This window comes from Puntigrus tetrazona, chromosome 7 (assembly GCF_018831695.1).
Source record: "Puntigrus tetrazona isolate hp1 chromosome 7, ASM1883169v1, whole genome shotgun sequence".
Lineage (NCBI taxonomy): Eukaryota > Metazoa > Chordata > Actinopteri > Cypriniformes > Cyprinidae > Puntigrus > Puntigrus tetrazona.
The window spans coordinates 9,456,493-9,600,671 of NC_056705.1; the positions used below are offsets into that span (position 1 = coordinate 9,456,493).

A 144,179-nucleotide genomic window follows, 5' to 3' on the forward strand; every position below is an offset into this window, starting at 1 on the left:
CACTACCGTTTGAGGTGAACACAGGAGGATACGGTTCCTACGTGAGCTAGAATCATGTCGTGTTCGGGTGGCGTAGCCGCGGCTCTACAAATCTGTCAGCGGTGCCACGAATATGCCGCCCAGGGCGATGCAACACTTGCTGGTGTGCCCGCAATCTTAGGGAGGCGGGGGCATACCTGTGCTTAGTGAGCTGGGGTAATGGCGTCCACTATTGATGAGCCATCTCTGCTTGATGGCCTCCCCTTCTGCCGACCTCTGTGAGTCGCGAGCTGGACGGTCCTGAAGCTTTGTGTCGGTCGTGGCATCTTGGTATCGGGCCGGAACCAACAGCGTCAGGGCTGGGTCTACCTCCTCAGAGCAGCGGCAGAAGGTTCACCACCTGGTCTCACGAAGGTGGTGGTGCTTGGGCGCGTGGCGGACGTGGCCTCGGTCGTACCTGGGAATCGAACCCAAACTGGCAGACCCCGCAGTCGATGCGACCGAAAAGCCTGCAGGTCCCTACCCTCTTGATGGAGGCCAATGCGGCAGACAGCGTCTTCATAGATAAAGAACTTTAGCACAACTGCTGGCAAGGGTCCAACGGAGCTTCTGCAGTGCTGTCAGCACTACAGACAGGTCCCAGAGGGTACTGTTGGGGCGTGGAGGATAACCTCACAGCTTCCCTCAGGAACCATTAATCGGCCATGCTTACCCACAGACCTCCCCATCTATGGGGTCATGATTTGCAGTATTGCAGCCACTAGACTTTAAGGTGGAGAGGGGCAGCCGCTCAACCTTGCTGCAAGAGAAGATAAGCACGACTGATAGGGCAATTCCGGGGTCACCTGAAGAACACCACTCGACGAACAGGCTCTACTTCCAAGGCATAGGCCTGTCTCGTGGACGGCACTCTTGAAGAATGGGTGTCTTCCCTTGGGGTAGGTCACCCTGGGAGCCTCCCGCATCCATCCAGGACCAGACATGGGTTTCAGAGGTCTGGACGCGGGTGCCAAGGGTGCCCGTCTCTAGTCAGAGGTCCTTCCTCCCAGAGGTCGGCCAAGGAGGGGCTGTCGCGAGGAGCACAAGTTCTGGGAACCAAGTCTTCTGGCGGGTGCTACTAGCAAGACCTGCTCCTTGTCCTCCCTGACCTTACACAGTGTCTGTGCAAGAAGGCTCCACTGAAATACATGCTGCAGGCCCAGCCAGCTGTGTGCCAGTGGGCAATGGGAATTCTCTGGAGGCAAACAGGTCCTGGGTGGCTGGAAATGTCCCAATCAAACTGATCTGCAGGGTTGGGTCTCCATTCGAATTAGTGCAGCTACTGACAACTGTCGGCTGCCTGGTTGCACACTCCTGGAATGTGAATGGCGAGAAAGGCCTCAGAACTTCGACTCCATAGGAGGAGGAGGTGGTGAGCTAGTTGCGACATACGGCGAATGCGACCATGGTTGGTTGATGCGCGGTCGGTATGTTGTCTGTGGACTGGCTACATGCTGGCCTCAAAGGCAGTTCTTGAACTGCAAGGCCGGATGTACTGCCAGCAACTAGGCAGTTGATGTGCCATTGGTTGAGGAGCCCGTCAAACCCTGACACTGCATGCCGTTGTGCGTGGCCCCTCAGCGGTGGTGGAGAGCATCCGTGAAACCACAACCTGGGAGCCTGCTCCAGGGGGCACTCGGCTTGAAGGAGCGAGAGGTCTGACGGGGTGAAGGTTTGGCGTGAGCCGGTGTTATTGGGCAGTGAGTGCCACTTTGCCGCCCACCTCGGGACACCGATCGTGTAGCCGACGGTCTCATATGGGTAGTCCCAGCGGCATCTGTGGCGGCTGCCATATCCGAGAGCCTCTGAAAATATTTCAGTGGGACGCTTCGTCCTGCTCATATTCAAGCAGTTCAACACCGAATTGTACGCTCACTCTGTGGGGTGTTGTCCTGATCGATCGAATCCAGCTCCATCGAAAAAGATCCTCTGCGTTGGACGAGTTTGCTCTTCTCTGGTTGATACAAACCAACTGGCACGAGGTGCTGTAGCACCAGATCCCGTGTTACGCTGAGCGGAGACTGAGCTAGAATGAGCCAATCATCAGTTGGTTGAGAATGCGACGCCTTATCTCAGTAGACAGGGGCTGCCTCCGCGACTTGCACAAAGAGCTGGCGTGGCGACGGGAGAGCCGAAGGTAGGACTTGCTGATATGCCGACCTTGAATGCGAACCTCAGGAATGGCCTGGCGCGGAAGGTCGACACGTAAGTCGTATCTTCAGGTCGTCGCTACCAGCAATCCTGAGGGCGGACGCACTGAATAAGCGTTTCTGTCAACATCCTGACGGAGTGCTACGATTCGGTTCGCAGATCAAGATTAGTGCGTAACCGCCTTTCACCGGGCACTATAGTATGGGCTGTAGCCCCAACCTCTGCCTCGGCTGGAGGAACATTTTATCGTGCCTTCACTGAAGGACAGCAATCTCCGCCCACGAGCAGGGGCAGCCATTGTTCTGGCGTATAGCAGATCCCACTGAACGGGGTGCGGGCCGAACTGAATCATATAGCGAGTCGAGGATTAGCAGAACCACGGAATGGCACTGGGAAGATTCAGGCATCCAGAGAGACGAACAAGCGGCTCGAGCGGAACCACCGATGTGCAGAAAGCGGTGGGGCAGCGAGGGAGTGCGAGGACCCGGCCGTCGTGGCAGTCCGAGGGGTCTGAGTGTGCTCCTGCATCCCCACAGAAGTGAGGCGGGTAGGCGTTAGTTCGTCCTCCCAGTCCTTCCACTGCTGCATATTAGCTGAGGAACCCGCCCTTGGCCGAGGTTTAGGTAGTGACAACATTCTCTGCCCGGCAGGCGGCTTCCTCAATCCCGGATCACAGGGGCCTCTTGCACCTGCGCTTTCCTCGGGTTTGGCAGGAGCCTGGACGAACTTCGGGTGGCTGCCCTCTTGCCAGCTCCATGGTGCTGCCTGGGTGAGGGCTGCTCGTTGGCTCACGGGAGCGAGAGGAAGCAGAGGAGCACCCTCGGCGACAAATGGCTGGTAGGGCGTCGGCTGGGTGGTAACGGCGCTGCATGCCGAGGCAGGATGTTTCTTACCTCAGTCTGCTTCTGGGCAGCGGGGCTGCTGGGCAAAGTTCTCCACTGTTCGCCCGAGAAAGCGGTCACGGGACATGGGGCATTCCAGGAACGTGTGTCCTGTCTACCTCGCGTATGCGACCAGACACAGCCACAGATGCGTTCTGGACCACACGTAGTGACCGCCGGCACAACCAGAGACCGTTTGGCCGTGCGCTGCGTGAGCGCCGGGTCCCATCACGATACAGAGTTCTTTCAGAACTTCGGGTCATGACCACCTGTGCAGATCCTTCAGTGCCTTGGCCTGATGAACCTACTAGCCAAAGCGTGTACTGCAGGCAGCAGCTTGTCCACAGGCAGCACAAGGCACTGCGTTCAGAGCCGGCGGTACCTGCCCAGGCCTGGGAGAGATACAGGATCACCGCACTAGCGGAAGCGACATTGGTTACGGCTGCATCCCAACTGACCGCTCCACTGGGGAGGTGATCACCGTGGCTCCTGGCTGTGCCACTGTCAAAGGTGGTGAAGGAATACGGTTTCTGGCGGTGAAAGGTACTTTCCCATCCCAGTAGCTCTACATGCCACTTCGGGAAAGACTGGGGGTGGGGCCCTGAGAACCAGCGCCAAGCCACCCTTAAATACCAATGGTCAGCCTGAGGCCAGGAAGCAGTGGAGGTTTCCACTTGATCCCACGATCACCTGCGGCGGCCTGGGCAAGCACAGCCACCATTTCTAGATCTGTATCAGTACATTCAACGCTGGTAGGCATAGAGCAACCGGATCTTCACTTCCAGAAATGTCTGACTCCTTCGATGCAGCGTTGACTTTACAGTTAATGTAGGGGCAAGAGGGTACAGCTGATACTACGTGGTCCAGACTGCCCCTTTTTGCAGCTCCACGGTTGCAAGTTTAAACTTTGTGTCTGAAATGGAACCCACCTGTCTGCAGCCAGAATGAGAACCAAGTCGAGCAAACACAAGCTCCGCCTCCTTTTTCTTGTATCCACTCCGAGACTGACCATCTCCCAGCGGGGAAATGATTCATCACAACCGCCACCTCAGCATGTGGCACCGCGGCGGTTGGCGTTATCACCTAACACCAGGTAACAACCATCAGAAACCTGCAGTTATGCGTGGTCTGAAGCAAGACCCACGCTGTCTTCCAAGGCGGCGTCGAGTTTGCCAGGCGTGCGTCGATCTTTAAAAAGGCGCACCGAATGCTCTTTTAGTGCTGCGACAACAGGGATGGCGTTTTGCAAACAGGGGGTAGTGCAGCCTGATTTTGTGCATCATGACATAGAAGCGACCTCCGCTGAAGCGCGTGCTCCAACACTTTCGTAGATGCGTCTTTGGGCAGAACAGTCCGCCTTCGGCTCGGCAGCTGAATCTTTGCACCGCTGTATTTATACCTGGCGCAGCTGTGATCCCAGCGACAGCTGGATGCGTTAAGCATGCAATCTTCCAATTGGCTTGTTTTAGATACACTTCAGTAGATTGGTCTCTCGGGCGAATCCCCAATTGGTCGGTCATCCGGCGTGACTGGGTGACGAAGAGTTTATATAATGTTGAGATATAATTACATGCAAATTGTGTTTTAAATGATTTCTAAAATATGATTTATTAATATAATAAAACATTTGTTAAATCACGATTACATTTCTGTTATATAGTATACATTTACAAATTACAAGACACTATAGAAAATGTGAAATATATATATATATATATATATATAGAATTAATATTCTTAATATTATATATATATATATATATATAACTATATATATATATATACCTATATAAGAATATTAATTACTATTATATGTATACTTTATAAATACGTGGTATAGACATTTAAAAAGTTCCTCCTCCCACAAAGTCAAAATCCAGCAACAATCCTGTTAAACAAATGCTAACGCTGCGTGAGAAGCCAAACACCTGCGAGACTAACAAAAGCACGGCAGTTCTGTTTCCTCACACATCCCGTTCAGAGCATCCCGACTAGCACCAGATGCTTTGTAAAGTCAAAAGCGTCTCCTCACCAGCTTGGAGCGGGGCAGTTTTGAGCATAGGCACATCTACGACGGGCATCCTCGAGGTATCTGGGAGCAAACTTCAGCCACGCAGTCTGGGAGCATGCCGCGGGGAATCACGACTTTGATCTTCACTCGTTCACAACCTTTCTGAACAGACGCCAGATCTTCCTTCTCATTGTGCGCTTTGATTTTGAGGAAGAGCAGCCTGCGAGAAGACGGCAGACATCAAGGGAGAGGGCCCAGCGAGGGGATCGGCGGGACGGCGGCCTCGAGGCTGCGACTCTTACAACCATATCAGAACTTATAATTAACAAAACCGCGGCGTTTAGCATCCGGTCTCGGAAATTTCGCGGCAGTTCCAATTGGCGATGGTCTCGTTTTTACAATTTGATACGTTTTCGTACAAGAGGAAGATGATGAGCTAAATTAAGCACAGCTAGTTTTTTCATCTCTGTCAAAACACGATGTCTTATAATAACTATTTCTCATTAGGTCAGGCGGGAAAAAAACGTTTAATTGAATGTGCCATGTCCATTTCCTTTAGAGCTCGAGCGTATTTATCTATCAGCATCAAAGCGGGTTTTTATTTTTAGCAGCATGCACCAGTTTATCGGTGGGACGGAGAAAAACTTTTATGGGGTTCGGTTAAGCGACGCCAGATGGGACATTTGGCAACGGTAAAATCATTCACATCATCTTTATGGTCAAATAAAATGATCACCGAGTTCAACAAGCAAAATATCACCCACATGAACAAACATTCAAACAGATAAAACAATTAGATAAAAACACATAAATGTAATATTGTGTCCGGTAAAAAGCGAGTAAAGTTGTCTTTATTCTGTGCAATCAGTAATATATAATCAATTAATATATAGTAGTGTATATAATCAATTAATATATAATCAATTATATATATATATATATATATATATATATATATATATATATATATATACACACACACACACACATATATATATATATATATATATATATATATATATATATATATATAATATATAGAGTAAAAAAAAGTTTAAGTGTTCAAAATCTATACTTTTGTTATTGCTATTGTGTTTTTATTTGTGTTATTAGCTAGTATATTTTATACCTAATCAAAATAACCCAACTGCAGTTATTATTGTATTGGCCACCATTAGTATATTAATTGTAATTAAGTGCTCAATTTATTTGTGATTACAAAATATTTTAATGAAACATTGGAAGAGAATTGTCTTCTATTCACAAGACTCGTTTATTATTATAATTCTTAACATATGCTATATTGCTTCTGCTTTCAGCTTTGACTTTTTGCAATTTTTATTATATATGTATGTAAGAGTTAATAACCGATTTGATGATATAAAGAGAGTTAAAACAATTGAACAATTTCACATCTTTCAAGAATCATGTTTTTATTACATGCCAATAATTTTCAGTGAAACTGCAGCTGGTGTGATACAGATGCAATAAACGCAATAAAACTAAATAAAACATCATAACAATAATAATAAAAAATATAAAAAATTTATACACACATATATATATATATATATATATATATATATATATATATATATATATATATATATATATATATACATACACATATACATATACATATACATATATACATATACATATACACATATACATATATACATATATATATATATATATATATATATATATATATATATATATATACACATACATGTAATAATAGACATCTATATTGTCAGCTAAGGTCTGATTACTGTTTTTACTTTTTTATGTGATGGAAGCGACTTGCATAACGGCAGGCCATGAATGTTGTAATTTTTGATGACTGGCATCAGATGCCGTCACATCCACTGGAAAGCAATTTCAATCAAAGCTTGAAATGAATTTTCTCTCAGACGACCCAGTTTTTCTATTAGTACATCCTACAAAGCTAGCGACTTCGTTCAGTTTTAGACACTAATCTGCATTCAACACACTAAAACGGTTTTCAATGGGAAGTAAACTGAAGGCTAAATGTTTGAAGCTAAAAAAGACGTTTTTATACGCCTGTTGTATGCAATAAAACGAGAAACATGACAAGCAATCACGTTTTTTTGTAAAGCCATCGACCAGTTCGAAGTCGTCCTGTGTAATACTCGACCGTTTGTTTTATTTCGACGGAAAGCTAAACGCCGTTTTAGGCGGCGACTAAATTCGAACGGGTTTGCGGCGTTTTGGCGGCGTTCAGAAATAGACCGTTTGTATGCATTTAACAAAATGTAGCTTTGGCCAGAAAGTGTACTGTTGGTGCTTTAGTACTAAAACAACAGTAGGTATTAAAAATTGATACTCGCGTGCTAGTAAAATCTGTTTTGTATCCTGATTTAAATATTGGTGCACTGCTGTAGTGTTGAAATTTTTGCATCGTGTTCCTGTCTCCTCGACTATCTGTATCCATAAAACGGGCCGTTTCTATTCGGCCCGTTAAGCCAGGCTGGCGTCGCGCGGGGACTATATGAAGCCAGCTGATCATCACGCAGGAACCCATCTGCTCTCTGCACGGTGTCTCCTCCGTAGTAATATCCTCTCTCATCTGTGGTGTGGCCCATCTTTCCCTCTGAGCGGTCCTCCACCGAGCACGGTCTTCCTCGTTCTCTTTGGTGGGCGGTCGTGAACGTGGAGATGATGGTGAACTCCATTAACGCCACCGTAGCAGATACCCACGTTCATCGGTCGTGTGCGGAAAAGGAGAGCACGGGTATCGGCATCGATCGCTGAGGGCGCAACAGTCCTGACACTGAGGCAAGATGCTGTGCACTCTATCACATACAGCGTCGCTTTGTTTTTTTAAACGACGGATGTTAGAAGCAAACTGTTCCTTGATTGTAAAAATACGCTCGTTCGAGACAAACAAGCCAGGCAATCGGCGATTTAACAGCGCGGCGGAAACAGTCGAGAAATAGTGGTGAATACGACGTGAGCGTTCAGAAACTAAACTATTCATTTAAATTATACACGATAGTACTGCCGTGATGTGATACATTAATAGTGATTATGTTGGGTTTACCGATAAACATTTTAATTAACCGGCTGTACAGATTTTTTATTTTATTTTTACTAGTCGTGTTACATTTGATCCTTGTGAGCTCGTGCGGCTAACAGGTTATCCAGCCGAAGGCGTTGAGTATTTCCATGATTTGCTGTTAATATTGTGGTTTGATTATAATTAATGGCATAGCGACAGGTCTATTAGGCTGCATTTACGCACGGCCTCGTATACATATTCAGACATTAAAAATATTGTGGCTGTGTTTCTAGCGCTCATCTAATCCGCCATTGGTTGGATTGAGCAGAATGCCCATAAATTCATATAGCTGTCTATTCATCCAGGAGCTTTTATATAAGAACTGGACGTGAGATAAACTAAGGACGAAAAAGAGGACAAATTTTACGTGTGGTATGACTGTACAATACTCTGCTACTACTGATAAATATTATGAAAAATAATATTTTTATTTTATTATTTCGTTATACAGTTTGAAAACAAAACAATAAATATATTACTAAATAGAACACTATAAAAATAGTATTATGAAAATAAATAATAATAATAATAATAATAATAATTACTATCACTCCAAATAATTTGTTTTATTTTATTTTTAATTTATTTTATTTTATTTTATTTATTTTATTTTATTATCAAGAAATACAAACTAGCAACAGTACTAAAAAATAAAAGCAAATTACTTAATAATTGGTATTATTAATAAGTAGCAATCGTATTGATAATAGCTCTAATGGAAAAACTATTGACTACTATAAAAGTATATATATATATATATATATATATATATATATATATATATATATATATATTTTTTTTTATATATATATACCTATATATACATACATACATATATATTTTTTATTATTATTTATTATATATTATATATTATTATATATTATTATAATATTATAATAAATTAATACACACACACATATATATATATATATGTGTGTATATTGAAATATTATAATATTATAATATATTAATTAAAATTGAATGATTGTCAAGAAACTTAGTACTGGAGCTAGTGAAGTTACTTCTGATAATTGTATTTACGCTTCAGTGGCATTGAAGACTATCAAGCAAGCTTGAACCTGTAAAAAGCCAAACTTTTGTCGGTTATGAGCATATTTTTAGAAGTAATCAAAAAGCCAATGACAAAATTCCTGTTGGGTTTGGGTGAGGGCGTGAACTCTGGACAGCCTAAAAACCAGTTCTCAGAACGCTCTTCTGCTGACCTGTTGAAGTTGATGAGCCAGATGAGTGACCTCGGCGGGAGCCTGCGGGTCCAGTCATGGTCATCTTTACCCAGCATGACCACAGGCTGGAACTGCCAGTAGTGGTTCCTCTTTCCCCAGGCGCCGACCATCTCCAGAGGCTTTGTCTGGATACTCGTCTTTTCGTATTTCAGGTTAGCTGGGTTTCGGTCTGGATATAAATCTGGAAAAAAAAAAAAACCCTTGTTTGACTGATTGATTGCTTTTTCTCTCCAGCTAATTTCAAAAAGATTAAAAAGGCCCGTTAAGCAACCGGGCGATAACTGTAAAAGATAACGTAAAGACACGCTCCCAAGCTGTTCCAATATTAAAGTGCCTCATTTATGGATTTTTAAAGCGACTTCCGTACGGTCGTGACATCTCCGAGCGAAGAAAACATCCTGCAAGTTTTTAATCTAAAAAAGTGCGTGCACAAAGTTATTGTCTCTCGAAAGAAAGAGTTGAATACTGAAAAGAGTCGTTTTTAAAGCGAATCCCGAAGCACAAATCGTCAGCATGTTCCGCCCTCTTGTTGGTCTTTGAACAGAACAACTATGAAAGTAGTGGTTGCCCTGGTAAAGGAGCGTTAGCAAGCGACTTTTCTTTCATGCCCGGCAGTGGCGTTACAGGCAAAAGCGAGATGTGACAAATCACAAAAAATGAATCGCTAGTGGATGCTTTGGGGCGCGTAAAATAAGTAATGCATATAACAAGACAATGGTGAGCTTGTGCATGCCAACTTGTTGCTGGGATACGAAACGAAATATGAATAACTTTCATTACCCATAAAGGGTACAGCTATAACGACCAAAGGCGGCGTGGAAACATTGGATTTTCTGGCTGATGAATACAAAAACGGCCGACCACATAATCAGAATCCGTCTTGCTAAGAATTTAAAGTGACAGACCAGCATGCGCTGAGAATAAACATGCCATACCGTATCTTTATAGGTATTGTTCTTGTTGTGGACGGGGCTGACTTTCGCGTAACGACCGTGAGCGGAGGCCGGTGACACGAGCCTCGGTTGGACTCACCTGAGCGTGGCATGCACAGATGGCGCTCCAGTCAGGGATGTCAATGCGATTTGGTCTCAGAAACCAGTTGTCCTCTTTGACTAGGAAAGCATACGGGTATTAGCTCACAGAGCCGTGCGATGTCGTGGAAATGGTGCGATCTTTGTATGCCGTCCATCTCCATCCTGCTGAACCAGGGGCCGGTTCCCCGAAAGAACAGTGATGAAAGGATTACAGGCGGGGACGGCAAACATGGAAATAATGTTTTAAAACCAATGGCGGTAACAGTTTTATTCTGATTTGGACCAACAAAACTGCTTCTACATCATCTTAACCGGGAATATTTTACGCGAATCTATAAATGTATTTGCTGTCTGCCGTACCACTTAAATTTGAGTTTTATAATATTTATTTTCATATAAATGGCATTTTATGCTCACCAGACTTCTAAATACAGTAAAAAACATCCAAGATGTAAAAAGTCTAAGCTTAGTGTAATGCAATTGAAAACGTTAATTTCGCGATTACGCGATCAAAGAAACATTTTTGAATAGCGAGGGTTTTTCAATCAATAAATAAATAAAAATAAAATAAAGCATTTTGTCAGAATTATTCGATGAACCAAAACATTTTCACTATGTATTGCGTAATCTTTTTAAAACATAAGCGCCAGTTTGAAAGATTCATTTCTATAAAATACAACTTGACAGCAATTTTTAACAGGAGGCGTATATTAAATTTGCCTTTTGGAAATTCTGTTTATGAACACACACACACACACACACAATTATTAGAATAATATTAACTGTTAATATTTATTAAGTCCTGATAAGCCAGTGTTTAAAACTCTCACACTATATTATATACACCCTATATTCCGTGGCAAGATGCAGTGTTGCTCAACCATAAACCAAAAAATTTCTTTTATAAACGACTTGTTTGGGATGCATGTATTCACGGCTCCTTGTTTCTACGCACACCTTATCAAAAAGCAATGCGTCTACTTTACTTGTGCGGTTATACTTCATAAAGCGATGCTCCGATATCTCTACTGTCGCGCGTATACTGCCATACAATCTAATCAGATTCCTGCTCTGAACTTTGCAGCCAATGAAGCCTCGTACCACGACTATTGGAAGTGACAGGAGGTGGAGAGAGATGATTATAACCAGAGGAAGAACAACCTCTGTCAGCGAGAAGAGCGGCTCTAAAATGTTATAATCCTCTTTGACATCGCGCCAAAAAATCAATCAGAAGTTCCCGAATAGCTCGGAGACAGTGACCACGTCCACCGTGTCGTTATGGCGGCGCGAAGAAGCGCCGACACGCATTTTGTCCGCGAGTGCGAGAAACGCTGCAGCGGGGCGGACGTGCGAGGCGCCCGCTTCGCTTACCGACACGTCGTCGAGGTGATGTCGGTGGCGTTGTTGAGCAGCTCTGCCACAGTTGTTCAGGCGGGCTTAGCGCTGGTGTGCGGCCGTCCAGGCGATGAATTTCACGAGAAAGTGCAGTTCTGGGCGTTGATGGGTCCGTGTGATTTGCATTCACGAATGGGGGAAGTCCCTGCAGGGCAAGCGGCGAGGACATCTGTGAGCTGCTTTTATGTATAATGATAACGCCAATGAGCAGCGGGGAGTTTAAATATGAACAAAAAATGACAAAAATCTACAGAAAACTAGATGCACTACATTAAAAGGTCATTTTATTAATATTCATATGCTAGAGTTTATTAATGCAAATGTTTTGAATTAGCCTGTAATGAATTTTTCTTATAATTTTAGAAGTTATTTATTTTTAACAAAATTATTTTATTTTATTCCAGTTTTGTATTAGTTAAATTAGTAGTCTGTTTTTATTACTAGACATTGATCAATCTAAATATATAATATTTGCATTTTGATTTGATTTTCAGCATTAATAAAAACATAATAACAGTGAATTGAATAACAAAAATATTGATAATTTATAAAATATTATTTTTGCATTTATAATTTTTAACTTTAACTTTTATTTTTAATTTTTACCGTGACTTTTAGGTTCAGATTATTTGCATTTTAGTTATTTGTCGCATTAGTACACTTACTTCCAGTTAATAATTTTAGTGATTCCGCTTTATTAATTTTTATGAAATATTTTCCTGTAATATTTATAGATTTATTACAATTAACAAAACATTTAATAAAATAATGACATTTCTACATTATTAATTAATTTGCCTTGACATAATTAAGATAACTTTTATTATTATTATTATTATTATTATTATGTGTTATTATTATTATTATTATTATTTTAAAAATACTGCGACCTCGTGGAGAACAGTCCTAAGGAATGAAGTGTAATGCTCTTCTTACTATTTTCCTCCTCATTTTGAACAGCTATAACTTTCCGTCCAGTAGAAACTATAAACTTAGCCTGCATGAAGGTCTGGGGTTAGTACATTTTCTTTCATTTGGGATAGATGGGATGTATGGTTGCTAACGCTAGCAGTTACATTTCACTATTTCAACATCGCTGCCCAACTGAGCTTAAAATTTCTGGTTCTTCTCGATACGTGCATTTCCCAGACCCATACGGTTCGTCTGGGTTGATGTGATCCCTGTTTCTATTCATCAACTGCTTGTTTACAAATTGCAATAACCACAAAATTGCAACTTTGTTTGAAATCAATTGTTTTCGCAGGCTCTTTAAAATGTGTCTAACTCTTTTAACAAACAACGGTTCTTTTAACAGAACAATTCTAATGACAACTGATGGCTGAATTGTCAAATTAAAACTACTTTCATAATCTAAAAAGTAATGCTTGAAGCTAAAGAGGCACCTGACACTTTTAAGAGAGAGAAAGAAGAGCTTTTCCAGTTTGACTCTCATGGGTGCTGCAATAAAGATGGCGATAAAGGTGTTTTATCGTTCAATTTTGTTTACATCCATGCAAAATCAGCATTTTCTATAGGGCTGAACAGAGAATATATAAAGTGACAGGTGCTGAGCTGCAATGTACAGATGAAAGTCAAGCACATGAAATCCTCAAGCCCCTGTCAGGTATAAGGAGTCTAGAGATAAATTGCTCTGGGACGTCAGAAACTTTGGATTGATTTCTTCCCAATTGTAAACACAAAACTTTCGCTAAAGTATTTCGTCTTTACAGCAGTTTCCTCCACGCTGGCTGGATTCCACTAATTGTGGCTTGCATGTTTATTTTAGCTATTTAGTTTACTGCAGGTGTAACTGAAAGCGCACTCCACCTTCAATTGGCGTGAAGCCGATGCTGACTTTCTCAACAAGACAGTTCTCACGAAAAAGAACATTTAGTCACCCTCAGGCCATCCGCAGAATGTAGATGGGGTTATTGTTTTTCCATCGGATCTGGAGAAATTTTTGCATTACTGCAATGGATAAACTGCAGCGGATGATTATATCGGAAGAATCTACGGTCCTTCAGTTAACATTGTACTTGTGTATTGTGTGATGTTTTCATCAGCTATTTCAAAGCGACACCCATTCACTGCTGATAGCGACATAATACTAAATTTCGCAAATCTGTTCAGATGAAGAACAAACTACACCTTGAATGGACCGACAGTGAAAATCATCAGACATTTTGGTTGAACTATTCTTAAATACAAATTCATGGTCTCATTTACGAAGAAAAAACAGCACTTTATTCCTTTTTGACTGGCGTTCACGATGTCTGAGCAATCAATTCCTCATGGATAAAATCTAGAGGTGGATAAAAATGGCAAAGCACCGTTAAGACCCGTTTCTGGGAAAAAGCGGCATTAATGGGTCAAAGTCAAAATCCAAGGTCGATTGTGATTTTCTCTTTGCAAGGCCATTGAATCGAACAAACGTCTCCCCTGGAAACCTTGGCGCTTTTCGCGTATTCTCAAGCGCTTTCAATAGTGTTTTCAAGTGCAAAACAAGATAAGCGGCAAACCGGCGTTCATGACTCACACTCCTCGAGGCAGAGACCTGCCGAGATGATCGGGGGTACCGGGCCCCAGGATTGATCGTTCGAGTCGGGCATCCTCTGTTCCGCTCTCCCACAAACAGAGAGTTCTTCACCTCCTGGCCCGGGCGATGCGATCGGGAAAGGTTCTCCTTTCTTGCCGAACACAAGCACAAAGTGAGAAGAAAAAAAAAAGCGGCGCGAATCCACCTTTAGAATATACACCACGTCTCTACTGCGTTCTCACCAATAAATTACTTTCATTCCAAAAGCTGAAACTCCTTCACTGCGTGTAAAGCCTCCATATAAGGCATTTTCCAATTACGGGCACTCGCCCTGCGCGTAATAATTCAGCAAATATGAACACAATTCATTTTAGACTGCTGAAATGTGTACGAAAATAATAGAATAAAAGGAAAATGGTGATTAGCGGGGTTTACTAGCGAGAAGTCAGGCCGATTCCATTATCAGCGGCCTGCGTAATTAAGATGAAGAAACACGTCAATGCTGACCCGGCGTGCCCATCTTTAGCACCGGACTCAAACGCATGACTGAAGTCAAAAATAGGTGACAGAGACGCACCAGCCCGGAATGAAGTTTATTTAACAACTGCAACTATTTCGCGGCTCTGCTGCAACCCACATGAGCATATCATTTTTATTTTAAGCATGTAGTGCGGTAAATCATACGTTTTTAACCAGCCCTTCGGTGCACATTGAATTTAGTAAGTGCTATTTCAGACATACTGAGCTCATATAAGCATGAAATGCACATGTTTAAGAATGTAGCATGAAAAATCACATGTGAAATATCACAGAAAAAATTGGAGATAAGTCTGTCTAGGATTTAAATGAACAAAACAAAAACAAAGCATGCTTAAAGATGTGAGCATTTACATAATTATATATATATATATATATATACACACACACACACATATATATATATATATATATATATATATATATATATACTATATTATGTATATACGCACACACTACACACACATACATATATATATATATATATATATATATATATATATATATATATATGCTTAAAGATGTCGACATTTACACCAGTGGGAATCATTAAAAGAATTAAAATTAAAATAAGGTATATACATATATATATATATATATATATATATATATATATATATATCGTACATCAATCGACAAAGCAAACCAAATAAAAAACAGGCCTTAAAAATTGTCCAGAATCTCATAATTATCGTAGAAATTTCATATTGAATAAGTAAATTGAACTCAAATACAGTCAAATAAATAAAACACTGGCAATCGTCCAGCCAGCGTCTCCTCCCTCTCAGCCATGCACCATGATCATAGTTCTTGTAGGCCACAAAATGGTGAACTAGAGCAGGAACTTCGTGGTTTGAAGGGGTCTGGAGTCCTGGTGCGAACTGTACCTGCACAGGAAAGCTCAGGATGAACTCAAATTACAGCGATGCTATTATTTAAACTGGCCTACTGATCTTTATGTTTGTAATTTTGCCAGTGTATGTCTTCAGAAGACTTGAAATACAGCAATAACATTTGAAGTGGATCAAGCGTCCTAAGACAAAGACAGGTATTGTTTTGGCATTTTTAATGAAAAAGTTGAAGTCAATATGCACTACTTCTGCAAAATTTTGCAAGTTTTTGTCTTTCGTTTGGAGCAGGACAGGAAGTACAAATGTAACCTCGCTCCTGAGGGAGGTAGGTCTCTTGTCCTTAGCATTAGCCTCGGTGGAGTCTTTACTCGTGATCGAGGATCATCCGCCTACCAAAATACATAAACATCAAAATATGAAAAAACTAGACCTCATTATCAGTGCTTTATTTTAACATAACAGCGAATTATCATGCAACATCTTACTAAAATACTTGACATACAGCGTTCTACTTCGCTCTTCTATTATAAGCGTTACATGATTTCATAAGCTCATATTAATTAAGAGAATATATTAAGATAATAAGTGTAATACTCAAAATTAACTAGAAAGCAAATTCTTAAAAAAATTGATTTGTTTTTTCCATTTATTCACAAAGAAACCTTAAATTGATCAAGTGAGGTTTAAAATAAATTGTATGCTATTATTTAAAATATTTAGCTGCATTTACCAAAAGTTACGAGTATTTATAACGCTGCAAAATATTAGCATACTAAAAATTAATTCTACTCTTTTGAATATCTAGATTTCATCAGAAAATCTGAAAAAAAATCACGTTTTCCACAAAAAAATTAAAACACAATTTAGCTGTTAACATTGAGAATGAATATTTCTTGAGCAGCAATCAGCATATTAAAATGATTTCTTCTTAGATAATTCAAGCGTTTCATCTAGGAAATATACATTTTAGCATTCAAATAGAAAGAGTTTTTACTGCTAGCTCTGAGCACACTGTGTTTTGATCAGCCTCGGAGGAGGAGAACTTTTAGCCGTTACAAAAATTACCAATCTTTATTTTCCCCTGAAAACAAAACTTTAAAAAAATATTCAAAAAGCCTAGTGTCTGTTTGTAAAGCTTGGTGTCGTAAGATAGGATTGCACTGTGCGAATGATTGCTGTATTTCAGCGCAAAGACACCAACCCTAATCCCCCCAGCCTTAAATCACGTTTTATTAAAGGGCTAAGTAGCTCCAAATGAGTTATATTTCAATTCGGTGTACTGAGAATGGCCTTCATAGATTGCAGCCCGGGAGAGGCGAGGAAAGCAGTTCGCCAGCACCCTCTTTTGAACAACAAGCTCATCAATCTCCAAGCATCATTAATGCTGTACAAAGAGCGGCGCTAGCGGCCTGTGTCTTTGATTGCCATGGCCCACTTTCATTCACGACACACACACACACACACACTCACACTCACCCTGGTGGGAATGAGCTCTGTTATTAATGAACAGCCCCATGGTGTATGTTGGTTTAGAAAATTTGCCCTCTAGTGGACCAGTGGACGATGGTGGAAAATGAACCAGAATCCTGTTTCCTGCAGACCGCACACACACACACACAGATATTACATGTGCCGCGGAGGCGATTGCTAATGGGGCGTCCCTAATGACACAAAATGCATTTGAGAATGAGCTCACAGCGGTATATCGAGGGCTAAGCAACCGCGCGGCTGTTATGATCCATCGCAAATAAGCATGGTAGGTGGAAAGGAGCCACCGAATGCGTGGCACCATTGAGGGCATCGCTGTGGTAGCAGACTAACCTCCGGATCGGCGGCGGCACAGTTGATGAATTTATTGGGGTTAGCCATCCAGAAGGTGGAGGTGGCGCTGAAAGAGAAGGACTGATTGAACTCCTCTGGCGTAAACACAAACAAACACATTGACATTTAGCACATGTCCATTCTTAACCTCATCACGAGCAGATTATTACTGGCTTTGCTCTGCTTTACGTGTGGAGAAAACACATGAGAGATGAGTCCTTTTCAGCTTGAGCCATTTTATTATTGACAGGAAAACAAAATTGGTCGTGAAGCATGACAGCTGGTCTAAAGTGGTCCTTACTTAGTAATGAGCTGGTTTGAGGTCATGACCAATAAACATCAGCTTAAACCTATCTATCTATCCTCTGCCTATCTATCTATCTATCTATCATCTATCTATCTATCTATCTATCTATCTATCTATCTATCTATCTATCTATCTATCCCTCTGCCTATCTATCTATCTATCTATCTATCTATCTATCTATCTATCTATCCTATCTATCCCTCTGCCTATCTATCTATCTTATCTATCTATCTATCATCTATCTATCTATCTATCTATCTATCTATCAGCATATCTACCTACCTATCTATCTATCTATCTATCTATCTAACCTCTATCTCTATGATGTGATATGAAATGGTATGCAAAATCTCACTGCAGTATTTTAACTGGAAGACTTAATCACAAAAGGACCAAAGTGGTGATATTCCAGTATCTCTGGCAGCGTCTTCGTCTACCATTTCAAAAAGCTGTGAAAGCGGTCCTCACTATCGTCTCATTTCAATCTGAAAGGTCGCCGTTCATTTAATATATATGAGCAATTAGTAATTTAATACCCAATTGCGCCCTAACGATTTGGAAGCCGGTTCATTCCACATGCTACAGGCGGTCCTTGCTGCAAGGGTGTTTGTGTGAAAGATAAACATCAGCGTGGGGAAAAAAGGCATCTCTGTTGCCGTTTACCTGTTTGCGTCGCTCGGTCCCATTCTTAAGGCGTAACTAAACTGTAGTCAAAAATGAAGGATTCGTTTTCATAAGCATTCCACCTCATCTAACAGCGCACGTGCAATCCTAGGTACAAATTAAACTTATATTTACTGTCAACACCATTGTTTAGCATGAGCGGTTTCACTGCCAGAGTTTAGCAGACCTTCTTAATGGTGATGTTGACAATTATAAAGATATCCGAGTTCTGAGAATCACGGGTGCATCACCAGGATAAAAATAGTTACACAATAATGAGCTCGAGAGAGCTTGATCATCAGTCGCGACCGCTGCGTGTTGTTGTAAGGAAGCCTTGATTAAAGAATACCAGCGAGTGAAAACAACTAAAAAGGGTTTGTCAGGGCGCGAGTCAGCAGAGCGCCTTCAGATGTAATGAAGATGGCGTGGTCTCTTAATGATACAAATTAGAGCATGACAGCCATATTGCAGTGGTTTACGACAAATACTGGAAAATGTTTTAGAGACAGCAATGTGACAATTGAACATTTCTGACATAAAAAGCAGGAATTTTTAGCTACAGAGAATAAAATAAACCAAACTAGGGTTATGATTTACGTCGGTTTTCTGAATTGGTACAGTCGTTTAGTTCTATGAGGTCAACCGTGGTTCATTTATATATTAGTATATATTTATGTATATGTAGCATATGCAAACATATACATAAATTAATCAATAAAGGGTTCTGTCATTAGCGTAAAAATTATCAAACATTTGTTAACTGAAATGACTGAAATAAACTAAAATATAAATATTGAATAAAAATATGTATTTAAAAATGTAGTTTCAAGCACAAGAATCACGAAAATCATACTAAATAATAAACTACATAAATAAATAATACAATTATTATTATCATTAAAATACAAATTATGATACATATATACGTAAACATAAAATTGAAACCATTTAAAAAATACAAAATAATTTTTAAAATGACAATTCTATAGAAATACATATTATATATATATATATATATATATATAAGTAGATCAAATTTCATTAAATTTGTCTTAAACCCAAAAACAATATGTTGCTTGTCTTGTGTTTTGATCTTAAAACTGGCAAAAAAAAGCCAAAATAAACTAAATAAATAAATAATACAATTATTATTATCATTAAAATACAAATTATGATACATATATCGTAAACATAAAATTCTGAAACTATTTAAAAAATACAAAATAATTTTAAGTGACAATTCTATAAAATACATATTATATATATATATATATATATATATATATATATATATATATATAAAAAAGTAGATCAAATTTCATTAAATTTGTCTTAAACCCAAAACAATATCTGTTCTTGTCTTGTGTGTTTGATCTTAAAACTGGCAAAAAAAGGCAAAGTAGACTTTCTTACTTCTTTCTTTTAATTTTGGGCGACATATTCTACGGTAAAATCATCCACACCACTGAGTGAGCGTTGCCTGCAGTCTGGCGTGGTTGTACGTATCCAGGATAAGCTCCGTTAGTTATCACGGCACATCTTGCCTGTCTCTGTCGGATGGCAGAGTGTGCTACTTCACAGCAGACCCAGACAATGGTCGGGCCTGTTTCTCTCCTCGTCCTCAGTGAAGAAGCAGTGTCCTAAAGCATCATAGCCCACAACATCCTTCACCTAGCGAGAAAATAGAAAACAGAAGATGAGTTTTTGTAACTGTCCTCATCATTTACTGTCGTCGATCAGAATCAAAAATGTAAGACAATGTTCGTCTGTTAAAATGGTTAAAAATACATAGACAAGTCCTATTGATAATTTTACGCTGCTTTTGATGTGATAGTTTAAGTCCACAAGACTTTGATATCCATCAGCTTCTTTTGCATGTCACAGAAGAAATGAATCAGGATCAAAAATGGAAGCAGAGGGTTTAGCCTGTGAATATTTCTCATGAAAAATGGCATAGAACAAATGGAGCATTATTGACTAGTTTTGGACTGTATTTTCCAAGCTCAATGGTTTAAATCCCCATCATAAGTTTGGACATCGTGAGAAAGGACATGGAGGTGAGGAACAAAGCGACAGAATTCTTATATTTTATATTCGGTCATATAATGCTTATATTAAATGTGACTGCTATTCTGAAGTACAAATTAAAACAACTGCATGAATAGTGAAATCTAACGAAAGAATGCCAAATTACTCAAAAATTAATCAGAATCAAAAAAGTAAGCAAAGGTGAATATTCTCAGTGAAAACAGCTTCATAAGTGCTGCGTCTGGTGCTTTTGTGATTTGGCACAATTGTTTGTGATTTTTTTATTTCTGAGCCAAAAATAAATATCAAATAATATCCCTGGTTTACTAAATGTTTTGACTAAATTATTATTCACTGAAACAATCTTGTCAGGATATTTACAACAAAAATCAATTTCTGACATATTGAAGATTAGTACTTTCACCTGAAATACTGCTTACATTTTAAAATTATCAGGTTTTGCCCATCTGTCAGTAAGATTTTTCACTATTTAAACACAATAACTTTTAATATCTTCTTCTTCTTTTATATGTTTTAATAGGTACAAGTGAGAATAATACGTTGTTTGAAGTTTTACATAAATGAAACGACAATGTTATTTCAGCCAAATTTACTCTACGGACAAAAATTTATTTGATTAAATTTGGAACACAGCTTCTTTATATTTACGGGTTAGATTTTCACACCGTTTTAAACTAAAACTAAATAAATAATAATAAAAAACATTTTTAATGCTTTTACATTTTACATTCCTAAATTTCTATATCTTTTGTTTTAAATATATTCCTTGATAATAAAATGAGCTTCTATGACTTAAAAACGCATTCAAGATTCACAACAGTTTAGGCGAAATTTTTGTTTCAGGTTATCCTTAAAAGTAATTAACAGTCAATAAATGGGATCAATAATATAATTGAATATAAAAAAATTCCGACATATTACCCACACCTTCCATCAGCCAACTGTGGCATGTTGTATAAGGTTTGTTTAGGCATGAAGGTGAGTAAACCATGCAAAAATTTTCATTAATAACGCAGATAGCAACCAACATAAACCGGCATAAAAGCCAGTACAAAGTGTTTCCATAAAAAGAACACCTGCTGTCACATACAGATTTCTAAAAGCCTCAGCCTCAGCTGAAACGCTGTACCTTTTGCCATCAGACACGTGGCCTTCAGTGAAACATCACTCTGTCCGTGAGTGCTAGCACAAACAACACGTTTTTGGGAATGAAAGCAATTCCATTAATCCCTTCAAAAAAATAGGTGAATTGTAAACTACCCCAGTATGTGATACAACTACTGCTGGGCAGAAGAACATTTAGCCTTGTTAAACGCATTACAGAGCCAACCCTCGTCCAAAGAGTCATGGTCAGCGTCAGAGCTCTGAGGTCGGTGCATCCCTCTCCGCTGGCTCGAAATAAAGCAAGTAACGCCCGTCACGCAGAAGCGAACAGCGGCCGGCGTACCGTAACCTTTCACCTGCGTCTCTGTTCAGAAGAAAATAAAGCGGCTTACGGCGGCGCTCAGCGTCTTTGAGAGAAGGTTTGAGCGGCAGCTCCGCTTTACAAAAACCAGGGACGGATGCGGCGCGGTAAACTGCAGATTCACATTCCTGTTCCGTCGAGCTCTGACAATCCATATTTCATTTAACTAGATCGAGTCAAAAGAAGCCAAGTGCTCTTTTCAGCTCCGCTATGATGCAAACAATACTAGATGTTATCAGTGTCTGCAAAACAGCTGGATATCGTGCAAGTGTGAAAAAGCCCTAGTCTGTCAATTGCAAAGGTTTTGGACTAGATGATTTAGTTTCCTTACTTGCAGTTTTCAATCCCTAAAGCTTCAATTGAAGTCTGTGAAGAGAGGAAGGGGTGTGGTCTGTCAATCAAAATCAGACAGATGATTGACAGCTAGAGATCACCAAAGAACGGAGGAGAAGCCTCTCCAGGAAGGCATTCAGCCATATTGATTTTTGACACACTTCACCCTTTCCAGGCTTTGCGCTTTAAACCTGTCTTAAACTATACGTCTTGGTTACATCAAAATGGTTACAACAAAGCCTAATTCGAACTATTTAAAGTCGTGTTTGGACGTATTTTACGTTTGTGTACAGATGCCGAATGCTTGCCGGAGCAAAAGGGCGTTTAGACACTGATCCAAATATTTTTTTAGATACAATTTAGATAATTAAATAAAACAATTTTCAAGTATACTTGTTTTAAGGATTTCCGTTTTACTTTTTTAATGTAAATTTGTCTCGTTTAAGTAGGTTTAGATATGTATACGAATCCATACACCCATATTGTTAAAGTGCCCTATTATGGATTTTGTTTTTAATAAATGAGCTTTAATGCAGTGTGTAACACAGCTCTAAGTAAATGAAGACATCTTGCGAAGTTTTAAATCTCAAAGTGCACGTGTAGTATAAAATGATTGTCTCTCCAAAAAAAAAAAAAAAGAGTTGACTGAATCTGAAATCATTGAAATTAGTCCCAATCGTTCATATTTGAAATATGCTGCCAGCGTTATTGCCCACCTAACTTTTTGGTCTTAATGAAAATGTAAATTCATTCTTTACCACTAGGTGGCACTTTTGGAGCAGTCAAAGCTCACAAACACCGCTTTAAATTAAATTTGATTTCAATTAGATTGTTATACTCCATTTGCAAACTGTTACTAGATTAGAAAAACTATGTGTTACTGAGTTACGAAAAACCTCATTCAGGATTCATTGTCTGAAAAGTCTTATTATCTTATGTTATGCTTCTCAATAACTGCATGTTGTTTTATGGATATTTTTATTGTTTCAGTGAATTTTGAGTAAATATTGTGCCCAAGTACGTCTATGGCAGCACTGGGTGAAAACTGAGGTAATAATAAATAAAGATTCCATTCTACTAAAATGAAGATCAATGCTGCAGCAGAGACTAGTTATGGATGTCCTCTGTGTCTGAAACTCACCAGCAGGCCGTTGGTGCCATGGACAGTGACGATCGGAGAAAGGTTTGATGAATGGACAGGTCCTTCACATAAGTTGGCGGGTCATAGCCTCCCCTTCTCATCCACGTCCCGTTCATATGGAAGTGGACCGGGTAGTGACCCATAGACTGCTGGCCCATGTGTTTAAACTCCACCCCTTCCACATGCACGGCGGAAACCTCGTTCTGCCTGAAAAAATAAAACATAAGAGAAATATACCTCTTTTGTGCTATTTTTGACTCTAATGGTGATATTTTGGCATTTAATGCTATACATATCTGTCTTGGGTGCTTATGAATATGTACTTGTTTAACCGCATGTAATAATAACCACTTTTCTCACACAATTTGGACGACTTTATTGCAATTCTGAGTTCTTCTGAGTCAGAATTGCAAAAATTGCACACATTTAGAACTGTCAGAATCGTGGGATAAAATGTTGCAATAACCTTTTTTATTCAGTTGCAGAAAATAAGAAAAAGCAGGGTGAACCGAGAAACAAACTCAGGATTTTGAGGAAAAAAGTCACCTCGGAATAAAAATAGTAGGATTGCAAAATGTAAAATCAGAATTTGCGAGAAGCAAAGCAGAATTGCAGAAAAAAAATCAGAATTTTGATTTTAAAAAGTGCAGTTACCTTTTTTTATTCTGTGGCAAAAACATTCATATATATATATGACTATTATCTGACCTCAGAAAAAACTTTGCAGTATTAAAACATTCATTAAAAATCATAAAAAGTATTTATTAATTAATTAAATAAAATCACTGGAGTAAGTTTTACAAAGAAAACTATTTCTATTTCTGGTTCTACATCAACTTTTTCAAAAAAAAAAATGTGTTTTGGAATAAATAAATTAATAAATAATTATTTTTTTCAAATAACTTTTTTTCCATTTTTTTCAAATTTTTTTTTTTTTCCAAATAAATAAAAATAAAATGTTTTGGAATCCTGAAGCAAAGGAACAAATGGTTCCATTCTATTAATTTTGTACTAATAGCTGACTGATTCGATCACAAGGGGTCACAGGGTCTCACGCAAGTAGTATTATGGAAATCAGAAATCTGAACCTGGCGAATCTAGATGAAAGAACATCAAAAGTGAGGAAAGTAAATATCATCGCCCTTTCTGAATGAGATTTGAAACACGCCAGTCTGTGAGTATATGCAGGGTGGGAAGTAAAGGTGTCAGCAAGATTGATTTTCTCTCTCTCTCGTTCTCGCATGTTTGACAGAATGTTCGCTTTCAGATTTCCAAAGCTGCCTTTTTGTGACCTACATCAGATTGTTTCAAGTCAAGGACGTAGAGAAATATGTTGCACGTCATATCTATAGACGTGTAGAATGCGAAAGTGAAAGTAAGATGATTTGACGTTTCCCAGGGGAAGGTGGCAAACTTTGGCTCCAATTAATGTCTTTCATCTTTTTGGACGGCCAAATGTACGGTTTCACCCCGGCCATGACATTTCTCTTAATGTTTCATAAATTAGATTAGCTGCCTGGCAAATATCATGAGAATGTGACAGTACGGCCTCAGGAGGAGGTTTTTCTGACCTCCCTTGTGGTCGAAAATCATAAACACAAGTCGGGTCGAGTGTTAAGTGTGTCATTGGGTTCATTGCTCTAAACAAGCAGGCCGAGCGTTTATTCAAATGGGCGTGCGAGTAAAGAGCATTTTTGACTGACATGGTGACCCAAACGCGGATGCAGCTCTCATTAAAAAATTGTACTCATTCCAACCAAATAATTAAACCATTTATGAGCCCGTCGCCAATATTTTTGTTGTCAAAGTCGTTTGATCTCATATGACCTAATGTAAGGGCCTGCAATAATGAGGTTTGACCAGCGTGGCGCAGTAGAGCAAGATTGGGATTTTTTGACTGGGACCAAGCTAACCAGCAGAGTTTCGGAAAGGTTTCATGTAGGGGCGGAAAGAAAAGAAACTGTGGATCTTTTGGTAAAACGGAGGAATATAAAACAAAATAGTTGATATAGAAGTGCTATTAAAGTGCAATGAAGGTCTTACAGGAAAATCCGTATGTTGTTCCAAACCTGTAAGACCTTCGTTCATCTACGGTCACAAATTAAGATATTTTTTACTAATATCGGAGAGCTATCTGACCCTGCATAGACAGCAACGCAACTGAAATGTTCCCAGCTCCAGAAACGTAGTAAATATGTTGGTAAAATCAGTCCATGTGGCTCAGTGGCTCAACTTTACAAGAATACTTATTTCTTAAGCAATCTTTTCTTTAAGATCTTTAAGGCTACTATTATTTACTAGCAAGAACTACAACAATTCACATATTTATCACTTGCAAAACCATTACTGTGAGGCAGGTTTTGTCAAAAGCAGCTTCCTCACAACTTGAAAGACAGGATGGCCTAGTTGTTGCACATGGAGATTTCTTCTTGAGCGGAGAAACGGGCCAACCTTCTGCGTGACAGCGTGGTGAGGAGGAAAGGAACAGTCAGATCTGGGCCAATTACTAGAGAGGTCAGGCGCTTGAGTCGCCCCATCACGTACACGCACACACACACTGACAGGCCCTTGAAGGAGCCATAGCGCCAAAAAAATGTCCGTTCTGCTTAGTTTGACAGAGTGTTAATGTCTAGCTAGAGGTGCCATCGCTGTGATATCTCATTCTGAGGGTGTGGACATCCATGCTCGGATGAGCCAGTGGACGGATGGAGGCATTACAAGACGACGCTAGACGGCATTTAAAAGAGAAATGGCAGGAGGGTCGGGTTACCTTAAGATGGCCGCGAATGTATCGAAGGAGAAAGAACTTGCAGGCGTCGTTGCCGTAACAGGTCGGCTCCATCTCGCCTCTGATCAAAATGTTGCGCAGTCAGCAGTCCGACCTCTGCCCGCATGTCCACGCGCCGTCCATCTCCTCTCCGATGTGAAGGTACGCTGGTTTACCTGGGACCACGCACACACAACTTCATCACACCTCAGCTATGCAATCTTTTTAATAATAAAGCATCCATATTTGCATATTAATGCACTATTCAATGCTTTTTTGTGATATAAATAGTGCAAGTAGTGCGTTTACACAGAAAATGCGATTTAAATACCTGGATAATGCACTTAATTACAAAAATGTTGGACGTTAACACTTCTTGCTCTGAACTGTTGCGGCTTTAATTATGCAAAGGACGGGAAGGAGCTCTTGGACTACAACAATTAATGACAAAATAACCATGTAACATCTCATGCACATTCAAAAACATAAATACAGTGTATAAATGTATAGCACAACATTTTGAATGTAACTATGCTTTATATCATTTTTATATTAATTCATTACTTAATAATGTCTTCCATTCCACATGAATGATATTTTATTATTTATTGTGCTATTTATATAGTCTGAAGCAGAATATCATTGTAACAGATAGATAGAACAATATAATGAATGATAGAGCAACAGGTATAGTAGAACGATAGATAGATAGATAGATAGATAGATAGATAGATAGATAGATAGATAGATAGATAGATAGATAGATAGATAGATAGATAGATAGATAGATATGCAGAGGATATAGATAGATAGAGATAGATAGATAGATAGATAGATAGATAGATGGATAGATGGATAGATGGATAGATGGATAGATGGATAGATGGATAGATAGATAGATGGATAGATGGATAGATGGATAGATGGATAGATGGATAGATGGATAGATAGATAGATAGATAGATAGATATGCAGAGGATAGATGGATGGATGGATGGATGGATGGATGGATGGATGGATGGATGGACAGATAGATAGATAGACAGATAGATAGATAGATATGCAGAGGTATAGATAGATAGATAGATAGATAGATAGATAGATAGATAGATAGATAGATAGATAGATAGATAGATAGATAGATAGATATGCAGAGGTATAGATAGATAGGTAGATGGATAGATAGATGGGAGTATTATCAAGTCTACCAGTAGAAATTCTCCCAGCCCCAGATATCTCTCTCAATCAATCATTGTCTGGTTTGTCTTCCTCTTCCTTCAGAAAAGTCAGTCTCACACATTATACATGAAGTTCTCAGAGTTTCTGGACACCACAAGTTCTGCAGCAGGACTGAGATCAAGCAGCAGGCACACAGAGAAAAAGAGATTACGAGAGAAACAATAAATGCAGAACTATATGAGAAAAGCCGAGAGAGAAAAATAGGCCAAATGAGGGAGAGCAAGCGAGACAATTCTCGACTTATCATATATTTTTTTGTGGGAATTTCATGGCTCAAATTGGAGAAGGCGTAGAGGGACAGAGGGAAAGAGAGAGATGTCATTCCACCCTCAGACATTCTCTCCTGCCTGACCCAGATACTGGGCTGAAGAGGCTCCAGGACTCAGAGCTCATCTGATAATCACAAACAGGGATGCCCAGCTCTCTCCTTTCCCACATTGTCTTCCTCCGACGCGTCCCGGGAGACTGGGCCATGTTGACAAATTGCTCCTCCTAATGGATGAGATCCTCTCAACGCTCATTTATTCATTTTTAAAATGACTACAGTCACAATGCGGCTGGACCTTGAGTCTGTCTAGCAATCAAGGGAGGCTTACAGATGTGTCTGGCACGGAGGCGGGACGCAGAGAAAGAGACCCAGAGGAAAGAGAAATCACAAACCAGATCTCTTTAATATCTCAAATGCTTCTCCGTGGTCTTCTGCTTCTCACATTTGCCCGTAAAGATACTTTCAAACATTTCAACCGCTTTTTGTGTGTCTCCATGAAGTGAAAGTGCAGAAACATTGTGAAATTTTGTAGAAATTATTTTGCATCTCAAATCTTTGTATAATAGCAATAAATAATGAGATGATTTAAATCTAAATATCAGAAGATGACCACAGTAGCTCTTTGCATTGTGCTTGAGTCCATTAAAATTAAGCAATATTATTATAATATATAATAAAAAATATATAATGATATAATTAATAGGTCCATAAATGAAATTGCATAATATCCTACAATTTATTAATATTAATTTAACATTCCTTTAAAATGTATTTATTATATTTTGCTAACATTCCTTTAAAAATGAGAGAAACAGTGCAACGTTATGAAAATCTGTGACACAAATATTATTTGAGTTCTTATCAAAACTCGTTTTACAACGTTCGGAACATCGACATAAAATGTATGCAATATGGTTCAACATTATGTGTTAAACTTTCTTCTGCAAAACCAATAAATAAAGGAGGAACTGAATATAATATCATAATAATTATAATCCAATGAATGAAACCTGGCTAAAGGCTCAGGTTTAGTCAAATATCAAAAGTCTGCAATCCATTTCATTATGAGCTCCATATTTATTTATTTTTTTACCAAAATCCTCCCTATTCACTTAATCGAGCTTGAGCTTCCTGAGCTTGATGAAAATCAAAAATGAAGACAGATTTCATAACAAACAGCAGTCTGCAGATGCCTAATCGTCGCGCGCCATTTATTGGCTGCATGCTGATAAGATTAATGGCGATCTATTTCAATCGCACACCTCTGTTAATAGAAACGCCATCAGATGAGCTGACGGCCAGCTGGCTCCAAACACACGCATGAGGACAGGGCAGGGTTCAGAACAAACAGGGGTCAACAGATTGAAACTGCTTCCCGGCCAGAAGTGGGGCAAATCCAACAGATGGGTGTCTCTTTCCATCACACACACACACACACACACACAAAGAGAAACTACAAACTGGTGAAAATCCATGTTTTAGCCTGAACCATTGCCTAGCAGTTTTCTCACCGCTCACGCAGGCAATAGGAGCTTGAATCTGACTCACTGGCTGGTTGTTAGCTTTTCGGATTAAAGCGAGTGTCATCAGTTCAACTGAATCAGAATCATTTCGAAAAAAAAATGATTCATTGACAATTCATCACATGCATTCAGTTCCCAAAGAGAGTGCGAACAGATGAGGTGTTTGGAAAAACAGGATAGAAAAAAAGGAAAGACGTTAACAAGCACAGACTCTCTCACACACACACACACTCACGCAACCCAAATTCTTATACACTTCAGCAAAAAACATCAACACCTAATTCACAGCCAAGCAAAAATACTCACCGCCCATCAACACCCAGCTAAATGACACATGCACACAAAAGCAGCTCCATCAACAGATGACTGCCTTCACTTATGAACAAATTGGAATGATCCAATCAGGGTGGGACGATGGTGAGTCTGACCCTCTAATTAAAAAGAATATTCTTGCTTAAGTTTAGTCTATCACCAGTATCTGTGATATATATATATATATATATATATATATATATATATATATATATATATATATATATATATATATATATAAAATTATAAAAATAAATCAAAACAATTTTGTTTATAATATTATAGTTTAAATAAATAATTTAAATAAAAATATATATTATAAATAAATAATGAAAAGAAAATAATCTAAAATAATAAATGTTATTTAGCAATATATATAGCAATTAAATTAAAATAGTAAAGGTTTCCAGTCATAAAATAAAATAGAAACTAAAACAAAAAAACAACTCTACATTAAATATGAATACTATAATATACATAGTACATTTTAGTGCTGAGTGATGTGTACAGTCGACAAAATAAAAGAAAATACATTTTATAATATGAATAATAATAAATAACCCATATCGAAAAAAAAAACTAAACTATTAAAAAAATAGTAACTAAAATATAAAAAATCCTCATATTTCATCATATTAAACATGAAGCCATTTGCACTTGTTCCAGACATTATTATTACACTAGGGTGTCAGGCGTATAGGAGTTGTAATTAAATATAGCTAAAATCCTCCCAAACCAAAAATAAACTACTCTAACATGTATAAAAATGCATGAGCTATATCTTTCAGTGCTGAATAGAGGTGTATAATCGACATTTCTTTTGTTCTGTCCGCTGTTTCTGTCTCTTTTTCCACTGAAGCGTATCGCGATGCAATCAGGCATTGTTTTCCACAAATTCGATCTACAGAAGGCGTTTCAGGAGACAGAGCGATCACCTGCCTACCGAACAGCCTTTTTGTGTTGTAAGTGCACCGACGCGCCTTAAAGCGCTTCCGCTGTGCGATTCGCGCACTTGATACAATCAAGCTGGCTTCTGGCGCCGAAGGCGGTGCGTTCAGACAAACAAACCGCGTTAAGCTCAGCGCAGCACACAGGCATCTCCACAGACAACTGAAGAGGATTAAATGAGTTTCCCCAGGGCTGGAAAACTGTCTAATAGCTTTCATAGCAGTCTTAAAGTGAGAGAGCGTCCACACTTCCGCATCACAGACACAAGCGCGGAGAGCGGCGCTCGCCATCAATCTCCTGTGAGAGCATCATTAGCGCCGTGTCGAAAACACGCATCTTTGAATTCGTCGTGATGAATCGCCGGGCGCTGTTTTCGTGACATCTTCCCCTTGTTTGCAGTCGCCCACGTGCGCGCGAACCCGCTCTAATCGCGCAGGCAGTCGAGACAAATTACGACCGCGGCGGATAATGAATGCGCGACCTCTGCTCCGCCAGAGGTCTCGGTGTAGCATAAGCAGCGTGCGCGCGCACACATCAGGCCTTGATTCTCAAGCAGACATGCATTCGGTGCCATTAAGGTCTTAATTACGGGCTCTGCTGAGAAATTACGCAGTAAACACACACATTCAGTGTCACACACCCGAACAGCCAGGGGTTGCTGGCGGAAGGACCTCACGTGAGCAGACTTTCAATGCGGTTCGAGTTGTGTCCATCTTTAATTAGTGTGTGTGTGTGTGTGTGTGTGTGTGAGAGAGAGAAAGTTGTGCACACAAGCTGAGCAGACCTTGACCTTTGCTCCCAGTAACATCATAGATACATATAAGCTATATATATATATATATATATATATATATATATATATATATATGTATAGAATAACACCTGAATCTTTAATTCGTGTTTGGAACAAACTGCATTCGAGGAGAGATGGTAATTCTCATTTTGAAAGACACTGCTTGCACACACACACACACACACACACACACACACACACACACACACACACACTGCGCACAGCACACTGCTATTGCTCATAATTAAGATCACTGATCTGAACAAACCACTAACACTGGGTTATTAACTTGGCGTGACTGTCCAAACTGTGCTGGTTTGAATCCCTTAAATGAAGTGGTACTTTTCTAAGCGTTAGACTTGATTTTCAAGCTGGATTATAAAATAGACCAAAAACAACCGAGCAAGGAAGCTGAGCCGTAGAGTTCGGGATATTATTCTCACCTCGCATTGCACAAAGTTTCTTAAAATTAAAGGACCGACCGTGGTTTTGCAAGTATCTAGTATATGTCAGTTGTATAAAGCTGAAGTAATATGAAGAGAATAAAGCGTGCGCTGTTGTTTAAATTTTTATTTAAAATTATTATTTGATAGAAATCAAAATAAAAGTAAAAATCGAATTTTGCTTTGTTCAGAAAGACTGCTCTTTCAAAGAAAGCGTGCTTTTGAACATTGTTATTAAGTCAAAAATCCAGAAAAAAGAATTGTATATTTAAGATTAAAATGGAGATCCATCACGACTCACGATTAACAAAGGAAAATATAATACAAAATCAACATATTGATTTCTGAAGGATCATGTGACGTTGAAGACTAGAACTGCGCTCTCAGAAATAAAAGTACAAAAGCTGTCACTGAGGTGGTACACTGTTGCTTTTAATGTGCAAACATTATAGCTTTTTAAAAGCATAACACTGCATGCTATAAATGTCATTTACTGACTTTTCATTTACCGTTGATGCTTGTCTATATAGATACATGCATGTAGCTCCAATGGCGCTAGACGTGTCAAGATTGCAGGTTTGATTATCAAAGAGTGTGCATCATAAAGCGCACAGCTTGACACACGATACTGTACATGTAAGTCACTTTAGATAAAAGCATCAGCCAAATGAATCGTCTCTTGACAGATGTTTACTCAAATATGACAATTATAACAGAAGATGCTTTCCAGGCGATGCGGCGTCTCTATGCGTTACGGACAACTTTGCAGCTGAAGACCTCCCTGACATGAATATATTCCATTTCACAGCCATGCATGTCGCATTATGACTTGGCAGTAAACAACAAATGTCAGCATTTCCAAAACGCAAGCGCACTCAGGTAACTGTCATGGTTTCAGACAACGCGATAAATACAACCGTCTAAGCGAATCGGGCGGCGTTTACCTGCACGAACCCCCAGGCGACTCGTGCAATGACAGGGATAGGCGTTATTGGGGTTTTAATAAACAGCAGGTTTGTCTGGTGGCATGAGTCACCGGAACGGACTCGGCTCTTAAAATAGATCCGTCCTGTCTGCCGAACTGGAGAGCTGTCACCAAAAATTATGAGGAGGCTTGACATGAGAATCAACAATGGAACAGCTGGAAATGCTTTTAATGATGTTGAAACAGTTGTTTTGGAGAGAGACAGAAAGCGAGAGATGAAAAGACAGATGAGAGGCTACAAGAGACGGATAAAAGAGTGTGAAGCTCGGAAAACAACGGCGGCAGCCATGCGTAGCGCGTTTCTCAGCGAAACCTGCTCCCATTAGGTGGCGTGTTCATACGATGGATGGTTTTTGTTTTTAGATTCAATCATTTGTTTAGAATCAAACTGGCTCCGTGGGTCGAGGCGGTACAGACAGTAATTTGTGGCAGCATTGCGCGGTTGCTATAGCAACCAAGCAGGCGTCAGGTGACACCAAGTGAGGTTGTTGTGCGACATCTGAGATCTACAGACTGGCTTTACAGACAGAAAACTGTCACATAATCCAGGACGACATACAATAACTGGACTTTTACTTTTTACTTGTGCTTTTCTGTGCAAAACTAAAGGCATCTTTGGTAGCGTGGATATTAACGTTTAAATAGAGTTATAATGCTACAGGTGATGCTCATGCTAAACGTGGACAAAGTTTCAAAAATGTTTTGGTTGAACCCTCACCAAAAAGCATTTATTTGAGTGTCTTAGTATACTAAACTATATTAGTTTTATATTATAATAACAACAGCTAAACGGATTAGATTTTAAATGCATAAATATAAAAACAAACAGCATAATATTGCACGCTATAAAAGGCAAGCGTCACTCATTTTCTTCAGAATTGTATTCTTTGTGGTTTTTCTATGCAGGCATTCATTCTTCATGGCACAAAGCGGCATTAGAAACATCAAGGTTGCGGGTTTGATTTCCAAAGAATGCATGAACTGATAAAATGCACAGCTTGAAATCTCTATACTGTACGCCACTTTAGATTAAAATAAAAAACATTATTAAGAATAAATAAGGTGAATAAATTTAATTGAGATCTGCCGTAGCTATCATTTTTAATTGGCTTAAATCCATAATATAAAACATATTATAAAGGAATAAATAAAACCTAAAGAATTCAGTGAACAATCAGATAGAAATCTGTATAAATGGCCTTATAAAATGATAAAACAAGGTATTAGTAAAAAAAAAGTTCTTATATGATGAAACAAATGTTTTTAAATTTAAGTGAATGAACTGCTTTAGCTTCAGATGTAATTCTTTGATTACTTTGACAACTTTTGGCATATAAAAATAGCTGGACTATCTTACACTATCACCACGCTAGTTTTTTTATTAGATCGCTCGAACTACAATTATCGTCCTCTTTTAAGTATTTAATTCCTTTGATATGCAAAAGATGTGCAAAGAAAGATATAAAGCACCAGCCTTTGTTTCCAGGCGTTCTGTGTTTGATTGTGTGGAAGCTAGATTAATTATTCAGAACATAAAAAACATACATTTAACAAGCCACACACAGTCTACTCCGAAAGAAAGAAGCCGTGAAAGAGCTGACATTAGAAATAAAAAGCGGCATCTGAAAAGAGGAACCGTCTTGCTATTACTTGACAGAACAATTACACTGATGTCCCATAATGTAATGTATGGAAAGAGGAAAAGGCTCTTTGGAAAATCCTCAATGAGAAAGCAAAATATAAAAAGCCAAACTGCTTATTAAATATGAGCAATGCTTAGCAACGACATACAAGTAACCGAGCTGGCTAATTCCTCGAGTGGATTTATGGATGGATGTGGCGGATTTGGACTGACTGTGTTTGAAACAACATGCTTTTCATATTACATAGGTTTCTACTATATATTTTGTTTGGAGGTTAAAGCATTTTTCCACACGTGGAATGTCCCTCGTATCTGAGAAATAGGTGTTATGAGAAATCGCACAGCCTTTCTGAACAGCAACAAAGAAGCTGAGCGCGAGCTAAGCATGCCATCTAGTAAGAAAACTTTGCTGATGTGTTTTGAAAAGAATACCTTGGAATGTTTTGGAAAAACGCTGATGTTATCGGGAGGTGTTTTAATTGCGTTCCATTCAAAGTCTGCGAAATATTATGCGGAATATTCCGGTCTCATATTCCAACAACAAAAATGTTCCATCGCTCAACACTTGGAATATAGCGTTTGTTTTAGAGCGTTTGGATACCAGCAATAGAATCCCTTGGGGTTGTGTTACAAAAACATTCCAAATTAAAATCTTTTTAGTAACCATGGCGATTTGAGTTAAATTGCCATTTAGAGCACTAGGCGTCTTAGACTTGAGATTGAAGATGACGCGCTTCAGTAATATGGCAAAGGATCAGCAATGCAGCTAACATTAGTTTTGCAGGTGTAAAACAAATCACCAGAAATGATTTATTGTGCATGCAGGTTTTCTTATCATGCAGAGTGGAAATGATTACGGATCGTTTTATTTGATTAACCCTCGTGTTGTGATCTAGTCATTTTGATTTACGTGGCGTTTTCATTTTCCTGGAAATGTTAGTGGTTAAGGGAGCGCTTCGCTTTTTCTTGAAAATAGGCTCATCCTCCAACTCCAAGTTGACTTTTGGCGTTTTGAATCCATTTAAAAGATCTCGCGTCTAGCGTTTTAGCATAACTTAGCATAGATTATTGGATCAATAGGACCGGTAGCACTGCATTCAAAAATGACCAAGAAGTTGCAATGTTTTCCTATTTAAAACTTTTGTAGTTACATATTGCGTACTAAGGACGGGTTGAGATTTTCTAGGCCGATTTGACAGTATGCTCCTGTGTAAATAAAGCGGTCTGGCTGTTTTCAAGTGCTGCTTGATATCCTGCATCTTCTGAGGCCATGGTACAGCAGCAAACTTCATTGAATAGGAGTATAGCTCCTAATCATATTAGCTTAGTAAATCGCAATGTTTTAATTGCAAAATTGTTTTGAATAGGAAAAATATTGAACTGCTTTGGTCATTTAAGCGCGATGCTACTGGTCTAATTGGATTCAATGATCTATGCTAAGCTATGCTAATAGTGCTATCGTCAGACCGGAGAGTCGGCTGAATGGATTCAAAAGCAGTAAAACTCAACTTTTTACCTCTAGGGTGTAGGAGAATTAGCCTATTTTTCAATAAAGTGGAGTGTTTCTTTAATATTATCGCGCTGGACTCACTCACTGTTTAAAAAAAATTACATTTGTGCCTTTGTTGCTTGTGAAAAATGGCGGCCTACAAAAAACACTGGTTTCAATCTTTTTGTCTCATTGTTTTCTTTCAATTAAGCGCAAGTTTTTATTTCTTTTGGAACTGAGTAATTGCAGTCCTCATTGATCGAGCTCGTGCGCTTCAGTTTTTTTTTTCTTTTGTAAACACTGCCAAAAAACAATGTCCTTTTACGCTCAGAAAGCCACGAGGACTCACTTATCCGTTCCAAAAGAAATGCAAAACCTGTGCTAACTAAAAGAAGACATGCTCAAGACTAAATTAAAAATTTAGCATAATGAGATTTATGAGAAATGGGCATTTTGACAGGTAACACCAAGTAATGTAAAATCTTCAGAGCAAGAGTTAAAGGTGCTTTTTAGGTGTTAAAATATATCAGAGCACTTCAAAAACTTTGTGCAGACATCTGTAATGGCTTTCAGAGCAAAACATCGTAAGTGAATCTTGATTCTGTCTGGTTTAATTTTCCGTCTGGCACGCATCAGTAAAAGCAGCTGAAAAAAAGCAGATTGTTTGAGGTAGGGATGAAGACTGGAGTGATGGGATCTGTCAGCAGTCCTGAGTCGCTGCACAAATAATAAGGGCAAATTGTTAAAAAGAATGTGAGAAATGCGTTGTGTCCTTTCTGTGCGCAGAACAGTTGAGTGTGTTTAGTATGAGCAGGTAATGGGAGACTGTTAGCACCACAACATCTTTAGAAAGCAATTATCTGTGAGATTCGAAAATTGACTGCAGGCGTGCTTGTTTTGTGTAATTATTTAACAGAAATACGATGAATTCAAATCCTGCTGCTCGTAAAAATATCCATCATTTTTGTCAGTAAGATATTTAAACCTTTAAAGCATGCATTAAGCGATGAAAAAGCGCATGCGTTTTCGAAGAAGCATATCCTATCCTTTTTTTTTTTCCACGTTCACGGTGGATCCTGTGCGGTGAATGGGTGCCGTCGATGCAACAGTCAAGCTGATAAAAACATCACAATGATAGACAAGTAATCCACTCCAGTCCAGTCAAGCGGTTAATGTCTTGGCGAGCCAAAATCTGCGAGTTTCTCATTGTGGCGGTACCCATTCACTGAAGAGGATCCGCTGGTGGCGAGTAAAGTAATGCTAATTTTCTCCAAACTTGTTCTGATGAAACAACGGAACAAAAAAAGTGAAGTAAATAAATAGAAATCATAAAAAAACTAATGGCGTCCAAAATAAAAGTTCTTGTCTACTGTGCATACTGTGCATATTTGTTATGTATATATAAATGCAAACACATGCATGCATATAATTAAGAAAAATATGTTATGTTTATATAAGTAGTTTATTTGCATATAATATAAAATATAAGAATGTAAATTTATACACTTGTACACACGTTTTCTAAATATATAGTGTATGTGTGTGTATTTATATAAATATACAGTACATATACATATATTATGTAAACAAACTTTTATTTTGGATTGAGTAATCGTTTGACAGCACTATAAAAAAATGTATCAATTAAAAATAAAAACATAGACAACACACACACACACATTTGTTCCAAAAACCTAATCAAAGACAACACCCTTATTAGAAAAGCGGGAGGAATGTTAATTGCAGAAATATTTAATTGGAAATGAAAGCCCATCCATTTCAGCGAGAAGTCTAAAAGCGTAGCGTATCGTGCACAAGACTGCAAATAACGTCAATATCCTTCATCTAAATCCCTTATGAAATCCATACCTGCCTTAATTCAGCCCAACAGCCGCATTAGCAAACAGAAACGTGTCCTTTATGCGCACTCATTCAGATTCAAATGAGCCACTCGTTATCCAGAGATACGCTATTTGCAAATATCGGACTGAAAACAGCGAGTTTAAAGTGATTTGTAGTCGAGTTTGTCCACTACTTGCTGGCTGGAATCAAATTTCTACAGACCCACCAATGAGCAGAGTGCGCTAAGGCAATCAAAGCAGTGGATTTTACCATAGTAGATATGAATTAGCCAACGTATGCATACATACAAATGTGGTATTTATAACAAGCCTAGTCTATCCCAACAAAAACCGACTGCATCCTAAACTAAAGGCTTTTTCTGAGGAATCCGGTCAAAGAAGGACTTTTAATGCATCACATCTAAGTGAACTTTATATATAACTTGCTAATAATTAATGAGCTACAACAGGTATTTTTGTTTTTACACAAATGGAATCATGAGTTCAAAAAAGGAAAATTGGATTTGGATAAGGTTTTTGGATATGTTGTTCTGCCTTCACATAACCTAAAAAAACCTCTCATGGACCTTATGTAACTAAAATGTATTACTTATGACATTCTGAATAAGGATTCAGCATAAAAATGTCATTTATAAGGGTCTACAGCCGTCGTTCAGCATTACAGTGTACCTAGAAGCAGCATTTTTCAAGCTATTGTTTCAAACCAGAAAATAGTGCTTCAATACCAGCAGTGAGTGAGCAAAGGTGACTGTGTCAGGGGAAAAACTCCCTAGACGGCAGGTTTGATGAGCGAGAAACCTTAGGAGGAACCGAGACTCTGCTTCAAAAAACAAAAGCTTCTCTCCTCTCAGCGTAAAGCCAATCCTGCAGTCACGGTTCTCTGCTGAGAGCGAGAAAGGTTTGCCAGCGCATATCTCTGTCCGGCCACAATAAACCAGCTGAAAATCAATGTCAATATTGTGCTGAGAACTATTTAATCTTCCTTGGCATTGATAGTTTTCAAAACAGTGCCTTTAGAAAGCATCCACGATTTCTCCTTCTGCTGAGCTTGAGTCATACTGAGGCGTATACAAATGGGATTTCTGGAGAATTCCTGCAGAAATCTCTGCAATGTTGAAATTAGTTAGGGCTGCACGATTATTCGGAATAAAATGCAAATCATTATATAGCGGTGGTGATCTTGTGATTAATATTTAGAGTGAGATGGGTCCTGTGGTTTTAGCCACTAGTTTAATGATTTGCTTACATTTGAAAATTAATATATATATATATATATATATATATATATATATATATATATATATATATATATATATAGTATCAATAAATAATTGCAGCTTTACATTTATTTCTGTAAAATTATTATATGTGTAAAAAACAATCTAACAGTGAAATATTACAGTAGTAATATTTGTATTTGATATTTGATATTTTTATGTAGTAATTATAATTGTGTATGTGTGTATGTATGTTCATATGTCAATTCACAAACTTTTGGGCAAATTTTGAAGCCATACAAACAAACACAGCACCTATAAAATGAAACTAAACTAAACTAAACTGATACGATACAATAATATCATATCATATCATATCATATCATATCATATCATATCATATCAAAATCCAAAAACCAAATAAATGAAATCAAATCAAATCAAATCAAGTTTTTAAAGTTCAAATCCTAAAAATACTAGGTGAAATCAAATTTTGAAGCCATACAAACAAACACAGCACCTATGAAATGAAATGAAATGAAACTAAACTAAATTAAATGATATGATATATGATATGATATGATGATCATATCATATATCATATATCATATCATATCATATCATATCAAATCATATCAATGAAATCACATCAAATCAAATCAAGTCTTGAAAGTTCAAATCCTGAAACTAAACTAAACTAAACTAAATGATATGATATCATATGATCATATCATATGATATCATATCATATAAAAATCAAATCAAAATCAAAATCAAATTAATTACATCATATAAAATCAAATCAAGTCTTCAATCATATCATGTCATATCATATCATATCATATCATATCATATCATATCCTATCCTATCATATCATATCATATCATATCATATCATATCATATCATATCAAAGTTCAATCATGTCATGTCATATCATATCATATCATATCATATCCTATTATATATCATATCATATCATATCAAAGTTCAATCATGTCATATCATATCATATCATATCATATCATATCATATCATATCATATCAAAGTTCAATCATGTCATGTCATATCATATCATATCATATCATATCATATCCTATCAAAGTTCAATCATATCATATCATATCATATCAAAGTTCAATCATGTCATGTCATATCATATCATATCATATCATATCATATCATATCATATCCTATATCAAAGTTCAATCATATCATATCATATCATATCAAAGTTCAATCATGTCATGTCATATCATATCATATCATATCATATCATATCATATCCTATCAAAGTTCAATCATATCATATCATATCATGTCATATCATATCATATCATATCAAAGTTCAATCATGTCATATCATATCATATCATATCATATCATATCATATCATGTCATATCATATCATATCATATCAAAGTTCAATCATATCATATCATATCATATCATATCAAAGTTCAATCATGTCATATCATATCATATCATATCAAAGTTCAATCATATCATATCATATCATATCATATCATGTCATATCATATCATATCATATCATATCGTATCATATCTCAAATGAAATGCAATGAAATGAAGTCTTCAAAGTTGAAATCCTAAAAACACTTAATGCTAGGTGAAGCTTTCTTGAGAGAGTAGGCCAAGCTAAATAAGTAAAGCAGAGCATCTCAACCGAATCTGCTAACCGTAATCAAATCCAACAACTATGTTCAGTCTACATAACAAAAAAAACACCCTTAATCAATAAATTATGCATCAGGTACACCTGTCTTCCCTTATCATCAATCCATACTCAGTTGTTGTCATTCTAAAGTCTACATGAAAAGCAAATGGTTCTTGACCTCCCAAAGAAAAACAAGCAGCTTGTGTAACCTCAAAATGAAGTTATTAGGAGGTAGAGAAAAAGAACTGGAGAACCTGATTGCTATCATTTTGGCTCTTCCTTTGAGCACCACGATGCTCATTGTAGCAAAATGGAAAAAATGGCTCAAAGCACAGAAACATCTAAGATCAGACCATCCTACCAAATTGAGCGACTGAAAAAGAAGAGCAATTGTTAGCAGAAATGAACAAGACAGCAGCTGCAACCTGACAGAAGCGCAAAGCATATTGGATGCAATGAGAATCCGCTCAAACACTTTAAAGAGACTCTCATCGAGAGAGCTTCTGGGAGAGGCTAGCATTAAGTTCAACCTGAAGTTTGCTACACGACATCTGACAAAACTGGCAATCTCTTGCACTCCGACGGCGCTAACTCTGAGCATTCTGGTCTGAAAGTGAAGTGCTATATTTAGCGCGAAGCGAACCGCCCACGAAACACCATTCAGAAGCGACCGGCATCGCGGTCAGCGACCAGAGCAACGCATTCAGGGTAAATCCTCCTCCAGAAGCACAATGACCTCAAGCAAAGCAAAAACTGTGGCTCGGCTTCAAAACCTACACTGGAGCTGAATCTCTGCTTACTGCCTACGGTTACAGGCAAAAGCTGTCATACTCTGAGAAGTGTAAATGCTGTTTTGTTTTCGGGATTTTTTTTTTTGAAAGAAAGTAATGCTTTTATTCAGCGGGGATTAGGCTCGCTGCGAGAGTCGGTGTTGGCGGTGATACGGTGTTAAGCAGCAGCAGCGCATGTTTCGTCACCTGCCCACCGTGACACCGTCCCCACACCGTTGTTTTTTTAATAATAAAAATTATTTAGTCTGGTGAGAGAACAGACAATTAAAATGGATGATGGAAGAGTTTTAAAACGAAATGCAAAAGCACCTGTTAAAATATTTTTGATTTGGAAAAGCCAGTTGACTTCGCCATCAATCTAAGTGATAATGAGAAAAAAAAAAAATATATATATATATATATATATATATATATATATATAATTTATATATATATATATATATATATATATATATATATATATATATATATATATATTATATTTTTTTACTCATTTTGCTAACAAACAAATAACAAATATTATACATTTTTGTAATCATTCCTCATTATTTACTGATTTTTAATTTTTATACCTATTTTATCTTTATGTATGGTATTTGTTATTTTACATTATGCATATAGCAAAGTGTATTTTTATTCATTTTGTTAATAAAAGTTCATTGTTCCACGTTGTGTTTAGCTTGAATTGAATTGCCGCAAATGTAAAAGTGAAAAGTAAAAAACTGCATTGCAGTTTACACAAAAATATGAAACAATTGCTAATAATCAGAAATGTTTCTCAGCATATTCGAAGGATTTCTGAAGACGCTTAAAATATTATTCTCCTTTTCAGTCATTATTATTTATCCTAAGCAATAAAGAAATATTCCAGGTTCAATATCAACAGCATTTGGGCCATAATCTTGATTTACACACACACAAAAAAACTATTTATATGACTTGTATTGAAATATTGCTGTAAAAACATACCTGATGTTTTTTTTTACTAACCTAATTTCAGAAATTTTATCCCAAAAAAAAAAAAAAAAAATTGAAGGTACCTAATGGTGCATATGAAGCACGTCTTTGATGCATTAAAATGCTGCCTCGTAGGCGGCTCAAGAGATTTTGAAACAGAGCCTATTAAATAGCTTGACAAAGGTTAGTATTCTGGAAAGGCCCAGCTAGACTTCACAGGCTTCAATCCAATTGAATTGGTGGTATGACTCGCTGAAATTGCAGTCCACTGATGCGCTACATCTAATTTGGAGAAAATTATTTTAGCATTAAAATCAGGAGGTGCAGCAGGAAAAAAAAATTCAAAGGAATTCAACAGAGGAAGCGCTTTCTGCGGGCTCTGAACGTCAGCCATTGTTGAGAAAAATTCTTGAAGATAATTAAACCGAAGGAAGATAAACACAGGTCAGCTTTAAACATCAGACACGCGCGCGCACATCTGCCTCAAAGTTCCCCACAACAGTCACCCTTTCTTTTGAAGGCGATGTGGTTTTTTTCTCGATCTGATGTAAGACATTCCAAACCCCCGGAGAACGGGGTTTTTACAAGGCGTTTATTTGAAACCCGAACACTTCCGTGCCCGTGAGGAAGCGTTTTCGAACTGCTGGAACTCGACATTTTCTCTGATGCAAAATTTCATCTAATGTCTCCAATCACCTAGTTTCTGTGAACTGCCGTGATGAAATCCTGTTGACAGCGCTGGAGTGTCGCAGACTAAGACGGCAATCAGCTAGCTGTTATTTCAGCCACGCTTCGCACTCCAACAATCCCTGTTTCTGTGTATTTATGTAAGTGCCGAGTCAGACTAATCAACAACAGGTAGAATTATTTTGTGTAGGTATTTGTAATTATATATGTGGTGCTTACTAATGCAAAAGTTCGCTCATTAAAATCAGTAAACAATTTGCATTAAAGCATGCAAAAAATACGTTTGCTCACTGTATAGAACTAAAGCGCATTCTAATTAATCTCAATCAAACTGCAGTTGACTAGGTTAAAAAATAATAACAGCAAAAAGATCTATTTATCTATCTATTTATTTATATAAACACTATATATATATATATATTTATATATATAAATTTTAATTTTCAAAAATCATGTTTTCTATATGCTGTCATGTTTTAATAGTGTTTTATATGAATAAATAGATACAATTTAGAAAAATTTATATATATATATATATATATATATATATATATATATATATATATATATATAATATCTATTTGTTCATATAAAACACTATTAAAACATGACAGCATAATTGAAAACATGATTTTTGAAAATTAAAAAAATTGAAAATCAGTTTTCAAAACGTTGTGATTATATAAATAATAGAATTAATGGAGAACTCATTTATTCTATTATTTACATAATAATCACATAACATTTGAAAATTGATTTATAAAAATTTATTTACTCACAAAGACTGACTCATTTAAAAAATATTACAAAATGAACCATTATTTGTGTCTACATCTCACACTTTTGACTTTTTATTTTCCATCTAAAGATAATTTTAACTTTTTATCTCAATTTAGAATAATTTTTCTTGCAATTGCGAGTTTACATGCTCACAGTTCAGACTTTTCTTCTTAGAAACACGAGTTTATGTTCAAAACAACATCTCAGAAATATCAGAGATGTTAAGTGTGAGGAAAAAAAGTCCAATTTCCTCCATTTTTATTATTATTTTTTCATCCTGTAGCGGAAACAAGCTTCCTTAAAGAGAAAGCAAGCTTTTCAGTATATGTACCTTTTTGATTGGCAGTTCTGTCTAATAATGTATCATCAAAAATGAATGCAGAGATTGGGAGCTCAATGCATCTACATAAGAGTCCCGCTTCCAACACGTATAAACACCATATCATATTAATTCCACTAAATGTGAGAGGCGCATTCGATGCACTACATGCACAACAGTGACCAAAGATTCAGCATTGCTTTAGACCGTTAGTGAGTATTTTTAAAGCTATAACTGACCTTCCACCTTTATCTGGTTCCTCGTGCATGAAGGACAAGGCAAGATGCTGAACTCCTCAGCCTGGTGCATGGAGTAATCCGTGCTGGCCACCACGATCCTGTCGCCGAACGTCCAACCCTGAGGTTCGTCGGCGAGCTCCAGAATACTGCAGTTAGACAAAGTGTCTATGGAGATGGAGGCCTGCGGACGCACTGTTGGAGGGCACATATTTAGCATGCACATACAGTCGATAACTGTCATGCTTTATATAAAGACTGATCGCATTGTTGGTCTAATCTGATCTGAGTCCCATTAAAGATGCATGAAACACACGTGTGCATGAGGCTGCATTTAATCTCGCATTGTATTTTATACATGACCAGTCAAAAGTCGACAGAAGCGTTTTCTCGAGCCAAGATCTTACGATCTCGTTTGTAATTAAATGATTGATAGATGATCCCTAAAACCAATTTTCCTCATAAATCAAATCCAGATAGAGACATTTAATGAAAGTAGAGTCACTGTGAGACACAAGGTTACTTAGCGACACGACCGTATTTTACATGCCAACGTTAATGAGAACATTATTCTTACAGTTATGCATTTGGCAGGTGCTTTTATCCAAAGCATCTACTTAGGTCGTTCAAGCGATATTTTTCGTGTGTTTCTCAGGAGTCAAGCGCGCATGATCTTAGAGTTGATAGGACTCTCCTTAAAGAGGGCGCATTAAATCTAAAGCCATGCATTTTGAAAGTATGATTTATCTTGTTATGCATGAGAAAAAATGCATCAAATAAGTTCACGTAATGGCTACAATCCGTCACAAAGTGACACCACTTTCGAAAGCGTCTTTCAAAGCAAAAAACAACCAGATGAAGAATTTAGTTTGTAATCAGCCGGGGGGAAAACTTTCAAGTTACGTGGCAGCATGTTAGCAATTACGCGAATGGCATATTATCAGCTAGCCTGGGCTGAGTTTTCAGACAGTGGTTTGGATTAACACAAACCAATTTCAACCAATAAACAAGACGTCCCGATCCATTTTGGGAAAATAAAACCCAGAAGCACGCGACTGAAGAATCCAGTGCATCCAGGCATTGCTGTGACCTCTGAGTGTTCTCCTAAAATCAGCGACGGGAGGCGCGCTAAATCGTCACTTATAGGACGCGGGCCTGCAATCTTCGAGAGCGGTTTAACTTGATTGACAATAAAGTGTCAGGTTTGGCACTCGTGCGCTCCAGATTAGGTTTAGCGGAATAAAAATCGATGTGGAAAGTAGAGCTGGAAGTATATTTCTGAAGCTTTCTCTGCCGTTTTGGTCTAAATATAGGCTGCAAAGTGCACACTTTATTCGACAAGTGAAAGTGCCCAAGTTTGTAAACAGCTGACATTTAGCGGAAATCGTCCGAGAGGCCCGACACGAGCTGTTGAAGTGGAGCTTATCACAAATCACTTCTAAAGGACGTTTCTACCGATTCTCGTCGCTTTTGACAGAAGCTACTTCTGATATTCAGCATCGACGTCTTGAAGCAAACATCAAAAGTCATGTATATAATTTGCGCAATCTGAAGCGTTTATAAGCGAAATGCGAGGCGTTTAAGAAAATAAAGGAGAGGGGCGGGGCAGGATGGGACTATCTATCAAAAAGGAAAGAAATAATTTAAATACAATACAATAAAATAAGCACCCAAACCTAATTTAAGCAGGAAAGGCACAGAAATAATGCATTTTTGATGAATCTATAAATACTAAAAATTTCCATAGACGTCAGATTCCTGCTTCCAGCTGCAATGGTGTGAACATTGTTAATGAGTGAAGAAAGTCTCAAGTACAAGCTACTGTATGTAGATTAAGTTTTCTTGCACTAACTTATTAACTTTTGCGATTTGATTTGATCTGTACTGGACTGTTTTGATCCACCCTACCCACATCTTTGGCTTTTTGTTTATCTTCTGACGGGGGTGGCAAAATGTAGCGCAGGGAGCTGCATGGAAAGAGATAAGCACTAAGACAATTCATTTTTAATGAAAGAGACGAACTGAGAGTGGGTTCAAAAACTGCCCCAAATATGTGGCACACGTCCCCATGCCGTCCCAGAGGCCACCGTCGCCTTAGACGACTGTCTGTCTGCTCAAAGATCAAAGCTTCGCTAATAATTCATGAAGACACACATTATGGATGTTAAACAGAATAAAACAGATGGGAAATATATACTGATCACATTACTGTAGCCTTGGTGAGCATTAAAGGCTTCTTTCAAAATCTCACTGAGCCTAAACTCTTGAAACAACAGGGTTATTGTAGTTCAAAAAAATGTAACCGGAAACCGAAACCTGAAAACAACTAATAAAAAAAGAACGAAACAAAACAAGTAAAAATATTTCAGCGAGCCAGTATCTCTCATTTTAAACGGGATTAACTTGATGAACAAAAATAAGTGAAAGTAATATTGATATGAAAAATATTAAAGCTACATATAAATAAATGAACTATGGCAAAAAGACAACAAAATAACCAAATAAATATAATGGAAATAAAAAAATGTAAAAATAAAAAACGGATTCAAATATTTTAAATAGTAACTCTTTGAAACTAAAATAAACTGGAAAATAATGTCATTTATCCACAATATATAGGGCAATATTATAATTTTTATTATTATTTGTCTGATTAGGATTAGACTGCGACTTAAATTTTGCTGTTACTCATAAGATTTTAACGCCTATTTTTACATACAGTATGGTAAAGATATAATTGTTTGGTAAAATATAACTGCATCTAAATTCTCAGTCCGGTGAAATTATCATGGCTGCCGTAATATGATACTATGCCGCATTTTCAGGCGCTCACAACTTTACATTTTCCATCGGCCTTAATGCACGATGCAACTATAGAACAGTCCGGTTTAAATAGTAAAAATTTAGAAAATCTTTGGTCGTTTTTGAGCGTGACGCTAACGGTCTAATCAGATTCAATGATCTATGCTAAGCTACGGCTAAAAGTGCTACCGCCAGACCCGGCTGAATGGAATCAAAAATGTTAAAACTCGACTGTTTAACTCTAGGGGAGCTGGAAAACGAGCCTGTTTCCTGTGTTCTTTTAAGACAAAGGTAAGCAGCTGTGCCATTTGACCCTAGTCATATAGAGGTATGCATACTTCCCCTATCCATCTTTATTGTGTGCAAAATAGAAGCTTTTGTTGTAAAAGATCTCCGATTATGTTTTCTGGAACAGAGTTATAAAGGTTTGGAGTGACATCAGTAACTGATAGAGAAGAGTTTCTCCGGAAGCCAAAAGCATACCGCTTCAAACATACCGAGTTTGCCTTTGACAGAAAGCATACGCGTAGTTGTGGCAAATCCCATCCACCTGCTCTTTGTTGAGGCACACAAAGCCATAGTTTCTGTCAAACTTGGAGAAGACTTCTCCTGTCATGTTGGCAGGGATGCCGTCAAGAGTTTCAGCCTGAAGGCAAAGAAAGACATTTTTCAATACAGTGAAATAATCATTCTATCACATACACAGCTATATAAAGTTCGGCTCAGTAAGACCCGAAGTAAGTTTTTCTTTTTTTTGACAAGGAAGCATTAAAATGATCTATGTGTCACAAAAATATCACTATTTCAAATAAATGCTGTTCTTTCGGATCCTGGAGAATCTTACTAACAAAAATACGAAGTAATACAACAGTTTCAACATTGACAATAATAATGCGTCTTAAGCACTAAGTCTTAAGACTGGGGTAATGGTTCTGAAAATTCAGCTTTGATCACAGAAATAAATTACATTTTAATATATATTTAAATAGAAAGCAGTTCATTTAAATTGCAATAATTTTTCTGAATTTTACTGCGTTCACTGTATTTTTGTTCAAATAAATACAGTCTTGGTGAGCAAAGAGACTTCTATTAAAAACATTAAAACGGCCCCAAACTTTTGAATATTGGTGTAATGTGTACAAAAAGGATGTGGTTTATTTAAGCATGCACAAGATTAAAAAGTTGGCGTTACATTCTATTTTTATTGGAATTTTCCACATTCAAATGGTTAAACTCTATGCAATTGCTGTAAAATTTATGGTTTTTTTTACAATAAATTGTATTTTTTTAAATTCATACTGACCACCGTATCGATTATTGTCTATTTCATAATGGTGAGTAAAAAAATTTTTCTGTGAAATTTTTGTAACATTTAGTAAACACGATCTCAGAAAAAAAGGTACAAAACTGTCACTTGGCCACTTAGGGAATTTCCAAAAGATCGTTTTTAAATTTTTAAATCTTCTCTCTAGTGACAATTTAGCCTCTTTACCTCAATATCAAGCGGGCTACTGCATGAGCGCTCTGGAAAAGCTTTGTGGAGGTCGGTCAGTTTCTCCCAGTCACCTGACCCCCTCTCGTCATCGCGGTCGAACCACTCAGTCCATTCGGCCTCTGAAAAAACCCCACACACAAACAGACACAGCGATTAGCGCCGCCACCCCTCCAGCGCTGCCCGACAGACAGGCTCTGTGTAGATATTAGTCTCATTTACATCTTTAATCTTCCTGTTTTGCAATTCTGCCTGTCAAAGCCTATTTATGCAGAGATAATTGCAGCTCACCCTCCTGTTTTGCCGTCTGCATTGCCAGACCTACAGAATTCAGCCTACTTTTGTTGCGTTGCATTCAAATCAAACCAAACAAAATAAAAAGACAACTCTGAAAGCATAATCGAAAAAAAAGACGTTCCTCTTTCACTCTCCGCTGCGATCGGGGCGCAAATCTCAAGCGTTCGAGCTGTTAGAGGATGCTTGAAAATGATTAGGAGCAATGACAAATTATAAAGGGCCCTTCAATGCAAAAAGAGCTCTCAGAAGCCACTCCAATAATGTGGTTGAAAATGCACTGTGTATATGACCTTACGGGAAGTGAACTAGTGACATACTGTAAAAATGGCGCCCGTGCTTAGCGTTGCACTTCACCCTTGTATAAAATGTGTAATGCACGCTTTTCCAATTTATATGCTGCATGTAAAAATAGATAATACCAAAGATTTGTATGGTATGATATGTAGCAGCCATATGCCAACAATATATATTTATTCATTTATGCAGCTTCATATGCAACACATATACCAATATTAGCTTTATGCATGTTTTTAAATACAGGCATGTCTTTTATATTTTCTTACAGAAATTCAGTTGATGCATTGGATGCAACATATTACTCTTCAAATTGACAAACTGAGAAATTTAGTTTAGTTTAGATTTAGATTTAAAGTTTATAAATGACTACTAAAAACCCATTAATAATAATAATAATAATAATAATAATAATAATAATAAAATATTTAATGGCCATGGGTTTCCTGTGTTGGGATATTTCTTACTGAAACAAAGCAAAACGGGCAAAAGAGCTTGTGAAAAGTCAGCAGCCTTGATTTAGTAAGGATGTATTGAAATGATCAAAACTGAAAGTAAAGACATTTATAATGTTACATTAGATTTCTATTTTAAATAAATGTTTTATACTTAATATTCGTCAAATCCTGAAAAATAATGTGGACTCTTTTATACATTTATAATCATCAGAAATGTTTCTTGAGCAGCGAGTCAGCATACTAGAATCATTTCTGAAGGATCACGTGACACAGAAAAACTGGAGTAATGATAGCGCAGGAATAAATTAACTTGAAATATATGCAAAGAAGACACGTCATTTAAAATTGTAATAAATATAATATTTTGATTAAAATCACACAGCTTTGGTTAGCGCAAAGGGAGTGGGGAGGTACATGGACAAAGTTTTAAAAAGTAATTTTAGCGTATGTCTGTAACAAAAATAAAAAATTACTTTTTTTTCGATCATTGGTCTACACTCGCTAGAGAAGACCCTAAAAAAGTGTGTTTTTGGTCGAAAGAACCCAGCCTTTACGTGAATAGACACTGGAAAAACTCGAAAAAACAAACTGCATTCACTGTGTTTTGTTGCATTCGTCGCTCTTTAGCTCCGCCCACACGGCACGGAGAGAATGGCAAAGCTGAATCTGTTTTATATAAGAAAGATGAAACTAAAAACTTGGAGATATGAAGGTTGCAGTACTGCTTTATGGGTACTCGAGATTAACTGGGTAAAACTTTGTGTACCCTTTCGAAAACGCCAAAGTAGAAGAAGACCAGTATTGTTCATCCAATAGAATGCAACTTTTAGGAGTTACCAAAGTTCTAAAAGCATGTTGTGGGCCCAAACTTGTTCCGAGAATTCCAGAATAAATTCCGCCCACTTTTCCCCATCTGTGCGCTGTAATCGTACGGCAGGACTTTAATTCTACATCTAAATGAGTTCATTCTCTGCCTATAATAAGATCTTGCACACTTGTTAACTAAATTATCACTTTGGTGATGAACAAACAGATGGCATCTTCAGAATGGGGATGTTTAGCGAGACGATGGTTGAGGATGGTGTAAGTGCTGGGCCGGGTAATCAAGCTGCTGGGACTCGGGGGCGGACAGACAGGCGCCACGCCGATATTAGCTAACAGCGCCGAGGATTGTGGGATACTTGGGAGAGATTCTTAGGGAGATCGAGAAATGGGAGTTGCAGGGGAACCAAATATAGCAGGTTGGATCAGTGATTAACATCGTTTGCACGTCATATGGGTGAAGACTCTTCGAGATTCATTTTAGTGTTATTTAACCTGATGCATATTTTTGGAAAACCGAATGCTTTACAGTTAAATTAAGATATCTGTAATTAAGATTGCCAAAAATGAGACCGCCCTCTTCCATGCGATTCCTGAATTTTCTTCAATGAAGACGATCCTTCAGAAATCATTCAACTATGATACATTTCTGATTGTTATAAATCTCCGCTGCTTCATATTTTTGAGGAAATCTTTTGTATTTCATTCTAAAGGTCTTCCCTGTCACTTTTGATCAGTTTAATGCATTGCTTTGCTGAATAAAAGTTATAATTTGTTTAACATTAAGAATGCACCTCAAAAAAAACCAAGAGTAGAAAATCGTCAGGCTGTTCGCGACCCCTTTAAACACCAGATATGTAAAATATATCGAAACTGGCAACGATTTCTACTTTTTCAGAACAATTTTTTTGTGCTGGATATTGCCACATTGCCTTGTTTAAGACGTTTTTGTAAAGCGCTGCTGAAATGGCTCATAAAGTTGGTCACCAGAACTTGCTTAACCAGCAGGACATCAACAAGAAAGACCCCGCAGGCCTATGAGACACGCTAGTTAAAGGTACAGTTCGCCCCATTTCCATGTCATTCTAACCCTGCATTATTCATTCTTTCAGGAAACACAACAGGAGATGTTAGGCAGTACATCGGAGCTGTTTTTTTTTTTTCCATGTTTCAAAGGTAGAATGTGATTTATAATGCCAAGCCAGAAAACGAACAAGGACTCAACATGAAATCACCATAAAAGTAGCTCATCTGACCTGAGCTCGTGCTACAAATAATCATTATCTGTCACTTCGACAGACCGGGTTGTGCATTTCCTGTCATGTTCTATTTTCGTCCACTGTAAAATACTGTAATGCTTGGTATTTCTTAATGTGGCGCTGATATCTTCTCTTCTCATGGGAAAAATAACTCTTGTTCTGCAAGAGCTTTTTTAGTTTCACCAACCGCTGAGTCGCAGGTTCTTAGCCTTTTCATTTTCTCTGCTCTCACAATGTGAAAGAGACCCTAAGATTTAATGATGAATATCGTATGAATCATTCCACTGGACAGCACTTGAAAACTTTCTCTCCTCAAATCTGATTGTCCTTTTCTTCATTTTTAATCCACTAGTGTCTCTGACTGACAATGCCTCTAAAGTAGAGAAATGCAATAGACCCAGTACCCCTTTTTTCTAATCTGTCAGCATGATGAAAAATGTCAGTCAATCTTTTTAAAATTCATTAAATGATGGAAGGAGTCTTCTGAAGTCACGTGATCACTGTGTGAGAAGCAAATTGACATTTTCATCTGTTACTTTCACTGAGATTTTTGTCCATTTCAGAGCCTAACAGTCTAAATAATGCAATGTTATCATTATTTATTCAACAAAGTATATAAACATAATTTTAATTAATGCATGTGTTTTTATATTTAATAATGATATTCAGTTACACACACACACACACACACATTTATTTCAAAATTAAATCTCATTCAAAAATTACATTTACGGTTACACCTATTAGTTGCTCATTAGCATGTATATTACTACAATATTAGCCATTTATTAGTGCTAATTAAACACATATTAATGTCTTATTCTACATAAACCTATTCTACATCCCTAATCAGTACCTAAACTTAACAACTACCTTAATAACCATTCTTAAGCAGCAAATTAAGGATTTATTGAGGAAAAGGCATAATTGATAGTTAACAAGCGTAACCAACACATATATTTATTTATCAAGTAAGGAAATATAATTCAGCATTACATGACTGAAAATGAAAAGAAAACATGAAAACTATTGTGAAAATTTTAGAATTTTTCGATGAAGCAAAGTTCAAAAGAACAGCATATATTTAAAAAATGAATATTTTTGTGACATTACAAATGTCTTTACTGCATTTTTTGATCATTTGAATGCATCCTTACTTTATAAAAGTAGGCAGTGGCTATTTTTCATTAAGTGTAAAAAGTGACTAATTAAAAATAACAGCATTATTTAAATGCAAATAGTGTTTTCCACTATATTACTTATGCCAAGTGGCAATTATCTGCACCTCAGTATCCAAGTACATTATAAAACAGAATGCAAGTTATTGAGTCTAAATGTCAAATGATTAAATAGATGCCATGGTTGACACCCTTACTGGGATAATAAAGCCCTCCCTACACCTACCCTAACACTATACCCAACACTATATTTTCAACTTTTTGATTACTTCCTTAATTATTATTGAACGTAAATGCTTTTAAGATGTGATTTAAAATTTAAAAAGGGTGAAATCGACAATCAAAATATAATCGCCATACATTTTGCCATCAGCGCCATTGAAACTGGTATCAAGCAATCATATTTTTGTAATGATGACTATCCCAGTCACACGTAGGTGGGCGGAGTTAGTTTAAATAGCCACTGCCAACAATAGACACTCCAATGAAAGCATTATTTTTATAGATAAATGCAGTTTTGTGTCTATTTTGAACGTTAACAGCCTCTATTCTGCTAAACTTCCCCTGTTGCGCTTCACATGAAAAAAACGATTCCATTTTTGCTGGTTCACCGTAAACCAACCCGGGGCTGCAAATGACTGATGACTGTGTGTGTTTAGTGGAGGTGGAGAGGCGGGTTTCTACCTTGAACCCACTGACTGATGGTGGTGATGGTGAAATGCTCCCCGTAACCTGAGTGAAACACCCGGGAGCTCCTGGCCTCAGACGAAGCCTTGGTTCCTGAACACACAAACACACACAAAACGCCAGCATCAGCCCGCCTTCCAGTCATTTCCTTTCCGAACTGCTGTTTGCTTTCCATCGCTGGGTAAACAAGCGGGCAAAAGAGGCTCACCCTGATAGACGGCGTGATCCTCGACCGCTGAGGATGCGTCCCTTTGACTGTAATAAAACTCCAAGGATGCCTGCAGAGAAACACACACGGGAGAGAGAGAGAGAGAGCTGCGTGAGGGACAAATAAGTCTGAAGATCTGTCCATGAATAAGTTGTCCCTCCTAGACAAACATTCTGACTTTCGCTGCTGTAAATGATGTTGACTTAAGGTGTGATTGACGGCTCGCGCTTCTCGGAGAGCACTTGGTAATTACAACGCCAGAGTTTCCCATCAGCCCCTGCTCAAGCAGCTTGGCTGACACCATCATCAGGACAATTTTCTTCAGCTAGACGAGACTGACAGGCCAAAGAGGTGTCGCTGCTCCATCTGTCCAGCCGAGCGCGACGCCCACCGCATGCGAGACGAGGTACATGTTTCGGGAGGAAATTCTTTTTCTCTGAAGCCCGAGTCCAACTTTTCGCTTTGTGATTGTGTCGACACAGACTTTTAAATGTGAGCCGTATTACTCGTCTGAAGCATTCGATTTTTTTTACGTAGAAATGTATATAAATGTGTGTGTGTGTGTAATATACAGTATATATTATCATGTAGAAAAATTAGAACGTTTTTGTGGCAACTAGTTAAAATAAAACATAAAAAATATATATTTAAAAGTATTTTGTTACTTTTTAGAATTGATTTTAGTTTCTCTGTGCTTTTTATATTCATTATATAGCAAACATTTTATATATTTGGTAATAGTTTACAATAAGGTCACATTAGTTAATAACTAACTAACTAACTAATAATTAACTAACTTTTGCATTAGTTCTTCAAGTTTATTGTTAATTTATCTTAGCTCAGGTCCCTTACATAATATAAGCAGACACAATATCTGATTTTAGTAATGCACTGGTAAAATTTTGTAGTTAACATTAACTTGTTAGCTATATGTAGTGTATTTAACTAACGCCAACAAATAAAACCTTGATGTAAACTATCGCCATGTACTTTACTCTTTCTCTTAAGGCAAGCAAATTGAAAGTAATTATAATGTTTGTCTCAATAAACTCATAATTTGCTGCTAATTAACAGTTGTGTTAGGTTTGGGATGTGATCACAGGTAATAACTATAAATACTATACTGTATGCATGCTGATAAGATAATTTTTTTACATTTTTTAACATTTGGTAACCCGTAGTATCTTAACTTGATTATTAGAAATGCACATATTAAGCACATATTATTCTACATGACTTTATTTTATCTTTATCCCTAATCCTACCCGACACCTAAAGTACAGTACCAACTAATGCTAACTATTAATGAGCAGCAAATTAGGAGGGAAAAACTGAAGTTAATAGCAAATAATAGCTCCCTTTTTCAAAGTAGCATTCAATAATAGTAGTTTTTCTTTTAAAAGAAAATAATAATGAGGACTAAAGCCAGAACACTTTGCACAAGTTTATGCGAGCTAAGCATGCTCAACGTGTGCTCTTGTGTCGCTGTGACGCTCTATTCGCCGACCGATTCAACAGATCACCACAATTACAAGTTTGCCATATAAGTGGCAGTGAATTTTTGAAAGATACTCTTCATAGCTTCATAGGAAGGCACTTAGCAAACAAACCTGCCACTGTGCCACTGGCCATTTCCACTGGCCTCCATCATTTTCACATCTAAGGAAGCAAGTACGCAATTTTGAGTTAAGATTAGAGTTAGAAACTCATGAAATCTGTCTGAAGATATAATGCACGCTCAGAATGCTGTTGAATGCGCCTACCTCATTTCCTTATGTATATACTGATATATATGTTAAAAGAATTGAGCCATGTTTTTCCTGATGTGGTTGGATTTGTGTGGAAAACATAAGTCATTACTGGAGATTATCGAAATGTGAGCGAATATAAAATTTAGGAGCAAATGACTTTCCCGGGCATCGCATGTCGCACAGATTCTGGATTGTAGCTCGGTGTTTCATTAAACATTTTAATTACTCCAAAGATGTTATCCGTCACAGCTATGCTGATAATACTCTCGCAGCCAAGCTTCGTTCACGTAAACAACAATTTCATTCACACAAAGCCGCAGCATTTCCTATCCAACCCTGAGAAAAATATCACTCAGAGGTTGACGTTTCATAGTTTAGGAGACCTAATTTTGGGTTTGGGTTTGGGTTTCGTTTAAATATCAGCTTTGTCTTTGCTAAAATCCCATAAGAGAAGGAAAAATTAAAATCGCCGATGTTCAGAGAGAGCGTGCAGCTATAAATTAGAGTCTGTGACTTTTCATTCCTAATTCATAACGATCCGCAGCCCATTTGCAGCGTACGAGGATTCGTTCTAGTCATTTTCTAGTAATGGCTTTATAAATTCGTGCAATTTATATTCCATAAACTGAAAGGGCTTCCCAAACCCTGCTCCTGGAGATGGACCATCCCGCAAAATTCAGTTCCAACTCTAATCAAACACACCTGAACCAGCCAATCATGCGCTGCATCCCAATTTCATTATCATCCATCCTAAATAGTGTGCGATTAGAATTAGATTGTATACTTTGGTAGTCATCGTGTGCATCTGCATGCTTTTTAGGCCATTACGGCACACAACAGAACAAATCCCAGCTAATGATTTCAAACAGGCTTGCTTTGTATTTTCTCTTTTTTAATTTTTTCATTTTATCACCCTTTTTATATTCCAGTCCGTCAGGCGCTTTGAGTTGCAGTTTATGTATGTAGGCAGAAAAGGTGCTATACAAGTATTTTTTTATTATTTTCCACACCCTTGAAATCACATTTTATGCATTTCCATCAAACGCTCCATGAACATTTCCTCTAGTTTGTAAGCTCTATTAGAGTTGTGCGCAGGAAGGTAGAACTACAGGAACACTTATTTAGATGCTATTTCAAGAAATATATTTCGCTGGTTTCAGACCGGCAGCGATGCAAAGAGGAAAATGTGAACGCAGCCAAGCTGATACCTGACTGGGAACGGTTGCTCAAAATTCAGTGTCCAATTCTTAACTAAATTCCAGACCGGTCATGGATAAGCAACTATTGGTAAGATGGAAACAGGTCATAGTACCGGAATCCGAGTCGATGGAAGTGTTGGCTACCCAGCTTAGTCAGAGCCTTTTTAGCCAGATCCTCCAGGTTGTTCGATCCTTCGTCATTAACCACCATGGCCAAGATCTGCCCGGTTTCCACCTCGTCTATATACTGGGCCAGTCGTCTGCTCTCGTCCTTGCTCCTATATGTGTCAAACCTACACACACACACACACACAAACATAAAAGTGGGTCACTTAGATTAATCATAGACCAGTCAAGGAACGATCCAGAAGCCAGTAAGCATACTGAGTATGAATGATTTGCTCTGAAGGCTATGATTCAATAACAGATGCTCATTTCTGTGATGAAAAATAGTCGTAGATCAATCGCCTGCGATGATGCCAACTTGGAAGCGCTGTTTGTTTTGACAGCCGATTTGTAATTACTGTTTTAATTCCGACCGCACATTAAAACCATCAGTTAGTTGGTTTTACATGATGTACTGAAGTAACGAGCTTTAATCTGTCAAGAAGCAAGCTCGCGTTAATTAGACTTGAACTTAAAAAGCTGAAAATGTGGAGGGGAGCTGGTGTCCCACTGACCTATCAGTGTGCAGCACCTCTCCGGTCTTGGGGTTGATGACGTGAATGATGATGCCTCTGTTCCCCCAGCTCCTTTCGAAACGGTAGCTGTTCTCATTACCCTGCCCAGGATGGAGGGTTTTGTTCAGGAACGTCCAGGACAGCTTCTTTTTGCCGTGAATCTCTAAGGTTCCTCCGGTTCCTACACCGATGTACTTGCGGCCAAAATAACTGTGTTCGACCTCGGTGTCGTCAGACCTTTTTCAAAACAATAAGAATCAGATTATCAGACAGTCCTATGATTTTACAATTTAAGAGAATGCATTTTAAATTCCTGATTTAAACTGCGCCTGTTATTGATTTTTCAAAATGAGTGTGTCGAAAAAAACAAAAAAAAGACTGAATCATTGAAAAGAGTAGTTTTTAAAATAAATCCCAAGCTGATTCATGTGGACAAATAAACCTAAAATGCTGCCGTATTGCCCGCTCACTTGTTGGTCTTAATGAAACGTTGGTCTGAATGAAAATGCAAATTCGTTCCTTGCCACTAGGTGCTGCTTTTTGTGCTTTAAATTAAATAAACCAATCACTAGAGGGGTTTGGACAAATGAATCATTGAACAAATCATTTGGGACTAAAGAAATAAGGTAAAAATGATTGCATATTATAACCTGTTGTTTGTGAAAAATAATAATGGGAAAACAGTAAATAATAGTAATTAAAGTATATTAGTAAATAAAAAAAAATCTATCTATCTATCTATCTATCTATCTATCTATCTATCTATCTCTCTCTCTCTCTCTCTCTCTATATATATATATATATATATAAATATATATAAAATATATATATATGTTCAAAATCACTGATTCATTTTGTAAGTCATTGAATGAGTCATTGAATCACTCATTAAACTTGTTTGTTTAAAATGTAAAATGTTTAATCAATGTCAAGTCCACACTATTATATTTTTTGTTTAAGTACACATGGGAAAATGTAAGATAAATATTTTATGTAAACTTTTGTAACTTTTGTAACTTTTTATTTTTGAGTATAATTTTTATGCTTTTTTTTCCCAAACAAAGCAAAGGACATTTTGCTAAATTGTTAATTTGTTTAGTAGACTAATATTCAACGCAAAAACAAGGCAAAAAAACTGATTGTGATTCTAATGTGTCAATTAGTGTCAGTCCAGATCCATCAGAAGTGAGACAAAATTCGGTAAACTCCTTTTTACTAGCATTCAAATTCCATTTGACTCTAATCACCATTCCAAAGATTCAAATGATCATTCAGCTTCCAGTAAGGTTAGGCCAATTCAAATTTGCAGTCTAGAACTAAAAGGCAGTCGGTTAACCGATTCAGATTTTAGCCCAAATCCTTTAAGATTGCTTCAAATTACAGGATTATAACATGTCAAATTCTCCTCCAAAACTTTCTGTGCTCTGTAAGTGCCCTTATGAAGGCTGCAGGAGCGTTTCGGGAAGCCTAATCATATTTCAAAGCCTATATTCATACCTGCCAAAGAGAGAGATGGTGAGGTTGCCTTTGTAAGGGCATTCTGGACTGCCGATGTGAAGTTCACCCTTGTTCCCGATGAGGATGTGCTTAGCCCGCAGAAAAATGGGTCGACTGGAATCGGCGATCACAAGCTTCCCTAAAAAGAACAAACAAAATCAAGCCAGTCCTGATCTTTCGCCCTTAATTTTCAAGCAACGAGGATGTTTTCCAGCTCTAATTCTAGTTCTAAAAGAACAAAAAGATGATTATTTGCACAGAACGTGATGGAATTCCCCCATCGAATATTCAACGCTCGGGGCAACACCGAGATCAAATGTGTTTTGATTTAAGCCTGTCGAGGCTCCTGTCAAGCTTTGCCTTCATCGTGGCAGACGTAAATCTTCACGGCACTTTAACACCGTGGAGATGTTTGAAAGATTTTTATTAGGGAGACCTACCTCCGTTGAGGATTTCGATGGAATGGACGGTCGCCGATGAGGTGAGGATGACTTTGCGGCCGTAACCGATGGTGACTCTGTGGGCTTCATTGTGACCAGGAGTCCAGGGTTGTAGTCCAGGAAGCTTATCGGGACAAACTGGAAAAGACGTGGACATTTAAATGTGAATAAGGAACAGAAGCCAAGTCGCTTGTTCAGAAATACACACTCAACTTTTCATTAGAGTCTCATTTTGTGAAAAAAAATATATATATATATATTTTTGAACTCCTGAGATTAAAAAGCTTTAGTATACTATGAAAACATAACTTGCAGAATTTAAAATGTCCTTTCAAATAGAAATAAACTTAACGACCATAATAAATCGACCTCAGTGTCAGTGTCACACGTACATTTTTTTTATATATATATATATATATATATATATATATATATATATATATATACAAAAACTTCAAATGAAACAATGGTTGTTGAATGGGTGCCGTCAGAATGAGAGTCCAAACAGAATGAGAGAACTCCAGTCCATCAGTTAATGTCTGAGAAAAGCTGAATTTTTGTAAAAAAAAAAAAAATGTTAAAGCATGTTTAAGTTTAAACTGTGGCTTACAAAATATGAGCTCTGTGTAATATTGTTTTCTTTGGTGAAACAGTTATATCATCTGAATCATGGGAGAAATACGCACAGATCAAGCACTAATTACAGTCAAGATTCAGTCCAAACTGCATAAGTGACATCTTAAAGTTAAAACATCTTATTGATACACAGTCATTTTATCATTTAATGAAAAAATAAAACTGTCCTTGAGCCACTGAGCTAAAAAAAAGTTCAACATAGTATGAAAACATAACTTTCAGAACTCGGAAAGTGTCCTTTCCAAGAAGAAAAAAATCAGGGTCATGATTATATATATATATAGGAATAAACTTCAAATGAAACAAATATTTTACGATGTCAACAGAAATGACCTATATATCTCAGATGTCTAGACTCAAAATTGACCACGATAACGCTTCAGTTCATTTGCTATTACTGCGTTGATAAAAAGAAGTCAGGGGTTGAACCACAGGCGGATGTTTCTGACTGCAACCAGACTTTTAAGTGTCATCACATATTAAAAGGGTCTCATTCTTTCCTTTAATGCTGTAAAAGCCTCGGAGAAGCCACGCACTTGATTTGAATACACACGGCACATCTCCGTACCCAGAGCAGCTGAGAACTTTCATCATGAGCATTTCCATATCTCTGCTTTGAAATGAGAGTAAAGGGCTTCGCTGAGCTTTCTAATGCATTTTCTTCTGCGTCAAAGCCTTGAGATGCAGCAACAAAAATAATGACAGTGATAATCACCCAGAGGAACAGCTTACTGCTCTTTCTTAGCTCCGCAGACTAAGGGGTATCGCTTATGTTCGTTTAAGCATAAACTCGTTTTTCTCCAGACATTTAGCAGAAATAGAGACAGCTGGTTGTAGAGTTTATCCTCAGAATTAAAAGTGCATTAGATAGATAGATAGATAGATAGATAGATAGATAGATAGATAGATAGATAGATAGATAGATAGATAGATAGATAGATAGATAGGAGGAGTGACGGATAGATAGATAGATAGATAGATAGATAGATAGATAGATAGATAGATAGATAGATAGATAGATAGATAGATAGATAGGAGGAGTGACGGATAGATAGATAGATAGATAGATAGATAGATAGATAGATAGATAGATAGATAGGAGGAGTGACGGATAGATAGATAGATAGATAGATAGATAGATAGATAGATAGATAGATAGATAGATAGATAGATAGATAGATAGATAGAGTGACGGATAGATAGAGTGACGGATAGATAGAGTGACGGATAGATAGATAGATAGATAGATAGATAGATAGATAGATAGATAGATAGATAGATAGATAGATAGATAGATAGAGTGACGGATAGATAGATAGATAGGAGGAGTGACGGATAGATAGATAGATAGATAGATAGATAGATAGATAGATAGATAGATAGATAGATAGATAGATAGATAGATAGATAGATAGATAGATAGATAGATAGAAGGAGTGGAGCGCAGGTGGAGAAAAACCAAATTAGAAGTATTTCGTATTGCCTGGCGGGAGAGTATGCTGTCATACAGAAAAGCATTAAAAATAGCAAGATCTGATTATTTTTCATCCCTTTTAGAAGAAAACAAACACAACCCCCGGTATTTATTCAGTACAGTGACTAAATTAACAAAAAATAAAGCATCAGCAGGTGCTAATATGCCCCAAGAGTATAGCTGCAATGAGTTCATGAATTTCTTTACTTCTAAGATTGATACCATCAGAGATAAAATTGTAACTATGCAGCCGTCAACTACAGTTTCACATCAGATAATGAGCTTTAGATCCCCTAAGGAAAAATTACACTCTTTCTCTATTATAGGAGAAGAAGACTTGTACAAACTTGTTAAATCATCTAAACCAGCAACATGTATGTTAGACCCTATTCCATCTAAACTATTAAAAGATCTGCTTCCAGAAGTCATAGATCCTATTTTGAACATTATTAATTCATCATTGTCATTAGGATATGTTCCCAAAACCTTAAACTGGCTGTAGTTAAACCTATCATTAAGAAACCACATCTTGATCCCAAAGACTTAGTAAATTACAGACCAATCTCTAATCTCCTTTTCTGTCAAAGATACTAGAAAAGGTAGTATCCTCACAACTGTATTCCTTTTAGAAAAAAATGGTGTCTGTGAGGATTTCCAATCAGGTTTTAGACCGTACCATAGTACTGAGACTGCTCTCATTAGAGTTACTAATGACCTGCTTCTATCATCTGATCGTGGTTTTATCTCGTTATTAGTGCTATTAGATCTTAGCGCAGCATTCGATACTATCGATCACAACATTCTCTTGGATAGACTAGAAAACTATGTTGGCATTAGAGGAAGCGCCTTAGCATGGTTTACATCATATCTATCTGACCGCTATCAGTTTGTGGCATTAAATGAGGAGGTATCATATCGATCAAAAGTGAAATATGGAGTTCCTCAAGGCTCAGTGCTAGGACCGTTACTTTTCAACCTTTACATGTTACCTCTGGGAGATATTATCAGGAGTCATGGTGTTAGCTTTCACTGCTATGCTGATGATACTCAGCTCTATATTTCAGCGCAGCCTGGTGATACACACCAAATTGAGAATCTAACAGAATGCATAGTCGATATAAAAAGCTGGATGATGAGTAACTTCTTAATGTTAAATTCTGAAAAAACAGAGGTGCTAATAATTGGACCTTAAAACCCCACATATAATAATCTAGAACACAGTCTATCACTTGATGGCTGCTCTGTTAATTCTTCATCATCAGTTAGGAACCTAGGTGTGCTGTTTGACCGCAATCTTTCCTTTGAAAATCATGTTTCTAGCATCTGTAAAACTGCGTTTTTCCATCTTAAAAATATATCTAAATTACGACCTATGCTTTCAACCTCTAATGCAGAAATATTAATTCATGCGTTTATGACCTCAAGGTTAGATTATTGCAATGCTTTATTGGGTGGTTGTTCTGCACGCTTAATAAACAAACTTCAGCTAGTCCAAAACGCAGCAGCCAGAGTCCTTACTAGAACTAGGAAGTATGATCACATTAGCCCAGTTCTGTCAACACTGCACTGGCTCCTATCAAACATCGAATAGATTTTAAAATCCTATTAATTACCTATAAAGCCCTGAATGGTTTAGCTCCTCAATACTTGAGCGAGCTCTTATCACATTATAGTCCTGCACGTCCGCTGCGTTCTCAAAACTCTGGCCATTTGATAATACCTAGAATATCAAAAAATCAACTCATGGCGGCAGATCATTTTCCTATCTAGCACCTAAACTCTGGAACAATCTCCCTAACTCTGTTCGGGAAGCAGACACACTCTGCCAGTTTAAATCTAGATTAAAGACACATCTTTTTAACTTAGCCTACACATAACACACCAACACACCTTTTATTATTCAAATCCGTTAAAGGATTTTTAGGCTGCATTACTTAGATTTGCTGGAACCGGGAACACTACTTCTAAAATACGATGTACTTGTGACATCGTAAAAAGAATGGCATCTACGCTAATATTAGTCCTGTTTCTTTCTCAATCTGTTTTCACAGTTTGTATCCAGACTAGATGGTGGATCAGCACCCAGAGATTATGTTCATCAGAGACCAGAAAACCTAGATGCGCCCGTCGACAGATCACCAGATCCTGATGCACACACACACACACGCACACACTAAGTCATTTACACTATCTGACACAGCTGCGTTTAAAATTGAACTGGAGGTTAAGTGCTGGGCGTCCGGTCAGAGGAGAACTGAGCTCAACTGAGTCTGGTTTCTCCCAAGGTTTTTTTTTCTCCATTCTATATGCATGGGGTTTTGTTTCCTTGCCGCTGTCGCCTCTGGCTTGCTTGGTTGGGGACACTTAACTTCTAGTGACTATCGTTGAATTGACTACAGAGACCGTCTCTGCATTTAATAAGAAATTGGTCACTTTCGTCATTATACATCCCTGTCATTATACTGTACAGTGCTTTGATGCAACCTGTGTTGTTAAAAGCGCTATATAAATAAAAATGATTGATTGAAATGATTGAGTGACGGATAGATAGATAGATAGATAGATAGATAGATAGATAGATAGATAGATAGATAGATAGGAGGAGTGACGGATAGATAGATAGATAGATAGATAGATAGATAGATAGATAGATAGGAGGAGTGACGGATAGATAGATAGATAGATAGATAGATAGATAGATAGATAGATAGATAGATAGATAGATAGATAGGAGGAGTGACGGATAGATAGATAGATAGATAGATAGATAGATAGATAGATAGATAGATAGATAGATAGATAGATAGATAGATAGATAGATAGATAGATAGGAGGAGTGACGGATAGATAGATAGATAGATAGATAGATAGATAGATAGATAGATAGATAGATAGATAGATAGATAGATCGATCATTAATAATTAGATAACAAAAAATAATTAAGTTGAAGTAAAACACAAAATCTCGAAAAAAGAAAGAAAAATATAAATACTCATTAAAAGGAAAAGAAACTATGAAAATGAAAACTAATCAAAAAATTAAAAACAACTTCTAGAGCATACAATGATAATAAAATAACACTCATTTAAATTAATAAAAAAAAAATTAAAATGAATACAGCGCATCATGAGAAATTGTCTTTTTCTCAAGAGGAGCATGAAAAGACTTAAGCAAAAGTCTCCATTTGCTCTTCAATTAATTTTATTGCTGTCTGTGCCAAACAGATGAGATATTAAAGATTTTTTCTTCTGACCTAAAGGAGTACTAGCCAAAGTTGCAATTAAAAAATTATGAATCTAGCACATTGTAAAGATGTTTGGGAGGATACAGTCAATTACCGGGAGTGAGAGATTTGCATCAGACCAATTATAAAGTTCGTAATCGATATTTACATCAGCCACATGTAACATTGCTTCGGGTGGACAGCTGATGTGGAGGGTCACCTAACAGCGGTGCAGAGGTGTCTTATAAAGGAGTCGAACACAAAATCACGTATTTGCTCTTTATTTTGTAAATCTAAATAAGCAAGGAAGGAATAAAGGAATAATTTATCCAAAAATAAAAAAGAACAGTTCGCCCAAAAATGTAAATACATTAAAGAAACATACTCTCCCTCAGGCCATCCAAGATGTAGATGAGTTGGTTTGTTTATCAGAACAGATTTGGATAAATTTAGCATTGAATCACTCACCAATGCTTGCAGTGAATGGGTGCCGTCGGAATGAGAGTCTAAACGGCTAAAAACAACATCACGATAACCCACAAGCACTCCAGTCCATCGGTTAATGTTTTGTGAAGAGAAAAGCTGCATTTTGGTACGAAATAAATGCATTGAAAAGACAGAATGCATTTTTAAGTTTCCAAAATATGTAATATTGTTTTCTCCAGTGCAATCTCATCTGAATCAGGAGAGAGATATGCACAGATCAAGCACTGTTTACAATCATAAGACAAAGTACAAAACATGCAAGTGACATCTTAAAGTTAAAAACATCTTAAGGACGGTTTAGTTTCTTAAAAATGCTAGTTTCTTTATCCGCTGTTTGGACTCTCATTCTGACGGCACCCATTCACCGCAGAGGATCCATTGACAACATAATGCCTAAATTTCTCCAAATCTGTTCAGATGAAGAAACAAACTCACCCACGTGTTCAACTGCATACACAACACTCAAATGCTCCACTATTAATTCATTTAGAAGTACTTATTAACAGCATTTCTCTCATTTCTGTCACAGAGTTGTTTACATAGGCAATTACTAGGTTAAAAAACCGCGCGCACCTCAGAAATATCAGTTTCACAATGCGAATACATAAGTAAAACTCTATTTTGCGAAATATGAACGTATTTCTTCATTAAAGAAAAAAAAAAAGCTGGAAGCGTAGCTAACTAAAGAGACAGGCAGTGAAAGAACAACAAAGCCACTATTAGATAAAGCGTGCCTTTAATAAATTACCCCATTCATCCTGAGCTCGGCTCTCACAATCAAAGAAAACACAGCAGCCTGTCATTTCAAACAAACGCTTTTATGCGACCACTAACTAGCTGTCCTGAAGTGATACATTAATCTCATCGCCTGCCTTTACAATACACAGGATCCACGCCGCAAAACAAAATTCTGAAAAGCCATCACGCTTTGTGTCGTCAACAAAAAAAAAGCTGTTCACATGCAGATTTTCCCAGAGGAATCCGCTCGCTCAAAGGCATCTCTGGAAATACCACCGAAACCAAAAGAGTGATCTCACTCGAAATGAACATAAAACATGTTTTCGCAGGCATTCAAGCAATTGTATTGAATCATGCAACCATTATGACCATCCACCGTACTTTTGACTTTTAATGCGGAAGGCTGTGCTGCTTTTCTTTTTTAGCATTGCAAATCGCATTTCCAACTACAAGGTCTGAAAGCGACTTCGGTTCGTTAAATTACAGTAAAGCTACTTTGCTGAGCAAAGTTGAAAGGAGCAGAAACGCACTGCATTTACGGGCTTGTAAAAATACAGATTGTGCTGTTGGGTTTTGGCTTAAAACGGAGTTTGCTGGACTAGAATGAAACATGCAGTGGAAAAAAAAAAATTCTCAAAGGGCTTCTGCGGGTTTGGCGAACTGAATCCAAGAACCTTCTTCTGTAACAAGACTCTTAGTCATGCGGTCTCTCTCTGTCGGACGGATTAAAATGAGACTGAAAGGATGTCGGTATATTTTGGATGGCCACATGCTATAGTTAATCTCTGATACCGTACATCGGGCAGTGTCACAATTCAGCCTGTGAAGTGACAGCAGATAACAGAGGGATGACGGGAAGAAAGAGCAATAATATTACAATGTAGGCTATAAAATATAAGGTTATGTTAATATGTCAGACAATCAAGGATTTGAAAGCACACTCTTCTGTATTTGCTTATTTTAAACATGTTTTGTTATATAAATCCTTTTTAATTGTATACTTTGTTACTTATGTATTTATTGTTTTCAAAGTAAAATTAACTTTTACAGTTTACAGATTCATTTTTATTTTTATTTATTTTTTTATTATTTTATTTTATTTTAAATTCTAATTTATTTATTTATTTTTGTTCATTTTATATTTTATATATTTCTCATATTTATTAATACATTTATTTATCTGGCGCGAAACGTCATGAAACTGAAACACTTTGTGGCAAAACTGATTCATGAGCGCAAGAGAGAGCCAGAAACTTACCAGCCTGAGCGATGCGAAGAACAGCTACTACAATAAAAGCAACACAGATCTTCATTTTCAGCACTGTTGGTTTGGTCCAGAGTTTAAAAGGCACCTCTCCTGCAACACAAAATCCAAAAAGCCCACAATTACTTAATTTACAGATAAAGCTGAATCATGTAATTTCCGTGTCGACCAAATGTAAATGCAAAAATCATTATCGTTTTCATGTGGTCAGCCGGGGGGGCATTCGGAGTGAATTATTCACGTTTTCAACGCAAATCAACCTGTCCCAGCGCACAGTATTCCACTGAAAAAAAATAAATAAAAAAATCGCCTTATATATTCCGCGCACGTATGTCGCCATGACCAAACATGTCATTGAGCGTGTGTGAAGTTGCCATAGAAACCGGCCAGCGATTTTGTCAGTTTGCCAGAATCTGAACGTGTCGGACCCCTGGTTTTGCATTCCTTTGAAACCTGCTAGATCTGAAGGTTACGTGGTTATCTTCAAAGAGATTACAAGAGCGCCAGCGATTCGACTTGAACCTCCATAAAGGATCAAAGGCTCAGAGGGGCCGAGGGCTCAGGTACTGCCTCGCTAATAACGGTGTGCTTGTTTAAATGCGGTTACATAAAAAGTTACATAACCCATATAGACATACACGGGATCCTTTTCCTGGTTTCCGTATTGCAGACTCCAGCTACGCTTGACGGACCAATTACGCGAAGCGGAAGGAGGCACGACAATGCTTCCTTTGACTAACCCGTGCCATTTTAAACGGTAGCTGTTTTCTTGCACATAAAAGCACTGCAGATTTGGCCTAAATGAGCTGTTTTCGTTGGTGTTCTGCATTGGCATTATCGCGCCGTGATGGTTATTAGCGCTGCCAATCTGCCCGAGGCGTGATGGCTTCCTTGTCCCAAAGTAACGGTTGCATCATGACCTGTCCGACGTGTCAAGCTTGTGCTGTTATGCATCTTGCATGCGAATCCATTGCTGTCTTTGTTACATATCGAGCAATAATGGTCTGCAACTGCCAACTTCTCATCATTCTGGCACCGCAATCCGTTCCCATCTGGGTCCGCGCAAAGGATTGTGGGAATATTGCAAAGAATGTTTGTGTCGTTTATTCAAAACGCAAGTGCAAGTGACAATTTTTTACAGCTGCGCATGCAAGAGTGAATAAACCAGACGATCAATTGGACTTGATAACCAGCCAAATATTTCATTTACTGACAATATTTCATTTTTTCTCACGCGCAACAGGAACAAACAAAGAGACAACAAGCAAGCTGTCACATGACTTATAGATATGGTGCTTTTATGCCAAATTTTGACAGACCCTCTTCTAGAAAAGAACAGTCTAGACACTTTTTCCTTTTGTGTTGCACTGTAAAAAAAAATCATATGGGTTTTTGCAACAAGAGGGTGAGTGGATGATTTCGTTTTTTGGGTGCGCTATCTCTTTAAGATTAGAGTGCATCTGATAGCGCAGCAGGAAATATAATGTGGCTCACAACAATGCCTGCGACCACACTGTGGCAATAAAGGTGAAAAACGAAAACTCGTGTCTGCGCCGGATGGAGTAAGACTTTATTTGAGGCTTCGGTGAAACACGTGGTCATGTTTTCTGCTTCATCATCAGATGCTGGCCTGGCACAGCAGGTGGGTCAAACACACGGCCTCCCCCTTTAAGAGCCAATGAGAGACGCTTCACATGAGACCTGCCAAAAAATGAGGAGTTATTATGGATGGAACTCTGACCGAACAATAGAGATTGAAAAAAAGACCTTTTAACATCTCTAGGATGGGTAAGAAGAAATTCATAGTTTTATTAATCTATTTCAAATAGATGCTTAAAGGCATATCAGTGTTTTGCAACCGTTTGCGACACTGATAATAATCCGAAATGTTTCGGTCAGAAATGTAGCGTCTATGAAAACCTGTAGATACGAAGCTGGATATGTGTGATGCTAACGTTCAAAAGCATCTGTTTTCAAATCTCCTAGCATATTAATATTGTTTTGAGGTCATAACATGATACTTTGAGTAATTGCGCAAAAAATACTCTTTATTAATGGAAAAAATGGGCCTGAGTTTCCAGTGTCCAGTGTTCGTTGTTGGTATGTATTTCGCGTCTCGCTTATAAGTGCAGCTAGGTACATTTATGCCAGGAATCCAGGTAGGCTGCTTCTCTCCGTTACAGTGCCAAGTCCAAGGTTTTCCTGTGCAGTTGGGCTACTTTGACACTCTTTCCAAGGGTTGAAACAATGCCAATCACATTATATTTAGCCACTGGAAATGAGACCCATCAAAAAAGTTTTACACCACGGGAACGTGATTTTTTTACCAAGAATAGCACCCAAAAAGCAATCAGTTTTACTGAAAATTTGGAATATCAGTATATAAATTTACACAAAAAGTTCCGGTCTTCAGCTTTAATCAAATACATGCAGCGTTTACCCTTCTTTCGGAAATCTTTCTAACCCCAAACTTTTGAACAGTAGTGTAGATTTACACATACAGTAACATGTGAATGACTCCATATAGTGCTTACACTGTAACCCTCTGACTTTGCATTTTATTGTTTGCAAATCCATCTTACGCGGTGCAAACTGGCATTTCGAAATCACATTTAGATATGCAGCACGCCGAGGGAAAATAAGTTTTGGGGGCGAATAGATGTCGCGGTGCAGTTCACGCAAAAATAGCAGCACCTTCTCTTTTCCCTGCAGTTAAAGTGTAAAAGTCAGCAGACAGCAGACTGCTCTCTTACTTTCAGCACACTGACTTTGTGCCTGGCGTGATGGAATTCGGTGAAAATTGACAGGCAAAAAAATCCCCTTATTGGGTTTTCTAATGCACGTCGATTCCCCTGAGCCAAATACCGCAAGATCTACGAGGTTGACGCCTGCTGAGCCGCTCAAAGGTGACATGCATCTTTCATCACAGCTCTGCATGCATTTTTAACATAAACGTGCATTACTGAGCGCCGCGATTTCCTCTTCATTTAAGCACGTTCTAATCTCCTGCCTATGTGTGTTAGCATTGGACCGGCTGTCTGGATGTTGCACGCTATCTATCTTTAGATTTAGCCAGCTGCCCAGTGATGTAATGCACGCAGAATGACCATCTGAAGATAATACTGCACAAATAATTAGCGGCGTTGCTAAATCAAGCATCACGATTAATCTCGCTCGTACCTATAGTTAGGGATCTAACCAAACCACTTAAACTGAGTACATCTACCATTTGTGCTACATACATGAATGATATTGTACCTCCAATGATGCATATTGTTAGACTCTACAAGCAAAACCCTATTTCTTTTAGGTTAGTGCTAGCATACTGCTTCCATAACTTGCCTTCTTTCAGATTAGTTCACCTAAGTTTGCCATCCAAGATGTAGAAGAGTTTGTTCCTTCATATTTGGATAAATGTATCATTACGACTGAATGTGAATGGGCGCCGTCAGAATGATAATCCACAAGTAATCCATACCACTTCAGTCCATCATGAGGAGCAAAAAGCTGCATGAACAAATTAACCCTTACGTATTCCAGCTAAAACACACGTTCTCTTTTAACATTATTGGTTTGGTCAGTGAAAATGTTGTGTTGTCTGGACTGGGATATGAATATGCACAGATCGAGAACTTATTGCAAACAAAAACATGCAACTTATTTTAATGCGGTGGCCAATGAAAAGCATCCAATGGGAGAAACCCAGTCCAAACAGCAGTGTATCAGAGATTTGGATGTGAGCTCAACAAGCATTCACCCCAAAACCTTAGCAATGACCCACAACACTCCAGCATCAAGGCGGCGAGTTTCGCTCAGTAAAGCTCACCTCGCATCTTCTCCGGAAAGCGTACAAATTGAGTTTCTTTTCACGTTGCCCTGTTGCAGACCGCTCTGTCACTCCCGCGTGCCCTCTCAGACTTCTTTACAAATCCTCGACGCTGAGAAACTCTATTCCAAAACATTACATCACCCTAGTGAAGACAAGCTTTGCTTCGATCCAGACCTCGCCTCCCGGATTTACCTCCCAATGCTATCTGCGTCTGAGTCAAATATCTCTTTCTGGGCTGTCTATCTTCTTACAGAGACTGTTGCCCTCTGTGGCCTCTGCAGATAACACACTTCCACCCCTGTCCTTCATGCTGACCCTGTCCTATCAGCACAGAGCAAAGGAACTCAGTCTGCCGTCTCAGGGTTTCTATCGCAGTAACACTCATAATAATAACTGGAAACTCAATGAAGAAAAACGGTCCGTATTAGGGATGTCAATCAATTCAAATTTTAATAGAATTCATTAAAAATCGCACGAAGATTGATTAATCAAATTAAAAGTAATTAGTTGCATATATCAATGTGACAACAAGACAATATTGCAGATGAGCAGGGCTTTAGTTCCATATGACTGAACGATGAAGTCTAACTTCCGCCTACTTTCCCGCCATTTTGTAATCGAGTTTGTCGTTACGGTGATATGTGCATCTGGTTTTATATCTCGGTTTCTGAAGGATCATGTGACAATGAAGACTTTCGGCTTTGCATCACAAGAAAAACAGATGTCTGGAATTGTAATATTATAAAAAAAAAAAAAATAAAAAGTAAAATAAATTAATCGCATGCAAAATTACTATAATTTTATAAGTTTACTTATAAATTTAATAAGTTTACTATAATATAGGTGTCTGCTGTTTATATGTATTATTTATATATAAACACACACACGCATGCATGTCAAGGAAATATGTATTTCAGGAAATTGTATTAAATATATTTGTCAAACTTTCAAAAATCATGTTTTTATTGCATTTTATAGTGTTAGCTATATGTATAAGTTAACATAATTTTTTAACAATTTCAGTTTTTGACAGAATAAACCTTTATATATACACATATATATATATATACATACATACATATATACACATACATATATATATATATATATATATACACACACACATATATACACACACACATATATATATATATATATATATATATACATACATACATATATACACATATATATACATATATACATATATACATATATACATACATATATACATATATATATACACATATACACACATATATATATACACATATATATACATATATACATACATACATATATATATATACATATATATATATATATATATATATATATATATATATATATATATATATGTAATGTGCTACAATGTTGTATGTGGTATATCTGGCATAGCAAAATATCTCCTTTACGTGTTCATGAGTCGTACTGATCAGGAAAGGGAATGCACACAAGAGGATGGGAGGTTTTTCTTTTCCGTTTCATTACCCTGAAATATGTTTCAAACATACTGGCTGACTTTTACGGGAGCAAACAGGATTGACCCGGAGCAGCAGTTAAAGGAAACTTTATGAGCTCGGTGGGCCTCTGCGCTCCGGTTGCACTCCAGGAAAACCCAGCGGATGAACTTCAACAGGAACATCTGACAGGAAAACTCATTTATTTAATTGCAGTGTTTGGTTTTATAATCCGGAGCATTTTTGAGAGCAGTCGCTGCGATGATGTAAGAAACATACTCGCTGGAAACCTGAACCAGGAGTTTCTAATATATAAATGCAATTACCGTAGCCTATAAAAGTCCTGGGACTACTGACTACTGCGGAGCAGATTAAAAGCCATTTTCATCAGCCTGCTGGGTCAAACAGACTCTCAGACACATAAAAATGACAGAGAAAGTTGCTGACATGACACCTTCAAGTAATAACTCACACAAAAAGTGAAATTTCTGCCATCATTTACTTGCCCTCACGTCGCCGCAGACCTGTCTGATTTTCTCCACTAGTTTAACAGAATGTCGAAGCAGCTTCTTTCGCACACAATGACAGTCACCAGCGGCACAACATGAAAAAGACGCATCGTAAAAGTAGCCCATATTAACTAGAAATGGGCCGAAATATTCACATTTGCATATATTCAATACGCCACATGAAGACGTGCGTGTTTGACATAAAATACATCACCAGTTCGAATGTGCTGAAGTAGTGCTTTTATGATAATGATTAACAGTTAAGTACGTAATTATTCATTATGCAGACGTCGCAGGTGCGCAAGCTCATATAAAAGTTTGCTCTTTTTTACAGCACTACAGCAAAGCCACAGGTTTGATTAAATTACGAAATGCATGAGGAGATATAAAATGTTTACTCTGATTGCAATATAAGTTGCTCTGAATGCCTCTTTATTCACTGATGCTTTTGACAGATGCATTGAATCGCTCTGAACACAACGCATCTGTCAGAAGCATTATTGTAAATGTTTCAAAACGTACTCTTTTTAATAATAACCATGTTACATTCTTGCATCTACATTTGAATGCAATGCATGTCACATTGAATTAAAGCATCTGTGAAATGCATAAAGGTGAATCTTTTTTTAATAATAATAAATTACGTAGTCGTTTTTGTGCTGATATAGCTCATATAGAATGACTCTTCTGATTCAGGGAATGCATGAATTTATATAAACGATATGATATGCATGACATGATACACTTTGAATTCAATGTAAGTCACTTTAAATAAACACATAAGGCAAATCCAAATGTTTTTTACATTTCTGTAGCCCAAACTGCAATGCAAAAGTCACGGGTTTGATTCGTGAAATGCATGAATTTGCTCCTCAATGTTGCTATTTTAAAATGTTTTTGTATTTAATATTATCAATGCAAACTAAGCCGCCAAACGAATGAATTACGAACAATAAATGATAACTGTAGCATAGCTTTAAAGTGTTTTTCGATTAACTGAACAGCTACACAAACAGGCGAGCAAACCATCGGCAGCAAAAGCAAGAACAAAGCAACAAATGACAAACAAAAGAACAAAGAGAGCACTTGATGAGATTCTGTATGCAACTGTAGAGGCTGATTAAAGCTTTTAATGTTATCCAGTCAAGAGCGGTGAACGGTTCTCTCTCTTTTTCTCATCAGTTCTGCTGTTTGATTATTATTAATCGCATCGCATGGAGCAGAAGGTCTATTAAGCGGCATTTGCACCACAAGACCTGCAGTACAGATCAATTATGACATATCTGATGCTTCGGTCCGTCTGTTTACATTCGCTTCAGACGTAAATGTCTGTTTACGTTAATATCTCGAACGCACGCTCTTTTTACTTAACGGGTTAAAAGGCCCACTCATAGGTCAGTGGGGGAAAAAACTAGCATGAAACTCCTTCATTCAGCAGCGTTTCCTGAGAGAAGATGGGCTGTGTGTTGCTCATAAGAGAAAGGTGCGACGGCCTCTAGAGTGATGAGCGGTGATGATTAATTCAATGAGAGCGGTGTGTGTGTGTGTGTGTGTGTGCGCTAACGGGGAGAGAACGGAAGACGGTGAAGGTTACAGCCGCTCTCCGGAGGCCGGGGGGGAATCTGAGCCTTCAGAAAGAGCTGGTGTTGAAACAGCTATTTTTACAGCCGGCTCTCTCCAGGACGCCGTAATCCAGCTGAGACTGAGGCACGCCGCTGTGCTGACGGAGGCGCTCGGTGACAAGTACAGGAGAGTTTTTACTGCTAACGCAGCACTGCACCTCTGACCCGAGAGAGACGGGGATCGTGGAGGTCACCGATGGACGGAGCACTTTAGAAAACCTCACGATGTGGAGGTCGCTCTCCAAGGATTAGTAAAATATAAGATGAGATTTGCTGATTGCTGATCAGTTGGACTAACAACGAATAATACTTAAAAACTTTGATTGAATATTGGTGTATCAATATTGTTAGCTAAAACTAGAAGTCATTCGTCAAAAAAAATATATATATATACACACACACACATGTTTTACATGGAAAGAAATCACTTCATTTTGTCTTAAAAGTTACTTTTTTTACTAAAATAAAAAATAAAAATTTCAGCTACGTTTCTAATTTATTTAGACTATAAATAAATAACTACAAATAAAAAAAACTAAAATGAATAATAAAAACGACAAAAACACAGTAAAATCACTAAGATGTTAAATAAAATTAAAGAGAGACAACATGAAACTTAAAAATGTAATAAAAATCTATAATGAAAACTTATTAGAAACTGTTAAAAAAGTTATTAGAAACTGTTACAATAAAAAATTATATTAAAGAAATAGAAATAAATTAAAGTTAAATAGGAATAAAAAACTATAAAGATTACAACACATTACAAAGTTACTAAAGCTAAAATAAACGTAAATATAAACAATAAAGAAATTAAATAAATAAATATAACAATAAAACCAATTCAATATTAAATTTCACATTTTATTAAACAGAGAGAAGAAAGAAGAAAAGTTGTTTTGCTTAAACAGAAGGTTCTAACATTCACACACACACACACACACACACACACACACAAAATGCAACATGGGGACTAAAATAAATTTGTGTAACTTTTTTCAACACGATCGAAATAACTGCCTCAACAAACCAAATTGATGTTGTGAATCATATTTCCCAGTGCCACACAAGAAAAAGATATTACACACGAGGTGGGGAATTAACTTTTCAGACACAATGGCTGGTAAATGTCTAACTTTATTGGCCGCTTAAATTTCTTACCAGTCATTTTTATCATTTCATCGCAAATGGATAAAACAATTCACCTCAAAACGCACGAGCGCTACTTTCTTCATCGGTTCAAACTATCAGTCGAGCCTTGCTTCCACGCGTGCATCTTTTTCAAAACTCACCACGCCACAAATAAAACAAAATGGCCTTCCGCTGCACAAAAAGCAACACGTTGGTTACACGACAGCACGTTTGATTATCACCTGAATCTGTGTGCAGAGTGCCGCGGTACTCTATTAAAAATGCAATGGGTTAGTCGTTCCCCAACGCGGAGAAGAAGTAACAAACTTTGCTTAACCACTGACACACACCTGCAGGATCATTGATTTACCCAGCATGCCGCAGCTGGTTTCGGAGCTAATTGAGCAAACGCGCGCTACTTGTGCATGCACGACTCCTGCATGCACGGGGCGAATCTCTCAAACACGCATGCTTGGGATTCCTCCTCGACGGGCTGGGCTGGTACAGGTCGTGATGGGAGATAAACGCCGATACGGTCCACTGGTGAGCAGAAAGCCATCAGCGCCGAGCTATAACCCGGCGACAAAAGTGTTTTTAATTCCTCGTGTCATCCCGGCGCTCGGCAGGACGGCTGCCAGCAAATCCATTGCTTTCCTTCTAATACTTTTTCCAAAACCAACAGGTGGTGATCTGCATATCGGCCATTATTCTCCTGGATAAAAGAAACATTTAACTGCGGATTCGCTTTTTATGTTCACTCTCAGCTCGCTCAAATAAACGACCGGAGTTAGTCACAGTTAGTAATGCGGCTTTATAACTGAGATGAATCGTCACAATTTTGCGTTTGTCCCATTACGCTTTAATGGTTTTGAATATGTACAATGTTTACAACAAGTAAAGTTTTTTCCACTTAAGTGGTCCTATCTCAACAAGTTATAAAGTATTTTAACTCTGCTCAACCAATCAGAACTGTCCGGTTTATAAAAATGTTTTTATTAATATCCTTATATTATATTTGCTCGGTTTTATTTTAAACCTTACTAGTTATGTGGAATAAGAGTTTTACAAAAGCGATAAGCCCCAAAAAGCCGTGGTTTACAGTGAATTTATAACAGCTAAGGAGGTAATAAATTCACTGTAAAGCACTGCTTCTTGTGTATAAAAAAATATATAATATATAAAAATATAAATTAAAGTAAACAACATACATCTATATACAGATACCAGCTGTTGTGTTAGTATTTACAAAAGTTTAGGGTCAGTGAGTTTTAATTTTAGTGTTTTTTTTTATTATTTTGCAAGAATGAATTAAATTGATTAAAAGAAAAATAAAATACACAGACACATATGTATATATATATATATATATATATATATATATATATATATATATATATATATATATATATATACACAAATCTAATAAATGCTGTTCTTTGGATATTTCTATTGATCAAAAAAAAGAGATGACCACTAGGGGAGTTACCACAAAACAGGGCTGACATGAAGAGAGGCAAGCGGATCCAATTGCATAGCTTTATTCCGTGACATGGTTTACAATGAGGACAGGAACATAGAAGATAATCCAAAAGCAGTCCGGTAAACAAGAACAGGTCAATCCACGGTAAACGCAATCCAGAAGGACGTGCAATAATCCAAACGGGGTACAAAAAGTGTCAAGGATGACAGAAAGCAGGCAGAAAGTAAATTCGGGAACTGGGAATGGCTTACGTCAATTAAGGAGAGGGATAAGTGCTAACAGTACTCGGCGGTTTGAGTCTGAGTCCAACTTAAATGCTGTGTGTAATGCGATTCAGGTGAGTGTGTGATTTGTGACAGCGGCGTCAGTGCAATCAGTGTAAGGGCTGATGGGAAATGCAGTCCAGGCTGAAGGTCGCCGGGGTCAACGTGGAGAGGAGGTCACGGTGAGTGAGTGAAAGTTCGTGATAATCATGATAATAATGATAATAATCATGACAATAATGATAAATGTTTCTTGAGCAGAAAGTCAGTGGATTAGAATGATTTCTGACACCGAAGTTTACTGAAATCCATCACAGGAATAAATTACATTTTAAAATACATTCACATAGAAAACAGTTAATATTTCACAATTGTACTATTTTTATTGTATTGTGGTCAAACAAATGCAGCCTTGGTAAGTGTAAGAAATGTCTTTTAAAAACATTTTTAAAAATTATAACATTTACTAGTGCACTAAATCTGGTAGTATATTATATATGCAAAAAACCCAAATACCAAAAAGATCATTATGTCTTGAGGCTCACTACATCTTTGTAATAGCAAAATGACACATAAACTGGGATGAACAGGGTGTTGTCCATTTCCTTAGCCTCCTCTACATCCTGAAAACTTTTCTCACGCCCTTGATGCCGTTTTCTGTGGGATTTTGACAGCGTTTTGTGGTTGTTTTTTGGCAGATGTATCATAATGAGGCATAATTATCTCAGAGCAATGAGCATCACACCTGCGCTGCCCGAACATCTGCAGCCATTGGATGCTCATGAACACACGACTGCGCACAATATATGTGGAGCTGATGCACTGATCTACTGACAAAAACCCACACGGACATTTCAGAGTCCAAACTAAGAAAAACCAAAGTGCTTTTGACCCTTAAGTTGTCGTGAATGCACAAACTCAAGGAAGGTTTCCGCAACTGGACTAAAATGATGTGATGGAACAGAATTCTTTGAAGCCGGTGGAAACGCTTCTTCGCAAATCTCAAAGGTCAAGCATATTTGAAGGGTCACGACGAAGGAAGGAAGGAAGGAAGGAGAGGAACACAGCCCAAAGATCCATCACTCAAACACACACATGCTCACGAACGCGACTCGAGGAGAGACGAGCTACAAGAGATCTAGATGCTGAAATTCCTGTCATTATAATTAATTGCGCACACACCCATGAGTGGGAACTCGTTGCATCACATGCCATAAGATAAACAAACCTTCAAGTGGATTTTGGATTATGTGTGTTAGCCAAAAAAAAATTGAATAAATAAATAATAATAAAAATATAATAATAATAATAATAATAATAATAATAATAATAATAATAATATTATTATTATTATTATTATTATTATTATTATTAATTTATTTATTTATATATATATATATATATATATATATATATATATATATATATATATATATATATATATATTTTTTTTTTTTTTTTTTTTTTTAAAAATGATGATTAGAAAAATGTACAAATTCTGACTAATGCAAAAAATTAAGCAATAAATATTAGCTGAATAATTTAAAAATCTTCAGAAACATTCCCTATATAAGCAATACACGAGCAGGAACTAACAAAATCATTCTCTTTCTTCCAAACACAGTCATGTCTTCTGGTGTATCGTAGTGAGAGAGAGTGTATAAGCTCGATGTGAGAAATAAAGACTCGTACCTGTCAAAATCAAGTGAAGGCAGATTCCTTTATTCCTGCCACCGCTGACAATGGACCAAAAGCCTCTTTTCCTTTTGTAGATAAGACTAAGTGTAAAGCTATCATTTTATCAGCGGTGAGAGGAACACAGTCTCAGAGACTTTTCTTTCTTTTTAATCTCTCCACAATGATGAAACCTTTCTAAAAACACCCCATATGCAATATAGAGACTGGGGGAAAGAAAAAAAGAAAGAAAAAACATCAGGGCCCCACAGCTAAAGACGTCTAATATTTAAGACTGAGGGAATAAATGATGCTAAATGAAAAGATGATGAAATAGAAAAAGCAAATTGCAAAAAAATGAAAAAGAAAAAAAACCTGCCCTCACCTAAAAGTGGCCACATGATATCAGTTTGTGCACTGAGACACGCTTGAGGGATAATATGACATTATACAAAAAAAATATACATGAGACAAATCATAAATATTGAAAATATTGAAATATTAAAAATATAAAAATATTTTTAATTGTATTAAAATAAACAAACATTTTATTTATATTAAAAACGTTAAAACTTGATTAGAAATGTTGCACTTTTTAATTAAAAATATTCAATACTTTATTTTTATTAAAAACAATTATATAAAAAACTTAAACAATTGAAAAAACAATTAATCAAATATTAAAATAAAAAAATATTTGATCAAAATATCAATAAATAAAATATATAATAACACGATTAGGTTTTTTAAAAAAAATGAATTAATACAAGTTTTATAAAAAAGTGAAAATCTCATAATTAACGTGGGATGCATTTCCAGCTCAAAGGCTGCACGGGTGAAACGGAGAACAGGCTCTAATTGATGTAGATAGAGATTCAGATCGGCCTAAGAGGTTGTGATTAATCTGTTTTGACACATGCCACAAATCTCTCAAACCAATGAACAAAACCCTCCACTAAAATGTTACGGTTGTTTCCAAAACAATTTTAATGTCACTCTTTTCTGACCCATTTAAAGAACGCCAAAGAGCAGCGATGATGTTTTTGTCTAATTAGGTGAGCCGCTCTCAAAGGATGACTTATTATGTCAGGATGTCAGCGGTGGCTTGTGAAGAAAAGGGCGAGCGTTGTGAACCCATGAACCATTATCACTCAAGACAACATGATAGGATACGACCGCGCCGATTCCCACAGAGAAACTAGCAACAGGCCTCACAGAGCTGCAGCGACAAGAGAGAAGAAAATACACCTTAAACACAGCAAATGATCAAAATGACAACTGAACTCAGATTGTGCCTCCAAAAACAAAAACATCTCTGGACTGACAGAGTTGTTCCTTCCCTATAGATAAATGTCTAAACTGCAGATGTATAAAAAAGGCGACATATTTAAAATGCTACGACCCTTTCTAACGGCGGTTTAACTTGTCGATTTTTCGTCAAAACGAACAATATATTGGACGCTTCTGCAGCTTCTGTGCAAGAGTGAAACGCTCTAGATTTAGCCGTAGTATAATTAACTCATGGCACCATACGGGCGGTGCTAGTAGAGCAGAAATGAATTAAACATCATCTTCAGCACATCTGAGGGTTACAGAACGTGAAGATGTCTAAACACCTCTGTGCCAGAGGCCAGATCTGCTTTCAGACGAGTTCAATGAGCAGATATGAATGGTAACCACTAAACCATCACATGCTTTTTTTTTTTTTTTTTTATTGCGAACAGCCATTTGCAGCCAAAGCATGCAGCGCTTCACTGTTGGACGCGGTTCATATTTTGATGATCTTCATCTCTAATCTCTTTACCAGTGGTGTGTAAACAGGCGTCAGCTGGATCAGATTGTTGTCTGCTGATCCAACAGGCGGCTCAGACGTTCACTTATAAGCGCAGGGAAGTGGACCATAATTAATAACAAGTATCCAGGATATCACTGGAATGGGTCGTAATGAATTTTTAGTGCTTTGGCTGTGGTGCAGTAGTTACAGTCACTTAGTATAATTTTAGAGGTTTTGGGACAGACGGGCTGTGTTTCAAAACTACATACGCGCACCGTTCATGACTGAATTGAGAATGCCTTTCGCATTCCAGTTAAATTTATGAATTTGAGCTGAAGAACAGGATGTAGAATTCCAATATAAATTTGAATGCTAGTAGAAAAAAATTCAGTGAAATTCTAAAAAATGGATGGATGGATATTAATGAACGAAGGATTGAATATTGATAAAAAGAATGATGGATGATGATGGATAGACAGAATGATAGATGGAACGAATATTGATTAATGATTGATGGATGGATGGATGGATGGAAAAATTTATGGATTTATATGGATGGATGGATGGATGGATGGAATGATAGATGGATTGTATATTGGTAAAAAGAAGGATGATGGATGGATTGAATATTAATAAACGACTGAATGGATGGATGGCTTGAATATTAATGAACAGACGGATGGATGGATAGATGATGGATGGATTGAATATTGATAAAAAGAATGATGGATGAATGGATGGATAGATAGACAGAATGATTGATGAAACGAATATTGATGAAATGAATGATTGATGGTTGGTTGGATGGATGGATGGATGGATAGAATGATAGATGGATTGTATATTGGTAAAAAGAAGGATGGATGGATGGATGAAGGATAAATGATGAATTGGATATGGATGGATGGAAAAAAAAGAAGTGATGGATACGGATGAATAAATTGATGGCTGGATGGGTTGAATATCAATTTAGATAGATAGATAGATAGATAGATAGATAGATAGATAGATAGATAGATAGATAAACAGACTTCTATCTGTCTCGTGCTGCCAGATCAGTCACCGGATGCTTATTCTGGAAGCTCATCATTTTCAAATTAAGCACTGCTTATATCGCATGACGGGTCAGTAGGTTTCAGGTTCAGTAAAAACACTTGGGTTAATGATGAAATAATTCCAGGGAAGTTGCACGAGTGTTTGTCTCCCAGCTGCACACAGTGACAAATCCTCCTGGGAGGAAGACGCGCAGGCTAATTATTCTCACGTTAGAAAGATTTAAATCGTCGTTAAGATTAAGCGAAAAATACCAAACACGCTTAATGCATGATAAATATAATGTGTGCATTAAACACCTTTGACGACGCATCACAGGGAACACAAACCCACTAAGCACATCAGAGATCTGCCAGAATGCCACAAGCATCGCCCCAGCTTAATTAAAAGACAGAGAGAAAGAGAGCGAGAGACTGGAGTATTGGCTTCAGATAAGTGAAAATCCTGCCTTGTATACCAATGACAAGCCCAACAAATCACAACAGCTTTACTGCACTCACATACAACAACATAATCCAGCTTTAAAGCTCGTATTTAAAGGCACAGCAAAACAAGAGATAATCTTATCATCGTTTATTCACCCTCATGTCATTTCAAAACCACGTGCTGATTTTTTTTTTTTTCGTGGAACAAAAAAGAAACACGCAAAATGTTGTCAGTGTGAACTGTTGCTATACAGAAAAGACAAGATTGGCTCACAGGTTCAACATTTTTCACACCTATTAATTCACAGCAGTTTTCAGAAATGTATTATTTTCGAATTGATTAATAAACTGTAAATTAAACTGCATTTAATAACAAATCGTTCAATCTCGTCACCATGCAACCCTATCACTGTATTCTTCTACTTTATACTGTTCAGTGCTTTGATACAATCTGTGTTGTTAAAAGCGCTATATAAATAAAAATGATTGATTGATTGATTGAAATGACCAACAACTTGTATTCTTTTTACACAAATTATGATTATAGGGCAGATTATTGATTAATAACGTGTTATTTGCATGCTTTTTCTTGCGCAATGCTTTGTTCTGCCCTTAAAACTACTGCCATATGTACTGTATGGCTTTTCTGACATAGTAAACTTGCTTGGAAGCACACCCGGTACAGAGCTGCACTTATTTACGATAATAAAAACGATTAGGTAAGAATCTTGCGAAGCAGGAGTAACAATAAAACATCTCAGATACAAGGCAAAGCTTCAGAAAACACCGTTTTATCTCATGCTTGCTTTTGTCAATGTTTAGGTAGGATTTACGTGATGCAGTACATTATTTAATAAAATAAATAATATAATGCGCGTGATTAACCACTAAGCACCACTCACCCGACATTTAATTTGCAAACAACCACAGGAATAAAAACATTGCCAGATTCACATTTATTGAATGAAAAACCCCATTCAAAAACCCAGAGTTCAAGTGCATTCATTTTAGCTTACAAAGATGCAACATCCTCATTCGGCTTCACCGCGCGCAAGGCCAAGTTCATAAGAGATGACATCTGAGATTCAGGTGAACACAGATTGTGGGACAGAGGTGAGACGCCTTTGAGAGTTTGCTCAACACGTACTGACAGATTGTTACTCTGAGCTACTGTGTTGATGTAGGCAGTCACTAATCATTTGACATAGTTAGCAAGACAAGAGATAAGAACGAGTCCGTCCTCGTCAGAGAAAAGCCTCGTCTTTATTTGCATTCAGGACGCACGTTCGCGCTCTTTTCCCTTCTCTGCCACTTGCATTTAGGAATTCAAAGAATGGATTGCACGCTTCGGAGACAAGAGAAAGCAGTCACACTTTCCTAAGCGCACGCACTCACAAAGGAATCACATCTTTCCAAATCAGAGCTCTGCTACCTCTGCCACAAGCGACTGCAATCAAATTAACTTGTGGATGACGGTCAAAGTCAATGTAAAGTGCAATCATACAGATTGTGCCTAAGGAGACGTTGCCAATCATCCTTAAAGAAATAGTTCATCCAGAAATGAAAATTTGCTAAAAATGCGCTCCCCTTTAGTGTTTGTATGTTCGTCGGAACAGGTTGGAAATGCAGCTTTTACATCACAGTGAATGGGTGCCGTCAGAATGAAAGTCACAAATCGCAATAATCCACTTCCTCCAGTGGAAAAGTCCATCTTGTCCTCTCACATCAAAATCCGTGGATTTACTGTTTAGATTCATTTTGGCTGTTTTGCTTGTAAGCAATGCATATTTCTCTCTTTATTAAGATGAGACTTTTTCATTGGAGAAATCAGCATTATGTATAGAGGCCTCAAGATGTGTGAAGTTAAGACGTCTTAATTTGAAAAAGGCCAGCTTTTCTCTTCACAAACATTAACCGATAGACTAAGGTGGTGTGGGTGACTTGTGGATTATTGGGTTGTTTAGACTCTCATTCTGACGGCACCCATTCACTGCAGAGGATCCGTTTGTGAGCAGGTAATGTTACATTTCTCCAAATCTTTTCTGTTGAAGAAACAAACTCATCTACATCTCGGATAGGTCAAAGCACTGCTTTGAATCATCACATGCGTACGCCGGCCCACCCGAGGAAGCGCTAAAATTCATAGCGTATTCAAAGAGAGTACAAATGATTTGTTTTAAAGGCCCCTTCATTCACAAGGTTGCGAAACTGCCTTGCATCAAAGTTGCCATGACAAGCTGGCAAATAACCTAGCTAAACATTTGATGAATTGCCCGTCGCAGAAGTGATGTGTGCCGCGATAACTTTTCAGCCGAGCTTTGCTCTCTTAACAAGCTCACCTCATTTCCATGTGCCAGACGCATGGCGAGGCGCAGGCGTTTCAAGCCAAGAGCATTTCCAAGCCCGATGCATCGTATTAAACAGTTGGTTAGCGCGCTGTCCTGACACACACGCCGATGATGGAAACTCACCGCGTTTCCCATTAATCTCCACTCCCATCATCTTTATGTTTGTAATGCAGCGGGGCTTGAAGGCTAGACGACGGAATACATTACCCATCAGGCACGGGTGCCAGGTGGAAGTGATGCGGCGAGAACTTGGCTTGAGTTGCACTGATGAATCACGGTAATGTTTTACAAATTGACACTTTTTCGTAGTGAATAATGGCGGCGTGCTGTGTCCAATAAAGAAAATTAAAAGGAAACATGCCATTTATGTTGTTTCAGACCCTGCTATTTATGCCCAATCACCACATCTGCTAAGGCAGGCAGCTGTTAATATTGTATTTGTATAATATATATATATATATATATATATATATATATATATATATATATATATATATAAACTTAAAACTGTTATATTAAAACAAGCTTGATAAAAAGCGACTGAATTTCTATTTTTAAGTGATTTATCCCAAAAATGTCAGGCTTCTCTGAGTAAACTGTCCTGTCCTGACCCTGAGGTGACAAATAAAGATGGCTTCTCTTTCTCTTTCCCCCACAATCTCATCCAGTGACTGAGCAGCAGCTATACTGTGCTGTTGTGCCGCTGTCAGTGCCCATGCACCTTGCAGAGAGCGAATGGTTTGGACAGGTAAACACCGCCCATCAGACGTGAAGACAAGCGACAGCGCCGACAGGCTACGCTAACAATGGGGGGCAGCCGAGCCGAGGAAGGTTGAGAGCTCAGAGCGAGCAAAAACCCAAATCTGCATTCTGATTGAAGCCATTATCATGCTGTGTTTTGTCCACTGGCTGCATACTAGCACTTGTGCGCTTCCCTGGGGTGAATCTAGATGAGAGAAGCACGCTGATCTACATGCACGCTCGCTATCTTGCGCTTTCATACTTTATCGTAGTTTTCCATCTATTCTTGTCTGGACTCTTTCCATCGCCGTCATTTCAGCCGTCGCACTTGAATCTGAAATCTTCTTTCTATCGAAAAGGCATCAGCTGTTTCATATGTATGTACGGTGGGCTTCAAAAGTCTGACAAAACACTGAAAACCTTAGATTGAAAATTTCATTTATACCTGAAACTCACAAAAAGGTTTAAAGATTTAGCAAAATATATATATATATATATATATATATATATATATATATATATATATATATATATATATATATATATATATATATATTTGTGTGTGTATGTGAGTGTTTATGTATTTAAATAGTATTTAATGCAATGATATAATTTATAATATAGCAATATTCATATGTAACTTTTTTAATGTTATAAAATAATTTTGCAGATGCATATTATAAGCATATATATGCACACACACAAACACATGCCTCATTATATATATATATATATATATATATATATATATATATATATATATATATATATATATATATATATATACTTAATTATTTTAATTATGATATATACATATATTTCATTAATAATGTGTGAATTATATATATATATATATATATACATATATATATATATATATATATATATATATATATATATATATATATATATATATATATAAATGATACGTAATTCTATAAAATATATATACATTGCATATATAAATAAAAAATATAATAATATATAAAATATAAATAATACTATACATATTTAAATATAACTGTATTAATATATCAAAAATTATAACTAAACGTGTATATATAAACTAATTTAATCTAATTATATATAAAAGAGTATATTGAATGAGAGAGCATAATTATATATCTTCCTACCAAACAAATGATGAGCAATGATTTTATTGAAGCCCAGTGAACCAAACAAAGACTCTTTGCCTCAATAGATCGAGATTGTTTTATTCTCGTGTGACGCAGTTTTAGTTTTTTCTGACTTGGTGGCTGATTAGAGATGAATTTAGATGGAGTGGGAGGACAATTCGATAGAGAAAATTTCAAACACCAAAATGCCTTATCGTTTATTTTAAGCATCCCCTTTTGAAATAGATCCTTCAGCAGCCTTGAGAGTCATGACAGGGGTGACAGATGCTAAAAGTGCTGTGATTAAATTTTTTTTCAGGTCATAGATCAAGATCGAGAATTAAAAACTAGAAGCACAGTGAACATGACACCAAGGATGAATGAAAAAGTTGTTCGACGAAATAGCAAACCTTTGAATGACGATGAAATGATTAATGAAGTTGTCCACACAAAGGTGCTTTTTTATTGGAACATCCTTACAGTATTTCCCTTATTTATCTGCTTTCAAATCCATGTAGGAACATTTCTTTCTATAAAACTGATAGCTTTGCATTTCCACAATACTGATAGCAGTGCATTTCAGTTCTGGCCCTTTCCATCCGCAGAAGTATTCATGCGCTCGTGGTGGGAGTGCAGACGGCGACTGAGTCACTTAAAAGCTCTAAAACTCTAGATTGACAAGTTTGAAGGTTAATGCTTTAAACAATGCTTAACTTCCCACACTTAGTTGTTTCCTGGCAAAATCATCAAGCGTTCGTGATTTATAGCCAGAAGCGGCAGCAAAGCAAATCATATGCTTTTTTTTTCTGTTGACAGTGCGGAGATGTGTATAACTTAATAGCTCGACAGAGATGATTGTCTCTGACAGACTGTTATTGCTTCTCATGGGGCCACTAAGTGCACAAGCGGACAATAGACTGAAATAGCGATTCATGCTAAATTAATATCTGCTCCTGATGACGAAAATGACAGTAAAACCCTTTAGTTACAGTTCTTTAGTGCTCGCAGCATGTCACCCTGAAATAATGCAGCTCTCTGTACAGTCAATAAAGATATAATATATTCAGCATTTTTACTTTGGAATATTGCTGGTGGGGAACCGCAAAATACAAATACAATTTCCCAAATGTAAAAAAAAATAAGAACAGAAATAATACCAGTATTGTTTAAATTAAATAGCTGTATCTAATTACATATGTCACAAAATATTTACATTTCTAATTAAGTGATTATTTGTTTAAATAAAAATTCAATTATTTAATATTCATTAAATAACCCTAAAAAGTGTGATGGTTTCCACAACTGTTTCTACAATTATATAATCAGAAGTGTTTCTAGAGCAGCAAATCAGCATATTAGAAAGGATCATGTGACACTGAAGACTTGATGCTGAAATTTAAGATGTATTTAATTTCAGATAATATACGCTATATTGCCAAATGTATTCGCCACCCATCCAAATAATCAGAACCAGGTGTTCCAATCACTTCCATGTCCACAGGTGTATAAAATCAAGCACCTATGCATGCAGACTGTTTTTACAAACATTTATGAAAGAATGGGTCGCTCTCAGGAGCTCAGTGAATTCGGCGTGGAACTGTGATGGGATGCCACTTGTGCAACAAATCCAGTTGAGAAATTTCCTCGCTCCTAAATTTTCCGCAGTCAACTGTCAGCTGTATTAAAAGAATGTGGAAATGTTTGGGAAAGACAGCAACTCAGCCGTGAAGCTGTAGGCCACGTAAACTGATGGAGCGGGTCAGCGGATGCTGAGGCGCATAGAGCAAAGAGAGGCAATCGCTACAGACTTCCAAACTTCATGTGGCCTTCAGATTAGCTCAAGAACAGCATGCAGAGAGCTTCATGGAATGGGTTTCCATGGCTGAGCAGCTGCATCCAAGCCATACATCACCAACTGCAATGCAAAGCGTCGGATGCAGTGGGTGTAAAGCACGTCGCCAGTGGAGATGTGTTCTTTGGAGTGATGAATCAGGCTTCTCCATCTGCCAATCTGATGAACGAGTCTGATGGTTCATCTTGATGGTTACCAGGAGGTACTTTTTCTGACTGCACTGTGCAAAGGGTAAAGTTTGGTGGAGGGGGATTGTGGTGTGTGGTTGTTCCTCAGGAGCTGGGCTTGGCCCCTTAGTTCCAGTGAAAGGATCTCTGAAAGCTTCAGCATACCAAGACAATTTGGACAATTACATGCTGCCAACTTTGCAGGAACAGTTTGGAGCTGGCCGCTTCCTCTTCCAACATGACTGTGCATCAATGCAAGGTCCATGAAGACATGGATGACATATTCTGCTGTGGATGAACTTGACTGGCCTGAGTCCTGACCTCAACCCAATAGAACACCTTTGGGAAGAATTAGAGCAGAGACTGAGACCCAGGCCTTCTCATCCAACATCAGTGTGTGACCTCACAAATGTGCTTCTGGAAGAATGGTGAAAAAATCCCATAAACACACTCCTAAACCTTGTGGACAGTCTTCCCAGAAGAGTTGAAGCTGTTATAGCTGCATAGGGCGGACCAACGTCAAATTGAACCCTATGGATGAGGAATGGGATGTCACTTAAGTTCATATGCAAGTCAAGGCAGGTGAACGAATACTTTTGGCAATATAGTATATTTCATTATTTAGCATCACAGAGATAGCATTACAGATAATATTCACAATTTTATTTAGTTTTTATATGTTCTGATTTGTTTTACATTTTTTATCATTTTCTAATAAAATAATCTTTTATGTTTTATCAGGTTTTTTTTCAAAATCAAATTGACAAAATTAATTTTATTAAATAAAAGAAATACAAATATTATATTTTTCTAATTTTAGTTGTTTTAGTACATCACGAGTAAATGAAAGTAAATGTTAAATGGCGACTAAAATTAAATTAAATTAAATTAAATTAGAATATGCATTCAAATAGCATTAGACGAAGTTATTATAGTTAAAATGAAATAGACTAGCATTAGACTTAGTTCTTAGTTCTTATAAGTAGACGAGATATTATAGTTCAATTATTTATTATTTCAATTATAATTCTAAAGTGTGCAGCACTCAAATCGTTCAGATCTCTCCAAGCAAGGCACACCTAAAGTGTTTTGTAGAAATGTGATATTCTAGATGTTCTTGGTCAAAGCAGTAAGTAAGAGAAAAAGCCAACAAGGCCACAGTCATAAGAATTTGTCTAACAATGTCAGCGAGACCAGACTGCTGCATCTGTGCAGGAATAAACTCATTCAGCACAAATCACCAGGTACCACTTTTCACCACCAATCAGGCCTTTTCAGGTCCTAATCAGTTCAGTATTAAGGCTCTTTAATTGTCCATCATGTTCACACAAAAGCAAATAAATGGACCATTGAGGAACTTAGTGAACACACTGGAACATGCCAGCTGCAAGCACTGGCGATTTAATTGCAATAATCCTCTATTGCCTGACCTGAAAATATAATATTCAGAAAGGAATCAAGAACGAGGATTTTCAACATGCTCAAGGACAGACTCATTCGTGAGGTAAGATGAACAAGAAAACCACTGCGGTGAACTGTTATAGAGGTCTAAATCTTTCATGCTGGCCTGGAAAAATTACATTTTTTCCCACTGTGACCCAAAAGGTCAGTTTATGAAAAGAGGGCATGAGTGCTGGACCAAGAGAGCAGCTCATGGAATTTGATTAGGGAATGTAATAAATTTTCTCACTGTTTTTATTAAGCCAAGAATGTGCCATTTCTTCAGTAGACCACATCAGGGTTTCAAGCAGGATTTTGTTTGAACAATGAACCCACTTACAAAACAGCGTGACAACTCGAGAAAAACAACATTTTTTCCAGCATGCTATTTTTTTTTTCACATTAAGACACTGAAACTTATCTTGTACTATGCAATCATGTGAATATTCCACTGGTTATTAGGCTGATTAATGTTTCAGTTACTTACAAAGATGTATTTGACATTGCACTGCACCTGTAGGTGGTCATAAATTACTGTATTTACAAGTGAATTGTTCATTCAAACAATTTGTGATAAATTACTGTGTTTACGAGTGAATCGTTCATTCAAATGATTTGTTCACAAATACTGATTCAGTTATGAAACTGATCTTAAAAATGAGTCATTCTTTGGAAATATTCTGTTAAACGATTAATCTAAAAACATGGTTTAATTTAACACCGAAACAAGTTTACTGACTTTACTGAATTAGTTATTCAAAGATTCATTCAAATTCATTCAAGATCGAAACAAGTGACTGGCTTTATAATATCAGTTGTTCACTCGATTTGTTCAAAACTGATTCATTCAGGAGCTACTTTGCTCAAATCAACTACTTAAATGATTCATTCGGAAATACAGATTCGTTTAGAAGCAAAACAAAAAAGTCACTTTCTTTCCAAGAGTGTCATTGAATCAATTAAACGATTCACTCTAAATCTTAGATTTGTTTAAAAAAAATTAACTGATCGACGACAGTATCAATGAATCAATTGTTTAATCAATTTGTTTAAAACCATGGATTCATTCAGGGATTAAAAAGTGACTTACTTTAGAAGAATGTCATTGTAAAAATTATGCAAATGATACACTCAAAACAACGGATTCATTCAGGATCGAAACAAGCGAGTGACTTTACAAAAGTGTGACTGAAACAATTACGCAAATGATTCGTTTAAAATCACAGATTCCTTTGGGAGCAAAATGAGCGACTGAGTGTGTCGTTCATTCAAACGATTCATTCAAAATATATCTTTTAATTACATACTTATTGTTTAGAGACAGCAGAGAGGGCAAAGAAAAACAGGACAAAAAGCAAGCAATCCCACAAAGCGGCAGTATGTAAGTGAACCCACGGCAATCAGATATCTCTGCCCTTTAATGATTTTCTATTCAGGCACATTGTTCTTTGTTAGCAAAGGGGAAAAGCCAAGTATCATGACTGTGTCGTTGATTCAAAGGGCCTTTGTGGAGTCTAATTGATTAAGGAGTGCTGCGCAGTGGCCGTAAGACCCTCAGTTATTCACGCTATCTGTTATTGACTGCTCTCAAGAGCTTTGCCACACTGCTCTAATTGCCTGGAAGAGACGGTCAATTCCTTTAAGTACCAAGACAGAAGAAAAACACAAACAATGCATTTCCTGAGAGTCTTTCTAGTGTTCCCTTAGTTTTTTTTTTATCATACTTTTTCTGAGATTTGTTCTTGCAGTCATGGTGGCCGCTGGGGAGAGACATGTATCAGACATTCATTAAACGTATCTGTGGCCCCTGACTCTCTGAAACCCACAGGGCCCGAGGAGATGGAGAACACGCCGCATTACCTAAATCACAACCTAAATTCCCATGGATGTGCAAACTCGTTTCTGTGATAATCTAGGAGCCCAAACAATGTCAGAACAAGCAAACAATTGTGTGCTTCAGGACGAAATGATAACTTCACAGTTAGGAGTGGGTGGTTTGACTATAGAAATGTGTAAAGTTTAAACCACATTACATATATGTGCCCAGCTATCAATAGGCAGGAGAGGTTATTTATGTGGAAGCAATGGAAAAAAAATTGAGCAATCTATCTATTTATCTGTATGGTACATAAACACAAACATATATAAGCATAATCAAATAAATAATATATATATTGCTGGGGGGTGAAAACTTTTGATGTGTACATATTTCTTATTTTGCCAAAATATGATACTTTTTTTCTACTCTGTACTGCCCTTCAGAAGCTACATGTTACATGTTTCCCAGAAGACGATGTAAGTTACATTTACCCTGATCTTCAGAAACTTTCCATCCCCCAGCTCTTAATGCATGGTTTATCATTCTGGAGCATCACTGAGCGTTATAACCTTCTGTAATAGTCCCTCAGTTGACCTCAGTGTGAAAAGATGGATCACAGTATCATACAGTCATGGTTGGAAAGGATTCAAAAACACAATAACGCTGGAAACCAAAGAAGCTGAATGTGTGAGCTGAATGATTGTTCTGAAGAACAGCAGGCAGTTTAACTGTTCAGGACCAACAAGGGATGCATAAACAACCATCACTAAACAAAAACACAGCTGTGGATCATTCAGGTGAAAAAAAGTATTAAGAATCAAGGAGATGTAAACTTTGGAAAGGGGTCATTTCTTATCAATTCAACTACTATTTGTTTTTTGTAGACTATATGTAAACATATTTTATGTGAAATATCTTATTCAGGTTATTTTGGTAAAATAATTAACATTTTGCAAATTCTGAAAGAGAGATGTACATTTTTAACCTCGATATATGTAAGTTACCACATAGGTTGTTGGTAACAAACCGTAGAATAAAACAATACATTTCTTTAACTCCCGGTAAAAACAACTACTCCGTTACAATTCCATTTTTTGCTTCAGAACTTCAGCTTTATTAAATCGATTACTACCATTACTAACTTAAGACAGCAACGTTTCATGAGCCGTCCATTGTCAAACTAAAATGAATATAAAATGTTTATTTAAAAACCTCATTAAATCGGAGTTTTGTAAGTCATCCCAATTACAAAGGAGTTAGCTTGTTACGCTTGCTCCGGTTTTTGTTGATCTTTTTATTAGACTTTGAAAAAAAGCCCTGCCACATGCGCTGGCAATAAATGAGTCTGCGTGCTGTTGCCACTACTGACAGAGGCTATTTGCATAGCATATTCATTCTGTGATGCAGACATTTTTGACAGGGCTATTTGTGTCCCTTTCACATTGAAGCTCATACATATAATTACTTATTTGTGCAGCTTGACGCCTTGTTATTAACTGCACCGGCTACGGGGGAAGAAGTTTCCATTGGAAAGCGACAGAAGAAGAAAGGGCCGAAAAATGGGCCAGAGTTGTGCAGTTTTCTTGTCCCTCTTCTTTTCTCTCTTTTAGTGTTGGAATTAAATGTTTAAAAGATCTTCAGAGAGAAAAGTCCTGTCAATGCTCTTTTCCTTTCTGTCACACAGTAAAAATCAGGACAAACGAGGAATTTTTGAACGGATTCTGCTTTTTTTTTTGAAAGATCTTCAGCCCAAGAGAAATATTACCATGTCAACATAACGCAATAATAAGACCTGTTGCGGTTATTAGCATTCTAGTAGCATAAAAACTAGTGACAGGACACTGATTGGAAGTTAATTGTTTTCCGCACATGCAATGCATGCCAAAGGCGAAGCTCTCCAAAAGTATTTGAGGAGCGTTTCATGACCCTCCAGCGGTCTATGGAGACGGAACGAAGACGGCCAGCGATCTGACCCAAATAAATTGGGGAAAAGTCCAGCATCCTCTTTCCCCATCTGCCGTTTAAAGGTTCAATTGCTCACTTTGATTTATAAGCGCTGTCCCGCTGCGTGGCATGCAAACCACTGCATAGTCTGGTCAGAGGGCCCGGGTCAAAATAAACGAGCGCGATGCGCACAAACACCTTTGCACACACGCATGAAAACAAACTCATCAATCTACAATTTGTCTCTGTCTCACCGCCAATGGCTTTCCAAATTAGACTGCAGTAAATTCGTAATGAGCAACATTTTTCTAAGTGATGCTTGGCGCGCTGTTACACTTTTTCTGAATTTCGAGATGTGTTTGTAAGAGCTCGGGATAATTAGGTCAAGCCAGGGCAGGTGGAATATTTTGTTACAGATCTTAACATGCAACCCACCGCTGCGAGGCCAATTAGGAGCTGACACTAATTATAAAATGTAGGTAATGAGGTAGTGGGGTGAAACTCAAAGCTGTGAAGTTCGAGAGCGACATGTGTGTGCAAATGCGCATTTGTTGTGTTTCGAGGAGGGAGAGAAAACGAGTCTTTGATGTTCATGCATAACGATTCTTTAAAAGCAAGCTTCGCAAAGCACCCCGTGTCCCTTATTAGGATTCCAGAGCGTCGGAAAGCAGTCATAACACGAGCCATGAGAAACTGCAGGCTAGGGTTTTTGGACGTCGCTTTGCATTGCTGTCATTTTTACTCTGTGTTCCTCTGGCAAGTTCCCCACACGCAGTCGCCGCATGTACACAGACTCTCTCTCAGTCCACTCCACATCTACACACATAACATTACATAAGTCCTAATCAGTGAGGAGAGTAGCAAGACACGACTGGATAAGTACGTCTAGAAAACCAGACCAGTTGCATTTTCACCTGACAACTGCACATGACAAAACACACGCGAAAACTTATTGGAGCTTGCGCCCAAGCAGACAAAACAAATGACAATGCATTCTTCACACGGCGAAGCAACAGAGAAACGTTTAGCCTGATTTGAGCAAATAGAGAGTTTTGACAATGCAACCGAACAACAGCTTTACTCTGCTGTCAAATATGCTAAGTTACGCCCGCTAAGCTGCTAAGTTTACATTTAGGACCAAACTTTCACGCAATGCAGTAAAAAGCAAGGAACGTGCTGAAGTAATCAAGAGAGGCATGCATGTGCCACCGAACGGTTTTCTGCTTTGCTCTAAATATATACAATGCATTGTTAGCATAAAGCGGTAGACTGAAACTGAGATCTGGCAGGATAAAAAAACCTGACAATTACAGTCAATACCACATTGGCAGCCACTCAAAATACACACTAGAGTCAAATATAGCAAGTACCGCCACATCCAAGCAGAGCCAAGCACCAATAATGCAAGTTCTGATTTCACGCAGTTTACTAACTGAAGATGAACAATGTTAAAATTTGACAGATACAATAAGCTGATGTTTATTTTCACAGTATACCTAGCAATGAACTATATATTAAAGTTCTATTCATTAAAAGTAAAATCTTAAAAGAAGTCATTTCAAAATTAGGCAATATTCAGAATATTTATTAATTTTAAGAACAGCTAAAAATTGCATTTAACGGTGTCATTGAAGAGTGTTAGATATAAATGCGAAAATAGCTGTGCATAATTAATATTCAACCTGGATATGCTACAGATATATTGGTGCAAACAATATGCGCAATGCAATAAATGCTAAAAACACGCTTGAGTGGTTAACGACAGTATTTTAGTTCCACAAAATGCATGTTTTGTTACTGCTGGACAATGTTTGAGCTCCGGTATTGTAAGAAAGATTTGGCTTTCCAAGTGCAAAACAAAACTAAATACAATCCATTTTGGTAGACTGTAATTGAGACCTGGCAGGATAAAAATATCTTGACAAATACTGGCAGCTACTCAAAATATACACCAGAGTCAAATAAAAATAACACTGTAAAGAAAATCTGTACAAAAATAATGGCACTATGTAGTGCATTCCGTATTGATTTTTCACAGGTGTTTTGCCTAAATTTTACATTTTACACTCCATTGCGTTGTGTTGTAGGGTTAATGGAAATGTCTGTAAAATTAATGGATAACATCCTGGCAGAAAATTACCAGTACATTTTCCTTTACAACAGGGAAGTTGGGTCTGAAGATTCTAACGATCAATAAGTGAGCATTAGACAATGACAATCTAAATAAAAAAAGGAAAATATGTCTGCAGAATTTAATTAAATATCTGTTAATTTATTTGGAATATATTGTGCCTCTCAGTGCAATGCGATAAATGCAAAGAAACATGCTCTAGTGACCAACAGCTGTATTTTAATCCCGCAAAATGCATGATTTGTAAGAAGTTGACCCTTTTATTCACAAAGGACAATGCATTATTCACAAGAAGCAGAAGACGAAACATACGACAAGCGAGAAGAATACCACCAAGTATGAAAGAGCAAATGTAAAAGTTTAACAAGCTGCCACTGAAAAAAAAAAACTTGTATCGATCGAGCGCTAATCTGAATATTGAGGGGTCATGGCTTTATGTCTTTGGTGGTCAATATCGTCAATATCGTGACTGGCAGCCGCTCAAAGACACACTAGAGCCTAAACCGTAAATTAGGTTCAAGCAGTGCGAAGAGCAATAACGGCTCTACAACAATGTGAAGGTCAAAGTTATGACTGCCGTGCGATGTGTAAACAATCACAGAGACGCAATAAATACGAAAAAACATGCTGAAGCGATCGATAGTTGTGCTTTGCAATGGAGAGAGGGTGATTGATTGTGCATTATTATGCTTCTTCGGGCTCTTTCTCTAAAAGATACCTCCCTCTGTCTTGGTTATTATCCCCTGTCCATCCCATCCAAACGCTAAACTTAGCTCCAGCAGGCGGGAAATATCGATTATGAAGTATCATGGCTACAGCATTAGACTTTCATGAAGACTGATTGGTTTGCTCCCATCCCTTAACGGGCTGGACGTATAATGTTTCAACAACGCATTATTTATCGGTTATAACTATTAGACGGCTTCACATTGCGGTCGGGAATCTGTCCGTCTTCTGTTTCACGTTTCCATCCGCCCAACATAAGGAAGTAACTTGAGAATATGAGAAGTATGACCGGCCTGTCAAGACACACACCGTGTTCCTTCCTCCTATCCATCCGTCCGTCCGTCCGTCCGTCCTGTCACGGATTGGAGCCACCGATCTCTTTCTTGACTTTGTCGGGTGTCTTCTTCTTCATCACACTCTTCCCTCTAGCTCTGGTTTCTCAGTACGTGTCAGTCATTCTTTATCTCTGCCAGTGCCGCCTCCTCTCCTTCTTGACACCAGTCAGATGCCAGGCTGAAGCATGGATTTCTCTTTCAGTACACACACACACACACACACAGCAATAGTGAAGCTCTGAAATGATTAGAAAAGTCCCCAGACTTTCCACTTTGGGTTCAAGTTGTCCGAGTTCAATATAATTCATGCTTTAGTTCATTAGATGTTAATTAATGTCTTGCAGAAAACAATCTTATGCCGTCATCAAGAAACCATGGTGTAAAGCGTAATTTGGTGCACTTTTTTAGCAAGACTCAAATATTTTCCAACAAGTACTTATCACTGCAGTTTCCAAAAGAAATGAACATTAAAAGCAATGAAATTCCTTTCCACACACATTTGCAGAGTTGGGACTAATAAAGCATCATTTTCGCACAATTGAGAGAAGAATATCATTTTATGGCTTCAGTTTTTGCGCGTTAACACTATCGGTTAGGTTTAGGTTGGATTTGGTGAAGGCGTATTTCCATTGAGCATTAATTTTGCAACACGTCCCTGATATTTCAATTCTGAACCACCACAATACATATCTATATCAACGTAATACAAACGTGCCAGGGTTCATATATTGAACCCGTGTATTACACTTAGTTATCGTACAGTCAATCAGAGCGCCCACTTTTTGCCCGTGATGATGCACACTGTGAAATTTATTTCATTGTTGTTCTGTTTAACTGTTTATTTAAGATGCATGTCTTTCGGACGGAATTAAACTTCATTTGGATGACGCTCAATCAGATCATTTTATTTTCCAACTGAGGTGCTCTACATGATGTTTTTTTGTTGTTGGATTATGATAGGATTATTAAGCTGCGTGTAAAATGTCTTATGGGACCCGATAAGCTCAAAGCAGATGCTGCTTCCCTCTGAAACTTCTTCTGCTCATGTGAAACTTTAGCGAACTGAGCGCTTCGAGTCCACACTATTTGATCTCGTATTACATAATATTTGTTTTGTTTATTTTTGTACTGTTGATTATTTTCTCATCCAAATTTGGTGGGGAGGCTCTGCCTTCCTCGTTCCTCGGAGAAAATGCCACACGCACTCCTTTCAAGCTCTGCTCTGTCCCACGCGCAGCCTAAAGCTCAGAGCAGAGGCACTGCGCAAAACAATACAGCAATCCCACAAGACCGCGAAAAACAAAACCAAACCCCTGCTGCCTGCGCTGCCTCTTCCCAGATTTACCCATTAAAAGCATTTAAAGAGGAAATCAAGCCAGAACACAGAGAATGTGTGGGACTGTCTGGATGCAGGAGAGGACATTGGAAATGCAAATGTACCCCAAAGACAATGCAAATAAACAATGCAATATCTATATATGCATGCTATACAAATACACCTGGTATTATTGCGCAAGAGTGATCGGTGAATGCACACAGTATAAACAAAAAAATACTAAAATAATAAAACCAAATCACTAAACCATACTATTTACTGCTGAATATTCCATTGTAGCTACAAACACATTGTGCTTTTATCTTTAAAGTCAACATGACATGCTGGTTGCAAACCAATTTTTCATCTAAAATCAGAGGGGTTGGTGATGCCACCTCAAACAGAAAGTCATTTCAGACTTATTTTAATAGAAATTACATAAACTAACATTGTTTTCTTTGAATAACATGCATAGATGAATTCCAGAAAAGCAAGGAAACATATCTTTCTATTAAGCTGAGCAAACCGCAAACACAAAAAAAAACAAACATACGGCATGAGCAGTGCATGAACTGGATCTTTCAATGATTCGTTTAAAAATACAAGGAGTTGAATTAGTCTAAAGAATCCTTTAGAGAAAGAATCAAATCAGAGCTGAATCAAAGTCTCACTCACTTGATGAACTACAACTTACCATTACTTTCAATAGCTTCTTTTGTACTTATTAATTATAAAACTGTAATCAGTGTCAATGTTTTTCAGTGGATATGATGTATGTTTTTAACGTATTAAAATAGTTTGTTCTGCATTTTGTATAAGAACATGAAAACAATATATTGATGTTTTAAACAAGACAATAAACTTCAGTATATACTGTATATGTACTATACTACACATACGCATATGAAAAAATGCATATATACTGTACATAAATATACAAACAGATATACATATAAATGCATATGACATATTTATATATATATATATATATATATATATATATATATATATATATATATATATATATATATATATATATATATATATATTGCACATACAGTGGATGGTGCAAAGAAGAATTCAAATTTGATTTCATATATGCTCGAATAGCTGTGAAAGATGCTCAGTCGTAAACAATTCAAACAAAGGCATTATGTTCTTTACCCAGAGCCACAGTGCATCTTATGATTGTCATGCGGACTGACCTTGATTACAGGGACTAGCTCCTCGTGATTGTGGGAGAGGAGCACATATCTGTGATTAAAGCTGCAAAGGTTCAAAATAATGAAAGTTTGGTCCCACGAGCATGAGTGTGAGTCACAGTCATACTCATATTTGTGAATGAGTGCAAGTTTATTTTTAATGTGGAGGTATGTTTATATATGAAATGCGTGTGGTCTCTGAAGTATTCTGTTATTGAGGGTTGAATTATAGCAGTAGTCAAAATTAGATCCTAAAGCAGCCACAAAGTGCAGGGTTGGTGCTTTCTAACAGCCAGGCAAACTAACCAGCCCTGGAGAAAAAAAAAGTTAGATATGTGGGTCAGTGTCTGGCTATAATGGCGAGAGGTGTGGAAAAGTGCTACAGGAGCAGTTTGAATCAGAATGTGTTTTTACTACCAGACGTCATGCTAAATAAACATAGGGCCAAGATCATATAGCTTTCTAAACAGATGTGAAATGATTTTGCATCAATAATGTTAAAAAAGTGGAACTTTAGATGGGGATATTTGGTATTAAATGAACCCCCCCATCCCCCAAATTGGTCATCATTTATGCAGCATGATGTTCCAAGGCCATTTGACTTTCCTTCTGCTTCATGGAAAACATAATGAGATGTCTGAGTTGCAGTTTTCCATAATATAAACGTGGATGGTCATTTTACTACCGAGCTCCAAAAAATAATTGGAAGCAGTCCGTATGACTTATACCATAGACTTAAGGTCACATGATTACTGAAATGCATGATGTTGATGATTTTAAATCATTTATTTAAAAAAGGGCTCAACATAATGACATTAAATATGTCAGATGCTCTGATTGGCTGTGATAGAGTCACGTGATGCAGCATTTTCAAAAAGGAAACCATTTATGGGAACAAATAATATTTTGCCCAGTTTTAATGTGTTGATTTTATATAGTGCTTATCATTCAGAATATTATTGTTAAAAATGCAGAGTTAGACAATATATTTATATATTTTAAATTTTTCTTTATAGCATGTTGATTAACATTATAATCACAAGAATTAGTACCTGAGTAGCAAATAAATATTATTAAAATGAGCTGAAGGCAGTCATGCACCGAAGATCGAGGTTCATGCCGAAAATTCGCACTGCATCACAGAATAAATTATATTTTAACAACTAAATAGAACACTGATGTTTAATTGGTAATAACATTGCATATATCAACAGTTTACTATATTTTTATTGTGCTTGAGTGAAAGAGGTGTTACTCTTCAAAAATGTTGCTGTAATATGTCACAGGCTACTTTTGCCGCACTTTTACTGTAAGCTTCTTTAATTCTTTTTGAAGATTACAAAGTCATCATCTCAATATACGCATGAGCATAGTCTTCAAACATCTTCTTTGTGTTTCACGATAAAAGGAAATACACGAAGGTTATGATGATAAATCGTTTCCATTTCGATGATTCATTGTTCTCAGCGAGTTGCGTTTGCCCGAGAAAGCACGTTATTTTCGTGGAGTGAGACGTTATCGCTTGTCATTAGAAGACAGCTGCACAAACGCCCCAACAGTTTCAAGCGCTTCACAATAGTCAAGATCTAGACAGATAGTGTCAGCAGTAGTGACTCACGTGAAAGTTACAAAGAGATGGCAGTGACGAAGAGAAAGGAAAGAGACATAGGGAAAGAGTAATGTGAAGGTAAGGGCAGAGATGCTGACAGGGCATTGCAGAGTCTTTCCGCACCTGACAGAATTACAGAATAAAAGAGTTCGTAGTCACACAGCACAGAAGATGCCACAGAGACATCTCACATGGCCATACTCAGTACTGACATACCATTGTACTGGGCCCATTAGCGCTGTAACATTTCGCCAGCCTTCATCAAGTTGCTGAAGTGGCCTAGACTTAATTACGCTTGAAGACAGCGAGTTAAGGTTGTCTCCGCTGAGAGACAACAAAAACATTTGAGCGCTGTTGCAAAGACGCCACGGGCCTGTCAAACACTCGGGACTCAGCCACATCACGAGCTCAGACCGCTGCCGACGCGGATTAAAAAGGGCAATCGTTAACAGCAATCACGCCGACGCGGTGGGTCGCCATAGCCGCGAATATCTCCGCCGCCGAGAAGCATTTTCAGACCAAGAGAGCGAATTCAGGATGAATTATTTAGCTCACTTTGTGCCCATTTCCAGAGAGAAGCGCTGTCAGCTTGATGTTGCGATTTGTTTCGGTTATGCGGTGTGGAAATTTCTGGACGTGATGATGAATAAAATACCAACAGTTCAGCAGATTTCTTCTCTGAACAAAGATGAACCTCCATCCAGACGGTTCGGTCTAGAGGTCACTGTGAAACATTATTGCAATTTGTGGCCAATCATTGTTGATTCATGATTCAGGAACATTTAATACTTAGACATATCATTATATCAATGTTGAAATATTAGCTAAAGTATTCCGCGACATTTTTTATTCAGGATTTTACGAACAGAAAGAGTCTATTTTGTAACATTGTAAAGTCATTATTGTCATTTCTGTTTAATGCGATCCTCATTCAAATTGTGAGTATTCGCTTTTAAAAATGATTACCGAGTGAATATTTTATGTTCATCATCTTTAATTTAGTTAATTATAGTGTTCAGTATTTCATAGCAATACGGTAGCGTCAGTTTTGTTACAAGAAAGCAAAGCCGTTTTTTCAGCACGTCATAGTAAAAAGCTAAAAAGAATGGATACTATTATTCAGAAGAGAGGAATGTATTCAACATTTGCGCAATGCAAGCTCGTATTTTATAGTTGTCACCTTTATATCAAAGCAACAGAATTAAATAATAAATAAAGATAAGTATTTTTGATCTTATTTTCGCATTAAAATGAAGAGTACTGGTTGGCGAAAATGTAAACAATAAATTACGGGATTGATGCCAGGACTTCCGTCGCAGCAGTATTGTTGTCGCATTTTCAAATGAAATGATTACGTTGTCGTGAAAAATGCGTTCCCGACAGCCAGTCACGGGTTGATTCCGAGCGCATGCGTTCTCGAGTCGAATATCCGCGCACTGAAAATATCGAGCGTAATTCGATACGCTGAATATAGTTAGATGTTCCAGTTCTTCGCTAGTACAGCTAAATGGCTTCGTCAAAGGTGATTCCAGCGCAGACACAACCATTTTCTTTACCCTCGCGATTTTAAGATGTCGTCACTGAGCTGGCTTCGCGTTTAGTCAGAAAGACACCGCGAAAATCATGTCGTTCATCGATATGTTATAGGCGGGAGCAGTGGATTTAATTGAGTTTATTTCGCATCGTTCGTTCGCTACACCCAGGCTCACATAACGCAGTCATACGCGCACTGACTCCGAGTTTCGATCTTTTCTGAACGCACTGCCGGAGGGCATTCGAAATTTCTCCGCAGTTTACTCACGCATGCCGCGACAGCCAGATTTGCTCGACACGCACGTCCATCTACCATACGCCGTTCATTCAGACGTTCCGGCAAATCGTCATATTGTACGATTTCGAAGGAACATGGCACGAGGACACGCACGACTGAAAATCGTTTCAGCGTCATAGGGTCAATTCATAACAACATATTTGCAGAGATCGGATCAATGCCCAATGGTGAATGCACAAATCAGCTTAATACAAAATTACCGCATTCTTCGTTTACCATGCTCTGAATCAGACGACATTTCGATTAATTGTGTCAGCCTCAAAGCTTCAATAGACCGCTGGTTCATATTTCCAGCGCCATGAATAAAAGCCAATGAACCAGGCAGTCAGCGTCGCAAATTAAACCAAACACTTTACAATTTCATTCTTTTCATGCAGTATTTTTACGACATTTTGCGACAATTTTTACAGCTGCACTGCCGATTCAACAAGATATCAAATTGACCTGTCATCTTACGCGCCGTTATTGTTATTGCACGCTGTTAATGAGCGCATACACGCAGCGCACAACAGTTGTCGCTGTAAACTTCATCTCAAAATATAACAGACAATGCCAGTTCAATCGCTTCATCTACCTTGAATTAATATATCATTCATTAAATGACTGAAAAATGGGTTACGACTCTGTATCAATGCCGTTAATTAAGCTGATAATCACTGGCGCATTCTCGCAGCTACTGAGCACAGAAACCGCAGATCACTCACCGCTGACGGGCATTCCGCCCGACGCTTCGAAGATAGGCGCTCGTGTATCTTCAGCCACTACATCAGCAGATGCGTGGCTGCATCGCTTCTTTGCCAGCCGTGGCCGGCTCCTTTGAATGTCAGAGGCATTCGTTGCCGTAAGTCGCGTGAGATTTCAGTAGACTATTGACGCCCTGACTATTGCGTCTGAGCAGCCAGCGATTACACAGCCGTAAAACTTCTGACGCCGGGACTTTCAGGAGCGCCAGCGAGTCGGTCTGATTCGGGACAGCACTACAATCGCCAAAATGTTACCAGCGTTGTATAACAAAATGGGTTCAATATACATCCGAAAGAAAACAGTAGCAGCAGTTAGTCGAAGCGGCCATTTTAGCTAACGAATTGATTTCAAAGCTACATGCAGGAGTTTCGCCGATGTCAGGCCGAGGCAGGGTTACAGGGCTGTCATTGAAGGAGCAAGAATGTCATGAGTTCATAACCAATTGTAATACGTACGACAAGCTCTTCTATAATGTATTTGAAAATGACTTTCATGCAAGACGAGAACATCCAAATTTAAATTGAAAGTACCATGTTGTGTTGTTGTCCTCAGCAAAGTCGCCATGTTGACTCAAACATTACATAGCCGACGTTCACTGCCTTTTAGTTGCCTGAAATGAAATGCTAATTCATTTCTTTGTCAGTAGTGCTTTTATCATTAACAAAATTAATAAATACCGTTTTTAAATTAACAAATGAAGAGTGTTTTAAATAGCAAAAATGGATGCATATCATTTTTTGGACTCAGATGCATAAACAATTCGCCGTTTGACTTCCCAAAACCAGAATAGGAATTACAACTCATCATAGGGGCACTTTAAATATACTCTTTATATTTACACAGAGTTGTAGCCAGCCTACATGTTGTTAAAATGAATCTGAGTGAGAACCGATCATGCATCCACACCACCAGGCGAAAATGTCGAAGAAAATCAATGTTAGAAAACTCCACGAGCTTACTCTGGAGTTTTCAATGGCCTGGCATTTTGTGTTTTCACGCGGTGCATTTGTATTATTACCAAACAGGCCATTTAGGCTTATTTGCACGAGTTTTCCATTATATAATGCTTGAAATTTAAAATTCCGTAAGAAATAAAGTTACTAAAACTGTTTCAGGCTTGACATACGTCACTATATCATTGCAAGATATCGAATTGTTTGCAGTGAGAGGTTGAAGTAGAACTTGAGAATTTACTGTTATATACAAAACTATCAAAACGCCAGTTGATTAAAAGCTAACAGCATAGACGACTGAAGAAAAGTTAGGCCCGTTGCAGCATTTGAGAGAGAATGTTACCTGGTTTGATAATTTGTGTTATCATGCGAGCCTCAGATTTCTGCGTTCAAATAATGGTTGAAACAATACTGAGATAAAGCACTTTTACTAAAAACAGAAGTTCGCAATATGTTGTTGTTTAGTATAAATAGAGAGGTTAATGTAATTTCAGGAGAATTTGAGGTTTGACTTACTATTCATTAAAATCATCTAAAATATGTTTATTACATAAAGCCGAAGAAAATTCAAACGTTGTAAACGCCACAGCTCTGAATACAACGCTCGTTTGATATTGACATTCACGCAATGATATTCAGACATTTAACGCAGTTCAACACAGTTTACATTCAGCGATTTAGATAAGCAAATAAAAGCCGTTGTTAAATACCTTTTATTCTTCTTTACTAAAATTGTTTTTCAAGACATTGCATCGTCTATTTTGTATGCCACAGAAATAAGTGTTGATTTGAGACACCGACTTTGAGTTCATCCACTAAAATTTTCAAATGCCGTTGACAAGCATAAAGACAGAAAAGCAATGAAAACGGCACAGATTGCAATTTCCATAGTATTGAGCGTTAAATGTTGCTTGTTTGATATTTGGATATCTGGCTGCAATGACACAGATAATGTTTGCAATAAATACGTTTAGAGGATAAGAGGTACAAAGGAGAATGTTATTTTTGGAGTTGTCTTTGGAGATGAAATAGTCACTGTGAGAGAGAGAGACGGAGAAACAGATGTCTAAAGTCGAGTGACAGTCAGCCAGGTTGCTGAAACATAGCCCCGCACACGCACGTTAACATCATAGTAGCGCGAGTCAGTGAACTGCACTGTTCAGTGGTGAAAGCCGACAGGGGAAGCCAGCTTAAATAAAAGTAAACAATTTAAACAAACGAAATCCCATCAGTAAATAAAGAAATGCATGAACACGCAGTGACAAAGTTGCCTTTACCTGGGGGCAGTAGTCGTGCAGTTTGAGACAGACAAAAGCTTGTATCAAGCAGACTTTCAGATTATATTTCCAGTTCACTATTTCAAGAGTAACACAGCTCACAATGCTTGAGGCCTTTCAATATTATCACTGCTCTGATTAACATATAATAGCATGCCATACTCCAACTGGAGCCTGTCTGCAGAGACTACCTATATACTGGCATGGCCAATTCATTAAAACACTGGAGTTATCAAAGGAACGATCATGCTTCGTGGTCGAACGCGCGCAGGAAATATGTTCACTATTACCAATGACGGTAACGCTTGTCTTCAAGAGACGCCGCAGATTCCCAAATCGTTATAGGCCCGGTTTAAGACGCTTTCAGACGTCGCCATTCTCCAACTTTCTCATTTGTCAATGTCTTCGTAGCTCCTCATTCAATGTTGTTTTGGCGAGATTCATGGATGATCATATCATTTAATTGCAAACTGGCGCAGCCGAGAAACGTTAGAAAACAGTTCGGCGCTGTTTTAATCTACACCGTGTGAAGGCGCTCGAAATGACGACAATGGAGCAATGGTGGAGTCGCATCAGACGAAGCTCATTCAAAGCTTAGGTTCGGCATGAGCCTGGCTCAGTCTGCTTGATTGCGGATCCAGTCGTACCGAGCCAGCATACCGCGCCAGCACGCTGATTCCAGTGTTCGTCGTAGCAGACTTCGACCGAGGATCCACAATCCGGCAGGTTTACCGCCCGAAAGCGCCGTGCTCTGAAACGCTGGGCAACTTACACCGTTGGCGCGCGAAATTACGTCGCACACGCTCGCCTTTTCACGCTCTACTTCACAATCGCTCTTCGATTTTATACCCTATGTGTCACCAGCTAAAAAGAAATTTCTCCAGTGACTTGTGCCAAATTTTTGATTGATAGTTTACAGGACAGTCGAGACACTGAGAACACAGGCCTGTGTTATCAGATGGGACAATAGCAGTCGGGATGCATCATGACTGGATGTCCGCAGGGACGATCTGCGACTTACTAAATAGTTCTTCCAGAACAGAAGTGCTTTGTTAATAACGTATCAGACGCGGCTATTTTTGATATAGTAGTAATATGATACTCTGTTATATTTCAGACAATAGAACAAATACATTTTAAATTTAAATGAACAGAATCAGACAAATACATGAATTTTTACTAAACATAAATTATACTATTTGCTAGCGCATCTTGCACAGAAGCTCGTTGTGTTTTCTTAGAGTACTGTGTTAAATGATTTATGTGCTCTGTAAAGTGGCAAGTATCTTCAGATAACTGGCAATAATTACTGCATTGGGCCAAAAAATGGTTTGGTATGTTTTCATTAGATTGCTGATGAGTTAATTATGTTGTTTAATGATAGTCGTTGTTTAAAAATGTCGTAACAGTGCATCATCTTTCATCCAAACTATTAGTATTTAATAAATGAAATACAGCACGTTACAGACCATATCTTTTCAATTATTTGTACTTTTTTTCAGTTTTAGCGCAACATTTGCGTTTTTTATTCAAGGCATATTTACATGAGAAATAAATATGTATAGCGTACATAAGAAAATCTAATGTATGCAAATTTAACGATTATAAAATCGCAATTAAAATGCACACCATCAATTTCATTGACAAACAGTTCCTTCTAGCTTCGGGGTTATAAATTTGTTTGCCGATAGATGCTCATGCATAAAAATGATATTTCAAATGCCAATGATATGATTACTGCGATTGAGACCAGAGACAGCTAGGTACGACAAATATTTAGAAAATGCATACATTATCGAAATCAAATATTGAGAAAATAAAGACAAATGCCTTCACGATGTCATCTTTCTTTTGCCTATGTTCAGTTGGTAATGCACAGTTAGCCAGACAGGCAGATCATGATCTGAAAGCAAAGACAGCATCACTTCTTGATTCCTTGTTCAGATACCTTCGAGGAAAACAGGCAGTCGGCGGCCTGCAGTGAATGTAATTGTCGCATTGCATTTGAAGTGATTCTGCAATGCACATAGCGGGCAACACGCAGTCGACATACACTAACAAGGAGCTTATTTGGCATTTCATGTCATTACAACATTACTTTAGCGTGCCCATCGAGGTTCAACAGGCATGAGGGAAATAAGCAGCAACAAATATGAGCCGATCTCGTTGCCACGGAAAGGTGTTCAGTTGTCGTTACTTGCATAGGCAATTGGCCCCTCAGTGCCGTACGAGCTTCAGAGTGTCACTTCATCACTCCAGCGAAACTGTTAAGATTAGCAGAAATTCTTCATAAGTGAAGTTACTCTCGAGAGAGGTGCTTCGGATAGTAAATAAAATGCGGAGTGGGTGTCGTGCTGTATTTGATACATGCATTGAATGACAGTTGAGCGGCAGCTCGCTTTTTGCGGAGATAGCGTTTGTACATGAGCTACCGCGCTGAACTTATCAAAGCTTGACGCAGCGGCATCAGTTCACTGCCGTTCATATCAACAGCAGATGCCGTTTACAAATACGCATTTTATGTCTATCGAATAACGGTTAACATTGTTGTCGATAAAGTTGTTAAGCCGCTGCCAATATTAATATAGTAATGACGATTATTTAGTTTCGTCTTCAGGTAAACTCAATATAGGTTACGAGACTGTCACAAATTCAAAATATAGTTACGCAAGTTATTCAGCAGTGGAATAAGCAGATAGTAGTTGCGCCTTGAGCGAGAGCAGTGTTTATACCAATGCATTTTTCACAGGTGCTAGAATTTCTGGAGAAAAGACAGCAACAAGATGGCTCAGTTGGGTGGAGCCTGATAGGCAATGCAGCCTGACTTTCTGGCTCATAGTGTACAGCACACGCAAAGTTACACCGTACATAGTAATAAACAGAGAAGGTGGCTACTGTTTCATAGTGCCAGTGAAATATTTAGGTCCCATTGAGCCAGACAAAATGTTAGACACAATGGTGCTGACACAGGCAACAGATGTGAAGAATACGAGCTGTTTTCAAAGGCAACAATCAAAGACAAGCAGCAATGAAAATGCATTGCGCTATATCAGTCGGGGAATGCAAAATGCTCATTTCATGTCATCACTATGCAGTCTGATTTGACACAATGTCACAGACTGTTAATTTGCTGTCGGAAGTTCGGCCGACAGCTGTACGTCAGTTTCAGGTCGGTTTTGATATTTGTTGCCAGAATGATATCTCCATAAACACCGGTACACTGCAATATTACGCCTCTGTTGATGATGCAAATAGCTGATTTCTTTTCAAAATGCATATATAAATTTATGAATAACTATCAATTTCATGAAATCATAGATCGTCTTCGGTAAGTTATATCACATGTATTCTGAGATAAATGTCTATTCTTTTTGAAAGTAAGACGATATATCATCAGCCGAATAAATAGCTTCCATTACTAATGGTTTACAGCAACATTCGGCAGAGATTCAATCATTTGAAAATTGAAGCCTGAGGGCAATAAAATAGTTAGTGAGAGGTCATTTTGTGTTGTCGGGGGCCTGTTTTGATATATTAGGCAGCAATTATGTAATGTCTTACTTCATATATCATTCCATTTTTGGAAATAAAAGAGTAAATTGTCATTTTTGATCACGTAATAATACATACCTGCTCCAAGGATTAATTTTGTTATTATCGCTAATTTTGAGATCGATTTAGCATTTGTATCACATATATATATTAGTTTTAGTTCACTTAAATTCTTTTTCAATACACTGGAATTTACATTGAAATTTGCTTCATTCAATCAACAAATAAATGATATAACAACCTTCACTGTATATGATTATATTGAAGAAAGAGTCTGTCATCATTTGTCATATTGGCTTATGAGGTATTGTTAAGGTAAAAGCGAGCGGTTATGTTCACTTATAATGCATCGTTTATCTCTTTCACTTCATCCCACTTCCTCCCCTTTAATCAAATCACATTCTAATTTGTCAGGTTGCATTCGTGTCTTATTCGGCCTAAATATAGCGACGAGTAAGATACTCCACTTCAGCCAGTGGGACATCACTTGTATCGCCCCATTTCCTCATTTTTTCCTAATAGCTCTGAATAACAAATACTATTTACGATTTTAGTTGTGGAATGAGTCTGCTTGTGAATAAAAGGTAGTAGGTCCGACATGATCTACGACTTCATCATTTTGGACACTGTCATAGCCACAGCAGGTTACCAAAAAATCAAACTCATCTGCCAATAGTTCAGCTCACTTCCGCTTACGCAGACACATAAGTGAGCAATTAGCAGTGCAGCACCGCAATGCCGAGACTGTGCCTCAGGCGCCGCACGTGTTGTCATTTTCATCTCATTTGTCTGTTCACGACAGACAGAAGAGTCAAGTTTGGGAAATATCGTGTCCTCTTGCTCGCTTTCAGCCAGATGCTACTGTTCACCAGACGATCAGAATGACCAAAGAAGCGTAAGCCGTGCGCACGTTGCACCAGTATCAACGATTTAATTTAGAAATCAATCAGCCTTCATCTGGAAAATGAGTCTGGCCTTCCAAAAAGTAGCAGTTAGATCAGCAATGTCGGCAAAAGAACTCATTTCTACACGGTAGTTCAGCATATTTTGTCATTGATTGTCGGCGATAAAAAGCGGTTTGAAGCACCATAGTTTCTTCATCATGTAGTATTTAATTGTAAGGGATCATTTGAATTTCACATAGACAGTTCGAAATATCTTCAAGTGCGATCACTGGAATATTTCGTCAAGTTTAATTAACACCCCGATTTCATTTCATGCATCTGTTCACTCTACTCCTGGTCATCATCCTTCTTCTGCCGCTGTTGTTCATCAGATGGCCGACTACAGATCATTTATGTTACTAAATTAAATTTTTTCAGGAACACATCAGTATCCTATTAAATAAAGAGCTCACATGAGAAACATTGATGCATATTTCCTCATGCCATAAATTTGTTTTTTGTTGCATGCTTGTCTATTGCTATTTATATTTAATTCTGAGACGAGTCATGAGTGACTCCGCAAAAATAAAAATAAACAGACAATGCCAGATAATAGACAGCGTTAGTCAGCATGTTGAGGAGTGGTCAGCTTGCTCAGATATGGCTCGTTGGCAGGCGGAGTGCTCTGGCTTCAACGCAGATGCAGCATTGATAAGAGGTTTCTATGACTTTCTCCACTTTGGGAACAGAGACTGGCAGTTGCCAGAAAGCTAGCGCCTGTGCATGCAACACTTGCCAACATGCATCCCAGAGGATACTACTGCTGCACACACAGGTTCATGCAGATCTCGCTGCGCTTAGCAACTCCACATTGAGCTTGGAGCAGGTGTTAGCTCTCGCCACACTGTTCATTAGTCACTGAAGTCATTTTCCGATAGCAAGTTGCGCCTCTAGTCGCGATTTCACATTACCGTGCTAAGTCATGTCGATGGCTAATAGTTACGATGCAAGAGCCCAGATCAGCTTATAAAACACACGCTTCAGATGCGTTGGTTTCATGGGCTGGCTACATATTGCGGCGAATAGAACAGGCGCAGTGAAACTCGAGGTATTTATTAGACAATACACAGAAAGGCGAGCGTGAGCCCGCAGTGACGCCGGGCGTGAGTCCTGTAAGGTGAATTCGTGAGGTAGCGGTGAATGCCTCGTAGCCTGCAGCTGGTAACGCGAGGAAACGACCGCGCGTGCAGGGAAGCAGCTCAGCAGTTCGCCACGCCAGCTTCGGGAGACAAAGACAACAGCGCCGCTTCGAGCCGCACCACTGACGCCGCTCGGTCGGTTATCTGCTCGCGATGAGTTTCCAGGCGAGAATTGCCGTTGAAGTTGGCGGTGTTCGTTTAACCAGGGCAACGCTGGACGATTCGACGCCGTCACACTTCGCGTTCCCGGCTCTGCGGAGCACGCATTAACGGGAATGCGGGTGAGTGACTCATCGTAAACATCAGCACATCTCGCTAAAGTCGCCGCGCGGCTGGTTACCGCCGGTAGCTGCACGCCGTGCGGAACCAGCTGCCGAATCAGCGAACATATTTTCAGCGTCATCCTGTTCGGCCATTCAGGCGGTCGGCAGGGTGAATCGCCGCCAGAGGGGTACCGCAGTTCACCGCCCACTTGATAGTCTTCCTCTCCACCGCGGGCGAGCCTTTTCCGCGGCGGGGTCATTTCTACCGATAAGATCGATACGCCAGCCTTCCTGGGATTCGGGATAGCATCAGCCCAGACTCACATCAGAAGCTATCCGCTCAGGCAGAAGGCAGTCGGCCCGGCCTCCGTGAGGTTCGTAGCGCGCCATCCTTCCGAACGCCGCTGCCGTCTCCACAGGAACCCGCCCAGGCCGCCCCTTCCCGGCTCAGGTTCGAACAGAGGGGCGCTGAGTGAGAGCCGACGAACATCCGATAGTAGCCTCACAACTAAAGAAGGCATCGTTTCGCGCTGCGTTCGGCCTTCGGTCACGGTGATTATTTCAGTCGACGCCAAGCCAACCGCAACCCAGGCCGCTTCCAAGAGCCGCCATGCACAATTTCGGGGTTACGGTAGCCGTCGAAGATCCGGCACCGCAGGCGTTTCAGATGGTTCTTCCTAAACCGAGGAACACAGGTCGTCACGAGACAGCTGCGGCGTGATTGTTGCGGTCGAGAAGATGTCCATTAGTCTTCGAAGTGGCTGGTGCCTCGCGTAGATCGCAGGAAAAGGGGATCGTATTGTTGCGGACGCCGGGCAGAAAGTCGCTTGCTTCGTTTTCGACAGCGAACCCGCCAGATCTCTTGGCGAGATCGGTGGGCGAGACGCGTCGCCCTTCAGCACGCTTCAGCAGCCGCCCGTCGCACAGCTATCCGTCTAACCGAGACCCGGTTGAGTCGCCGTAGTCATTTGTGCGATAGCCGCCCGTCTTGAACCAGACGATGGGGTTGATCACGGGCTCACGATGGATTAATCACCCCACTTCGCATTTGCTCATCTCCTCGCCGACGGACCGGGTCGGCCGTCGATTTACGTCGGTGTCCGATTCGCCGGGTGAGTATTGTTCGTCAGGCGCGGACGCAGAACATACCGAGTATCGACTGACCAAATGTTGAGTCTCCGCTTCAGTGGGAGCGCAGGCGTTATAATGACGATCGTCCTTCTGAATGGCGAAAGCGTGAAAGGTGTTCTTAATCCTCAATTACCTCAACAAGTTAATGTGGTATATTTATTCAAAGATAGCCAGACGTGTCTGGTCATGATCGGCAGCAATCGTAATAGCCTTCCAGATGGCAGGGACTGGCCGCGGCTGTTATTGGCGGGGATCAGCATTACATTCACCACCTTCTCGGTTGCGCAGGGCGTTATAGCGTCGCCGCGCGCCCGCCGCGCGCCACGACGTGTCACCTGCCAACCGCGATAGCCGATCGGCGGTCTTACGATCGACCTTCGCGTCTCGCTGCGCCAGCCGCTGCCCTGCGTTCTTCGCCACGCCCAGCACCGCAACGGTCGTAACAGCACCAATGGGGTGAAGTCGCGGAGGTTCAGGCACTTCCGCGACCTCGAAGAATGAGGGGAAGATCTGTCTGTCCGCTTGTTCCCCTGAGATAACCCTTCACATCGAGCCAGTGTTAACCGCCTATTAAAACCGTCTGCCTGGGGGCGGCAACGCGCGCGAGTTGGGCTGGACCGCAGCAGTCGCAGAGGTCGCCATCACCGACATGACCGGCGGCGCCCGGTCGTCAGGCTCGGCGTCTCACTTCCGGCGGGACAGGCAGCATGGCCGCCCGGGCAGATTTCGGCGAGCGGCGGCTTCGGCGCGGGCGGCGAAGTCCACGATCACGTGATGCGCTCGTCGCGCATAGCATCTTCGGCAGCGGCTCACCGAACCATCCCGCCGGTTCTCGCGGCAAAGGAGGACAGGGGAGGTCGCCACCGCAGTGACGCCGGGCAGGCCCGGCAGATCAGCTCGGCCATCTCGCCGGTGCCCCGCCAGTGGAACGGTCCCGATCCTCTGACAGCCATGCCCGAGGCCGGCCAGCGGTGGCGCGGCGGCTCACATACGGCGCTCACCGGGCAATTACCAGAGCCGCCTTCTCTCGCCGGGCGACACACAGCAGGTCGCTTCTCCACACAGGCCGGGGAAAGAGGATGGGGTGCTCGGGCCGCCTCTTCTCCACCATGAAATGGGCCTGCTCAGCTGCTGAGTCAGCCTGCTGAGCCGGCCGAACGTAGCCTGCCTGTTGAACACACCAAGCAGTCACAGGCATTCGGAGACTACCATTTCTTCGCTGTCTCGGATGTTGGGAGGACTGCAGGGCGCACGTGCTTCTCTTCCTCTCTTCGCAGCTGGGGCCGACAGGCAAACTGCAAGGCCTCGAATCGCCAGTTCGCTCTAGACAGGTCGCAGAGTCTCTGGGAGCTGGCCTCCAGACCAGCTTCTCCCAAACAAAGAACACGGTGATGAGTCGTGGGTGACTAGTTCTCGCGCAGGCGCCGCGGGCAGTCGCTTCACAACATGCCGGGCAGAGGCGGATCGAATCAGGCCGATTGCCGAGTCGCGAGGGTTTCACCGGCTCATTCAGGTCGATACCGGGAAGTCCGATCGCAGCTCGCCAGCCACGCCCAGAGAGCTGGAGTCTCGGCCGCATCGCTCACGGCCGGGATCGCCTCTCTCCATCGGGTCGCCGGCGCCGGCCGCTGCCGCCTCGGGACATTCTCCCGAAAGATGGCTGCTTCTCAGCCTGACTGGGCGCGCCTTCACACGGTCGGCCGTCTCCACGACGCCTTGCTTCATACCGAGCCGGCCTCGGCGATACCCGGGACTGCCTGTCATCTTCACACGACATGGGGTTGGTGTCCGCCCAGGGTGTTGCGCCAGTCGAGTAGTTCGGCGTTCAGTCTGCGCCGGCCGAGCAGACGGAGCACCCACTTACATGGTCATTGGCGCACGCGATAGACCGGTTCGCCCAAGACTCCCAGTCGCGATATTCGCCAGAAACAGCCGCGCCGTTGAAATAGCGTCAGTTTCCTGACAGCGCGGGTTGGCCCGCCGTTCACCCTCATCTCTTCTGCAGCTGCGACGGCTCAACATCTCTGATGATTTCAGGTCACGCTGGCGGCCATTTGCAAAGCAGCCGTGCGGCTTGCATCCGGGGATCAGCACGACGGGCGCAGCCAGCATGACAGCGCAGTTTCGCTCGTTCGCTTCAGCGGTAGCCAACGTCGACGATTCGTTGCTGGCGCACGATCCTTCGAGAGGCTGCGGCCCTCCACGGAAGCGAAGCGCACTGGGAAATAAGAGAGAAGCTGATGCTGTGTGAACCTCATTAGCAGCATAGCCTTCCTTTCTTGTTTCCGCCATGCCAGGTCGTCGCAGGCTTCAACACTTGTGGCGCAGGCAGTTACAAGAGAATAGTGTAAAATTTCAGAGGGGCGGGCTTGCGTACACAGCAGGAAGGGTGAGTCTCGCAGTGAGGCGTGAAAGTCTCGGTGTGTAAGCGTATTCGCATGCAGCGTGAGTTCTCAGCCTCGCGCTAACGCGAGGTTCACTGCAGCAGGGTAGTAGCGCCCGCCACGCTGTGTCGGGAGACAAAGCAAAAGAGCACACAGGCTGCTTGCGCTCGAGTTCGTGAAGCGCCGCTGGTCGCTTACCTGCCCGCTGCCGATGAGCCTCCAGGCGTGAGCAACTGCCGCTGAGCCGGCTGGTGTAGTAACTCACAGCGCACTCAGGTACGCGATTCATTCGACGCCGTCACAATATATAATTAAATTTCAGCTGCTGTATAGAAGAATTTCAAGGACACATAACAAGAGGCAATATTAACTTGTCAATAGATATTTTCTGTAGAGCTAGCATACATTTTATTACATGCACTAATAAATTCTAAGTAGCCCTAACTTGGCTAATAACAGCAATAAATATCATAAATGGTTAGTTATGATGTTATTTCATTAATATTCATTATTATTATTGGCTCATCATTAAATTAAATTCACTATTTTGTCTAGTTTGCTATTGCTTTACATAATTAGTGGTTGTTTTGCTTCAGGAATGACATTTCAGATCATCGTTTTCTTCATCAAAACGCATTTCAACGAAGTTAATGATTTTGATTACTTGTTCAGTTAAGAGAGCTGTTGGTACTTTCGGCTCTCACTCAGCCTGTCAGCTTTCGGTAACATTCGATAGTGTCTGCGCCAAAAATGTTGTCAAGCTGTCTTTCCGACAATGACTTTGCTTTCGACAGAGCTGTGTCTTCACATTCGCGAACTCCATTATATCCAGATATGGTCGTCAGATATACCTGCAGATTTTTGAGGTTGTTCGATGGATTCGGAAGCATCTGGTCGGCGGTAATGCACTGTTATCGCAGCTACCGGTCTGGCCTATATGCTGGTACTTATCAAGCGAGCCATCACCTTGTAACGACAGATAGGCGCACGCGCTTATAACCACAGATATGATAAACACCAGTTTATATGGCAGCACCAAAGAACATTTGGCCCAGATACGATTCATCTAGATATGTCTCAAATCAGAGATTTGCCTGTAATGGAGACTCCCGCAGCACAGTTGTCTCATGATTTAAAATCATAATAGTTTTCAGTGATCAATCGCCCATCTGGTATAAACAGGTTAATGAAACACCCAAGATGCCATATCTTCAAAATATATAAACATACACTGCACTAAGTACATCAGCATCAAAAATGCCCGCGCGCCCTGTATCATTAGCCAAAATTGCTGTTTGTCATCTTGATATATATATATATTTTGAATATGGGCGATATATATTTTGAGAATATGGTATCTTGGTTATGACTGCTTTCATATACTGCCAGCCTAAATGGACGACATTAATAAATCACTAGAAACTGTTATGATTTTAAATCATATAATGGTTTTATAACACTGCAGGAATTTCTCCACATAAGGTGCAAATTCTGATTAAGCAAATGTGGTGTGCGTTCAGATTAGTTTAGTTCCAATATCTAGATGGAAATGGCCTTTGGTTGCTTATAAATAATTTGATTTTGGCCATATGCGCATATAAAAGCACGTTATGCGACAACCATCTGTGCGCTACATAAGATTGATGAAAACGCCCTGATGAAATTCTCACCTTTGATCATAATGGACCCGGCACGTAGCGCTTCATTATTTGCGACCAAAGATCGCCTGACCCATCCCCAACAGCCCTGGCTGTTATGAATCTGCAGGTGCATCCTGACAGCGCGACATTCCGGACGCCGCACCCTCGTGCAGTCTACGCAACGGCACAGGTTTGTCAGGCCTGGCGCCTGTCAGAAGCCAGAGTAATCAATGGCTGTCAACAAAGCAACAGCCTTGCCTTTCTGACGCAGACTGATGTTACCACAAAATACAAATTAAGAGTGGCTCCTGAGGGAATAACAATAGCCTCTTCGGCTGGAAATCAGCCAAAGAAAGATCACTGGTTTCCATTTGGGAAATGCGTTTTTTGACAACAAGACTTTGATGAGTCTGCAGTATTATTTACAATAAGTCAGAAACTAATCACTAAATTGTAGAAAGCTGCAAAAAGTGATCATTTTCTTCAGTAAATGAATTCAGATAAAAACACCTGTGGGGTTTTAGCCTAGTATGGTAGTAGGTTAGTAGGTAGTAAAATGTATGTATATATACATTTGCGATGATATTGCTGTTGTTATTATTATTGCTAGATTTAGCTTTCATAGGATTTATTGTATGTAAGTAAAATGCACAATATCTACAGAAATGTCTGTTAGTATTAGTTAATGCTGCTGTCTATGCAGCATGTTATTCTTCCTTGAGTCTGTACTATTTTAAACGCTCAAGCTTGAAATTATATATATATATTGTGACTTTGAGCGCCCTGAGGATCGATCAGCGTTGTCTCTGGGGAACAAACACGGAACACTCATACTAGCACTCAACCAGCCAGGATTCGCCACACCTGAGTCTACTTCAGCCGCTGGCCAGATAATTGCCAGGCGACGGTTTCAGTGAGCCACGAGACTGGAACTGGTTAACCTTTGTTGTCTCTCTTTCTTGTCTTCCAGAAGCTACAACGCGATGTGGCCCGCCTGAGCTACTTCCTACTACCTCACAGTGGACTTCACGCCATTAAGCACGGAAACACAGAGACGACTCCACCATTGCACTGACCGGATTCATCAGCTACACCACCCCGGACTCACCGCACTCCGCACGGACTCACCGCCACCTTCGTGTATTGCGTTCATCACACCTCCGGTTTTCACTGCACCTGCTTCTCTTGTGCTCTTCCGCCTCGCCACAAGTGGTGAGAATGCAGCAGTTTTGCCAAGAGGAACGGAGAAACAAAGAGAAAAAGGAAGAGCGCTATCGCCATCGCCAAAGGTTCCCAACATCAATTTCTCTCGTTTTCCCCAGGCAAGCGCCGCTTCCGCTAAGATGGAGGAATTCCTCCAACGCCTCTCAGAGTTTCCATTCGCCAGCAACAGATCGCCGCAGCATCTGGCTACCTGGCCAGAATTCAGACCGGCAGGAGCTCGCTGCTCTCGCGCCGCCACTCAACTACGCCTGCCGCCTGATCCCCGATGCAAGCCATACAGCCGTTACCCAAAATGGCCACAGCGACATTCTGAAATATATCTCTTGAGATGTTCGAGAGCGCAATTCACGGAAGGATGGACCGGAGGGATTGGGCACGCAAGGCTGGCCCCGGGCTTGTTGCCGAGGTCCCAGCGCCATTTATTTAGCATGCCGCCGACTACAATGGTTACGATGACTTGTAAAGAGGGAACGTAGGGTCGTTCATCGGCACCGCCGGCGCAAACGTTTTCCGGAAGAGTGGTCTTCCAGTCTCGCCAGCCGGCATGACTCAGGTCAACTTACCGGCCAGCGCAACACTGGCTCCTGGATGACACCAACCCCGCCATCATTGTGGTGCGGGTGTGATAGATCGCTCCCGCGGCTCTCCCGGAATTATCGCCAGGCGGTCGGTATGAGTAGAAACCCTTCTGGAGAACGCTGGGCGGAGCTGGTTGAGCGTCGAGCTGAAGCAAGCCGCGCAGCGGCCGAGAGGCCGAGCGGCGCCACTTTCCCGGAGGGTGTCCCAGGAGCGCACGCGCGCCGGAGGGCACCGCGACCGATGGAGAGGGGGCGGTGTCCCGACTGCGGAGAGATGGAGCCGATAACCGGAAGAGGCTTCCCAACCCTCTAGAGCGCGGGCTGGCAGGCCGCAGTTCCACCGAGCCCGCTACCGCACCGGAAACTCATCGGCCCGAAATGGACGGAACAGGAGTCCTCCCGACTCTGGCAGCACGATTGTCGGTTCAGTCCCAGCCTCACCCCGCAAGACGTGAACCGCGAAACGGCTGCCATTGACTCCGCGCTCCACGGGATACCAGAAAGTTCGCACCACCTCATCACCGCGGATGACGACAGGAGGAAGCTGGTCCCCGGAGGCCGTACAGGACCTGGCCGTACTAATCATCCCGGCGGACTGGCCGGGTTTGCGGAGGCGCCACACACCGCGGCAGCCCGTCAGCCCTCGCGTGCCCCCGCCGGAAGAGGCTAGAGGGGAGAGGAAAACGCCACCGCCGCTTCCTAGCATCGACATGGAAGAGATGGTGAGTCCTCCATTACTACTAATGTATTCTGATGTGTTCCAACAGGTAGTCGGAGGGGGCCTGCTCGCCGGTTCAGCGAGGATGACCGTCAAGAATTGTTGAACCAGGTACATTTCATGGATGGAGAAGAGACGCCCGCCCCTATCCTCTTCCCCATTTTATTGTGGAGAATCGTCGATACCATTGTAAGTCGCCCAGCGGAGGGGGAGGAGAACGCCTCGGTGGTGCCCCGAGGAAAGCGGACACCATCTTGAGCTCGCCCACGCCTACCCGCTGGTCGTGATACCCTCGGGCCGCCAACACTATCAAGAGGATCCGACCGCTTCCACTGGCCGGGCCCGACGGAGATGAAACCGTCTCTGCCAGCCTGCCCCGAGTGCCAGAAGACTCTCGCCTGCCACTCTCCCCTAGTCCACTTATCCCGCTGCCCATAATCGGCAGTTCGAAAGATCGATGGATCTGTGGCCCGCTGTCGAGGTTCGCCCATGTCACGAACATATCCTGGTGATCGTGATCACGCCACCTGCACTCTCGGGAGCCATCCCACTCCGCGAAAGTCACCGCCAAGGCGATCGCCAGAGCTCCTTTCTGCGCACCCTGGTTCACTCAGAGTGGGGATACCCGGGAGATACTGACCGTACTGGCGCACTCGTCATGTCCCGAGGATGGCCGCCACTCCCGCCGCCGCTACGGATCCAGCAGCCGCACTCAGCGTACCAAATTTCCAGACGGACGGACTTGTAAGCGGCTCCAACCCAGACACCGAAGCAGATGTTGAGGGAAGGGTTGTCTCCTCGGAGGGACACCCGGGATTGGGATCAGATGTTCTTACGTCCTCTCGGGTGCGAGAGGTGCCCCAGGCCTACCGCCTACCCCATTCGAAGCTGTTCGCCGACACGCGAGGCCCGCCGGACGGGCGTGAGGTTCGGGAGCAGCAGCAGCAGCCGGATGCCCGAGGTCGGGCCGAACACGCCCAAGCCATGCGGAATCGTAATTGAACGGTGATACCGCGGAGCATATGACGAGGCCCAGCAGCAACAATAACGCACTTGCAATCACCACAACCCCGAATTTGTCGGCGCATCGGTCATGGTACTAGTCCCCACCAATGCTTGCACCCCAGGCCACCTGGCAGGGTCCAGTACCATCCAGCAAGGTTAGTCGTTATTTACCGAAACCACAATCCAGATCAGCTTACGACTAACAAATAATATACCATTAACTTGTTAAAGAAGTGTGGGTGGGACTTAGGAACACCTTCCACACTCGCATTCAGGAGGGTCAAATGCTTGACACTAACGCTTTGCTCCGCTTCCCGCATACAGCATGAAATTCAACATTTGGTCGGGCCGTTCTCGGATGTGTTCTCGCCCACGCCCGCAGACTAATCCTCCAGCAATACAGATTCGGACTTCTCCTGACGCCACGCCCCAGCAGCTGTCTACTGGATCCCCGAGGCTCAGCCGGCGTAGCCACAGGAGAGGCAACCAAATGCTGAAGTTGGGGTGAATGATCATTGCGCCCGTGGCCCGCCGCAGACTCGTCCGACGGCAACCCGCTTGTAATGACTCACCGGCAACATCCAGGCCCGAGGCCCACGATACCCGCCCTGCAGGACGCAGAATTGCAGTCGCTTGGGGCTAGGAGATTCTCACCGATCTCACCAAAGGATACCGCGTCTCCGCTTGCCGCAGGCGCCGCCAAAAAACGGCTTTCCACCCGCGCTACTGGCAATACCGTCCTTCCTCTGGTCTACACGCACTGTAGCCACCTCCTGAGATTACCGGACATCTCATTCGACCACCACAGCACGCTGGTCGGCCCTCAGCCGACTCGGTGATTCACTCCCGAGACTGGGAAGACCATCTGAGCGCCATGGAGGGTGTGTCTTCGGGATCTCTGACGGGCTGACTCCACCGCCAACCCCAAGAATGTCACGGCGCCGGGCGGGCGACTGGGCACCGTGAGCCACGCAGGACTGATCCGGCCACAGGAGAGTAAACACACGCATTCAGAGACCGAGGCCCACCAACAAAACCCAGGTACGCCTCTTGGGGGGTTGGCAGGTACTATCGCTGTTCTTATCCCCGATCGCAGCCGCCTCTGACAGACTCCAGATCAGGAAGGGGCAGCCTGAACGGTTCTGTGAACTCACGCGAGGAAGCGCCCAGAGGATTGGGCGCCGACCACCCTCAGACCCCGTCCTGGAGTCTCCGGACTTCGCCACGTCTCTTCCTGCGCAGACTTGATGCTTCTGATGGTCTGGGAGCCGTGGCTGTCCCAGATCCAGGAGGGTGAGAGCATCCGGTTCCGGTACATCAGTAGGTTGACCGCCGAGAAGAACTACGCCACGTGGAGAAGGGAGGAGGCCTCAGGCCGCCGGGCGGGCAGTCCTGGAATCATGGTACTACCTCCCAGCCGGGCGGCTCACTCCCACTTCATCACCACGCACTCCTCCAGTGGATGGCCAGGGCCATGACACGCACTGTGGTGACCGCTGGCCCTCGCGCTCCAGGACTTCCACTCTGACGCAACATCACGACAGCGAACGCCAACGCCACGCCTATCGCGGATGTGGTCGGCTTTGAGGTCTCGTCAGGCCTCACCCCCACCTACCCCAAATTTCCTCTGCTATTACTGCTTATCCACCAGGACCAGGACAGCGCTGGGAGGTGACGAAAGGCCCCGGGAGGGACTTATCAGCGCTTGGCCTGGGAACAAACACGGAATACCTTTACACTGAAGAATTAAACGACGGATTCGCCACACCTGAGTCTATCAGCCGCTGGGCCAGATAAGCCCGGTTAGCGACGTGTTTCCAGTGGAGCCACGAGGATCCGGAAACGCAAGCTAACCTGTTGTCTCTTTCTTTGTCTCCTGTGGTTGCTAACGTGGATTTGGGCCTTCGCCTGAGCTACTTCCCCACGACCAGTGGACTTCTACGCATGCCACGGAACATAGAGACGATCACCGCTGCACTCACTGATTCACTTCGCTACACCATCCCGACTCACCGCCGCACCCATCGACTACCCGGCCCACCGTGTGGCTGTTCATCAAATACACCTCCGTGGGTTTTGACCGTAATCTGCTTCTCAGCTTCCTCTGCCTCGGCCGCAATATATATATATATGTATGGTGCCGCCGCATCCGCTCTGGAAAATGCATTTGTGGTACATAAGATGATCCTGGACCCATCCATGTGTCGCCAGCTATTTCGCAATCAACGCAGCTCAATGGTGGTAATAGCGCATGCAGACTGACTGCTGTCGGGAAATGATCATGATCAGAATCTAGGCAGATATCTGCAGGACACCATCTGCCACACAAGGTTGCTAGGAAAGATGATTGCCGCATGAACCTGTACACTGCAGACAGTAGTATTCCTCAGGATGCATGTTAACAGGAAGTGTTGTACGCACAAGTGGCCGCCGCCTCACTGCCCGCAGCCCTCGAGTGGATCTCTGTTCCAAAGATGTGGAGAAGGGTATCGCTCTATCGCCATCTCCCATCTGCGGTTGGGCTGAAAGCCCGCCATCCGCTGGATAGACAAATGGAGCCATGTCTGCGAGACAAGCTGACCTCCCACATGCAAGGAGCCGATACGCCGTCTGTTATCCTGGCAATGCGCAGAGTTTTGTTTTATTTTGCAGGTCCTCGCTTGAGTCTAGTCTCGTAAGTTAAATTATATAAATAATTTATGATAGATAGATAAGAACATGCACAAAGATGATTTATGGCATGAGAGATGCTACCATGTTTTCTTTGTGTGAATCGCTCTTGTTTTTGTTTCTCTGGATGACAACATGATTCCCTGAAGAGGTTTAATACTTTGGGCGTAACGCGTATGATCTGTAATTCGTTTCATCCTGATAAATAACAGCAGCAGGGGGTTGCTGATTGGGAACTGGTAGTGGAGAGCAGATCCGGGAAATGGGAAATCAGAATCTGATTGCTGAATTTAAAACTTGACTGAAATGATTCCAGGATCCTCGCAAAGGATTTGTGACTCTGTTCAAGTGTGGAGTCTAAATGGTCCCTTGAATTCGTGGTTCTGCCACATGAGTTGAGAAACTATGGTGCTTTAAATTACTTCTTTGTCCATTTCCATTAGATGTTGAACTGAGGTGTGTACTCGGGCTTGCTGCAGGCACACAAAATGCTGTCTCTTTATCGCATTGCTGGTCTAACTGTTACTTTTTGAAATAGGTCATTTTCAAATGAAACAGTTGAGTTTTTCCTCAAGTTTTCAATCCATTCATCTGATTCTGGGTCTGGCGGTACTTTTGGTTGTAGCTTAGCAAAAGACTGTTCTGATCAATCTGATTAGACTGTGTAGCATCTCGTCAAAAAGTGAGTGAAAAAGAGTTTTGATATTTTCCCAGGTAAACTGACTTCTGTATCTGGCATCATGACAAAGACAAAATGAAAATGAAATGACTTTACCATTATACAGCACCAAAAATAGTCTCAGCATTGCAGGTGCTGTGATAATATAATTGTACTGCTGCACTTAAGGTGGCAAAAATACAAGAAATTAGGCTAGATTTATTAGCAGATGGGTTTGATTTTTTGACAAATCTGTATAATATTTCGTGAGAACCCTATTTATGACTAGTTAATATCACTTAAAATGATGAAAGTCAGTAGGTCATGATCCAGTTCCTTTACCTTTATTCACAAGTAGAGACTATCCCACAACTAAATACGTAAATAATATTTATTGTCTAAATATTAGAAAGAAAGGATAGAGATAGGATAGGGAATCGAGTCTCAAAATTGATGTCCCGTAGACTGAGAGCAATACGCCCCATTAGTATATTTAGCCAGATAATTAAGACTCCCAGATGCAACCTGACAAAGAATTAGATAGCTGATTTGATTGCAAGGAGGAAAGGGTGGGATGAAGGAAGAGATAAACATGATGAAGAGGGAAGGAAAGGATTGTAGGGCCTGCATGGCCTCGCCTCCCAAACTTTAGCTAACCAATTACCTCCATAAGTTGCAACAGAAACGAAGTGATGACAGATCTTCTTCAATATAGTCATATACAGGAAGGGTTCAAGCAGATCCATCTGTTTGTTGATTGATGGAGGCAAATTTCAAATGTAAATTTCAGTTGATTAAAAAAAAAGAGGTTTTGTCGACTAAAATTATTGAAAAACATATGTGACTCCTAGAGGCAATCAGTCTCAAAGTTATGTGCCATAATAAGCCAAATTGGTCAACTAGATTAGGTAATAGCTCCAAATTATACTGTATCACAAATGATAGATTTTTCTTTTAATTTTTAAAAATCATGATATATTAAGAAGACATTTTGTAAAATTGCTTACTGTAAAATATATCAAACTTAATTTTAATAACTTTAAAGGTGATTTCTACTATTTATTTCATTGCACTTCAGATCTCCAGATTTTCAAATAGTTGAATTTCATGCTAGATGTTGCTGTAAAAACCATTCATTAATGGAAAACATTATTCAGCTGATGGTACGTTTACTTTCAAAAAAATGAACACGGTACCCAAGGTCACATGTGATATATGCTACCAGAGAGACGCCTATGTTTCACTTGAAATTTGATGAATTGTTCATAAGTTTTATGTAATGCATTTGAAAAAGTCTATTTCATTCTACTACTAACTTAGAATATTATACAGAGTGTACTAGCTAATATGGAGGTATCGAATCTATGCATTCAAATAATATCAAAACCATTATAGAATTTATATGCAATTGTCCAAGCAGTCTTATATAAAATGTAGTCTGCGTGTAATAAATTTCGAATAAAATCTAGAACTGCATAATTAGCTGATGAGATAAAATGAGCATTTTGCATGTTCTCGGTCCTACGTTTATTATAGCACAATGCATTTTCATTGCTGCTTGTCTTGATTTAATTGCCTTGGAGAGCAGCTCGTGTTCTTCATGCATCTGTTGCTTGCACCTGTGTCAGTGCCATTCTGTGTGTAAGACTTGTCTGAAAATCCAATGGGACAAATGTTCACCAATACCATGAAACTAGCATCTCTACCCTCTCTGGTTTGTTATAGCTGCAGTTAATAGCCGCTGATGTTAACGCAATTGGTTTATTTCAGAAAGTCCAGATACATTGGCCCCATCAGACTCAATTAACTGAACCATCTTGTCTGCCTTATGTCTTCAGAATTCCAAAAAGCACCTGCCGTGAAAGATGCATTGGTTACATAAACACTACTCAAAACTCCAAAGCTAAAGCTGCTTCCCCAGGTAAACTGCAGCATCTGCTTGTTCCATTTAGCTGATGCTAAATGCGCTTCGTTTTAGTCAGGACCCTAACCTTCAGGCCATGCTTGTCCGTAATATATTGAGTTTGCCTGAGAGCAGAGAGCTAAATATGGTCATTCAGCCTCAAATTGTGTTAGCATGGTAGCCAGCAAACTTAAGTGCGAGCAACAGTATTTAGCCGTTATTCAAAGAGATATAAAATGCATGTTTAAATGACATCCTGCTGTTGATGTGGAACTTCTGGCAGCAGTTTGGCGCCAGTAACAACCGTCAAACTTTGAGTGTTTAGCGCAGTGGCTGACTGCCGTTGTCATCATAAAAGGCGGTACGCTAATCTTTAGCTGTCTAATGCATGATGCAACATATGAACATTTATTGCTACCTAATCTACATTTATTTACCTGTCAAACGTAATTACCTACTATCAGAAGGGTTTCTGCTAGAACGTGTCCGTTTATGAGAGAATTCTGCTAATCTTAACAGTTTCTTAGTTAAGATTGTTAGAAATGCAAATTCTGAATATATGCAGCACTGAGGGTTAATTGCTCTGTGCTGACAACTGGTTTATTTCATTAGCGACGGATCGAATCAGGATACATTTGGCATGCTTATTTTCCTCCAGCATGTTAAGACCCCCTGATGTTTGTGTTAGATGGAGAGTGGCAACAAGTTCTTGTTCTTGGGTGTATGTCGACCGCGTGTTTGCCCGCTGCAGGACACACCCATTTATCAAGTCCTTCAAATGCAATCTAGCTTGTATTGTGTGCAAAATTGAGCATTCCTTATTACAGGCCACTGATCGTCTGTTTTCTCGAAATTATCAGCAGATAAGGTCAAAAGTGATTCAGGTCTTGCTTCAGAATATGATCTACGATTGTCTGGCTAATATCGTTCTGAAACACGAATACTGGGCAAAGAAAAAGGTGATTAATGAAAGTATATGCATATTTTTCTCAATATTTGAAGTTCCATTAATGTGTGTGTATTTTTCTAAAATAATTACGTCAGTACACTGTATCTCTAACGGCATGTAACGCTGGTAAATCATTATCATCGGCATTTGAACATTTTTTTATATAAATCTATCAACTTTAAGCAAATTTATGCTTGAAACTAGAAGGACTGTTTGTCAACAAGCACTATGAATTATAGCATTTTTAGTAGTTTTATATAATCATAAGTTTGGGAATACATTCGTTTTTCTTATGTACATATATACATATTTATTTCTCATGTAAATGTGCTCTGGCTTAAAGAGCTCAGATATTTAAAAATTAGAGAACAAGAAAAATTACACAGTAAATAGTTAGAAAAGATGAGCGCACGCTCAGTTGTATTTTCATTTTGTTGTATGCACAATAAGATTTTAATGAAAAGAAGATGATTGTATTTTTGATAATTTTACAACATTTTATCATTAAGCAATATAATTTAACCTATCAATCTTGGCAACTCAATGAAGTAGATACCATTATTTTTTGGCCAATGCAGTGTAGATTATCTTACCAGTTCATCACAAATTCTTTAAGACTTTTTTTTTTTTTTAACTACAAGCTCTTAGGCTTTTAGTGCTTTCTAAGAAAATACAATAGGCCCTGTGCTTAAGTCAGACTAACTTAAATAGGCATGAAATTTGTGTTTCTAGCCTCAGTAAATTCATATTTGATAGCAGTTCCTGACCATTTTAAATTTAAATGTATTTGTTCTATTGTCTGAAATATAACAAAATTAAGGACATTATATATCAAAAATAGCCACCGTGATAATGCCTTGTTAACTAAAAGCACTTCTGTTTACAGATTTAAAGGGCTGTTTATGGGTCACTAGATGAAATACAACGATAGCTTAGAATTTTACTTTCCAAATTCAGTGATGATCCCAACCACTTTATTTATTCTAACTCTGATAATAGTACAACCTGTACTTTGGGCCTCATTTCCATTCATAATAAAACCACTCAGACCAAAAAAAGTTTGTTGGCAAGTCCTTGAGAGAATTTCTTTATTTAATTATTTTGAGTATAAACTGCTGATTGGCGGAGGTAGAACGCGGCAAGGCTCGGCAAACGGAGCGAAGGAGTTGATTCACGCCCACTCACCATATGGCCTGAGGTAGTGCTATTACTTGATTTCAAACACATGCTTTCAGGCCAGTAATCATCTGGATTGTGGGATGTCGGTGCCCGTTCTGATGAACTGGAATCGCTTGGTTAGCGCCAGCGCCGCCCGTTGTAACTCCACTCTGGCCGGATTCGCCGAGCGCCGCCAAGACTGAAGCCCTGAGTTCACCACAGATCTCCGCTTTAGATAACGCCGTCTGATACGCGCCAGCTTACCATTGGCCCCATTGTCAACATTTCAGGCGGCCTACCTGCACAGTTCTGCGAAATCAACACCGACCTGTTTTCCATACTACCTCGCGATTTAAACGGATTTGCAATTGAGTAATGCGGCACAATCATCCATGAAATCTCATAAAATAACATTGAATTGTAAAGAGGAGCTGCAGAGACTGAGCAATTTAAGTAGGAAAGGTCAAGAATGAGCATGTGAACGCCTGAGCGACATTTCTAAAACTGGCCTATAACCTGATTTAGCTGCACGGTCTGGGTGGGGATGGGTGAGAAAGATTTGCAAATCATTAGTGGCTCTTAATTGAATATTTTTCCTGCTTTGTCTGGACAGCTGCTTTACTTCATAAGCCACATCAGTCCTCCACCTGGTTTCCAGTGTTTACAGATTAGTTACCAGATATGGTGAAGTCTCCGCAGACGCAATCGAGAGTTTGAGAGTATGGCATGCTAATACAGACAATGCAAACAGTGATAATGGCGGAAAACGTCAAACGTTACAATGAGGTATTGACACTCTTGAATGAGGCTGAATGTAATCTGAAGGTCTGCTGTAAAAGTAAATTTTTTTTGCCTGTCTAGGCTGTACATTTTTTAGATACTTGGGGTAAAGTGGGCAACTTTGTCCGCACTGCTAACGCCGCTAAGCTAAATATGAGTTTTCAGCTTGTTTGATTGTTTGTGCTTTGTTTTAGAAGCAGCTTTTTTCTCTCTGTGACTTAGCCTCCTGCACTGAAATAAGATTTAGCGGTTTATTTGTACAGTGACTCGCGCTAATGCTGACGTTGGCTTTGTGCGTGTGCGAGTTTCTGTTTCACAGCTAACCTGGCAACTGTCACTTCCTCCTGACTTGGATTTATCTGTTTTCTGTCTCTGGCTCTCTCCCCATTATTCCTTCTACATCTCAAAAGGCATCTCAAAGCCAACATTCTTCCCTTTATTGCCTCGGGCCTCCTAAACAGTATTTGTCACTTAAAAACGTCTGAATGTCATTGCAATGAGATATCCAAATATTTGTACTGGAAGTAGTACTTGTTTCAAACACAAGTAGAGTTTGCAATCTTTATGCCGTGGTTTTCATTGTTTTTCTGCAATCTTTTATGTTTAATCAACTGGCATTTTGGAGAATTTTTGGTGGATGAACAGTCAGTTATCCTCAAATTCAACTTTAACTCCTGTAGCATGCTGTACAGATAATGCAAATGTCATGCCCGAGACTTAGTTTTTAGTAAAAGAGGGAATAAAAGACATTTTTAGCAAACTTTTTTTTTTTATTTGTTTTATCTCACTACACAGCTGTCTAAACAGTAATTGACACGTTAAAAAAATGTCTGAATGTCATTGCATTAGATGTTCAAATATCAAACTCAAGTAAAGGCGAAACCAAAATCTGTGGGAGCTTCCCTTTAACGCTTAGTCTTCAACCTTTATGCTTCTATTAAACTTGTGTATTTTGATGATTTTGTGGATGGTCAAGTCAAACTCAAGTTCCTCCTCAAATTTATCTCAACTCTAACATACTAAACAGGCAATCAGATTTAATCGAGGACTCTGTTTTAGTTAAAAAAGTGCTTTATCTCCATTATTGAGCAAACTATTATTTGACACTTAAAGAAGTCTGAATGTCAATACACTAGATAAACTGATTATCAAAACCAAAGTAGCATTCTCTCAAATGCTGCAGAACTTTTCTTTCTTCGCCTATGCTTACTGGCTTTAATCAACTGACGCTTTGCTGGTTTGTCGCTAATATATGAAGTAAATTCCTGTTCTACTTCAACCTCTCCTGCACATGTACAACTAATATCTTGCACAATTATAGGCGTATATATTTAATGTCAAGCTCCGAGAAACTTAAGTTTTTAGTAACTTGTTTCTTGCAGAGTTTTCAAGCCTAAAGCATTGGTATAAAATGGAAATCAGATATTGCCCTAAATAGTATTTGGGCGCTAAAAATGCTCCAAATGCCACCGCATTAGAAAACTAAATGCCAAACGCATTTAAGCTCAAATGTTTGCAGGCTTTCTAACATTGATTTTCAACATTTCACCTGGTGGTTTTAGTGGATATACGAAGTCGTCTCCTGGTTCAGTTTTAACCTCTCTAGCATACTAAACTATTTCCTATCCCATGTAAAATATAAAAATTATATTTGTAAGTGCTCCATGGGACGGGTTGGTGAAAGGTTCATATTCTGGTTTTGGGAGTCCCAAACGGCCAGGTTGATATGCATGTAAGGTCAAAAATGATATGCATCCATTTTGCCTATTTTTCCAAAAGCACCCAGTGATCAAGTTGATTAGTTTAAAGCAGTGTTTGTGGACTGTTAATGATCAAAAGCAGCACTCACTGACAAAAGAATGAATTAGCATTTTCATTTCAGGCCAATACAAAAGACCAAGTGGACGAATGCGATGCTAATGTTTGAGGTCACATGAAACTGTCGCTTTCTTTGAGAGACAATAACTTTATATATGCTTAATTTCTCAGATTTAAAAGTTTGGATGTTTTCAATCACTTGCATGAAAGTCATTCAAAAATACATTATAGAGAAACTTGTCATGTCTTGTTAAATACAACTAGTTATAATTTCATAACATTTTGCTACCCTCAATGACACGCCTCCCTTAACTCCTGCCCTCCGATGACATCAGCAAACCTGCATGTAGGCACAAAGTGGTTCTGATTACTAAAATGTATAGGCCCCCGCCTCGACTAGCTTAAAAATCTGTTTGTACTGTTTTTCTTCAGAATTACTGGTTTAGTTTGACATTGTTCTCTAACTTAAGCTATACATTTAGATAGTCAAAGTGTAACTTATTCAAATAGACTGTAGCCCGCCCACAACATCCCCAGAAAAGTCCCAGCGGGTCTGAGTTTTGCAGCCCGCGTAATCAGCTGGTTGCCCAGACTGACCTGTGGGCTGTCAATAGTCTCTCTGAAATCTCACACACAGCTCATAGCAGCAGGCAGTGCCTCTGCAACCAAAGGTCACGTCGCAGCTGCAGTGCATCAGCAGGAAACACATCATCACACACATCTGGCTGGGTGTAAACTCAGCTAAAGATACACAGCGCCTATCTTCAGAAAGTTGCATTGTGCAGAATACCTGTCCTTGAGGCAGTGATCTGCTCTGACTCCTGGGCATGTCCCAGCACCCGAGAGGGAAAAGATGAAACACAATGAGCATTGTTTAATTAACAGTGATTATCTGGTTCGTTAGTAACCTAGCTTCAGTCATTTTGAGTAAGATGATATATTAATTCAAAATTGTAAATGACTTGATTAGACTGGTACTGAGGTTAATGTATTATATTTGGGATAAAAGTTTACAATTGATTAACTGATTAATGCCACACCAGTGCACTTATTGAAGAAGTACACAGTAAATTATGGGGAAATAATACAATAATTTTGTGATGTCTTGTTGAATCAGTGTTTACGCTCAAAGAGTTGCCAAAATGTCAAATGCCAAAAAAATAGAGAGTATAAAAAAAAACAAAATGTTTGAGATTTGAATTCCATGCCCACTTGACTGCCATAGCTCATTGGCTTTTATTCATATGCTTTAAAATGGAACTACGGATCTGCTAAGTCTTGAAACTGACTGGTTAATCAAAGCGTGTCCGCCTGATTTGGAAGTACAATTTAAACAGCAGAAAAAGTGCAATGGATTTTGTATTCGCTTGATTATATGTGTACCATTTAGAAAAGAGTATTGATTCGGATTACAATATGTAACATTTATAGAATTTATTCCTGACGCAAAGCCAATTTTCAGCATCATTAAAATTAGTCTCAGGTGTTACATGACTTTTCAGAAATCATTCTAATATGGTGATTTGCCGGAACGCCTGAATGGTAGCGCATGTGTATGGAGGACGGAAGGTGCGATGGACGTATGGCTGAATCGCGTTTCACACCCAGTGTCCCCTTTTGCGCGCCGCGGGTCGCCACGAGGAGCTCTGCACCGCCCCAGCAGCGCTGTTCAGAAAGAGCCCCGGGAGCCCAGTTGGTTACGCATGTATTTTTACATTGCGAGCCCTGCACGGAGAAACGGGTCGCTGCAGAAACAATCTCCACTAAGTCTGTTTTCTAACCTCATAACATATCTGATGAATTTACATGATTTTTCCACTGGTGTTTTCTGACTAAACGCGCTTAGCCCCCAGGTGATGGAAGCGCATGTTAAAATTGCAGGGTAAAGGGTATTTGGTGGAGACGGGGAGATCGGTGTCTGCGTTGCACTGAATCCACCTTGACTCGGCCGGCTTCGTAAAGTCAACCCCACTGAATTGCAGGAACTCAGACTGTCTGGCCTGGCTGTTACTCAATATCAGATTACAGCCTGATGTTGCAGTGCACCTGAGATATCTGATCAGAACGCATGCACCCCGGGAATCAACCACATGACTAATGTCCAGCAGACATTTTTCACAATGTTTGATGACGTGTCCATTTCTCATTTAAGAGAGTACAGTAACAATACTGCTGCGGTGGAGTCTATGGCATCAATCCCACATGAAAATGAAGTAGCTACATTTCCATGTAAATTATATACATTTTAATTGTAAAAATCGAGATCAAAAAATACTTTATCCTTTTATTTTATTATTTAAATTCTGTTTGGTAAAAATACTTGCTTCTTAATTATAGCGTGCTATACAAAATACAGGCTTGTATTGCCTGGCCATTGATATTCCTTCTGAATGTCATTATCCATTCTTTTCACTTTTTGTACTTGAAACGCCAATGAAAAAAAATGGCTTTTAGTCCCTTTGTAGCAAAAGGCAACGCAATTGTTTGCTGTGAAAAGAATATACAGAGCACTGCATAATTAGCTAAATTTAAAGATGATGGATGGCAAAATATTCACCAGTAATCATTTTTAAAGAAATCAATACTAATTTATGAGGATACAAGTAAATTGACCAGAAGTGACACAAATGACTTTTATAATGTTACAAAATGGCCTCTTGAACTTTCTGTCTAATAAAGAACTTGACAGTAAGTGTATCGTGTGTGAGGTTAAGTAGCCTAACTGTTTTCAAGCATTGATAATGATGAGAAATGAGGCAAATCTGCGATTAGAATGATTTCGAAGGATCATGATCGTCACAGTTATTTTAAATTGCAATAATGTTTCAGCAAGAAAGAATCTGGCTTCCAGTTGGAATCCGCCCTGAAGTTGGAGGTTCATCTTGTTCCAGAGGAAGAGTCTGCTGGGTTTGTCGGTTATTTTGTTCATCAACCCACCCAGAAACTACACCGCATGCCAGGGGCTTCGAACAAATCCTAACATCAAGCTCCGTGGTCTTGTTTCCTTTTCAACTTGACGCTTCCTCTAGTCGCTTCCAAAGGGTAATTCTGCATCTCGTTCATCCTCTGCCTAACTTCTGAATCCTCTTGAAATGCTTCCCAGGCGCGGATAATTAGCGGCCATGGAGATTTGCACACCGCCACCACGCGGATTGTGATGTTCCGTTGTTACAGTAATCCGCCATTCGGTTTATTCTGATCTCCGCGTCGCGGGCACTACTGAAATGATTTGACTTGATCGTGGCATCTTTTCTGTGCGCTGCGGTTTTTTTTGTTCGCTTCAGCGCGGATAGGCTGTAGTTCGCTGGTCTTCCAGAGGAATAGAGTCTATAGAAACGTCAGCCCCGTGGAGGGCCGAAGAATGATTGACGCCAATGAATTTGGTACAAATGGTAATTCAGTGCTGGAATATGGCTGCGGGTGTCTGTGCGCGCGGTGTGTGTTTCGAGCTCTGACTTGTGGGAATTCGTCCAGGTCCGGGCAGGAGAGCTTCTGGTGCCTGGTCCAACATCTCGCCTTACCTTCACACCATGCCTTTCTTTCCGGGTTGTTCTTCTCCTTTCTTGTCCATGCATTTTTTACATGGCTTTTCACATCTGACTTCGCTTCGCGGCCCTTTATCTGCTGTCTGATGTATTGTGAGTGCCAAGAAACATGTTTGGGCAAGGACGCCTTGTATGTCTCTGTGGTAAACGAGCACGATCCTCCACAGAAATGGCAGTCGTTCCTCAGAGCAAGCCTGGTTCACAGAGCAGTAGATCATCCAAAATAGAATGATTTGTCATCCTTTTTATTCCCGTGTATTTTCCTTTATACGAAACACAAAAGAGAGCCCGGGGCTGCTCTACACTGTACCAGGATGGTGAGCTTTACTGCTAATTTCAAAAAGAAACTAAGAAGCATACACAAAAGCAGCAAAAGTAGCTCAAAGACTATTATATTACTGTAATTGTTTTGAAAAGAAGCCTTTATGCTCACCTGCTTCTTTTATAAAAATATAGTAAAATCATGATATTATGCAATGTTATTGCAATCCAAAAGATCAGTGTTCCCATTTTAGTTTATTTTAAATATAATTTATTCCCTGTGATGCATATGGAAATTTCAGCATAATTATCTAGCCCTTGTGCAATACATGACCTTCAGAAATCATTTTAATATGCTAATTTGCTGCTCAAGATATAATTCTTGGATTGGTGAATGTTAAATCAACGTACTTATAAAGAAAAAAATTTAAAATGTATAAGTATACGGTATAATATATGTGCATTTTTGCTAACAGCTATACATTACTAATGGTGGCTTATATAAAGTCTAACTTTGTGATTAAAATATCAAAATAATTATTTGATTCTAAATGGTTTCTTTGAAAATGCTGCATCACGGACTTATCACAGCCAATCAGAGCATATTCGATATATTTAATGTCATTATGTTGAGCCTTTTTAAATAAATGATTTAAAAATCATCAACACTGCGCATTTCAGTAATCAAGTGGACTTGGTTCGTAGATAAGTCATACGGATCGTTTCCACCATTTTTGAGCTCGCAGTAAAATGAATATCCACGCTTATATTATGGAAACTGCAACCCATCCTGGCTATGTTTTCCATGAAGCAGAAGGAAAGTCAAATGGCCTTGGAACATCATAAGTGCCGTATAAAATGATGACCAATTTGGGGGATGGGGGCTCATTTTAATAACCAAATATCCTCATCTAAAGTTCCAATTTTTAACATTATTGATGCAAAAATCATTCTACATCTGTTTAGAAAGCCATATGATCTTGGCCCGCGTTTATTTAGCATGACGTCCGGTATAAAACACATTCTGATTCAAATCATTCGTAGCACTTTCACACTCGCCATTATAGCCAGACAATGACCCACATATCTAACTTTTTTTTTCTCCAGGGCTGGGTTAGTTTGCCTGGCTGTTAGAAAGCACCAACCCTGCACTCTAGGAAGGCTGCTTTAGATCTAATTTTGACTCCGCCACATGCACTAACCCCAATAACAGAATACTTCAGAGGACTACACGCATTCTCATATATAAACATACTCCTCCACATTAAAATAAACTTCCAAAATCATTCACAAATATGAGGATCAGACTTACACCCATGTCAGGACCAAACTTCATTATTTTGAACCTTGCAGCTTTAATCATACAGATATGTGCCCTCTCCCACAAATCACGAGATTTAGTCCCCTGTAATCAAGGTCAGTCCAAGATGACAACTGGCAAGATGCACTGTGGCTCTGCAAAGAACATAATGCCTTGTTTGAATTGTTTACGACTGAGCATCATCTTCACAGCTATCTCTATATATATGAAATCAAATTTGAAATCTTCTGTGACCATCCATCAGAGTGTAATATATAATATATATATATATATATATATATATATATATGTATATATATATATATATATATATATATATATATATATATGTCATATATGCATTTATATGTATATCTGTTTGTATATTTATGTGTTGGTATATATAAAGAATTTTTCATATGCGTATGTGTAGTATAGCATATATACAGTAGTATACTGAAGTTTATTGTCTCTGTTTAAAACATCACATATTGTTTCTATGTTCTTATACAAAAATGCAGAACAAACTATTTTAATACGTTAAAAATACATCATATCCATCAAAAAACATTGATACTTGATTACAGCTTTTATACACCACAAGTGTGCAGTTTATTGAAAGTAATGAAGTTGTAGTTCATCATGAGTGAGATTCTTTATCCAGTTCTGATTTGATTCTTTCAAAGGATCTTTATCAATCTAACTCTTGTATTTTTAAAAACGAATCATTGAAAAAGATTCAGTTCATGCACTGCCTATGCCGTGATGTTTGTTTTTTTTGTGTTTCATGTTTGTCTTAGTCAATAGAAAGATATGTTTCTGTTTTTCTGAATTCATCTATGCAATGTTATTCAAAGAAACAATAATGTAGTTTATGTAATTTCTATTAAAATAAGTCTGAAATGATTTCTGCTTGAGGTATCATCAACCCCTCTGATTTTAGATGGAAATTGGTTTGCAACCAGCATGTCATGTTGACTTTAAAGATAAAAGCACAAATGTGTTTGTGAGTTACAATGGATTATTCAGCAGTAAATAGGCGGTTTAGTGATTTGGTTTTATTATTTTAGTATTTTTTTGTTTATACTGTGTGCATTCACCGATTACCTTTATAATAATAACAGGTGTATTTGTATAGCATGCATATATAGATATTGCATTGTTTATTTGCATTGTCTTTGGGTACATTTGTATTTCCACGTCCCTCCTGCATCCAGACAGTCCTACACATTCTCTGTGTTCTGGCTTGATTTCTTTAAAATGCTTTAATGGTAAACTAAAGAGGCAGCAGGCAGGGGTTTGGCTTTGTTTCTCGCGGTCTTGTGGGATTGCTGTATTGTTTCATGCTCTGCTCTGAGCTTTAGGCTGCGCGTGATTTGTTGTGAGCTTGAAAGGAGTGCGTGTGGCATTTTCTCCGAGGAACGCAGGAAGGCAGAGCCTCCCACCAAATTTGATGAGAAATAATCAAATAAAGATAAAAATAAAACAAAACAAATATTATGTACACGCAGACTGGGCCAGTGTGGACTCAGCGCCAGCGTTCGCTAAAGTTCTGCCATGAGCAGAAGAAGTTCTGAGGGGTTGGCATCTGGCTCTGGTTTATCGGGTCCCATAAGACATTTACACGCAGCTTAATAATCCTATCATAATCCAAATAACAAAACATCATGTAGAGTGACCAGTTGGAAAAATAAAATGGATCTGATTGAGTCATCCAAATGAAGTTTAATTCCGTCCAAAGACATGCATCTTAAATAAATAGTTAAATAGAAATAACAATGAAATAAATTTCATAAGCGCTTATACGGCAAAAAGGGCGCCTGATTGACTGTAATGATAATCGAGGAATACACGGGTTCAATATATGAACTCCTGGTACGCTTATTACGTTGATATAGATATATTGTGGTGGTTCAGAATTGGTTATCAGTGGACGTGTTGCAAAATTAATGCTCAATGAAATACGCCTTCACCAAATCCAACCCCAAACCTAACTGATAGTGGCACGCCGCAAATCAGCTTTATAAATGATATTCTTCTCTCACTGTGCGTAAAATGATGCTTTATTAGTCCTAACTCTGCAAAAATGTGTGGAAAGGAATCTCCATTGCTTTTAATGTTCATTTTCCTTTGAAACTGCAGTGATAAGTACTTGTTGAAATATCGAGTCTTGCTAAAAAGTGGCACTCCAAATTACGCTTTAATACCATGGTTCTTGATGACGTATAAGATTGTTTTCAAAGACATTAATTAACATCTAATGAATCCAAAGCATGTAATTATACTGAACTTCCGGATAACTTGAACTCAAAGTGGAAAGTCTGTGGACTTTCTAATCATTTCAGAGCTTCTACCATTGCTGTGTGTGTGTGTGTATACTGAAAGAGAACCATGCTTCAGCCTGCATCTGACTGTGGCCAAGAAGGAGAGGAGGCACTGCAGAGATAAAGAATGACTGATGACTGCACTATGAAACCAGAGCTAGAGGGTGAGTGTGAGATGAAGAGGAAGACACCACAAAGTCAAGAAAGAGATCGGTGGTCATTCCAATCCGTGAGACAGGACGGACGGACGGACGGACGGATGGATAGAGGGGAAGGGAACACGGTGTCTTGACAGGCCGGTCATACTTCTCCTATATTCCTGCTACTTCCTTGCGTTGGGCGGATGGAAACGCGAAACAGAAGATCGACAGATTCCCTATCGCAAATGTGGGGGCCGCCTAATAGTTATAATCACAAATAATGCGTTGTTGAAACATTATACGTCTAAGTCCATATATGTGGAGCAGTCCAACGTCTTCAAGTGAAAGTTCAATGCTGTGGCCATGATACTCTATAACGATATTTCCTGCCCGCTGGAGCTAAGTTGAAGGCCTGATGGAGTGGCAGATACAAATTCAAGACAGGGAGGGTATCTTTAGAGAAAGAGCCTGAAGAAGCTACAATAATGCACAATCAATCACTCCTCTCTCCATTGCAAAGCACAACCATCGATCGCCTGGCATGTTTTTTCTGATTTATTGCGCCTCTGTGATTGTTTACACATCAACGCAGCTGTAACTTTGACTCTACATTGTTGTAGAGTCATATTGTTCTTCGGCACTGCTTGAACTTAATTTACTGTTTAGGCCCCAGTGTGTCTGAACGCTGCCAGTAATGAGCATTGATTTATATTGACTACCAAAGACATAAAGCCATGGACTTCTCTCTAATATCTGCTAGATTAGTTACCATCGATAAGGCAAGTTTTTTTTTTCAGTGGCAGCTTCTGTTAAACTTTGCATTTGTCTTTCTATACTCTGGTATTCTCTCGCTATTTTATGTTCTCATCCTCTGCTCTGTGAATAATGCATTGTCCTTTTGTGAATAAAAGGGTCAACTTCCTTACAAATCATGCATTTTGCGGGATTAAAATACAGCTGTTGGTCACTAGAGCATGTTTCTTTGCATTTATCGTGGACTGAAAATTGAGAGGTACAATATATTCCAAATAAATTAACAGATATTTAATTAAATTCTGCAGACATATATTTTCCTTTTTTATTTTAGATTGTCATTGTCTAATGTCTACTTATTGATCACCATAGAATCTTCAGACCCAACTTCCTGTTGCAAAGGAAAATGTACTGGCAATTTTCACAGGATGTTATCCATTAATTTTATAGACATTTCCATTAACCCTACAAATACAATGCAATGGAGTGTAAATGTAAAATTTAGGCAAAACACCTGTGAAAATCAATACTTAATGCACTACATAGTGCCATTATTTTTGTACAGATTTTCATAAGTGTTATTTCTGCCTGACTTGGTGTATATTTCGAGTAGTTTAAGCACAGTATTTGTCAAGATATTTATCCTGCCAGGTCTCACTCATAGTCTACTAAAATGGATTGTATTTAGTTTTGTTTGGTACTTGGAAAGCCAAATCTTTCTACAATACTGGAGCTCAAACATTATTCAGCAGTAACAAACATGCATTTTGTGGAACTAAATACTGTCAAAGTAACTACTCAAACGTTGTTTTTAGCATTTATTGTATCATGACATTGTTTGCACTAACATATCTGTAGCATATCCAGGTTGAATAGACTATGCACAGCTATTTTCGCATTTATATCTAACACTTTCAATGACAATCGTTAAATGCAATTTTTTTGTTGTTTTAAAATTAATAAATATTCTGAATATTGCCTAATTTGAAATGACTTTTAAGATTTTACTTTAATGAATATGAACTTTAATATATAGTTCATTGGTTAGGTATACTCGTGAAAATAAACATCAGCTTCATTGTATCTACAAATTTAATACTGTTCATCTCAGTTAGTAAACTGCTTCTGAAATCAGAACTCTGCATTATTGGTGCTTGGCCTTGTCTTGGATGTGGCGGTACTATGGCATTTGACTTAGTGTATTTGGAGGGCTGCCAATGGTATTGACTGCAATTGTCAGGTTTTTATTCCAAGTTAGATCTCAGCTCAGTTCCACGCTTATGCTGGGTCAATGCATCATATATTTAGAGCAAAGCAGAAAATCAGTCCGTGGTACATGCATGCCTCTCTTGACATTTGCACGTCTTTGTTTACTGCATTATGCGTGGAAAGTTTGGTCCTAAACAAACTTAGCAGCTTAGCGGGCGTACTTTAGTATATTTGACAGAGTGTTGTTGTACCGTTGCATTGTTAAACTCTATTTGCCTGCAAATCAGGCTAACGCTTCTCTGTTAGCTTCTGTGTGAAGAATGCATTGTCATTTGTCGGTCTGTTTTACAAGCTCCACAAGTTTTCTAGACGAGGGTTTTGTCATGCAGTTGTCAGTGAAATGCAACTGGTCTGGTTTTCTAGACGTATTTATCCAGTCGTCTTGCTACTTCTCACTGATTAGGACTTATGTAATGTTATGTGTAGATGGAGGATTTATAGAGTCTGTGTACATGCGGCGACTGCGTGGAACTTGCCAGAGGAAATACAGAGTAAAAATGACAGCAATGCAAAGCGACGTCCAAAACCCCTAGCCTGCAGTTTCACGCACCCGTGTTATGACTGCTTTCCGATTACCTGAATCCTAATAAGGGACACGGGGCGCTTTGCGTTTGCTTTTTGTAAAGAATCGCCATGCATGAACATCAAAGACTCAGCCTTCCCTCCTCAAAACAACAAAATGCGCATTTGCACATGCCATGTACGCCCGAACTTCATATAGCTTGAGTTTCACCCCACTACCTCCCAATACCTGGCATTTTTATAATTAGTGTCAGCTCCTAATTGGCTCCCGGCAAAGCAGGCCAAAGGTTAAGATCTGTAATAAAACATTCCACCTGCCCTGGCTTGACCTAATTATCCTGCAGCCTTACAAACATATCTCAAATTGTGAAAGTGTATCACGCGTCACATCACTTAGAAAATGTTGCTCACTACGCACTTACTGCAGTCTAATTTGGAAAGCCATTGGCGTGTGAGACAGAGACAAAATTGTAGATTGGATGAGTTTGTCTTCATGCGTGTGTGTAAAGGCCTAGGCATCGTGTCCGTTTGTCTTACCCTGGGCCCTCTGACTAGACTATGCAGTGGTTTGCATGCCATTAAAAGGGACAGCGCTGAGGAATCAAAGTGAGCAATTGAACTTTAAACGGCAGATGGGGGAAAGAGGGATGCTGACTTTCCCCAATTTATTTGGCCAGATCGCTGGCCGTCTTCGTTCCTGTCTCCAGACTGCTGAGGGTCAGTGAACGCCCTCAAATACTTTTGAGAGTTTCACTCTTGGCAAATGATGTAACAAAGGTATGGAAAACACATCTCCCAATCAGTGTCCTGTCACTAGTTTTTATGTCAGCTAGAATGCAAGCACAACTGCACAGGTCTTATTATTGCGTTATACACATGGTAACATTTCTGACGCTGGAAGATTTTCAAAAAAAGCAGGAATCCATTCAAAAAATTCCTCGTTTGTCCTGATTTTACTGTGTACAGGGAAAGGAAAAAGACATTGACAGGACTTTTCTCTCTGAAGATCTTTTTTAAACATTTAATTCCAAATACTAAAAGAGAGAGAGAAAGAAGAGGGAGCAGAAACTGCATAACTCTGGGCCTCCATTTTTCTGCCCTTTCTTCTGTCGCCTAATGGAAATTCTCCCGTAAACAGTAGTTAATAAGGTATGTCAAGCTGTACAAATAAGTAATTATGCTGTATGAGTCTAAATGAAAGGGGATACAAATAGGCCCTGTCAAAATGGGGTCTGTATCATGAATGAATATAAGCAGTAAATAGCCTATTGTGTAGTGGCAACAGCAATGCAGACTCATTGACAGCGCATGGCAGGCTTTTTTCTCAAAAAAGTTCCACAAAGATCAATAAAAACCGGAGTAAGCGCACAAGCTTAACTCCTGTAATTGATGACTTGCTAAAATTCGATTTATCAGAGAGGTTTTTAAATAAACATTTTATATTCATTTTAGTTTGACAAATGGACTGCCCAAGTGAAACGCTACATGCTGTCTTAAGTTAGTAATGGTAGTAATCATTTACAAAGCTAAAGGTCTCTGAAGGCAAAAATGGAATTGTAACGGAGTAGTTGTTTCTACTCGGAGTTGTAAGAAATGTATTGTTTTATTCTACGGTTTGTTACAATAACCTAAGTGTGGTAACTTGCATATAATGAGGCAAATGTACATCTCTTCAGAATTTGCAAAATGTTAATTATTCTACTAAAATAACCTGAATAAGATATTTCATATAAAATTATGTTTACAGTCTACAAAAATAAAATAGTAGTTGAATCTGATAAGAAATGACCCTTCAAAGTTTACATCTCCCTGATTCTACTACTTTTTTCTACCTGAATGATCTTACAGCTGTGTTTTTGCTTAGTGATGGTTGTTTATGCATCCTTGTTGGTCCGGAACAGTTAAACTGCCTGCTGTTCTCTTCAGAACAATCATTCAGCCCACATTCAGCTTCCTTTGCTCTGTGCGTTATTGTGTTTTGAATCCTTCCAACCAAAGTATCAGGTATGATAATGTGGATTCATCTTCACACTGAGGTCAACTGAGGATTATTACAGAAGGTTATAATGCCCAAAGTGAGTTCCAGAATGATAAACCATGCATTAAGAGTCAGATGGAAAGTTTCAAGATCAGAAATGTAACTTACATCGGCCTTCTGGGAAACATGTAATATGTAAAGCTCTTCTAAGGGCAGTACAGAGTAGAAAAGATCATGATTTTGCAAAATAAGAAATATGTATACACTCAAAAGTTTTCAAATTTCAGCAATATATATTTATTTATTTGATTATGCTTATATATGTTTGTGTTTATGTACCATGGCAGATGTAAATGTATAGATTGCCCAATTTTTTCCATTGCTTCCACATAAAATAACTTCTCCTCCTGCTCTGGCTGATAGCTGGGTACATATATGTAATGTGGTTTAAAATTTTTGATATTATTTCTAGTAGTCAAACTACCCACCCTAACTGTAGTTATCATTTCATTCCTGAAGCACACAATTGTTTGTTTGTCTTATTACTGTTTTGGGGTTCCTAGATTATCAGCAGAAACGAAAGCCTGTACATCCATGGAATTTAGCTGATTTAGGTAATGCGCGGTTCTCCATCTCCCTCGGGCCCTGTGGGTTCTTGTGAGAGTCAGGCCACAGATACGCCTAATGAATGTCCAGGCCATGTCTCTCCCCAGCGCCACCATGACTGCAAGAACAAACTCAGAAAAGTATGATAAAAAAACTATGAACACTAGAAAGACTCTCAGGAAATGCATTGTTTGTGTTTTCCGTCTTGGTACTTAAAGGAATTGACTGGCTCTTCCAGGCAATTAGAGCAGGTAAAAGCCTTGAGAGCAGCCACAACAGATAGCGTGAATAACTGAGGGTCTTACGGCCACTGCGCAGCACCTCAATCAATTACCCACAGGTCTCTTTGAATCAACGACACAGTCATGATACTTGGCTTTTCCCTAAGGTCAAAGCAACAATGTGCCTGAATAGAAAACTGGCTGTACGCAGAGATACTGATTGTCGTGGGGTTCACCCTACATACCGCTTTGTGGATTGCTTGCTTTGTCCTGTTTTTCTGCCCTCTCTGCTGTCTCTAAACACAAGCATGTAATTAAAAGATATATTTTGAATGAATCGCTTGAATGAATTCATACACTCAGTCGCCATTTTGTTCTAAAGGAATCTGTGATTTTAAACTAACTGATTTGCGAATTGTTCTAGTCACACTTTGTAAAGTCATCATTGTTTCGCATCCTGAATGAACCGTTGTTTTGAGTGTATCATTTGCATACACTTTACAATGACATTCTTTCCAAAGTAAGTCACTTAATCCCTGAATGAATCCATGGTTTAAACAAATTGGATTAAACAATTGATCATTGATATTGTCGCTTTATCAGTTAATTTTTTTTAAAACAAATTCCAAGATTT

At 39.2% G+C, this 144,179-nt stretch overlaps 1 pseudogene; it reads right to left on the minus strand.

The window, feature by feature from the left end:
- Positions 1-9,209: 9,209 nt before the first annotated feature.
- LOC122347887 lies at positions 9,210-67,587 on the minus strand (annotated as a pseudogene).
- Positions 67,588-144,179: the final 76,592 nt, after the last annotated feature.